Genomic DNA, 144,179 nt, shown 5'->3' on the forward strand with positions numbered 1-144,179 from the left:
ACCTCTCACCCCTGCCACCAAGACTAAAATGGGATTGAGTCTACTCCTGTGGAATGGTGCAGTCCGTTGCCCTCTGATGACTCCCATCCTTCCCCAGGAGGGAAACTCTATTGAAGTGAAGCAATGGCAAAACTGCCTGATGCTGAAGCCTGCATCTACAGGCTCTCTTAATACAGGCTGCTGTATCACACCTCTTCTGCTGGGCCTCTCGCTGACTGCCTAAGCAATTCACACAGGACGGAGGAGAGAGATTTGTGCAGAGAGGTGGGGAAAATCCCATCCTTGAAAAGATGGTGAAAAGGGATCATGTTTTGTACATGGTCTCTGGCAGTTTCAAATGTTCGATTAGAATTAAGTAAAATCAGGGCTTGCAGCATGGGTCTTTATCTTCCATGTGAGTGTCCTAATATCCTCTAGGTTACTGGCTTCTCCAGAGTTGCCTTAGAACACTTAGATACAAAGAGGGAAATTTCTGAATTTTTGGCAGGATAGTAAAACCACCCAGTTACAGTCTCAAGGCATGCACCCTCTCTCCATGGGAGGTGAGCAATCTCATTCCACACTGTTCCCTCAGGTACTGGCCCAGTTCCATAGGCTGATAGGGAGGGATAATAGGTCTACGGCCCCACCTCCTTCCTTTGCCTTTTTGACATCCTGCTCCCCAAATCTGAGTGACAACAAAGGCTAGTGCTGTAGTTCTTGGGCTGCCTAGGACACCCACAAGGCAGCCTGTCTGCATGGATGCCAAGGCTCAGCTGGGAGCAGATACTCTGCAACACAAACAGCTTTGGAGACTCAAAAGCACTTGCTTCCTTTTCCAGTCACTAGCAGCTTCACCCTGGGTTACCTGAATTAGTTCAGGGTCCAAAGTTTCCTTCCTACCCTGCCACTCCACTCCTGCGTGACAGGAGCCCTAGGAGTACTGGCCAAGCCTCACCTGTTGGAGGGGTAGGACGGAGGAGGAAATTAAACAGTCATTGAGAAGGCTCACATAAAGTGGAAAGATAATGACTGCTCCAGCCAGCTCTAGCAATCGCCGCACAAACTTCCCCACACGGCACTGCCAATGCAGCTCGCTCCTGACTGTGACACACCTGCTTGCTGAGAGCTGTGCTGCTCCGTGCCAGGGCTGCCCACTGCACCGACTGCCTGTGACTGCTCTGCGCTCCGAAACAATGCAAGCAGCAAGGGGGAATCAACCAACCCCATGCACTCCACTTTGACACACAAAGAGCCAAACTCAGACCTATAGCTCTCAGTCTTGGTGTAGTAACGCACTCTTCGCATCCTTGCCACCTGCGTATGTGCTATGTACCAAGGCCGAAAGTCACGCTTTTCTGTCTGTAGAATCCTCTACGTGATTTACAGAACATCACTGAGCACATTTTAGGAGAATCCAGTGCTGGAAAATGATTTTCAGTGAATCTTTTATTAATCAACACATGCCAAATCATATCTGCAGGGGGAAAAAAAAAATCTAAAAGAAACCCAAACAGAAATAATAGAACAATTATTGCTTGAAAATTCTGATTGCCTATAAATTATAACTCTATTCAGCTCCATGACAATTTATGTTTTCATTTATGAAACCATTCTTGTTATTAACTTTCAATCTTGTTTACTGAGGGAAGTAGGAATACACCAAGCAGGCAAATCATTTTAAACCACGTCTTGAAAACACAGGATTATGGCACATGGGACACGTTTATTACCACTGTTTTAGAGCACCTGATAAGTTTAAAATGGGCCCTATTTCAAAAGGCAGGGGTTGGCTAGGACAAGGCAACTTACCATGACCGCAGTTTCTAATGTAAAAGTGTCAATGTGCTTGGTATATTCATAATGTGTTTATTCTCATTACAGTTTTCAATTTGTCAGTGTTTTACTGGCATGCAACCACAGAGCATAGACAGCTATTGCTGGTTAACCTTGTTATTGCAGACAAGTTACAAGTCCTGACAAGAGCCTGATAACTGTGCCTACTTATTTTAAGCCATACATGAGGAAAGGGTAGGAGGTTCAAAGTAAGTTACGCTTTCCTGTGTGAGTCCCCATATGATCACTCAAAGTTACTGTAAATATAAAAGCAGAAATGCCTGATTGCCTTTTTGTCACTATGACGCTAGATAAGAAGGTAATCAAAAAACAGAATCAAACATGAGGCTGAAGTTACAAAAGCGTAAAACTCTAGAGTCTCAATCCTCTAAAGCAAATGTATGGATTTAGTCACCTGCACAGGTGCTTGCAGGATGGAGGACTCATCCACTTGCAGATAGTCTTTCCTGGAATCTATATCCCAGAAGAAACAGTGATCAAACAGGTAAAGAGTGGAAATTACTGTTTCTCATGGCAAAAATATGCTTTTCTCCTCCTCCTTTTCCTCTTAACATGTTTACTGCCTATTTATCTGTCTCAGCACCTTGTTGTATCCTGATGTAGACTTTGATTGTAAACTTGCTGGGTCAGAATAATCTATTCTCCTATTAATTTAACAAAACCAAAACAACTTGTAAAAAAACCCCCACCATCTAGCCCTGATCCTTGACTGAGGCCACATATCACTGCTGGAATGTAAACATGATCTTACTATTTGACCAAATGCTCCACAGCAGTTAAATAATAAATATAGAGTTGTGTAAAAAAAAAAAAAAAAAAAAAGGAAAAAGGTTAGGCAATTCATGGATGCAATTTCTCAGATCATGGCAAATCAGATAACACTCTTACAGCTTCCCAAAAAGAGATACCAAAATAAAATCTTTTAAATATTCAGAAATGTTGGCCATGTGCTGTTCTTTAAAAGTGAGGATCATGGATGTGCAGGCCTACAACTAAAAGATTCATTTCCTATTTACATTTTGTCATCTAAATTAGAAAACCACCAAGCACTGCCAAAAAAAAAAAAAAAAAGGAAAAGTCATCGATCTTTAACAAGCATCTGCCAGTGGCCATTTGCACATCAATTCTGATTATTGTCCTGCTGTGGAAAGAAGTGGTGCTGCCCTGTGTATACCTTTGATTTCAGCAGAACTTTCTTATCATTAAGGTCTATTAGAGTTCATTAGTGTCCTACAACATGAGCAGCCGACATATGGGAGGTAGAGCAGAGAGAGCCAGGATTCTGCTCCTAAAGAGCATCTGATGCTGCTTGGAAATCCTGCGTTTTCAGTCTAGAAAAATGCTGCCTCTGAAAAGGCAGTATCTTACACATAGCATTCTTGCAATAGAGTCTCATTTTATCAGAAAGTTAAAAAAAATAAATCAAATAGCTATACTTGGAGAGCTGTGGAGCTGCTGTAAAATTTAAAAAATCCTGCTCTCATTCATCTCTTAATATTCCCTCAAATTAGATGGAGAGAAAAGATAGTTACCTGCTTCACCCTCACCCTTCTCCACCCTGTCGTTTAACCACAGAAAAGACTGATTTATAACAACAGTAACTTCTGTACTATCAGACATCTACAAGTTTTCAGTCTGCAATTTTACCTCACATGAGTAGATACTGCAGACTTAACACGCTTCAAAAAGTTAGAACCATTTAATGAACTACTACTAATGTGACTACACTTCTGAGAACACGCAGTTCTTTCAAATGTGTTTCCAAGTGAAATAACGCTTCTGAGATTTATAATAACACATATATTTTTTTTTCCTGAAAATTCAGGACTCAACTAGCTGCAAAGCCAAGAGTGGCATGTAGAGATATCTCCTAGCTCTGGACTGGACCATTTTCAAGATAGATGGCTTTAAGTAGAATTATGCTTAAATTATTCTTAAACATTTGAAAGCTGGTTATTTTCTTCTTTTAAATCTATCTCGACCCAATTTTGGTTTTAAGAAAACAAAGTAAATTAAATGTAAAACTGTCCATTTCTGCATTTGTTGTTTTGCAGTCCTGTGAATGTTCTGCATTAGGATACCCCAACTCAGATTAGAAATTTCCTACGTCATTTCACAAAACTTCAAGATGGAACACCTATTCCTCTGATAAAATGTTTGTTTAGAAAAACCTGGTCTTTTAAGTGCAAGCTTCCTGGTGCCAGTTTTGCCACCTTGGTAAATATTTACATATGAGTCACAAGCCTCTGAACAAAAACTTGGAATTGGGAGCCTGACTGAAGCACTGTTATTAGTACACATATTCATGTTTCACTCACTGACCTTGTATCTGCTACTTTTATGGGAAAATCAAATGATTTTCATTATTACATTCAATTTCTGTCCTATATTTCAAGCCACCTTTAAATTCTACTTCTTGAGGCTTATGCTGATGTGTAAACAGAATGTTTCTTTATGAATCATACAGAATTGTCAGCACCATGGGTCTTGGGGTAAAGTTCGCACATTGGATAAAGCTAAACCTCAAGGGACTTTTTGTTGAGTCTGAAATGGCACATTTAAATCGATTCTGTTTATATGCAGTGCACAAAAGAAGCTTATTTTTATACTCCGATACACCTCAGTATCAGGAGGTGAAACATCAAGAGTAACAAGGAATAAAGGGTGTAACAGACATTCCACCAAAACCAATATACTTTAATGTACACGAGTTGCCATGCCAGGGTTAATCCCATTTTTAGCTCTGTGGCTGACAGTCCATAGGGACTATGGTGTCTCCACACAGCTATGCTACATAGGCAGCCTCTGTAACTGCCCTTCGGCCAGTAGATTTACATAGCAACACACTGTTTTGGAAAAACATCACAGTTGAATTAAGGTTGTTTGTTTGTTTTTCTTTTACATTAAGTGCCAAGCAGAATTTAAGAACGGACATGAACTGTGTGAGGTCCATCACCAAGGGATTCCTGGCCACCAATTTACCCCAGTCATTCACCGCTTTGAAAATAGAGGCTGACTTTTCTTAACCAGTTTCAACTTGGGATCAAAACAGAAAAAAATGTATATATAGTCTCTGTTGCAATCCTCATCTTTATCTTCACGAGGCCAAGATCATTCCATATACACCAACCCCCCTGATGCAAATAGAGAGTCAGAGATATCAGGCTGATCACCTTGCACTTCTCTGCAAAAGACTGTTGGGGACATGAATCCCAAAAGAAGTTGCAATTGCAAAATAAGCCTCCTACAGAAATGCAGGGAATGTGCTGGAAAGAAAAGACCTTTCCTTTCCGCCATGCAAGGTAAACTACAGCAGGTATTCTCTTACAGGTCTGTGTACTACCTGGACCTTTAAGGTGTCAGAATTATATACTTCCCTGATCTGCAGCAGAACAAAAAGAACCAAGCTTTAAAACAAAGAAAAGCATTTATTCACCTTTTTTTTTGCTGAGGCTTTAGATTTGGAAAGATGTGACAGAGAAACCCCAACAGTGAGGGGAAACAAGACAAGGGAATTCATAACTAAATATATGACATTCTTTTTATTAGAGTCACAGTGGCTGATGAACTGAGGGCAAGCTGCTCATAAGGTGAGGTATATAGGACACGACGGAGAAGGGTTTGAGTGGACAGTAATACAAGTGTTACAGAGTAAAAAGGTGAGTTATATTCCCATCAGTGTGCGACCTGCTGACATGGTTTTAAACAGCACTACTCTTACTTAAAATGTGTTAAAACACAGTAGTTAGCCGGGGTTGTAGTGTAGCTCATTTTTCTAGTGCTAATGATCATGACTGCAGGAAGAAAAACTACAAAGACCATAAACTAAGTGCAAGCCAATATGGGAATACCTCCATGTTTGTGGACAGACTGCCCTATTTATTGCAAAGGCATTAACTGGGACATCTTCTCGTGGTGTTTGAATGGGTAACAAGATTATCCTTAGCAATATCACAATTAAGAAAGTGTGCAAGAACAGGCTGATTATCAGAAACAGCACAAATATTTTATTTTCCTGCCTGAAAATATTTGAAAGCAATAGAAACAAGTATCTGGTGCCAAAAAAATACAAATATTATCACTCCAGCATGAGATTCATGAGCCAGCTCTCAAATTTGAATCCAAACATTACTGACAATTCTTTAAAAAAAGTTCAGTAATATGTTTTTTAAAAATTCAGATGTTTCTGCTATTACTTTTTTCATCTAGATCTCAAAGGAGAAGTATCGGAATATGAAGAGAAAGGTCTGGCAGTCCTGCTGAGCAAGATGAAAACACAACAGGAGCTAGAAGACTCACAAAACCAAACAACCCCTCCCAACTGTTTCTTTTGGTGCGTCTTTTTTTTTTCTACATTTCTCCAAATGTGAAATCAGGAAAAGTGTTTTTATATCTAGGAAATTATCCCTACATTACTTGATATGTTCTTCTCAATACTGATTATTAGACTATTACTTATGTATACTTGCTGAGAGTGTCCTCTCAAACTGACTGAAATTAAAGGGACATTAAGGCTAATTCCCCCCCTCCGCCCTATTTTCTGGAGCAACTGTGGAGAGCTGCAAGAACCTGTGGTGGCAAAGGACAAGTCAGTCCCTAGTGGTGCCTACATCCACTATGTGGCTGCAGGGGCAAGTAGGGGTCCCAGGAGGTTACACAGACATCTCCACCGTCCTTGTACAGGAACCACAGAGATCCACATCCCAACTGTGCACGCTGCTGAGCCCTGGACTAGCTGGGGTGGGCAGACCGTGGCTCTTCACCATTGTCCACAGAGAGGAGAGGCAGAGGGAGATGCCTGAGTAGTTCCCAGGGAGAGATCTGAGTGGAGCAGGGGCTGGGGCTCTGGAGGCAGATACAGGCACAGGTGTCCACAACCAGAGTGCCGGAGGGAGGGTCACCTCGCCAGCATGGGTCCAGATGGCATTGCACATGGCTCTCCTCTTGCTGGAGCCGTGTCTACTGAGGCAGCACCTAAGGTCACAGCAAGGCTTGGCAGACACCTTACAGAGCTTGGATTTGGAAGGCCAGTGGATTTGCAAACAACAAGCTGCTATCCCCTAATCTGGGGAGGGCTACCTGGTGACCTTCCAGAAGACAGTGCCTACCAGCCTTTGCCCTAGGATGGGCAACCTGCCTGCTCCAGGAATAATAAAAAAAAGGGCAAAACAAAATACAGTGGTGCTCCTCCACTTATCCCAAAATTACAGCTCAGGGTCAGTCATTCCTTGTCTAGGAGACTCCCAGAGAGAGCATTGTTTGGCTAGTGATATGTACCCAGAGCATCTGGGAATGTTGGATCTGCGCTTGGAGGCAGCAGCTCTTACCAGCCAGGTGCTGTGCATCAGACATGGTGCTTGTCAAGGGGCCTTGGCCAGTAGATATGGTGCCTGGTCAACGGGTTTTGATGCTCCCAACAGAGCTAGCACTTTCTACCTTATGCTTGAACACTTTGTTCTTCCTCCCTGCTTCTCCACCCTGTGCGTGGCCACATGCTTCGGCAGGTGCGCGGATTGGTGGGACATGTACATGGTACCAAGTGGCAGAATTGGTTTACCAGGGATACCACAGTGACTGTGGGAACAAGTCCAATGGCATGTCACACAGTGTGTGCCCCAGGGATGAGACTGAGACAGTCGAGGGATACTGCAAGGGTACCTCTCTCACAAGGATATGACAAGAATCAGAGAAGATGATTGTCTGGATCACCAATAGTTAAAGAAGCCTTGAGAGTGACATAAAGTGACAGAATAGTCAGATTTCCACTCAGAACCACAAACTCCAGAAGTCTTGTGACTTATACGTAGTTTTTATGATTTTTTTTACAAGTTCCAAGAGCATGAAAACATGATCTAAATACAATGAATACAGATGAATACATCACTCAACCTGAAGCAAGAGAGAGGGTGGACTGCACTGTGCATCTCAGTAAAGTATTAATATAATAGGAGGTGTACCAGCTCATCTTATAAAACATTCTTCATTCTTGTCCTTGAGCTTAATTTGTTGTTGAGGCACATGCCACAGTTGAGTATTTCAGCTCATTTAAGGAGTTACAACCCAGCACCATATCGAGGCTACCGTATTCCAAAAGACTGAACAGCGCTGTTAATCACACCTTTCCAGCAGATCCAGAGAGGGAATACCATAAAATTGTTGAGTAAACAGTGCATCTTCATTGAATAAAGATGAAAGCTCAATTTGAAATATTTGAAAGTAATTTTTAAAGAAAAAAGAAAAGGCGTGAATTCTTATTACACGTTTGCACAAAATCCTTTTCTGCTGCTATTATGGTGTACCTTCCTGGGATAAATGTGTGCTTTACAGCACCTACATTACAATGTATAACTTTTAACACTCACACTTTATGCTGTAACACATGCACAGACACTTTTTTTTTTGCTCCTTGATCTTCTTCTGGATATGATTTCTTAAGGCTTGTCTACACGGGGGAAGTTAAGCAGCATAGCAATTCCAGGATAACTACTCTGTGATAGCTCCCTGTGGACACTTCATTGCAATAAAAAAAAAGACTTTATTTGGGAATAATTACTGTGCATTGTGAGTAGTGGAATAATTATTCTAGAATAAAATTCAGTCTAATTCCAAGATCCATGCAGGAGTTTTTGTCTGTTTGTTTGGGACTTGGGCTTTTTACCCCAGAATATGAATACTGTATAGGAGTAGGTAGAACATTTTTCTTTTCCCCCCGGAATAGCTATGTTAGTCCATTTTTCCTTATAGATAAGGTTATGGTATGGAGCTAAATAAAATGTCTGTCACCTGGATTCTTATTAGTTTGAAATGTAGTTTTTGTCAGTCCAAAATAGCTATGTTGGCAGATAGTAACAGGCTAATGGGCCTTTCCATGACAAGGATTTTCTATTCCTTGGTAACAGGAGGATTTGTCCTCCTCAGCATACTCTTCAGATAGGAAATCTGTAGCTGGAAGCCAAAGTGTTACAAATTTTATTTTGTGGGATCATGCTGGAATATATCTTCTCTTTTGTACATCTCTAGCAAAAAGAGCAATTGTCTCTGGCCCATAAATCCAGAAGACTCAAATTGTGACTGGTAAACTCTTACCTAATAGTGTTTTGTCTCTCCTTTGTCCCTAAATGCAACTCGCTATTTATTTCAAGCAATTAGGTAATAGACAAAGATCCGAGAAGGCCTTGATGCTTTGCCTGATAAGCAAAGCTGAAATAGCTCTCCACCTGGCCAAAACACAGGCCAAACACAGGCATCTCTCCTGGTCTTGTAGCACTGATCTTTCTCCAAGTTCACTCAGGCATCCTCTATCTCCTGTATTTATTACCTCTCCTGCCTTTGTATTTTAACTGGCTTTGCTCTCAGGCTGTGGGTGGAGTGAAATGTGTAGAACCACCTGCCCATGATGCTGTGTTTCCATTCAGCTTCAGGAAAAAAAGGTTTATTCAGTAATTAAAAACTCTTTTTTTGCCTTTAGATGTGCCTAAGTGTTTCTAGCAGAAACATAAGTCACGCAAATGAATCCATTTCTCATTCATCTTGGTGGCCTGCCTTTCCCTTTCGAAGATATGTAATTCTGCAATTCTGGTTGAGGGTGATCTTCAGGGTCCTTAGTCCTTTCATAATACAGCCTTTCATTTTCCTTCTTACCCTTTAGCATTTTTAAGGTGATCTGGCAGGAAAGGATGTTTCAGATACAGAATGTGTTTGTGGTACTAATAGTCCAGTGGAGATATTTAAAGCATTCCATGAACCATAAGGAGTTAAATTCAACTATCTTCAATATGAATCAGCTTTATGTACAGATAAATTGCCAGGCAAAGAGCAAATTGCAAATGTTTCTCCTGATTCTGTGCACACCAGCATTTTTGGTAATTTTTAAACATTCTATATTATCTTTTAAACAACAGATGGTGTTAATAAAATTATAAACCACACCCCATAAAATGCCAAACAGCAATAGCATTTTCCACGGAAATAATACAAGGTATAATATTTCCACATTTATGAAAAGCTGAGCATGAAAAACATTCAGGTTGCAAAAGATAAGACCCAAAATAGTCCTTTTCATTTCTTGTTAATGCAGCTTCAGCATTTTAATTAGTATCAATTACTGCAAATGGAGTTTTGGATGTGTTTTAACTTGTTGAAAAGTTTCAAAAAAGAAAGTTTTTATTTGTTTGGTATTAGTCTCACTGCAAGTTCAGATGTGCCATGTGAAAAAAAAAAAAAGGATTTACTTTAAGAAATGGAGTTTGTTTTAAATCACTTAAAATGAAAGAGATGGATGACATGTTTAGTTTTTTGTGAGCTCTGAGTATTAAATTACTTAATAAAAGAAAAGTAAAGTTTGGCAACGCTAGGTAAGTAATCAGAAAATAATGAAAACTCTCTTAAATAGGTGACAAGTCAAAGCTCTATCAAGGGCCAATTTATATTCCAGGAAATCTCACGTTAACTTTGATCGAAGCAAGAGCTTTTGGTCCTTCCACAGAAGGAAAAGAATACAGACTAGTTAACGTAGAGATCTTTATTCTAATGACATTTTTTCAACAGTTTATAAACTAGATGGAAACAGACTGGCTTTCCCCTTCAGACTAAACTTGTGGTCTGAATATCAGTGCAGGAGAACTCTACAGTAGTTTCTCACCTACAGTATGGAGACATATGGACAAAACAAGTGTCTTCTATACACGCAGGAGAATGCCACCAAGCCTGTCATCACTTGGGTCATTCAGCACTTTCTCTGCCTATTTTGAGCCCAGCCTGCTGCCTTATCACATTATGCTGAAGGGAGAATCTGTTTCTTCTCTCCTCCATCTATCTTTTTGATATTCACAAGGCAGTCCTCTTCCCCCTGAGAAGCCCAACAGTCATGGCAGCTCAGCTACTAATCTTAAAGAAATGAAAGCAGAGTGTGTTTGTCGAGAGCTGGGCAAGAAGTCTGGTATTGAGGATCTGAGCATAGCTAGACTGCAGCACAACGAAGTGTGAACCCAGTCAGACTCTGCACTTAATTATGGAAAGTAGTGATTATGCAGGATGAAAGTCCCGTCTCAGCCAACTGCTGCCAGGTCTACCTGTCTTAAGGTGTTCCAGCAAGGTGTGTGGCTGAATCCTTGTAGCTCCACCCTCCTTTCACAGTCTCCTGTGGCATGTGTGCATCTTCATTTTATAGTCTTCAGGGCTAGTCCTCTGAGTGCAGTTTGTATGAGTCAAGAGACTCACGCTGGCATTACCAAGATCAGAATCTAGCCATTTGTATGTCTGAGCACATATTCTCCTTGAAACAAGTTTGTGGTAGCGTATTCAGGAATGTTTCGCACTTGGGTTCAGATCTGGTTCCAGCTGGAGTTCCCTTGTAATGTTCCAAATCTCATTAAGTTAATGAGAGTTTTTTTCCAGCAATTTCAACGGGATTCCCTGTTTCTGTGCCCACATCTTCAGCTCAGTCATGCACATGGGAAGCCAGGGTAAGTGTCGGGAACAACAGGTCACAATCCATCCTGGCTGCTCCCTTCGCAGCAGGACACCAAGCAGGGAGGCAGGGCAGACAGGTAGCCACTCTTGCCCACCTCCCTCATGCCTTGCCTTCCCCTGCTCCCCAGTTTTCTCTGTTTATTGGTATGGTCAGAGACTTGAATTTAAGAATGGAGGATAGGAAAGTTGCACAAGTAAAAGGAAAATTAAACATGAATTCCGTGGAGTGCACACTGACATTACAGTGGTGGGCAATGGTGTGACCCCCACCTACAGGTCAAGTTCAATTATTTAACACACGCTCTTTTCCTTTCCAAGTATATTATCAAATTGCCCTGTCACATCTGGCTGCCTTGTTGACCAACCCAAAAAAAAGAGACTTCAGACAGAAGAGACTGCCCTCAGATGAACTGAGGCTGGAAACCTTGCACAACAGGTGACAAAGCTGACATTTTCATAGAAAGAAGACTGTAGCAATCAGGACAGTCAAACCAGTACCTTTAATGAGAACTAGATTCACCTACACAAACAAGTTGAATGGACTCAGAGATACGTATCTTCACATACCCAAATCATATACTTCCTATTAGCACTACAATTATTATACAGACTTACTAAGAGAAGACAATCTTCCTAAATATTTATTTAGTGTTGATAGAATTGCTTACAAAACCTCTCTCTCATTCTGAGAATCTCTTACAAGACTCCCTTGTTCCCAAGTTCATTACTGCTACTTATATTATTACTGTAAATCTTTCTAATGCCTCAAATGCTTGGCTCAGAAGAACATTTTTATAATGAGGGTGGGGCAATGCAAAACTTTTCCTCTCCTAATTCATTGCTAAATTGTATTTGCAAGTTCAAATGCCAGAGTGATGAAATCACAATATTATTCATTGGATTTTGTTTGATTATTTGGTAGTGTTGTAGGGAACGTATCTGTAAAACAACATGAAAAGCAAAGCAACAGAGCTGTAGGGGTTTTCCGGAATTTCTCTTCCGCACACATCAATTTTACTGTATGACTGTCCTGAAAGATTTATGCTTTGTGTTTTGAGGGCCAGGTTTTAAATGGCTTCACAGAATAAAAATATTAAAATTTAAATGCAACTTTAAAAATGTGTGTTGGACCTCTGGGCCTTCTGAAGAGGTCAAGTTCAAGACACTTATAAAAAGACCATTCCCAGAGAGACTGCATGGGAAAGCCTATTAACATTACTGCTTTCCCTTTATTTCCCCTTTGATCATAAAATAAGGTTATGGGTGGCAAAAGCTGTAATGGTGGGAAGATCCCAAATAGGATAGTATGATTTAATCTAGTGAATATAAAAACCCCCAAATTATCAACAACAATATGGTGGGTTACCAAGCAAGAGCATGATTACAAAGTGCCTTGCTAAAGAGAAACAAAAACAAAAACAAAAACAAAAATATGGAAAAAAAGGCCCTGCAGAAGTACATAATAGGAATGAAGGGGGGTTTTTTAAAAAAAAAGGAAGAGAATTTTCATTCTACTTCTTCTTTAATTAAATCTCATTTTGTCCATATGACAAAAAGCATAACTACTATTTAAAGTTTTCCTAAATATTGAGTAAAAATAAACAAGCTCTGCATCTGTCTTAGGAAATAACAAAGGACAATTATCTGTTTACACTAGGGACATGACTCAAAATCTCCATATTCCATACAGAGAATACCCTTTTCCTACTTTTGCAGGCCTAATAGTGACAGTGAGTGATTTAGGGGAAGACAGGGAGAATATACAAGTCTGTATAAGCACTTCTGAGCCCATTTTCATCCAAACAAATTGGCTTTTGATTCTTATATATATATTATACTAAAAGCTGGGGGGGGGTTCTCAATTTTACTGTACAAGGTAAAATTTAGAAAATATACTATATGAACTGTCTTCCATTGCTTTTAAGGCCATTTTTTTACTATGTGGGTATCAAAAGGTCCCTAGTGCAAAACAGTTTAAGCGCATTGATTTTAAATAGTCCTATCTAAATAAAAGCAAAATTTGGCCCTGAATGCCTCTAAGCAGAAAATTCTGTTACTGTCATGAATATCTTAAATGTAATCGTTTTTCTTTTAATTAACATTCTAAAGAGAAGAGGAAGTTGGAAATCCAGATAAATCTGTTATGAGTCAATTAAGAAGCTAGGATTAGCATATGCAATCAAGATGGGTGCAGCAGGATTTCATGGAAGAGTTCATGAGGAAGCAACCAGGATGTATCATTTGCATGGGCAACCTCCTTGGTTTGTGTTCTGCTCAACCTCAGTATTGTTGACTTGACTCACTGCATGAATATTGCCAAGCAGTAGCAAACCACGATTTCATTTTCCTGCTTGCCCAGATACAACTTACCTTAACTTGCAGTTTTAAAAAAGACAAATCATATTAACTATGGCAAACAGTATTGGTCCTTTTTTTCTTTCTGCAGATATTCTTTTTAATAAAATCTTTTCCTAAACCCCAGTTGTATGAATATGCTGTAGATTGTCCTACTCCTTCCTGCATCAGGTAAATGATATTGAATACCCCTCTTAAAGTAAAGTGGAATACCTCACACATAGGCCACCTGAACAATGGAAGCCTTTATCAGCAGATGATTGATTAGTGGAAGGTATAAAAGGAATTGATGATCTCACACCAGTTACTATCAGATAAGCGTTTATATTCTAAAGCCGATGGACAATTTACAAGAGAATGCAGCACTTTTATTTTTGTTTCTGTTGTTAGGGGTTGTTTGGTTATTTGTTTGGGATTTTATGATTTTATGAGTACAGAGCTTGAAACTTTTAACATTTTCAGCAATTGTGGAGAATCTATCTTTCCATAGTGCATCTTTTCTTCAACTAAACCAAAGCTATGAGTATCCCAGGATAAAAAACTAGTATTTTCCTAACTTCACATTTCACAGAAAGAAGAATTCAAGGCTTTTGAAATATGATATTCAATGGTAATAATTTAATATATATCTGTGATCTCAATTGTTTTGAGAAAAGCTGTACATAGCACTGCAGAACAATACAAATTTAGTACAGCTGCTGAAAGACAGTCATGACTGAACTCATTTTCAACATATGGCATGATTTTGCTTAGATCTATACATTGAAGGAGTTTGATGAAAACTAAACAATTGTTCATAGATCTCAAGCCTCAGTTACCATAGTTCACAGAAAGCCATACACCTAATGCCAGTTAAGAAAGCTATTTGTTTTGTAATGACTACAACAAGAGTATAGAGCATGAAGAAATGAGGAAAACTGAATTTCAGCCACCTGAAGCTGTGTTAAAAGCTCATGTCTGCTTTTGCTGACTTCACAATCAGTAGTTATGATAGGCTTTGCACAACACTGCTTTTCCATGTGTTGACCAAGGTTTACATTAATACTAGTTTAACACAAGATTTGATACCTTCAGATTCAACAAAGAAAATTATACTACTTCACAAATGTAGTTTCCTAACTTGATTTTTTGGGAAAAAAAAAAAACAAATCACAAATCTGAGTTATTTGTGGGGGTTTTTTTGAACATGCTGCACAATGAAAGATGGCAAGGCCCTGACATTGCAGTAAAGACTGACCGCTATAATCATGGCAAAGATAAGCCTTTATTGTAAGACAGAGACTTCAAAGTCTCAAAAGAAACACATCTACTGGACCTTCTTTTCTCTTACTGAATCTTGCTCAATTATATTTGTCTACATCATAGCCAATCTAAAAAGGGGAAAAAAAAAGAGTAAGGAACCCTACAATTCAGAAATGCTCTACGTGGACTACATTTTTAGAGGGTGTAAACACATTAGAATATATCAATGTATATGAACAAATTTGTGTAGAAGGGTGTGTTTCAAAGACTTCTCAATGGTGCACACTATTAAAATCTGTCTGAGATCTGTTTGGAGAAAGCAACAATTATATTTCTTATTAAAGAATATGCAATTATAGCCTCTTAGCACTTCCTGCTTCCTTCAACAATGAAGACCTGTCTGCACTGAAGATTATAAAGTCCTCCACTGTTTCACTGGGTCACCAGACTAAACAGGCCAATCCACTTTCACGGCAATTTATTCCAGATTTTCTCTTTTGGGCCAACTTCTTTTATAATAAAACTGGGCCTAGCAGGAGATTTACATCACTGTCACTGCAGGAGAGCTAGACCCTGTAAAAAGACATAGAATGCTGTTTAAACTTAAACACCAAAAACTTCTGTGAAGTCCCTAATGTATTTATTCTCCTATCTGTTATTTTTTTTAATTCTTCATCAGACATTGACAAATACGGTCTTCAGACTTCTCAGGTTTCCACAAAAGTTACCATAGCCACAGTTCCTTTTTGTTTATGGTATTTGTCTGTCATCCGAAAAACCGGAAAGTCTACAGTTCAGATTTCTCAGGACCATAAATGGTTTGATTAAACTACAGATGTTAATTAAAACCCAAATCTGTATCTTTATGCATAGCCAGAATAACCAGCTTGTTAGCTAGGGAAAGCCCAAGATATTTAGAATATCCATACTGTAGGATGTAGATCACAAATGGGAGGGTTCCAGGACAGCTTTGTAACCTCCTCTTCAGTTGTATCAAGCAGGTTTGGGGAAGGGAACACACATGGGACAGACTGCCTGAACAACTGTGCCCATACATCCTATACGTGGCAAAAGCAGTCAGTTATGCCACAGCAGAGGAAACCTGTGCACTGGACTGCTGTCATGTTGTTACCTATTTTTTGAGGAATATACTGCCCCCTGATTTTGCAAGTTTTCAAGTAGGCAAAATGAAATTATTTTTAAAAGAGGAATAAGCATCTTTGAATATAATTACACTTTCCCTAAAAAAGGTCAAAATTTTAATATGTAGTTCCATTTTAATTTAGATAAATTCCATAAAAATATAATTCTAACCTCGTATCCCACAGGACTCAAAACCAATATGAGTGTCTAGCCATGCTAGCCATTAGAGCATCTAATGGGAAACAGTGAGAATTTTCATTATAAATAAAACGCAATCCAACAGTTTCTGTGCGGTCCTTTGCAATACAAAGTAAAAATGAACAAGAAACTCTACTCAGAGAACCATTACCACCAGATATCAAGTATTGGTGTTAATATGAAACCAACTGTATGAATTATCAGATACTGATTTATATGGCCTAACCCTATAAAGGTTTTTGGTGCTCCAAAACTAAATTTTTCATCCCATGGTTCCCTACCAGGTATCCAGTATCATGTTTAAAACCGTGACCCTCCTGTGGCATACGTAGGGAGACAACTGGGTGGCCTGGAAAACAGTCAGCACAGTGTGTCTTGACCTCAACATGAGTGGAGTTAACCGGGGAAAACATGAGGTTTGTCCCAAATCTAAAATCCTGCCTCCTTCTTAAGCCAGCGCTCTACCTGAGGGTTACCTCTAAAGACAAGGCTGTCTGAGAGGTGCCTCCATCCACTCAGTATCTACACCCTGATTCTTTTTATGAAAATAGGTTCCTGTGATCTTTCCTTCAAAACTTATGTTTTATTAAAACATAGCTGGAGGAAAAGCTGGCTTCTCATCTCCCTCTATATAACAACTCTATGATTAGAGCACTCACACAATCATGGGATTCATCTCTCCTGCCCTGAAAGGCCCCAATTCACAACTCCTCTCACCCCAGGGAGGACTCTGACCACCAGGCTGATGGTTATTTTAGAAGAGGCAGTCTCGACCCTTCTGCTGAAACAGTGCCCTTGAGCACAAATGAATTCAAGATCATAATCTAATGTTTAGGTTATTCCCAGGGCTGGGGCACACAGTGAGTTTTCTCGGGATTATTTCTGTCTTCACTATGTTAAATTGTTGTGGAATACACAAAACATCCCCCTCAAAAAAAAAAAAAAAAAAAAAGTAAAAATAGTCCTGGGAATAAGTCCTATCATTACTGCTGTGACACTGCTGCACGTCAGGGAATCTGGGCACACTCCAGTAGTGACCAGGAGGCCAAGATGACCAGGACACTTGAGTGGAAGAATATCGCGGTACTGATGTCCAGAGGACTTGGGTGGGCATGAACACTCCTTAAAAGCCACTTGGGAGCCACAGGTGGAAAAGGAACTAACTCCAAGGCATGAATCATGACAGGCAAACGTAGTGCTTTGAGGTTTAGGCAACTGCTTAGCAGAGGTTTTGTGAATCACAGCTGTTTGTTCAAATGTTTCAATTCCAACTGAGTCTCACATTTCACACCATCCAGATCCTCTTATTGATCAAAACACAAGTATTGACAGAGACATATTTGTGGTCACCAAAATATCTTTTTATTTAAGAAAAAAACAGCAGCAATTACCAAAGAGAGTTGACATGGAAAGCATTGAGTTGTTACCTTCACAGCATAATCCTTGTCATAGCTCAGCTGACAGACTGATTATTCAAAGTATGGTGCACCTATGGCTGGGAATCATATTGCAAGGCTTAGGGCTTGACACTAAAACTGCCCTGTCTGTCGATAAATCCCATAGAAAGAATTTTGCTAAATCCTATTTTCACTTCACAATATTCCCAAGGTGAATATATAATTTTGCAGAAGTAAAAAGTTTATTTTGACATTTGACTTCCACTCCATGATAGAAACATTAGCAAAAAGCCCTACTAACTAGATGCTATAAACTCCAGACCAAAGACATGTTGCTTTAAAACTTCCTCATTCTGGCCATGTTCTGTTTAGGCCCCTACAAAATCTCTACATTTCTAGTAACAAAATGTATTTTTGTCTCTAAAGACAAACAGTATGTGAGATGTTTAATATTATCACCTATAGCAGGAAAAACTTTTTCACTGAACTTACCAGGAATACAAGAAAAAAGGTAAATTTCTTCTATTTCTTCTGTGTTTGTAAACCTATTTACCAAGACCTAGTGACACACCTTGTAACTCCTAGTTAGGTATTTAAAATTGCAACATGACTACAAGTGAAATGTAATTCATGAAATATATGCCATATTTGATAAAAAATGCATGTAGTCAGAATCATATGATGATTTAATTTGCATAGATGTAAAACCTGAATTTATTATACACAACCTATATTCATAAAAGTAGACAGTCACCTGGTTTCTCTTCACTGGTTTAATCTGGCAGTCCCTCACTAGAGGCAACAGAATTTTTAAAAGCAGCCAAGATGAACCAGACACCGAGGGGAAGGAGAAAAGAAGAACAGACAATGAGCAGGAAAAATGGTTCACACAAATATTAATATAACTCCTTCAATCCTTTAAAAAATTGCACTTTTTAGACTGACAGAAGATGGAGAGAGCAGTCAGACAAAACAGAAGTGAGTTTCATATCACTGATGTACGCACAATAAGTTGATTTTTTTCCTAAAGAGAAGTTTTAAGAGGAAATCTACAGGATGCAGCTTATTTTTTTAAGTAATCCAAAGATCTTGTGAGATGTGGAACAGAAAGTAGTTACCGTCTTGGAGAGAAGCTGAATGGACTGAGGTACTGTGTAGCATCAAGGCTGGAAAACACAGGTCTTCACTAAGTGATTGGAGGACACTTAAGCCAGTCTGGAGACAGATGAATTTGTTATTACTGACAAGATTCCCATTTCAGAAAACAAATTTTCAGGAGAGACATTCAGATAGTGAGGTGGCATAGGCCTAAGCTTGGGAGATTGGTGTCTAACCAACAAAGAGTAGAATAATCAAGACTGCAGAAATACCCTGACGATACATTCAGAAAAAGTCTGACTACCTTCCACTGAGTCAATAGCGAGACGGAACACCAGACAAGGTTGAGGTACTGCTGATAATGGCCACTTGCACCTAAAATATGCACAGAAGGCTACAATGCATGGTTGTATTTGTTCACTACCATTTTCATCTACAACAGGTAATGCTTATAACCGGTTGGAACACAGTTACTCAAACCACGTCTTAACATTTCAACAACCAGCTGAGACATCTATGTGTAGACCATGCTAGTATGCAGGTTTCTTTGTTATGTTTCACAAGTAACAACATATAAATAGTTTACAAAACCTTGGCTGTGGGTTTTTTATGTTAAGAAGGAAAAAAAGACCCAAATGTTATTTTCAGTTTCTTATGTGCTTAGCTTAAAGCAAACCACGAAAAAAGCAAACAATCGTAGGGCATGCTAGGTGGCATGTAGTGTTTTTCACTCATATAGCATTATTCATATACTACGAGCTGGAAACAAACCATACTTGGTAATGTATATATTACTTGAGAACAACATAAGTATCTGAGCATTACTGAGAGTTCTGTTGCTCATCTGTAATTTCAGGCAGAAGATGGCCTTCTCTGTCAATCATGGGTAAACATAAATCTCAAGTATCCACACATTTATGCAGTGTTTCTTCTTGATAATGAGCATTTCATTTTCCCAGCTAACATCAGATAGAGAAAAAAAAAAAAAGACACGTATATATTTGGTTCCTGGATCTACGTGGATGCTTTTAACCCCATTCTACTCCTCGCTGAACTTCGTTTTCCACCCCTCTCTACTCATGTCTAAACATAAAGATATTTACATGTCTGAAAGGAACTGGAAAGCAACTGGGATATTTCCCAGAGGATTTTAAAGCTCTTCTCACACAAGAGTCACAGTAGCACTTCAATAAGGAGCACCTCAGGAAAGGTCTCTGACATAGTTACAATTAGCAGATTCATCACTTTCACTATCTCACTTGTAAGTGAAAGATGAGAACAGAAATATTTTCAGTTAGTATTACCCTTCCCTGGAATCGCTTATGTCTGTAACCCTTACAGAATGGGTCATCAATAAGACGGCCTTTGGATAAACGTACTTTTACATACTATTCAAAGTCCCTGCAACTGGTGGGACTTTGAAATCTCATGTATATCTTTCCTTGGCAGGTTCTAAATCCACAAATTTATGAGTAGCTTATTGTGATTCATATGCCACTTTCATTTTTGGCAGGTAATGCTAATGGTATTGGAGAATGACTATTTGAATGAGATCTGCACCCACTTCCCTCAAATCAGGACTCTAAAAATGCTCAGAATGGAGCTGTCAGCATAAATAAAAAAAAATTAAAAAAAAAAAAGCCAACACTTATTCTGTATAGGGTTTTGACTGTACAATTCCAGGCACCAGGGAAGAGCAGGATGAGCAGGACTTTCTATAGTTCCTGTAGAAGGCTGGGCAAGCAAACATCTAGGGGTGGACACTGAGGAAGAGGAAATGTCTACGTGTCAGTAACAGGAAAGTTATATTGTATGCCTGCTTTTTAGGCATGCCATCTGTGCTCAGTCATAGCATACAGCTTTCATGACATGTCACAGCTAAAGGGCAAGCAATATATGTCTTGCTTCAGTGACATGAATGACATGACTTGGTACATAACTCTCAAACACAATATATGGTTGTCCCATATGTTTTTCAGTGTTTAGACCCATGCTAAGTATTTTGATACTGAAAGCACTGAAAGTGCATTATAGTGAAAACTGATGCACACTAGGTAAGCAAGAGCACCTTACCTATACTAATGCTGGACTTCTCATTATGTTTTGTTGACCTGTAACTATACCGTAACATTCAGAAAATATTGTTTACAGTAGCCTAATAACAAGCAATTCTGTTCCCATTACTGCTCACAATCTCATGTTAAATATTTTTTTCCAAAGTAAACTGGCCTATGTACTTGAAAGGTACCACCACACTTTTTTTTTAAAGCTGGATAAATCTTATCTTTACAAAAGGAAATGTGAGCTAAAAAAAAAAATGTATTTTGACTAATGTACAAAATTGATGAAAAATAAGGTTTACATTACATTTCTTTTTTAAAGAAGCATTTTCCATAGCACACTTAAGAATCTTTAAGAGGGAGCTTGGTCTAAATTCAGTTCCAGTCCTGGATCTGCTCTTAAATCCATGTGTAGCCTCAGGCAAATGTGTTAATTTTCCTGTTTCAGTTTCCCTGCCTTTAAAGTAGGGATAACGCGACTAACCCACATAGCTTAGCTGCAATTTGTAACAATGAGTAACTTGACTATTAGATTTCTGAGACATGAAACATGATTATTATTAGGGCTTACTGACCAGCTAGTCAGAAATGTGATACAAAATAAAGGAGATGGATCTTTGACAACAGAAGATGCAGGTTAGTCAGTCAGTCAGTCTGAGTAGCTCTGTGAGGAGGCAGCTCTAGGGAGGGGGGAGTTGGACTTATAAAAGTGAGAATGTCCCCTTTGTACTGATTTCCTATTTATTACCCCATAGTATCAAAAGACCATAGAACGCTAAATTCTCTCTGAGAAATGAATAGGTCCAAAGCACTACAACAAATCAGCTGCAGGCAAATAAATTTTTATCTGTGTAAGTGAGCTTGATGTTATTTTCTAGTGGAAATGTCAGAATTGATTAAAGACCTAGCATTTCTATCTAAACTGAGAGTAGTGAATGATATGTTTTAAAGGGAGAAAAAGTCAGAGGACTGATAACATGGAGATAATGGGGTAAATTAATTTCTGGTGTTGTTGCATTAATTTGGTACTCAGCATACTGGGTCCAAATTTGCACCACTGTACACAGTACAAATAGGAGTGCCTTTTAATAACTATGACAAAAATACTCTTCCCACTGGCAAGGTCAATATTATTAATTGCTATTCCTATTATTAACCTTTGGGCTTGTGTATCCTCCATGGATTAATGATTATTCAATAACTGAGCTACAAGGTTAACTTTCTAATAGCAATTAATAGAAGGGCAAACCGCTGGTTAACTAGGAAAAGCACTGACTTATCAACTTCTTGGCCTTGGTCTTGTTTATGAGACATGCAAAGGTGCCTACAGGAATTGTACCTGTCAGTTCCCAGAGCTGAAAGAGGAAATCTGCCTCAAAGTCGAGACAAATAAAAAACGGAGACTGGGCTGACATCCGGGGCCCCCTCTCTTCTCAGTCTCCTAGGGAATAAGAAACAGCCTCAGCTTTCAGGGAAACGTGCACTCATTGCCAGGGTCCTTCTCCAGGAACTCTGCTTCCAAATCCTGCATCGACGAAGAGGGAGAAGAAGGTCTTAAAAACAAAAGAAAAGAGAACAAGTACTTCCCCAAGGAGAAGTTTCACGAATAAAGGCAATTCTCAAACAGCGTTACCGAGGAGCATGTGGTGCCGGGTGAAACACCAGTCAGGAGCACCAGGGGTGATGAGCGGCGGGACCCGACCCCGCTCCCGGCCCGATGGGGAAGCGGAGGTACTGGGCGGGCAGAGGCCTCCGGGGGACGCATCCCCAACCCTGAAAGGCCGCCAGCGCGGTCGCGGAGCATCGCTCCCTCAGCTACTTCAAATCGCGGGTGGCCGTGGGGCACTGCCTGCCCGAAAGGGGCAGCCGCCAGGGCGCTGGGAGTAGCGGCGCGGGGGCAGGTCTGGAAATAAAGGAGTAGGGGAAAGATGGAGAGAAGGGGGAAACCGGGGGCCGAGGAGGGCGGAGAGAGGGCCGGGGGCGCGGTGCCGGGGGAAGGCAGTGCGGGGACGGCGGAGGGTTCCGACCCGAGTCGCACGGCGGCGGGGCATGGGGGGCGGTAGGGATGGACACTCGCACACCCCCACCCCTCGGGACTTCCACCAAGTCAGCCCCACCGCCACGCGGGGCCGGGAGCCGCCGGAGAGGAGGAGACGCCGCGCACACACACACAGACACACGCTACCTCCGCGTTCCAGCCGCTGCTCGGTTCTTTCCCCCCCCCCCACCCCCCACCGCCGCCGCGCAGGCAGGAAGCAGCAGGCGTGGAGCCGAGCGGCGGCGCAGGGCTCGCAGTCCCCCGGCCCCAGTCGGACCGGCCTCCCGCGGCCGCGCTGCCCCGACGGCACCGCCGCCCCCTCCCCGGGGGCAGCGCGCACCTCCCCGCCCGGAGGGGCCGTGCGAGACAGCGGGCGGGGGGAACGCGGGCACACACACACACACACACACACACACACATATACACACACACACACGCGCACGCACACCGCACAGACACGCAGGCAGAGGCAGGGCTGCCCCACGCCGGTACCTTGCTGCCCTGGTGTTTTCCGTCCGGGCTCCTCCTTGCTGAGGCAGCTCGGAAGCGCAGCCGAGCAGGCGGGTGCGTGCGTGTGTGTGTGCCTGTGTGTGTGTGTGTGCGCGCGTGCATGCGTGTGCCTGTGTGCGTGTGTGTGTGTGTGCCTGTGTGTATGTGCGCGAGAGCGAGCGAGCGAGAGAGACTCTCCCCCCTACCCCTCCCCCTCCTCCTCCTCGCTCTCCTTCCTTTAAACGCCCACTCCTGATGGGTGAAAAGACAACTTGAACTTCAGTGCAATTAACTTCGCCGGCGCCTCGGAAGCCGGAGGTGTCGCCGGCCTCGCCCGCCGCGCTCCCATGAGTGAGTCGGTCCCGCTCCTTCGGCGTCGCTCCTCGGGGACGGGGGGGACGGGGCCGTGCCGGGGGCACCCGCCGCGCTGATTTACCGAGGCCGGCGGTGCCGGCACGAGAGGGCGGGCGGGGGGAGGCGCGGGGCGGGTGGCTCCGCTCGGCGCTGCCGCTGCAGGAGCTACTCGGCCGGCACGGGCTCACACCTGCCGCCGCGCCGCTGGCGCTCGCCGGCCCCGTTCCGCTCCGCTGCCGCCTCATCCACCACCGGCACAGGGAGAGCAGGGGGAATGGGTGGCAGAGGGGGAAAAAAACCCAAAACGTAGAAGTTTGGCAAAGTTCTCACCCGGCCCCGCGCGCCTCCCGGCAGCGGTGGGTACGGGGCGGCGGCGCCCCCGACGGCGAGCGGTGCGGGGCGAAGCGGCGGCTCGGAGCGGGCTGGGGGGTCGCGGGAAGCCGGGTGGGGGTCGCGGGGTGGTGCTTCCGCGGGGCGCCGGGGTTGCCCGTCGGCCGAGCGGCGGCGGCTGGCCCAGCCGGGGGCGCGCCCGTGGCAGTGGGTGGCACATTCCCCCCGCCCGCCCGCGGCGCGACCCGGCGCTGCCGCTGTCACGGGGAGCAGTGCCAGGAACTCGCTCGCCTCTGTGCTCCAGGATTTTATCTTTGATTTTTCCGCTCCTTCTCCGAACCCGCCACCCGAGGTTTTGCTAAACCCTCGCCCCTTTGTCGCCGTCCCTGCCGGCTGCCCGGGGGAGCGCTCCTGACAGGCACCTGCCCGACCCGGAGTTTCCCTCTGCCAGTCTCCAGCTTTCTCTGACTGCGAGAGAAACTTCGCTAAAATGCAAGTTTGCTGAAACACTTTGCACCAGCTCCTGAGCTGAAATGAGTTTAAACTGAGGAAAGCTCTCCGTTGGTTTTCGTCCATCCAAATGAGCGCGGCACTTCTGAGAAAATAATTCTCAAATTCAGATGCAGAGACTCCAGGGCATGTGATCTGGAGGTGCCCTTTCATTCTGGTCCGTGCTGCTTGGGTGGGAGTTAGCAGCAGCCCTTTATTTCTACTTTATATTATTTTGGTACAGTGTATTCGTATATTTGTCTGCTGTAGTCTGCTGGCAAACATTAGCATTCAAGCTTACATTTTTGACAAATGTGCAGACAGGAATAGCATGAATAGGCATCTTAAATATTAACAACCTAAGCATCTGTTGTGAAACAAATTTAATATATTTACTCTGTTTTTCTCACATTGTTAGAAAAGGTTACAATAAGTGTAAAATTTCAGCTGTAGTTAGCACAAGGAATGCTTGGATATTTCACTGTCTCTTCAAGCATTTAACACAATCACCAGATAGAAATGTGTCAAATCAGGCGCACTATTCAAAAACAACTTGAAACTGTAAGTGTAGAGTGTATAGACATGAATGTAGGATGTTCACCGCAGTTTCTATCTTCTAATTACTCTGCAGCACTATTTGTAGAATTTGAGAGTGCTCTCTTCAGTCCCGTACTCCTATATGCTCTTTAATATGTTTTATACATACACTAATTTTCTAATTCACTTTCTATTTGAGATTATTGTTAGTAGTACCTTGCTTTTTCAAGTTGAAGCAATGGTTTTCCATGGAAATGTGAAATAACATAGAGTAGGTAAAAAAATGAGCAGACAGAAAATGCGTGTTCACGTATAAGCATGCGTCTGAACAGACAACGCACACACATAATAAGGCAACAGAGGAGAAATTAAAATCACTGGCTAGTATGCTATGTATGCCCACTCCTGAATACAGCTAGTGGAAAAGAAACAACTGACTCCAAGGAATTCCTCCGTCCCTGGAATAAAACTGTTCAGAGTAGAACAAGAGCACAGAAGAGCAAAGTCTCCAAAAAGACTGTAGAGTTATTTCAGGAATCAGTGCATTCCTTCCCTTTTTCCCACAAGTCCAAATATGTAATAAATAAGTCCTTTGTATGCAAAAGAGTTTACTGGAACAAAAAATATTTAAATGAAATGCTTTTTGTGCGTGCACTTTGAAAAACTGTCCATTTCCTTTTTATATTCTTTTTTCTTAATACTTTAAATAGGAAAGTAACTCTTGCAGTTTCCCCTTGCCTGTTATTTTAGTGATTCTCATGATTCCTAACCTGCTGCTGTGCTCCTAAGAAAACACTGTAAAGCAGAGTCGATCTGTAACTCGCTGATGGGATATAGTGCTTTGGCAGCATGAAAAGCAGAGAGAGACTGCCCCACCTTGTATGTGAGCAGGACACCTTTTTGGTTTGCAGCGTAGGCCCAGCAGGTCAGCGGATGAGCACCTGCCCTCTGTTCATGTGCTTCCCAAGGCAGGACAGGCAGCGCCAGCCCTACCTGCAGCCGTTCCTGCAGCCCTGCCAGCATCCCACAGGCACCGACCACCACGTTCAGCCCTGCTGGGGACATGGACAAATCCACCCCCGCAGCACAAAAACCTCTTACAGAGGTTTCTCCTGCATTTCAGGTTTGAGCTAGAGAGGGGTTTACTGCCATTTAGAAGACAATCAGCTGAAGTCTGATGTTCTTGTTAAAAAACAAACGACCAAATCTTTTACATGTATCAACTATTCAATTTTTGGAAGTATTGTCACCTTTTTATTGTCATCTATTTTTTAATCTAAGTATTGTCGGAGAGATTTGAAGTAATCCTTTAGGTTTCCAGCTGTATTGGGGGAAAAAAAATCAAGAATATTTTATTAACAAAATAGCATGTAATATATAGAAAAAGATATTAAAAGCAGATTTCTGAATTAAAAATTGAGGAAATATGACTTCTGAAATATTTTAGTCATATTTCTAGGAACTATGGTATTTTAACATAGACTCTAGTGAAGCATTTTATTGCCTTCTTGTGTATAACTGCCATTGCTCTCTCTAGATATATTTAATATATAACCAATGAAGCCACAAACTTTCCTTCTACAACAGTTTAAACACATCTGGAACGTTTTACTTTCTTATAATTTATGTTAATAGATGTAGAGTGTATATACAATCTTCTCAGACATCATTGCTTTTTCCAAAGGGGAATTTTTTTACTTTCAGTCAGGGAATATATTTATAAGAACAAAATAACTCAAAGTATAGGCAATTCTATATATCATTTTATTTTCTGTTATATTAGGTTGATTATATAAAGCTTTCATTTAGAGCACTGAGATGATGAAATTACAGAGGAGTGATTGGCTTTTGTTTTTTTCAAATGGTTCAAGTTGAGGGCTGCAAAAATGAATGTTTTTGGTAAAGTTCTTTGAGTACATAATATTTTTCATAGAATTCTGACAAATTAATTTAATAGAAAAGCCACAAGTCTCTTAGCATGGAAGGCTATATTTTCAGGTAAAATGGAAGTTCTGCTTTTGCCGTTATAGGCATCAGGCTTCAGTAATCTGCTCCTCTTGTGGAATGAACACTTTCTACTTAAAGCTATCATGCACCTACTGTTTATTTACGCTGCATTAAACTGACAGCACGGCAATCAGAGGAAAAAATATGACTTACTTTCCTGAAGTAAACACCAGCTTATAGGTTAGTGCATGTATTTATATTCCTGTCGCCACTAAATAATGGCTGTCTCCAGTTTAATATCTACCTGTGGTGTTACCCAGGGCTGCTGGCTCTTCCTTGTTTAAAATGAGTAAAAAAACGAAGGGGGGGGGGTGAAGAAGAGAAGAAAGTTTTGTTATCATTCCAGTCCAAGAGGAACTTAACAGAAAAGTGATTCGGTACTCCTTTCTGTGGCATGCCGAAGCCAGTTTTAAAGACATAGTATTCTGTTTTACTTGGTGTAATTGAATTACATCTCAAACAGGGAAAACAGAATTCCTTAACAGTATTTGTCTATCCAAGACACTGAAATTGTATATTCAGGCAATGGCAGATTAAGGGCAGAAGCATTTTATTAATAACTGAAAGCACATATGTGTGTGTGATGAAAAATGTTCTGCAAATCTGTCACTATGCAATCAAGTGCATTTTTTAAACTTTAGTTGTCACAAAGTTGCTACTGATTCTAAAAAAAAAAAAAAAAAAAAAAGTAAAACAGTTTGACGGTTAAAGAGTAACTTACTGTTCTTACTGCCTGTTATACTGAAATTCTGCAACTTTATAAAGTCTATGTCAGAAAGCCCTGTTGATATTACTTTTAATCTTGGACTAATGCATCCACATACCTGGCGTTTGAACTGAAGATAACTGTAGTCAGAATAACCCATAGTTTGCAGAAAGCTTCCCTAAATTCTCTGTTGGAGAATTACATTAATAACCTCTACATGAGAGGTCCATTTTTTCCTCAGATTCTGAAATTATTACTTAACATTAAGTTGACTTGTTTGTCAGTTCCCGTGGCAGTGGTATCCTTAACTCTCAACAACCCTGACCATAGCTTTTAACTGTCACTTCCAAAAGGATATACTATAATGTATAAAGGATACACTAATAATACTAAATTTCCTTCAAAAATGTTGGTGTTTTTGAATATTTGCCATCCTGTGGCATCTAAGTTAACCACAGTTATCACCAGCCCTTCATTACTTAATTGGTATCCATTCTGTTGCTTTGCAAATGTCTACTTTCTAATGGTTTCTGCACTGCATTGCTCTCAGTAGGTATAAGTCTTGATAAAGATTAATTTTAAGGAGACTTGTCAGTACTGATCTTGTACATATGTTCTGCTCTGGTCCTCGTGCCCTGTACCAGCTGTAATCTACTCTTAATCTGTGTTATCTGGTGCAGTGTAGTAGGAATGGCAATGCAATGTAGTCGTAATAGTAGAGTAGAGTGTAGTAACATACCTCAGGCACTGTCTGAAGAGTAAATATTTCCTTTTAAACTTGTTGGGCCTGACTTTGCTCCCATCCACACTGGTGTGTCACTGCAGAGGTTGGTAAACCTTCGTTTTTACAGTTTTTGTAGGGTATCAGTGTTAGGTGTTCAGATGGGCTGAGAAACACACTAACACTTAGTATTTATGCCAAGGTCCACCTCTTAGCTATTTATTTGGAACACCAACACAGTGATCTCTGTGGAGACTGGTTGTCCTGTGAGACACTGCGCATCTGTGTATGCTGGGAATTAGGACTCTTCTTGACTTCCTTTCACTGGAGCCTATGCTAGCTCTGCTCTGTGAGTTGTTGTAAAGCATTGCTGGTGACACCTCTCCCCAGCTGTAGGCTCACAGGAGTTAGCTCTCGCCACCTTGTGCTTCTCTGTTGTGAACTGCAGGTTAGATAGGCAGAAGAGTCTGCTTGCCTGCAGATGGGCCTCAGTCACCCCAGCTGCACCTGGGTGCAGAACATCAGGATGGGCCACATCTATCAGCTGTGTTGGCCTTACATAACTTCCAGCGACTATCTGCTCTATCTTTGCCTTGGGACATTATGACATGATATGACCTGAGGAGATAAGGGAGGTGCTTTAAACCTCGAGTGCATCTCATCTTCCCAGGATCCTGCTCTGACAGGATTTATTTGGCCAGCAGCAATCATTTGTGGGTCATTCCACTTGCTGCTCACTAGACAAAGTGGTGATGCACTGAGTTCACATATGCTTGGAGGACTGTCTTGTATTTTTTTCTAGTGTCTGGACTCCTGGTTCTGGTTTCAGCCCTGACAAAAATGTGTGATTTTGGGTTCATAACTGTCCATGCTGTGTTTGCCATCCTTAATGCTATGACCTTGATTTTGAAAATGCTCAGTAATCACAACTTCAGATGAAAGAAAAGGAAGCTGCCACGCACTATTCTTCTACAAATGTGGCCTTTAATATGCTTTAATATGGTTTATTTACTTAGCTATAAAATTAGTAATATATTTGTTTCATAGAACACCGAAGGATTAAGTAATTCTTTGCATTTGTAGATCAGTCCTAGAGTGGAAAACATTTTCAGCACAAGTGCCAAGAATTGCTGCTCTGAACTCAAACCCACATGCAAAGGTGCAACAAAGGTATATCCTTTTCAGTAACTGCACTTAGAATATATGTCTGGTCATAACAGTCGGGTAATTAAAAACATTTTCAATGAACAGGAGAAAAATTCTAAATATCATACATGCCCTGAATTCCTAATTCTATTACATTAAATAAAAGACAGAAAGAGAGGAGAGGAGAGTGGGAGAGAGCGTGCATGCACAAAAACTCACAGAAAGACCAAAGGCAAAAAATGAAGTGGGGAGAAATTGCACAGCGAGTTTTAAAATGTTCATAATCAAAGATTAAATTAATATTTTTGTGGAGAGCAGTCTTAAAAAGATTTTAAATTATTGACGCTTTTCATCATAGGTGGGCTTCCTTGATAAATGTAAGAAGTCTCAAGAATAATTAAAGGCATCTTAAAACTTAAAAATGACAGTTTTAGCTTCTAAGGATTCATTGTAATATAATAATACTGTATGCTTTTTAGTGTTACTTCTGCACTAGACATTTAATTACAGTCTTTGTAAGACATGTTATCTGTGTAGTAACCAGTGCATAAAAAGAATGATATTTACTTTTACATACAAGCTCTTGCTTGCCAGCTTTCTTTTTAAGATTATAGATTAAGATCTCCAATCCAGAATGTTCATGTCTTCAATGAAAACAACTTAATTTGACATGATTTTTGGGAGGAATGGGGCATTTATTGTAATAGTACTGCTTCTGTAGTCACACTTTTTGCAATAATACTTGAACTGCTGCTTAGCAGTGGGGGTTTTTTTCTGTGCAAGGGCCCAAACTCAGCATTTCTTTACTTGTTTAAAGGATAGATTTTTGACTATTAAACGAAAAAGCTGTTTAAGTTTTATATTGAGAAGTAAGATTAAAAAAAAAATCCAAGAGTAGATTGGTAGGTTTTTCACACGTACAGCTTATTGCTGGGAGGAAATTTGGGGCCTGCTTTTCCTATGTCAGATAATGAGTATTGTCTGAAACACATACTGGATAATGTTAATTTATGGGATTTATAGCTTGGTCCACACATTGCTGTGGAAAAGTGCAAGAAGGTGGAGAAAATTAGTTTTTCTTGTGATACATTTGCAGATTCCCCTAAATGTGAAAAATGCTCTTCCACAGTTCCTAGATTTTGCACTGCCGTCATTGCAGGATGAGGCACAATGGAGACCGCATCCAACCGTTTTAGAGCAGAGCTTTTCAGTCGATCGTATGTGTCATATGTCTTCTTTTAGGTCTTGTTTTTCGTTTCTTATCTAGAAGTCCTGTGCAGGAATGGTTCAATATTGGTGTTGAGGCCCTAGTTTCGGTATCCTTCGCAAGAAAATCTCACAGTCAAATCAATCAGTCGAAATCAGTCTCTGTCCCATTGACTGTATTTTGTTGACTTTCTTTTTCTTTTTTTTCTCTTCACTTGACTCACTGAATCCATAATCCTTTTTGCCGTTCCTGATGAATTTTGCTATAATCTTTTTAAGATAATTTTATAATAACATGTTTATATTTGAAACTTGTGGTTCCACTACTTTATTTGGGCTGCAAGTCCTACAAGTAACTGACTTCTGCATTGCCACTTAAAATGATAATTAGGATACTCACAGGTGTAGTTATTGTTTTCTAAGCATTCCAGAAGAATTTTATAGATACCATGCAAGAGAATTGAACCAGTAGAATTTCTTTATATATTTGGCAGGATGACAGATATGCCGTAAGAAGCATTATACTGTCTGATAAATTGCATTACCAAGCACTATTTCATATAGGTCCTGTCTCTTTAAAAATGCAGTCTCCTCTATTTGCCCTATTAATTGTTGATATGTTGCCATCCACAAGACAAAAATTAGAGCTGTAATTAAATAATCATGTGATGCTCCTTAGTGCCAGTGAGAGCAAACTCATTTTTCCAGGCCCTGATGGTCACTGATTATTGTATTACTACTGGCTTGCTTTATTTTTTTTTAATGGCTCTGTATTGCTGGGTTACCTAACCACTGCCCTTCTTTTCAAAATTAAAGGAATTGAAGAACATTAAGTCACTTAATTGGCCAGTGGTCTACAGGGACACAAAGTAGTCATACCTTCTCTGCTTTTTGGTCACTCAGTTGGTTCTACTGGGAGAACTACATCAGTGGTGTGGTTGTGTGCCATTTAATTTACACTGGTGTTTTGGCTGGGATGGATGCATATAGGGAATGCCAGGAGAATTACAAAAGGAGCAGGGTATTAAAATTCAGAAATGATTAAAATTGAAATAAAAGGATGCTGCTTCTTTGCCAGTACTCTGGCAGTCATAATGACACATAGAGATTAGTTTCCACCTTCATCTTTTCCTTCTTTCTCATTTCCTCTTGTTTATTGTTGACACATTTTCCTTATGTCTCTGCTTCTCAGCGCTTTTTTTTCACTGTTATATATTCCTACTTTTTCTCTTTCCTTAAGCATGGAGAAGCTTACTTAACCTTATTATAACAATAACAGAATAGGTTATTAATATTTAATATGCACATGATTAAAATTTCTCTCTTAAACATAGGTCAGCTCTATTATTAACTGACATGTTATTTTTCATTAAAAAATTTTTATTCTGCCCTTACGGTTTCTCAAACACCCTTTACTTTGGTGGTGATTTAACACATAATGTTTAGAAAACTGTGTTAGGCTAGTGAAAAAAAAGAACTTACCAGTCATGGATAATCAATTATGCATGAATTCAGATATAACAGATGGAAACTGGTGAGTTAAAGTTTCTCTTTAGCTTCATGATTTTTTTGTTTTGTTTTTGTGACACCTGTCTCTTATGTATAGATAAACATCTAACATAGCATACTGCTTTTCATGCGTCTTTGTGTGTTTTGCTTTTTGGGCTTGGGTTTTTTGTTTCTTTTTGGTTTTGTCGGTGTGGCATAAACTTATTTTCCTCTGTTCATAACTTACTATTTTTAATTTGTTTGTCTGTGAGCATCTCTATACTGCCTGCTTTTTCTAGGGCTAAATGGTCTTGTGATGAAGCCAGCATTTAATCTTCTAATAACTTACACAATGTCATTTAACCTTAAAATTGAGTCAGCACGATATTTAAAATTAGAGGAGTTCACTTTTGCCTTCAGCTGCTCATGGCCTATAGTGTTATGACATTAAAGCAACAGGATAGACTGAGGTTGGGCATATATATGCATATATGCATATACACACATTCTTGTGATTGTGATACTTATGTAGGCGTTCCCTCCAAAGGCATTAATTAAATTGCTTTCTATCATTTGACCATGAAGTAGATTGCTTTACTGCTTTTTATTAAAAAGTTCAGTATGGACTGGGCATAATATTTCTTTTGGCCATGGGAAGAGTTTCATAGACCTAAATCAAGTGAAAAAGACAATAACACTTTGTGACATGGCCACAGCAATGACCACTTAGTATTAAGTAAATGAAGGGTTGAATATGTTTTCTTTCTCTTTTTTACACAGAAATATCTAAAAGAACTTTAAGCATGGGTTTAGATGTGAGATGGCAGGGTTTCTGTGTAGCTCATTCCTGGCAGCAAATTGAGCAATTCTTATATTTGAAGGTGTCCCATGTTTCAAAAACATGGGGGTAAATTAATTTGGACATTACTTTTCTATGATTGCAATAATTTGGAGCATTTTCTCACTTGGCTCCACCCACCTTGGAAGTGGCATATTTGCAGATGTGGTGCAGAGAGATTTTCCATCTGTATACCTATAAAGGAAAAATAAGTTGAGAGAATGCACTGCATCTTTTTCATGAGCAGAATATTCCAAAACTTCTTGTGAGCATCTTACCAATATTTGTGAAGGAAAAAATCTAATATGGGAAAGAGTTTGTAGTATAACCTGCCAGAAGCAAACTATAGAGAAGAGATCTTTCAGTAAAAATTTTGGTATTTAATGCAGGAACTAATTTTACACACTTGTTCAGGCATTTCCTTCAAGTGCTTTCATGAGTATAAATTACTATCCCAAATATTAAGCAAATTTTGCCCTAAAAATATTGTATTCTACTGGGTTCCCAACTGCTGCTTTCCATCTCAGTTTGTTTCCATTGTAGCCACTTAGCAGGAACTCTAGAAACGTTGTTGTTTTAGCAAATGATACATTAAATATATGAATACATTTTTGTTAATTTCTCATTTATTTTTTGTTGTTTTTTCCTAAATCAGAACAAGTATGTTGAACATGTACAGGGTGCTTGGAGTGACATTTTGAAGTGATTTGGTTTTGCTTTATCTTGTTTGCCTTAAACTAAGCATACTCTGACATATGTATAAATGACCTTTATCTTAGTGACACTGCATATGCTAAACCTTTTTTTAGTTAGTGCCTGAATATTAACAGGTACGTTGTTCCTTAAAAGAGCTGTGAATATTAACAGCTAATCGTTCCTGAAAAGAACTGTGAAAGACTCATTCATTTTGTCTTTGTTATTGTGGAATCATCTGAGATTGAGATTGGAAGGAGCCCTAGAAGAAAAAGCTAATTCGGCCAAAACCACCAACTTTCAATTTGTTTTACACCACAACCACACATTTTGCATGTATTTTATGTACAATGAATATTGACTCCTGTCAAGTTTGGCTGTAATTAGATGCACAGTTTTAGTTTAAAGGTTTTGAACCTTAGAAAAAGTGTAGCAGAACCTGGGCAGAGTTCTGAGTTAATAATGAAACTGGAAATAGGACATTTCATGTGGTTTTGTGTTTCATAATGAAAGTCTGACATAGTTAAGTCATCAATCAGTTCTAACCATTTCCTTACACTTAAAACTCTTCCATGTTTTCAGTTTGTATCAGTAGATTTTTATTCATACTATCAGGTCAATGAAGGAGATGATTCTTCTGTTGATGAAGTATTCCTATGTAAGAAATCACTGTGGTTTGAGTTCAGCAACAGGAACATCTAAGCTGTAGATAATAATGCTTGAATAACCCTCTGCAGAGATAAGTGCAGTGGTTCAGATGTTTTCTACCATAATGCACAGCTTTTCTTGGGCTGTGTGAAATTCATGCTTATCCAGAACTGTTCGATCAAATTTCTGTATTCCTATCAGCATACAAGTGATGGAAAATGAGTCAGGAACTGGAAAAAAGCAGAATCAGTCAACAACATTGCAAACCACTTTGGAGATAACTTGCTGTACCTTTGCTCTTAGCCAGTAAAAATAACTGGATCTATGGATTTATATGTCCAGGATCATGGTTTACATACTGTTAAATTAAAAGAGCTTCTATTCAGACACATCCCTAAAATAACCACTTATCAACTGACTCTTCTTTTAGGTAACAATTATATGCCTGTCTCATGCCTGGGAGTTATCTAGTGCTGTGATGATCAGAGTTTCAACAGGAACCACTTTTTTTCATCTCCCCATGTCCCATATTAAACATCTTCTTAGGAAAGACCTTAAAATTATAACTGTGGGGAGAAAGCTGTGAAATTAGTGACCTGCTGAACATACACTTATGACAGAGGTAACTTGACTGATCCTAAGACACCAACTCTCCTCCTTTCTTCCAGCTGCCTAATTGCATTAAATATAATTATATAAAAGTTCCATTGCATTTTTTTATTTGTTCTGTTTTGTGGAAGTAGTTGGCTGCAGTTGCCACATGGAAATTACGAGCATGACTCATCAAGGTTCTAGTATAGGTTCTAAGGATGGAAGAGGACATGGTCCCCAAAATGCTTTTTTTAAAGTTGGAAGCTTATTATTTGAAGTAGTTGTGAAATCCACAGTCATAAAACATATTGGCTTATATTAAATAACATATAGATAGTGTTTGTGGGAGTTCATGTCCTACTACAGATAGGCAGTGAACTCAAGTTTGTCCACGTAGCAGGCAGAGACACTGCAACTACAGAGTAAGATATATGTAATTAACCATTAATATTCATTGCTGTGATCTTTGATGGGAAAGTGGGCACATCTCTGTTAAAATTCTAGGCAGCTAAGATTTCTTGTGGCAACCAGAGGTAAAAGACTTGCTGTCCTCATTAGCGGTCTCGTTCACCCTTCACCATGCCAAACGTTTTTGTTGGGTTTTACTCCTTAATTTTCTTTCATCAGTTTGCCTCTCTGTGACTCACCAAGGGGTGAACTGAAATAACTCTTGCGGTCACATCTGCAAAAGTATGTATATACTTCACTTGTACAAGTGTCCTAGTCAAAATAGACACACAGGTGTGAAACGACTTGCACAAAATGGTGCGGTAGTTTGAGTAAAAGCAGCTTGTTTTATCCAAACCCACATTTTGCATATTCTTATTAAACTCTGTTTTTAAAAAAAGATTCCGTGATTGAAGTACATTGCAGATAATGTTTGCAGGAGTAAACGAGCCTCGTCACAGAGGCAATCAATAGGGAGATGTCTGTTTGTATATGATTTTACATATCTGCAAGCTAGCTGAGACATCCAACTACAAAGTAGTGCACCATGGGACACTGTGTAGATATCTGATACTTCCCAGGGGGGTTGGGGTCTGTAAACTAATGAATGCACTACATGTAGCCATATATGTAGGTTTTTCACCTCTGACGAATAAGGTAAGGATAATTTACTTCACTTAATAAGCAATTAAGTGCAGTTCAATACAGCTGACTATCGTAAGTTAAATATTCATTTTACGTAACTGTTTCAGGACATGGTGTGTGAGAGAACACAAACGAGCAGAAATTGCTCATGCAAAATGTGAGAGGGGACGACAGCTTGTGTGCGATGCCTTTCAGTGCTATGAATTTCATTTCATAGCACTTTTGCTTTTTGACAGGCATCCTATCCAGGCTGGGGCAGGTTGCACTCAAAAAATCTAGGTTGGTATGTAAGTTTTGAGTTCAGCGTGGGGGATGTTGCAGAATGCTGTGATTCGCATTGGTGTGCATCACACTCTTGGGTCATATGTAAATTGAGATTGCTGCAGTCAGGTTGGTTAAAGCGTTCGAGCAGTGTCAGGCAACTATTGTTGCTCAGGGCAAAGCAAAGGGGAAGTCAGTCTGAGGAGACAAAAACAACTTCAGTCAGAGGTGCGAAACTTGTAGGGCTGCAGGACTGCATTGGCACAGCAGCAGTGACTGTGCTGAGGTTTGCACAGGTAGTTGTGGGATAAGACAGTAGGGCGCATCCTTCCCCTTCACCCACAATTCTGTCCAACCCACATGGCAGTTAGGCACAAGCCCACCAAGAAGTCATTCACCTTTCGGCCATAGATGTTTACCTTCAGAAAGCCACAGATTGGTATTTTCATTGCCTTGCTGTCTAGCAGTTACCAGTAACCACAGATGTGCACCAATCACCCCTTGCAGTGGGGGAAAGGCATTCAGATGCCCACCAAAGGGAGTTTCCTAACAGTCCCCTGGCCCTTGCGCTTCTCTGCATCACCTCCAGCACAGGTGCTTAAGAGTCACCCAAATGGCCACAGTGTTGTCAGGAGTACATATGTATAAAACCCAATCAGCCTTATCTCCCTGAAGAAATCTGATAAAATGCACAGCCTTGCTGGTTTTGCTCTGCTGCCAGGTCATTTCTGTTTGTGCTGCACAAGAGCCAAGCCTCAAGATTTGGGCCCATATTTCCTAATTTATTTTGAACAAGAAAAGATTGGAATAGAGGCCTTAGGAGGCACCAAGGCAGTGTGCCACACTGGAGAATTTGTTTTGCTTTGCAGCTACTGAGACCACTGCTCGAGAGTTAATTCACCATGGGGTTGAAAAAACACAGTCCAACTTTTGTCTTATTTCAACACAACCTAGTGCAAATGCATTTATATATCATAAACATAGTGCAACAACTTTATTAAGGATTAATAACCTTTATTATGGATATATTTGCTGCTGTATGTTGACTAGAAGCTATGAAAAATGTGATGTTACTATTGCCGCATATTTAAATGATTGGCTGCATATGTATCCATGACAATATCTATTCATCTTCTGTTCTTTATATATATTTTTATTATAAATAACTTTCTTCTAGTGGAACATTTTAATATCAAAGTTGACACAGTGAAGTGCAAATTGTAATAGGTCAAATGAAAATCAGATATCTGTATCTTGAATTTATTCCAAGTACTTTGGTATTGATAAGAGATATCTGATTGTTGTCTATCTGTCAAGACATAGCAGCCTTTAGTAATTTGTGCTTTCTAGTCAAAGCAAGGGTTCCACGCTCGGCTTTCCAAGTCTGTAGTAAATACTTTACCAGGCATAAGTGGTGTATGGGAATTAGATTAATCCATGTGGTAGGAAATTTATAAGGTTTAGTACATATAAGCAATTTCAAGAAGAGAGTTGTTTTCCATAATCATTTATCCCAAGCATAGGAAGCATATGCACAATTATATAATTAACAGAATATTTGTTTGTCAGTGTTTGGTTAGTGTGTGTAATAATATCATTATTAGGCCTTCTGTGCTCCCGTATTATCAGATTGTTATCTCCCTGCTCCTTTAATTCACCATCTCTGCTTTTTAGATTAATCACTTTGTTTTAATCCAAACATTTTAATTTTTTTTTTAACATGAAGAGAATGATTTGTGAACACCAAAGCAAACTTTATTTTAGAAGAATTTAATCTTTTGTTGTTTGTTATTGTCATGTCTGGTAATCATTTTGATAAGGTGGTGTTTTAGTCCCAAATCTTGTTCCAGATCATATTTGCTCTATTCTAATCAGCTCTGCATCTCTCAAATTATCTTCAGTGTCCTTCTCCTCTGTCATGCTGCAGGCAGCATACTGCCAGCTGAAACTCACATCCTTCATGACTTTCTTTAGTGGTCAGTCTTGCTTACTGCTGAAGTTTACTGAATCATGCTTTTTTGAAAAGGTTGGAAAAAATGATACAATGTTGATATTTTTCATTGTGCCCACAAAGTTTGAATTCAACTATTTAAGACTGGTTTTCCTCCAAGTATTCAAATGTATTGGGAAATAATAATTATCTCTTTGTTTATCTTTTTTTTTTTTTTTTTAAGAAGGACTGAATGATAGTCCGTCTTGTTGGAAAAAGATTGGTTTCTAAACAAACAACCCCCTAGACAGTTATCCCTTGATCATATGTTATGGAAGATGTCATCTACATTTTCCCTTGTTTTCTTTGAGAAACATGTTTCTTGGGTTTTAGTTTTTTGTTTTGTTTTGTGGTTTTTTTTCCCTTTTCAGCACTCTCGGTAACCACCTTAGTAACCTTTTTTCAAGACACACAACATAGATACAACTTTTATCATTTCCTACGTATGCCACCTCCACTTGCTCTGCTTTGAATAATAGTATTATGTAAGAGTGTATTCATTTTCCAGCCTTGCATTTCTTTGCTTCTGAGATTATAATCTATTTTATACACTGCATAATACGATACATATTTCATGCATTTCACGCTATTACCATTTTCTTTTTTCCTGCATGACCTGTATGCTATTTGTGCTTATTTTGGTAAATGTCAGTGTGTTTCTTTACCTAGTCTTGATGCATTCTTCTTCTTTTATAATAAGTAATAAATATGTGTCGTGAAAATTTTCCTCTTTATAATGATTTGCTTTTTCTATGTACAGAAGCCGTATTTTTTTGTGTATTACAGAACTAGTATTAGCCTTCCCACTTGCCTACTTTTGCTGCTGCCTCATGTTTGTATTGGGGTTTTTTGTTTTTGGTCGTTTTAAAGTTACTACCCTAAACATTTTGGTTATGTATCTGTCTATGCTATAGTTCATGTTTTCTTTGGTTGATGATGCAACTTTCCTTTTAGGCATAGTCTATTTAAACACTATGCATTTTATCAATAAAGAAGTTTAATTTTTCTCTTATCTCGTAGCTTGTACAAACTTGTTGCTTTCAAGTTTGGCTTGTCGGGTTACTTTTTTCCAAGTGCATGATGGGAAAAAGCCATGTCTGTCTCGCAGTTATTTGTCAATACTTTACCACCTTTTAGCTTTCACCTTTCAGGGGTGGCCTTCGGCCCCGCGCTGCGGACAGGACACAGGGACAGTTTTGTGACGTCCCGCACGCTGGTGGGGACGTGGCATCTCGCCGTCCCGAGCCCGGAGCGATGTACCGCGCTCACCCCACGGTGTGCTGGGGGTTGCTCTGGCTGCCAGAGCCAGCGGCGGGCTGCCGCGTGGATGATGCCCTCCACGGAACGGGGCCGGTTCCACCCAACCCCGGTCACCTTTAAGCAACGTGCCTGCTGCTTTACCTTCACCTCTGTCGGTATCGAACGTGGGGGGCAGGAAAAACTTCTTTCCCCCACGTGGCCCTGCAGCTCCCCGGGGTGTCCCCCCGCGGCGCGCCCCGACCTGCGGGGCCGCCACCGTGCACCTGCCCTGCCCTGCCCGGCGCGGCCCGCGCAGGCTCCGCGCCGAGGGGCGGGCGCTGCGCTGGCGCGGCGTGCCCGCCAGCAGGATATTGTTCAGCCCTCACCCCCGCCCCTCCTCCTGCTTCTCCTCCTCCTCTCTCGCCGTGCTCGTCGCCCCCCTCCTCACTCACCCCCTCCGCCGCAGGCCCCATCTGCCGCGTGTGTGCGCGCACGGGTCGCGCAGCCTGCGCGGTGCGGGGCCGTGCGCGGCGGGCATTGTGCGCGGGGCCGTGCGCGGCGGGCATTGTGCGCGGGGCGGCGCAGGCAGGGCCGCCTCACCCGCACCCGGCTGGCTGCAAATTCGTGCGCGCCCGGAAGCCGCACGCCCTCTTCCCCCGGCCCCCCCCGCTCACCTACCGGCGGCGGCCGCCCCCCCCCCGGCCCGGCTCGGCCCGGCGCCCCCTCCCCGCTCTCGCTGCGGTCCCCTCTGCCACCGCACTGCTCCCGACCCCCCTCCCCCTTCCCCGGCCTCCCCTCCCCCATGCCTTTCTCCTTCACCACCACCACCACCACCTCCTCCTCCTCCTCCTCATCCTCCTCCTCCTCCTGCTCTGCCACTTTCTCTCTCTCTCCCAGGACGCGTCGGATGATCCGGGGCCGCCGGGGAAGGGCTCCAGGCAGCAGCAGGGAGGCTGCGTCCTCCTCCCGTCTCTGGCTGGGGGGGGGGGGGGGGGGGGGGAAAGCCGGTGGCCTCGGTGTTATTTTGTATTAAAATGAGGAGGAGGAAGAAGAAGCAGCGGCAGCAGCGGCAGCGGCAGCGAGCGGTAGCGGAGAGGAGGAGAGGAGGCTGTGAGCAGGGGACGGCGGCGGCAGCAGCAGGAGGAGGAGGAGTAGTGATGAGTCAACTAATAATTTAATGGGGACAGAAACAGAGAGAGGGAGAGAGAGAGGAGGGGGGGGGAGCAGAGCAGAGCGAGGCAGCTCCGTCCGGGGACACACACACATACACACACATATCCGTGTAACATCCAGCAACAACCACCAAACCGGCCTAAATAACAACCGTACCCAGCCAGCCAGGGAAAACGAGAATTAAAAAAAAAAAAAAAAAAAAAAAAAAAAAGGAAAAAAAAAGACAAAAAACAAAGCCTACCATTATTATTCTTTTTCAATTGTTATTGGGTTTTGGTTTGGGGTTTTTTGGTTGGTTTTTTTTTTGCTGGCTTGGTTTTTGTTGTTGTTGGCTTTTTGCAACGTTTCTGTTTTATATTTTTTACCCCTTCTTGCGAGTAACTCTTCTCGGAGTTCCCAGATTTTCTTTTTTTGGTTTTTTTTTTTTTTATTATTTTGCAGAAGCAGAACCAGTTTTTTGTTGTTCGGGGCTCTTTTTTTTTCCCCCCCCATTAGAGAAGATTTGGATTTTTTACAAAATTTTAATTTCTCCCGGTTTTGGACTCGGAGGGAGAGAAACCTCGTCACTTTTTTGTAGTGGTGGTGGTGTGCCTTGTTGTGTGTGTTTCCTTCCTCCCCTCTGTTCTTTTTCTCTCTCCCCTCCTCTCTCTCCCTCTCTCCCCCCTCACTCGCACAACAGCCCCCGGTAAATGAGAGGAGACAGGTCCTCTCTGCCTTTTTTTTTTTTTCCTTTCCCTCCCCGGACCGCAAAGGCAAGATTAAAAGTGGCATTTTAGTGCCTTTCCTGCAATTTTCTCTACAACCTTTTTTTTTTTTTTTTTTTTTTTAATCTCCAGTAGCGATCTCTGGGGCTGAGGTTTCCGCAGAAAGTTTGGGGGCTGTTACGGTGTGTATTTTTGCGAAGGGGGAGGGGAGCGGGCTCCTTCTGTGTGTGCTGCTCCTCTGGGTGCCTATTGGAGAATAACAGTGTAAGTGACAACCTAGAAGTAGACTTTCTGCTCTTCACACTGGATAGAAAAGCTGCCTTTTTTTTTCTTTGCTTTTTTTTTTTTTTTAATAACCCCCTTTCTCACTTGCTCCTGTACGCACTGGTTTTATTTTTGAAAGGATAGCTAGGCTTAAGTCACCCTCCACCTCCATTTAAACCTGCTACTTATTTTTTAATTATTATTATTAATTACTCGTTTTGAGCGTTACACTTGTCTGATCAATTTGATCTCCAGCTCTGTCTTCCGTTGCTAAACCTCGAAAACTGGCTCTCTCAAAAGATATTTAATTTCTTTTTTTTTTGTCCATTGCCATTTTTGCTCATGGCTACTCTGTTTCTCGCTATCTATTTTTGCCCCTCCCCGTCTAGAGGAAAATAGCAACAAGGAAAAAAAAAAAAAAAGAGAATATTAGGGGAAGTAGTCCTCAGGTCTGCTGCCCCCCCTCTCTTGCCCCCCTCCAGAAAGGGGGGGAACCTAAAAAACATCAATCTTGAACTTCTTCCTCTTCAAGAGCTCGGGCTGCAAAGGAAACCTCCTTTGTTTTTGTTATTTATATGCTGTCAAGTTTTGAAGTGGTGAGTTTCGGGTCGGTTTTGCTAATTTCACTCAGAAAACTGCAGTGTTTCTGTTTCTAGATAAGTACTTTGCTTCTTTGTCTCTTTAAAAGGTCACAGGGAAAGCTTGGCCTGGATTGTGAGAGCCATATGGAACGGATAAGTGCGGAGCCTCTCTCAAATGTGATTATGGGTTTTTATGGGGGAGGGAGGGAAGAGGAGGGGAAAGGCATGGGGAGGGGGCTGATTCAGGAGGAGAGAAAGAAATAATATAATACCGGCTGCGTTACGTCGCGACAAAAGGAGATACCGCACCGAGTCTCATTCAGAAATTGCGCGGTGTGCCCGTACGTGTGCGCTGGCTCTGGGAAACTGTGCCTTGAAATTGTGCTCTTCTCTCAATGATCTGTGATGAAAACTTGTAGTTGTGAAAGATGCCTAAATGCGAAACCCGGGGAAACTCTTGGCCTGGAACCGGCGGAGATGATAGGTCTTTGCTGCAACCCTCTCCCTGGGCAGGCCATGCTGGTTGTTGCTCATCACTATTTCAAACTGAGGTTTCAGTGAACTTTAGCCTTGGGCATGGAGTTTAAATGAGTAAATTAGGTGTTTTATGTGCATGTAATTTTGCTTTGTAACATAAAGCTTTTTACAAGATGACTAAGCGGTGAAAGGATGCCGATGGGTGGGTATTCTCAGGCCAAGCGAAAATGACCCATTTGGTGTTTTGGTTGTAGTCAGTGTATTAACTAAGTGGCGATCTATCACTTTTATTCACTGTACGTGATGTAGTCTGATTCTGACTCATGATGACTAGATACTTTTTGTAGCAAAGAACCTCGGTGCCTTAGAGTACTTCTCAAGTTGCCAAAAGTAATGAGGAATTTCTTATTCGAGGCTTTTTTGTGTGTGTATTCTTTTACTCTTCTCCCCCCCTCCGCCTTTTTTTTCTTTTTTTGTTAATCCTCTTATTCTTGAGAGAGACCAGTCTCAGAAAAGCAGCCCTGTAGTACTTTAGCACCGTCAGAAACATCGGAAGATGTTAAGTTTCAGTCTGTAATTCTTTGCTTAGGTTGCACTTAGCACAGTTTAGAAAAATCTTTATGAAAAGTGGCTAAAATAGGCGTGTTTACTGTTAATGAGACACGCGACCTCAAACAGATGGGATAAAGATGAACGGTAAACCTTAGCTGTCACCTTACAGCATAAGAAAAAATAATGATTGTCTGAACTTAATGTATTTGGTGGCATTCTTGAGGTTGCTTGTAAACGTTTGAATAAATACATTACCTCTTTCTTCACCGTATTGGGAAAAGCAGCATGATGTTCAAACAAGAAAAAAATGGTTTACAAAATTGTCAGTGGCATGTATACCAGTTGAAGTGTATATATAAAAAAAAATCCAAGATATTTAGGCTCTAATAGCTTTGCTCTGAAATGTGCGGAAAATGTATTGAATTACTAGGCAACTGAAAGAAAGTAGCAATTATCAGATTCACACCAGTCTTTCTAAATATGACTTCCCCAGTATTTGTAATTGCAAATGTAAATACTAGTTCATGAATTAATGTCTAGTCACCTGTCCTTAGTGATTATATTATATATATAATCTATATGTAATATATGTCTGTGTAGTTACACCTTTGTCAGTCAGAGAAACCCTAATCCTTTCTCAGTCAGAGAAAGGCAGGGTAAAATACCTAACAATCACAAGAGTATTGATTAGTGAAATCATAACCAGAAAGATGTCTCTGCCCTCAGCAAGGGATTTTTTTTTTTTAATATAGTTGGTAAAACAGATTCTGATGAGTGACAAGAATTCTCAAAACTTCCTCTGTGTTCTAGGCTTGGGAGATTTTTAGTGATTTAACTGTAATTGTTATTCATGGACAGAGGTTTCAAAAGTTTGTAAAAAGGGAAGTACAGACACGCTAACATATACCTTTTCTCAATTCGCTATTTAAATTCTGGTTTTTTTGGTTACCAATAACTGTGACAGCATCACCCAGGTTTTGAGGTTTTTTTAATATTTAAGAACTTCAAAGGTACTGTAGAAATTGTACAGTTATTTCCCCAGCTTTATGTTCGGTGACATACTACTTCTCAGTTATTTTTCTTAATTCAATAAACTAAGCTATTTAACACTTGAAGCTCAACATCTGAAAAATTGCATATTTTGAACTTAGAAGGAGTTGATAAACTCTTTGTATAATATTGGTCTGGAAACTCAAAAGCAATCGTCTCCCGCCACTGCTTTCTGAACTTAAATGTTAAATTCTTTTCAAACTTCTATTTTTTATGGGAGGAGGTGGATTTGTAAATGGACAATATTCTACATCTCTAATAAATCTATTGCTCTGTCAACTAAAGTTTTAACAAATTCTCTATTGTAGTTCATTTATTTTTTAATCAAGTAGATCAAAAAATATTTTGTTAGAATCTTTTTCCTTCTCTCTGTCCCCACAATAAAAATACCTGTGATTAAAAGCAAACCTTTCTCTGAGATTTGTAACAATAGCTGTGTTGGAGCACATACCTTGACAATCATGATCATTTATGAGAGTCTTAGTGTCTCTCAGATTCAGTAGAATATCTCTGAAGAATTTTTTCTTTTGTTTTAAAGAGGTACTCTAGTTGGCTTTTAAGAAATAATTCCACCAGATTATGATACAATCTCTCTGTAAAATGGGATGTGAGGTCATTTTTGAAGAATAAGTTTGTTTCTTTTGAAAAAGGCATTTCTTTCTAGTTAAAATAGTTATCTATTCTTTATGAGGTTATGATACATATATATCTCTCTCTGTACATGTGCAGGCTGTGTACGTATACATATGCGCACACGTGTACAACATATATATTTTTTTTTTGAATCATGGCAGGTGATCTTTAGAGGCGGGACTGAGTATGGATCATTTGAACGAGGCAACTCAGGGGAAAGAACATTCAGAAATGTCTAACAATGTAAGCGATCCGAAGGGTCCACCAGCCAAAATTGCGCGCTTGGAACAGAATGGGAGCCCATTAGGAAGAGGAAGACTTGGAAGTACAGGAACTAAAATGCAAGGAGTGCCTTTAAAACACTCTGGACACCTGATGAAAACTAATATTAGAAAAGGTAACACTTTTGCTAATTCTGCATTAGAGAAATATGATTTATAATATTTGGGGGGGAAGCATACTTTTGCAGACTCTACTTCATTTATATTTCAGGATTAAATCTCCATTCTAAAATACTATATATTCCCAATTCTGATATAAATCACATTTGGGAAATGTAAGCTTCATGCTTGGGTGGAGCATCTTGCTATTCAGGGTGGAGTCTGATTTTTGTTAAGGTAAAGGCTAGCTCTGGTTAAAGCAAATTCTTACATTGAAATATAAGTAATATTAATTCTTCGGGTAAGTGTTGGGTTAAGAAGCGCAAAAATGTGCAAGAGTAAATACCGAACCCCCAAAACAAATTCTCACCTTTCCTCTTAATGATGGTCCTAAGATTGGAAGGGCAGCAGTATTTCCATAACAGTTGCAAGTTGGTTTAAAGAAGAGAGTGTAAATCTTTAGGTATCACATTGGAAAAGTCATTTATGATGTCAATCTTTGCAGTTTATTTTCTTAAGTACAATTCATTATTGAACAATGAACAACTTGGGTGTCATATTTTTCAGTGGCTGGTTTGCTGTAATTAGACATTTACACAAGGAAAAGGCACATTTAGAACCATTGATGTTCGTGTATGGATGGCTTTTGTTTGCATTGAAAATATTTTCAATGGACAATAATATAGAAATTTTACTTATCAAAATGTGTAAGTCTTTTTGACTGTGTCCTACAGGCTTGCTAATTTAAATCAAAATATGCTGCATGTAATTTGGCATATGTCTTAAAACATCCTCTACTTTTCCTAGCATAATTGGTTATGCTTATAATCCAGATTTTTCTTGTATTTGCTAAGCAAAGTGCAAAATGGAACCGGGACTATTAAACGCACAAAGTTAGAAGGCAGAGGAATTTCATTGTGTCCGATGCATAACATTTATCGTACAATCATTTATTTTTTCCTCGGTTTGGTGAAAACAAAGAATATATTGATCCTGAAATGAACAGACACAGCAGTCCGTATTGTTAGATCTTTATCTATTAAAAATGGAAAAACAGCACTTCAGCAAATTCTTTGGCCTCTGCTCATGATTACCCTATTTATTGATTGTTTGCCAAGAATGTATGCATCTTAAGAAAGCCAGGGTAAGAGCATTAAAAATATAATTTATTACGGCTTTTCAAGCAGAGTGCATTAACATTGTACAGTGAAGCAGTGGGGCTTTATAAAAAGGACTTTCTGACGCCTGCAAACATATAAGTTCCATAAATTCCTAAATAGGAGATTTCAGCTGTCTCTGGTATTATGTGATATTTGCACAGCAAACTTTAATGCCAGGACAGTTTTAGACAAGGATTCTACAGACTTCACTGCTCCTTATGGCAGACGTGCTGTTTACACAGACTCGTAAACCTTCAGCAAAAGCTCTAACACTGCCTTCAGGTTTAAATCATGCTGTATTTTTAGCAGGGAGAACTGACCAATGCTCTCCCCTTTAATACTAGAAGGTTATGAAGTTGCTGCACTTGGAGGTCTTGCCAAGTACTAGCAGGAGTGATCAGCCAGCTGAGATTGTGCTCTCCTGTATAACATTTTTCACATTAACAGAAGGACACTAGTGACAGTTTGCTAAAAGATTTAGTGTCTTGATTTGTAGTCAGATGATACCTGTGTTGCACTGCTGGGATCGACCTCTGATAATCTATGCTGTGCTTCAAAATTTGGCCAAGAGGTTCTCCCGTGTTGTTTAAAGTACCTCATTTTCCAGAATGCTGCAACTCAGGAAACCATGTACCTGGCAAAAAGGGTGCTGATAGCAGCGAAATACCTGTGTGTTGTGTCTGATCACAGCTTAATTTGTAGGAACCGATAAGGGGAAAAACAAATATACTTTAGCTGGCTTTGAGTGTATCTGCACTGTTTGTTAAAATGGAGCTTTGCTTACAGTTTATCTTCAGGAATTACTGGTAAAACTGTTTATGAATTTTGAGCCCTTACTCTGAGTCAGATGGCAATAGGTGAAACATCAGTTGTGAGAGCCTGGAAGTGAGAAAAAAAACCAAAACACCACCTTTTTGCAGATGAACCATGTGTCCACAGCTTAATTAAAACCAACGAAGAAAACACCAGTTTGCATGTACTGCTTTTGCTTTGGTCTTCTTTCCATTCCTGACCGGTCTCCCTCACATTTAAAAAAACCAACCAAACAAAAAAAATCAAGACAGAAATGCGTCTTCCTGCACTACATAAATATTGGCAAGCTTTTACTCTTGTCTTTCATGCTGAGCCTATTGGGCAAACTGAGTGAGTTTGTGAGCTTTTCCAAGCAAGCCTGAAGGGGTTTGTTTGCCAGAGATTGGCTCTCTGGTGAACAGATGTAGTTTAAATATACGTGCTTAAAGAGGTATCTTTTTTATCGTGATTTCTTGCTACACGTTAGAGCACAAATCAACAGATATGGTCTTAAAGTGTGTATCTATTGTCAAGAGTAAATCTTCCTTTTAGATTACAGCACGTCAGGTGCATCCTAGCAGGTTAGGAGGTTTCCGTAAGTCTAGAGGGCAGTGGTTATAGAGGCATTAACATTGTAGGACTAATTGGAGTTCCTGGGTGCCCTGTTAAAATAACCCTTGTCATCATTTATGCTAAAGATGATACCCCTCTGGCAGGCTGCCATAAGACAGTTCTGTGCATCTGCTTTTAACCCTTTTGCTTTCTGTCATTAAGAGATCCTAACCTGTGCCGCTGGAGACAGTGGAACAGGATTGGGATCTAAAACCACAGGTCCAAGGTCATCATGTCATCCGTGTCCATCTGGGAGGCCGGGAGGGATTTGCATGAAGTCAAGGAATCTGATTGCTGGGAGAGACTTTGTCCCTAAAACAGCTTGGGTCATTTGTTACTTCTCTGTCTATTGTCAAAAGGGAGGAAATGGAAAAAAAACCAAACAAAAAAACCAGAAAACCAAAAAAGGCTAAAGGAAAGAGAAGAGGTTATGTGCTTAATATTCTGTGCAGCGTATGGAAGGGTTTGTCATATGATGCTACAAAACTGGAAATTAGTAATTAACTTTCAGGCATGCCAAAATAGCATTGTGGGATGTACAGTGCAGAAGACAACAACAGCAGCAACAAAAAAAGCCCAAACTGCAGGTACACTTCTTAAAGCAGCATTGAAATCATGATTTGTTTCTTAAAGATGCGAGTGAAAGTAGTGCTCAAGTGCACTCAGTGAATGAAGCACGAATTAGTGTTAACTTTTGCCTTGTTTCCTTGTGTACTCTTTTCAGAGCGAATGTATAACACACAAGGTGATTTGTTGTTGATGTTGAAAGCAATTAAATGTTTTTGGCAGGACTAAGAAAGTTTTAATGTTAACGAACAAAATTATGTAGCTGGTACTAAAATGGCTTACAGTGAAGACATCTGCAGTATGTATTTAGGTTCTCATGCTGCCTGCTACTCACAGCAAATCAGGCAGGACCGAGAGAATCAACTTCTCTTCAGTCAACCTTGTTATTTCTATAGAAGGTAATTCTTTAAATTTGTATCTGATCAAGCGAGATAAATTTGCATTTCTGCTTTTCAGAGAGATGTATCTTTTGTAGAACTTTCTCTTTTTTGGAGAGGGTGAGGGGAAAGGACTTGGGGAATATGTTTGTCAAATATTTGTGATGATTCTTGATGCCTCTCCTCTGCCTGTTCGTACAGGTTTTATTTACATAACGCTGTATAGACCCACCTACTCTACTATAACTCAAGTTTAATATGTGAAATTTAATTTTTTTTAATAGGAAGTATGCTTCCAGTTTTCTGTGTAGTGGAACATTATGAAAATGCCATTGAGTATGATTCTAAGGAGGAGCATGCAGAATTTGTGTTGGTGAGGAAGGATATGCTTTTCAACCAGCTGATTGAAATGGCATTGCTATCTCTTGGATATTCTCACAGCTCTGCTGCCCAAGCTAAAGGTAAATAAGATTATGAAATTGTACAATGAATTATGTTTGTTTGTGGGGTCTTGGGGGAGGGGCAGGATTTCTTTCAGGAATGCAGGTTTCACTTCTTAAACTTCTTGTAAATTCAGTCCATTTTTTTTTCCTTAATGTGTTTTTAGTTAGTGCGCGTTTTGTTCGTGGGGAATGTGGAGGTAAATTCTTTTCTTTTTTTTTTTTTTTAAGAAGAGAAAAGACTTCAACTGAATCATTAGTATGCTTATTGACCTTAATAATCTGCTCCACTGAGGATCCACAAGGAAGTGTAAAGCATATTTGAGCAGATGGACTGTTGAGAGTCAACTTGCATTTATGACTGAATATCCAGTTCTGTTTCTTTTATTTTGTTCCTCATGGTTTTACAGACTGCAAAGTAATTTTTTTTTGTGCTCAGTTCTTGCATTGGAAAATCCTTTCTAATTTATTAAGATGAGTGCTAACTATATATCATGTCCTATTGAATTCATGGGAACTTAGGAAAATATACTTCTATACATACTAAGAAACGCATTTGTATAATTTCATAATATAGATAAAGCATATCCTTGGTGGTATGTGGGTGGGGGTTTTTGAGGGGGGTGCGTGTTCTTGTGTTTTGCCAGATTTAAGAGCCTAGAAACAAAGGTGGTGATCCTGTTAAAATCAGATAATTTTTTTGCCCCTATGAATTAACAGGTAAATTACTTTCTTTCAATTTTTCTTGCCCACTGTCCCTCCCCTCACAAAACAACAATCCTGCAGGGCTTATCCAGGTTGGGAAGTGGAATCCAGTTCCACTCTCCTATGTGACAGATGCCCCTGATGCTACAGTAGCAGACATGCTGCAAGACGTGTATCATGTGGTCACACTGAAAATCCAGTTACACAGGTGAGTTGCACTCCAGTTCTGGGACGTGAACTGTTACTTGTCTGCTCTTAACTGTTAATATTGCTTGTATTTAATTCCCATTGTGCTGTGTGCTCAAAGTACAAAGGCTTGCCTAAATTCTTTTTTAGTTACTCTAATTCTTCTTTAACTTACAGTGTACTATTCCAGAAAACTTTTATAGCTCTGATACATAGATTTTCTTTGGATATCTCATTAAAACTATATTGCATTTTAGTCAATTAAATGATGCATTACAAGAAGGCATTTTACATAAAGTTTACTTAAGAGAAAAATATTTTTGCATATCATGAACAGTACCATCTGTGTGCATTTTGTAAAAGAATGACTTGCTCACACTTATTGTTGCTGTTTAGGTTCTTAAATTTCACAGCAACAAAAAAGAAAAAACGGTTAATATATTAATGCTTTTCATGATCAGTCGTGAGAAAGCATTACACCTTAAATTGTTTTACCAAGCGCATCAGAGCAGGAAGGTAGAAGTAACATGAAAAAATAGTCGCCACATGCAGCTGATGTATAATTCATGCATCAATACAGCAGATGTGTTGTATAAAGTAATTAACTAATCGGAACAATCAGGAGACCGAGAGCAATCTCCAGATGCATCTGCTTGATGCGCAAAATGAAATCTGTCTGTCTTAAAGGAATGTTCTGCAGCAGGATGCAATCTTGTAATAATCCCTTTTCTAATCTGTGTTTCAAATAGTTGCCCTAAACTAGAAGACTTGCCTCCTGAACAATGGTCTCACACAACAGTAAGAAATGCTCTGAAGGACTTACTGAAGGATATGAACCAGAGTTCATTGGCCAAGGAATGTCCCCTTTCACAGGTACTTAGCATAACATATAATAAATAATAAAGCACTATAGGCAGTGCTGATGTGAGATCTGAGATTTCTACAGACTGTAGCAAGTAGTAGCCATGGAGTGGATCTGCCAAAAATGCAAATGCATTTGACCACTTCATGATCTTTATAAATATGCCTGCTTCATTTTGAACATAGTCTTACAATGTTTCCCAGGGGGAGTCGTGAAAGGTTGTTTACACCACACTAAAATCGTCTCACAGCAAACTGGATTTTAACTGGTTTTTGTCTTCAGTCTTTGAACTGCTTTGATGCAACTACTTTTTTCAAGCATATGTGTTCAAAATGTTAAAAGGCTCTTTACTTACTGTTGTCAAAAGTACTATTGAATCTGAATGCTTGTTAGATAACCTACAGTAGTTTTAAATGCTAATTCATAAAATGAGACAATCTTTGGCATGCTATATGAGAAGGGAATAAAGAATAAAGCTCTTTGGGTGATGTGCTGTTGTTGCAAACAACCAAAGGAAAATCAGTCATTTATTAGTTCTAATCAAAATATACCTAAACAAAAATGAAACCTCAATTTATGCATTGCTAAATATTGAACTGATGCTTTCCTCAGGCCTTAGTTGTATTGTTCTATTTTTGCCATTCTTTTTGTTCTTCTCTTGTCAAATTACTGCAAAGGCGCAACTTATTTTTCTACGCACAGTGGTGCCCAATGATGCTGTGGTGGGAACATGGTATTATTTTTTACCTTTTAAATTTTAAAATGTATTTTGTTGTGCTGCAGTGGAGACTAATTCAGTATACAAATAAATGATGCTAGTTGTGGCAGGGAGGGAAAAAGGGAAATTATGGAAGCCAAGGTATTTTTATGGGGATTTTATTTCTCTTGTTCAGAATTCTGGAGTCTTTGTCTCTGAAAAAGTTCAGTTAATCTGTAGAGGACTTGTCTCTTTCTCTCTGTGTTTTTCCTGCAGATCTATTAGCAGGCTTGTTTCCCATCACTTTTTTTCCCCTACGGTTAGATTGTTTTCAGTGATGTGGCTCCAATATAGAAAGTTCTGAAGTGGAAATAATCAAAATTATCTTCACTGGTTGCAAACCATTCCAGTAATATGTCTGCAAAGTTATCTTGTATGTACCTACTACAAAAGCATGTGAACTTTTGCACTGCTGGCTTGTGGAAGCTACAGTTAACTTGGAATTTTTCTCCATTTTATTCTAATAGTGGTACTTTTTACTTGGTAAGGATAGAAAGCAAATAAATTCTATTGAGATGGAATATCTTTTTTCTATTTGGACATCATGTTTCACATAGACATTTCTGTATATATGTATATATAAAGCAGAAAAAAGTTTTTGAAAGGAAAACTTTATTATAGACAGTATCATGGTACTGAAGACAATTCAGTAATTACACTCTTCTAAAAAATTACTTTCAAACTATACTGAGTTTTTATATAATAACTTTATTGGACAAAAAAATCTTGCCTAATAACAGCTCTTCAAGTTAATACTTGAGATGACCAAAACTCCAGATTACAGAACTCTGATTTGGGACTGTTTACTGATTTGTGCTTCTTTGTTTGTAAAAGAATATACTTAAAGCCGTGAGCTTCTTTCTGTTATTAAAAACGCGCTTGTTACTTTTGCCCTATCTTCACCAGCGCTGAGATAGCTGGATTGAAAGAATTTAAATAGCTTCTGCTTTTCTTTTTTCTTTAAGGACCAAATCATGTTAAGCTTAAAATACATTTATTTATTCCTAACTTTTGGAAAAACGAGTTGTTACAGTGGTTGGTCGAGAGCCCAGCAGTCAGTTTAAACCTTCCTATTTCCCTTTGGGAACTTGAGGGAAGACACGTTGATCTGACAGTGTCCTTTTCACATGACTAAATTGATCTGTATTTGCCTAACTAATAACTCATTGTGTATCACTCCTATGGAAGTGATTCTGATTTAAGAGTGTCAGTGTTTTATTAAAGGTATTAAAGTCTGTGAATTGCCCTGCAGTGGCGTGCTGCTGCAACAGAGGTGAGAAGTAAGAGCAAGGCAGAGGTCAGGAGGCAGTGTTTCCTTAGGAGTTCCATCGAAGTGGGAGATTCTTCTGAGAGTAGAGAAGGGGTCTCTCCTATTTTGTACTTCCACAGGTATAGGTAATTCCCTATGAAGTGTTTCATCACAAATGCAAACTAATGCAGTGACACCGTACCATAACTTATTAACACTGTTATGGATATAATTTATTAACCACAGAAAAATGACTCCAAGTGGAAACGAGAGTAGTTATCGTTTTCTGTCACTGTCATCAGCAATACACTGTTTTGTGTAGGTATGGAAGGATTTGTTTTAAAGTATTTAAGCGGCTGTGCTCCATGCATGGCATCTCTGAAGCCCTGTTCTCACTTAAAACTTACTTGATTTTCTTAAACAATCTTGAATTTTTTATATTAAAAAATTGCTCATATTTGTTCAGAATACTGGCATTCTATCTACTGCAAAAAAAACCCTCCAAAACCCCAAGCAAACTATTTTATAGTGCAGATATATTTAATAGTTTGAAAATACATGAGCAAACAAACTTTGAGAACCAGTTCGTTTCAATTATGGAGTCATGAGAACTCAACAGTATTATTTGCTTGAGTGTGGCTTTTTTTCTTCTAATTTTTTTTGCCATTTGCTTTCTTGTCCAACTAAAACCTTGTGGCATAAACATAAGAACTCCTCATGCGTTCCGTGGTAAAATACTACTGTGACTCTTGCTCTCATCAGAAGAGTTGTATACATGATGATTTTTGAAACTACTATAAATGTCCAGCACTGTGACTGCTGTGGCCACACCTGAAAATCAAGTTTTCGCTCACTATATGAGCCCGCATCATGGAGAATCCCTGTAGACATGACTTGGAGTGCTCAGGATGGACCAGAGCAAATACATGGCTCTGAATTGCTGTGGAATTGCCAACAGGCATCCAGAGGTTTGGTCTCAAATTTTTGGTATCAAGCAGTCAAGGTAAAAGGACACCGCAAATTTTGTGTGGAAAAGCCAAGCCTGTTCTGAATTACGGGCTGCAGTGGATATTTTCAACCTTTACATCAAGTTTGCAGATTTTATTGCTAGAGACTAGCAGCATGTGCAGATGCTGAGTGAAAGATGTTTTGCGTTTCATACGCACAGCTCTCTTCGTTTCTGCTTCCTCTCCAGATTTCTTTTGATGGGGAAGGTAACTTGGAATTTAATCTAGGACTCAATTTTGGGCTGTCTTGTGCATTCCATTAACTTAGTCTATCTTGTGAGTGGCCTAGATCTCATTTCCCTCCTGTTTTGGCCCTTCAGTCTCCAAAGGGTTGTAAAGAAATTTTTCTACCATCAATTCTTATTTCCAAACCCTTGCACAGAAGCTCTACTCTACCTCAGTCTTCTGGGAGCTGTTCTAAAGTGATCAGGCAAGACAGCTCTGTTGCATTTACTTATTTAATGTTAGTCTTTCAGTGTCTCTCCTCAGCCTTAGTCTTAGCATTTTCATACTTCACTTTCACAGTTTTGCTCTATTTTGATTTTTAGTGCAGAAGTCTCTTATTACTTCCATGGTTAATAACTGACATACTACAGGCTGCATGTATGCTGATATTAAGAAGGGGTTTTTTTCTTCTTTTGTCCCTGTTGAATTATTGTCTTTCACTCTCTCTGTGTATTTATATATGTATATAGTTAGATCAAGTTTTATGAGGAAGCAGAGAGCAACATGGGCTATTGGTCCAAGAAAAGAATGGGAAATTCTTTTGATAATTCTGGAATTAACTCTCTGTGTGATTTTGAAGGTTTAGGTGTACCCCTTATCTTCAGTTCCTAGAACCATTTCTAGAAAAAGAAGATAACAAGTCACCTACCAAATGAAGAGATCATAGTGATTAATTAGTATCTGGGCACTGCTTTGAAAATATGGTAGTGGTCAAATGACATTAATTTTTCTTCTGGTATTATTTCACCTGATTTTTTTTTTTCTACAAAAACATTTCCTAATGATTGTTGTTAGTATTCGCAAACAGGCGCTTTATCAAACCACTGCAAAAGCACTTCTGAAGCAATGTATTCTTTCTCTTATCCCACAGTATCCTGAAATGTGAAGGTATTTGGTGTTTTTTGTTTGCGGTTTTTTTGCCTGTTTTGCTTGTCCTTTGAAACTGCTTGTTTCTAGTCTGACTCTCAGGACAACCATGAGTCAGTGCATTATAGATGAGAAATTCTAGGTCTGATATATAGTAGAATCTCAAATCTCAGGGGCTTTTTTCCCCCAATATTTTATACGAGACATGCAATATTTCCATTAAATATATCCAGAGGCTGCGATATTTGGGGATGTAGTAATTTACAGGCATTGCACTACTATTTTAAAATTTTTTTGAAGATATTTGTGTGTTCCCCCCCTTCCCCACCATATAATGTCATTTACATAATTTTGCTCTTGGTGAAGAGGGAATAGTGTTTTTTTAGTCAGAGGGATATACGCTTGCATTCCATGAAACGTATGCATACACAGAACAAGTGCTGGTACGATACCCAAGTCTGAATAGTTTTGCACTTGTGATAAGTATAACTGTCCTGACTGCATTTTTAACGAGCTTCCATGCTGTAGTGAATGATTCTCTGCATCTGTCATGGGCATGTTATAGATCTTATACTTTCCTTTTTGTTCAGATATCCTGCCCTGAATTTGCATGCTATTTTACGCAGACATCACGCAGACTTTATATGATCTGGCAGAGACAACAGGCAGAAGGCTTTCTTGGAATATCAGTGTTTCTCAGTTCACCTGATCTGAAGGCACCTGGCCATCATAGCAAATAAGCAGCTCAATAGAAATCCTCTTACATTTCCTTGCTGCTGTTCTGACCAACCCCCTTCTTCCAAAATCCTAACCAAAAAATTTATGTTTTCTAAAATTGAAATTTCTATACCTATACATAATCAAGGAACGAGCTATTAAGAGTTGCCAAAATAAATACGGTTTATGAGCAATTTTTAATTCATCCTTTACAAAACCAAAAGGTGTGTTTTACCCCCTCCCCTTTCAGTTTTACCTACCTAGACTTGAGATCGAGTCCTTGGATTTCTTTATTGCTTGTAAGTCTTTTCTCTCTTCCTCCTCTCTCCCAATAATTAATAACCTGAGTAAGGAATGCAGCTCCTTTTTCTGCTTTAGAAGTTGCTGTACTTTAGATTTTAAAGATGTCATTAATTATTTCAGGGAAGTAAATCCTTGAGGGCCTGGGTTCAGGTTTTGGCAGGCAGGCCTTTTCAACCCACCTCCCACTTGCTCAAGAGCATTCACTGTGATGTCTCTTCAAGCTGACATGGTATCTGGATTTTTAAAACATTTGTGATTAACTATTAAAATTTGTGGCTATGATTTTTAGTCATCCAGATAGAATGGGCAGTGCAAAGCATGTTGTTGATGGGATGAGCAAGACGTAATGCATGTGTTGGTAGAGCTGTGTGAGGACATGTACAGGGTACTCAACCTTTCAACTGCTTGATCATTTGATCACTAATCTATGTTCTTTAGATGCACCTAAACTCTTTCTTTAGATGCACCTAAATGCTCTGTGTTAGAGCTATGTCAGTCTATCTACAACTGTTTTATCTGGGCAGTGCCCTATTAAAGGAGAAAATATATAGCTATTTTTTTCTGTCTCTTCATTAGAATTAAGTACAATAAGGATTTAAAGTCCCTTTCCAAAACAGTTATGAGGCTTGAAATTATTGTGTGGAGGAGGGGAGAAATGTGCCTTATTCCTCAAATAAATGCAGTTTCTGCCTTCAGAGGAGTGTGTAAAGTGTCAGTGTGTCCCTTAGTATCTGTGCTGTAATGAGGTCTTGCGTTTCCGCTTCTGAAAAGTGGAGGAGTCCAGTAGAGGAATGGTGCTAGTGTTGATAGTTTGCTGGGGTTTTTTTAGCACTGCTAAAGTCAGCTGTGTGGAGTTATAAGCACCTGTCCTCTGCCAGGCTCTCTTGTGAACAAAGTACAAAATTAATGTATTTTTGGGACTGTGTGTCCCACGTTGTGGGCTAACCATTTATGATTGTATCTCAGCAATTTTGAGAACTGTGTCATATGAACGATTATCTGCATCATATGGACTTCAAGTTTTAGGAAAGTGACAGAATGAAAAGGAACACAGCACTTTTCCTTCTGATATGTTTTCCTTCAAAATCATGCATGTATTGTAGAACTGAGCCTTACTTAGCTTCTGTGTTCATTCAGTGGTCCTGAGAATGGTGTATAGAATAACTTGCATTTTAAATATTTGTAGTGATGTTCTTTTTATAGATATATGTATACATATAACCGTGCTTTTTTTTTCATCTGGGTACATTTAGAGGGTTGAGAGGCAGTCAAATAATGCACTACTACAAAATTTTGTATTCATTCGTTCATGTTTCTTGCATACTTCTTAATGCAGTCATGGCCAAGTACAAACCCTGATTGATTTATTTTTTTCCATAACTTTGAGAGTTAACAAGCCACTCCTCCAGTGTTCTTTAAAGCAATATTGCAAATAAGTCTTTTTTTTTTTCCTTATTGGCAAATTTTTGGCTGTAGAGTACTGCACAAGTATAAACAACATGAGAGATCCTTTAACATAACATGAGAGAGCCTTTAGTCGCTTTGCTCCCTAGCTTTGGAACTCATTGCCAATTGAAGTAAGGAAAGCTTGGCTGTTGGGACTTTTAAATCTAGACTTAAAAGTTATTTGTTCTGTTTAGCATTTTTAAAATTATTCTATTAGGAATTGTATGTGCTTCAGTTTTAATTTTAACTCATAATGATTGTAAAGCACCCTGGGATGCTTGCATGAAGGGCGCTACAGAAACCCAAGATTGCATTGTACTGTGTTGTAATGTATTGTATTATTACATGGTGCTGGAGTTGGACCACGGACAATTCATATAGAAAGCATTTGAATACTTAGCTAAAGATAAGGAGTGTGTATGGGGGGGTGCTGTCTTTTCTTGCTTCTTTTCCCCCTTTTCTGTCAGTTATTTTATTAAACTAAATTAACATGGCAGTTATTCCCTAAGAAATGCCAGCATAATTTACTACTGCAAAGGGGCTCAAAATGTAAACCAGATGATAAACTAAAAATAAAAAAGTCCACATTAAGATTTAATTGCACTTCCCTTTCTATATTACGTTCTTATGTAAAATACATTACAAAACAGTACATTCTTTATCACTTCCTTCACTTTTAACTGAATTTCATTAACAATAAAGAAATATATTGTCTCTATTTTCAGTAATGTCACTTGACAGTTAATCCCTTAACTTGATGTACATGTCTTTAAGACTTTTTTTTTTTTTTTTTTAATAAAGAACATGATAGCACTGACTGGAGCCAAGTATTGCACAATCATGTGATTTGCAAGTTTCCCAGCTCACAGCTTTGCCAGTGCAGGTCAATTCACACCTGCCACACTTATGCCATTCTGGTCCTCATGTTGCTTTTTCTTCAGTGATTGTCAGAGGTAGAGAGAGTTGTGCATGCAACTCCTTCCTTCCCCCCTCCCTCCACACTCCAAATGTGTGGTAAACCTTGTGCATTGGAAGTGTCTCCTCAGGAATTAAATGGAGTTTAATTTCTGTCCATTAGAAAGCTGCTATCCACATCGCCAATTAAGCCTTCTATTTAAAGGGTGAGGAGATACGTATGTCTACATCTTAATCACTGCTGTGACTGGTTTGCAGAGACCTGCCCTGACTGGTTCAGTTATTACTAGCAATGGTGGGAGGCACAGAGATCAGCATGGTTATAAAACCTACCCAAAAGCTGAGCAAATTCTGTAGGTGCTGTAGCGTCACTGTCAGCAGATTTGAAGCTGAGGTACATCTGTGTTAGGGGATGCAGGAGTGTAGGCATAAAGATGCGTTGGGAGAAAATTACTTGAATTGGTAGTAATTTTTTACCTGACGGGAACAAAAGCAAAAACAGGACCCACTTGTTGAGAGGCAATGCTCAGAGACAAGCAACTCTCACCTTGTCAGACTGGACTCATTGCATGCCTTCACTCTAATCATAACTTAAAAGAGATGAGTTTCTCAAACAGACTGAGCAAAACTCTCAAAGCTTGCTCCCCCACCATCACCACTTTTTTCTTTTTTAATTAATAGTTAGGTTCTTTTTATTTCCAAGAATCATGGTAGGAGAACCCTAAGGTGAGGGTGAGCTTAGTCTCTCTTTCCTTGGACACTTCTTTAAGCACAAATAGTATCAGATTCCCTTGGTGCCTTGCAGCTGTGATCAGAGGACAGGTTTTTCAGGACAACAGCAACCTTAGACCTGCCTCACTCCAAGCCATGGAATAAACTGCTCAAAAGGGAAATGTTCTGTTCCCCAGAGGTGGGAACAGATGAAATGTTCTTCTTATATGCACCTGTCTTACTTTTATTTTGTTTTTTAGGTTCTAAGATTTCCTACACTGAAAGCTGCAGTTCTTCCATAAGCTTGCACCAAAAGAGGGGGGAAACTGTGCTAAAACACAACCTGTTCCTCGCTGTGCCATTGTTCCAAAGGATTTGATACTTTATAGTAAACTGTCAGGGAGAAGGTTGGGTTTTGTGATGATGAAAAACTGAGACCCATGCAAAAGGACTTTCCTATCAATGGCCTTTGTAGAGATGGACAGGAGATTTCAGCTCTATAATTTTACTTAGGGTGTTTGTATTTGAATCAGTATATTTAGACTCTTAGAATTTTAAGGGTTGTGTGTGTATCTGTATATTCATGAATATATCTTGCAATAAAATTCCACCAAAATATACATGTCAGCTAGTACATCCCCAAGTTCTTAAAGGTGTGTTCCTTCACTTTTTGTAAGGAGGAGCTTTGTGTGCTAAATCTAATACAGCTACATTTTTTAAAATGTATATATTTTAATGTAATGAGTACCTAAGAAAAAAATTTAGTAAATAGAACCTCGGAGTGCTTGTGCATATTCCTCGTGGAAAGCTAGCTGGAACATTTCTCTTTTGAGATACCTTCATTGAATCCTGGATCTTTTTATGAACTTTTCAGAGTGTTTATACTTTTCACAAACTCTTGACAGTGAAACGTAGCAACAGAGGTGAAACTAGTATCTTGGCTAACATATGTGCTTAAAATGTCACCTTTATATGATTGTATTTGGTAGAAGTTAAGAATCCATAGCAAATTTCATACTATAAATTATTTTTTTCCCGACAAATTTTTACATTTTTCTCAGGACAGAAAGTAGTTTGTTCGTGTGCTTTTAGCAGCACCTCCCTCAGAGAATTTGGGTCTATGTGACAAAGAATAATCAGATGTACAGGTGGCTCATAAAGAGGTACGTGGCCTGAAACAATAAAACTGACACTTAACCATTTAAACAAAGGATAGGTAAAGGATGTTCCATTTGGCACTAGAGGGGTATTTAAGCAAGCAATCAGAGGGATGAGAGAAGCACTCGCTAGGAGCAGAAATCAATGAAGTTCAATCTAAAAGCTACTCCTACGTTAAAAAAAACCCAAACAACTAGGAGAAAGGTACATAAATGGTACATATCTAGTGAAAGAGATTAGCATGGATGTGGTGAAAGACCCAGCACAAGAAGTCTTCAGATAAATATCATATGATTTCTCTAGCTCAGCCAGTGGTAACTTGGCTGAACTTGGAAATTGCTAGATGAAGTTCTACGGTCTCTTTTTATGTAGATTCCAAAGTGGATGTTCAAAATGGCCTCTTTTGACTTTAAAAATCTGTAAAAACTTGTGTAGATACAGGAAAAGGGATCAAACAAAAGGCCACACACCAAAAGAAGTTCAGCAAGACAACTGTTAGTGCTACTGAGTCTGATGACTTCTTGTCTGGACATTGTGCCTTAGGGCTCAACTTCATGCCAGACATCTGATGCTTTGCCTAGCAGAACAGTGGAATCCGAGAAGAGTTGCTGAAAATCACGTCCTATTTCCCAGCAAGGAAATCTTCCTTAATGTGGTGGATATTAAGCAATTCTACAAAAACTGTATTGAAAACAACCGTGTGGCTGGTTGAAGATAGGGCAATTATCAACATCTCTATGAAGAGAATGAATATACTCCATTTTTGTGGAAAGTGTAACATACACAAAGCTAACTTTAATGCGTTGATAGGTCTAAAATGTCCTGTTTCACACAAAACGTTTGCATTAGGATAGTATTTGAAAGCATGTGCATTAGGATAAGCATTCCGGATAGGAAACAAATCAGAAGCGCACTCTAACCTGGCTGGAACAGAGTGTTCAGAAAGAAAAGCAATCCACCTGAGAGGAAGACTGAAGGTGTTTCAGATTTTCACCAGATCAGTTTGTGAGATTTCCAAGGCCTCCCCTACCTCTTTATTTCTGTACAAGAAATGCTGGTTTGCCCTATCCACATCAATCTTGGATAATTTGGATTGTTATCCTGGGCTCTAGCTTCCTCTAGTCTTGCTTGTTGCATCCCAAGGAGAAAAGGTGAGTGTAGTTGCACAGGCCTCACGTAGTGCATTGCCTAGAGTAGGAACAGCAGCCTTCTGGAGAGAGGTTGAGGACCCTGTCACCATATGATGGAACTGGTAAGGAAGGATGGAACTTCCCCTGGAGTAGCTTAGCTCTGGTCCTTTGCACTTGAAGTCCAGCCAGGGTTGGAGCAGGGCTTCTAGGTTTGGCTTCATCCAGCAGAAATTCTACCTATACACCCTGAGATCTATTGCGATGGGCGTCGATGTGGGAGCAATTGGTAGAGCCCTTGAAAACACCTATTCCCAGTTCAAGCTGAAAGAGCGGTGTTACTTCATAACAGCGCTTCCAAATGGATTCCTGGCTGAAATGGATAGTGCTTTTCTTACTTGTGGAGCTCTCAAATTTCGGAGCTCTGCTGGCAAAGGCACTTGCATAATCAAAATCTTAGGGTGTAATAACTCACCCCTCAATTTAATTTTAGTTCCATGAAGTAGACCAAGAATTAACTTATTAAATACTGATGATTTTGCATTTTATACTTTGTCCAGGTTGATTTTAGGAAGGGTTTAGCCAGAACTTTAACTATTAAGTACCTACCATTTACAAATTGTGTGTAATAAAAATCAGGATTCTTAAAAAGATTGATGTTGGACATCTGACAATGAAGACAAAAATGTGTTATGTCTCCTTATCTTTTATAGGTTGAGGTTGTGACTTCTTTTTCTTCCCCTTTTTTTTTTTTAAAGTCTAAGGCACTGTGCCATAAAGCTTGTAAAGCAGTTATGAAGTTCTTCAAATCTGAATTAACATTTCCCACCTACCTATCTTTCTCTCTTTTAAGCTTTTAACCTTTGTAGTTATAAGACTAGTATCTTGGGAAGCAGCTTTTTATTTGAGCTTTATTTATATCCATCAGTGGGAGATGCTCAGAAAACATTGGGAGAATGCTGCTCTGTCATGCAGCAACTGGGAATTTACATTACAGAATGGTAAATATAGTGCAAGGATCAGTTCCTTCAGATGCTGAATCCTCATTTCGGATTTCAAAATCTTCCCATGTGTGGGTATATTTCTATGCATATCTAAATATATGCGTATATATGTATATGTTATTTGGGTTCTTTTAGTTTTATATCTTCCCTCATTATATTCAATGTAGCTTTATGTTTACATTAATACATACATTGATAATGGTTAAAGACAACATAAGTCAGAAAAGGAGGAGGAGATAATTTAGGTTTTACAAGGATAAGAGAAAGGAGGAAGGATGTGCTCGTATTGAAGGAAAAGCTTGTGCCATCATTGTAAATCTGCCTTTTATTCAGTTTTAACTTATACGACCAGCATTTGCCATGCAGATCCTTACTTTTCCTGACCCTGGCAACAGTATGGAGGTCAGATAGCCATCCAAGTGCAATGCCAAAGGCACAAACAAAAGTTTTTTTCTTCTTTGTCCATCTGTGGGTTTTCCCCTGATCCTACGTGTTTATAGGGCATATGACAACAAATTCCGTTGCATTATTTGCTATAGTTCAAGCTAATGGACCAAGGAATTTAACATAATTCTTCATATGCAGTTAAACTGTCCATTTCATGATTCCTTGTCCAAAAAACAGCTAGTGGCTGGATATATTTGGTCTGCTTTTATTTGGAGTGGCAGATGATATATCTCTGCCATGCCAGAACACTAGGAACAATATTTTGCCCTGGTTTGGTTTTTGCAGTACGTGGGCTGGCGTAGGCTCAGGCAGGCTAAAATCTTTTGATTTGGGGATAATCTTGTGTTATCTGGTTGGGGCTTGAATGTTCCCTTCTCGTTTGAAAAATGTTAACGTAGAGCCTCCTGAGAAATAAGCACTCCTAAGAGTTCAGCTTGTATTAAAACTGATGCTTGCTATTTCCACACAAACAAAAGCCACTGATAGTGGCTAGGATAGGGGAAACAAAGTTCCTCTGTCCTTTATGAAAAGATCCTCCCCACCCCCAACCCCAAATCTTTAAGTTCTGGTCTGCAACTTTATCACTATTCAAGCTAGGTCTGGGGACAAAGGCTCGTAGCTTTTCTCTTTTTCTTTTTTTTTTAAGAAGGCATGTTAGGTTTGCAGCATTGGGACATGCTTCCCTGCTGGTGTCTAAAGATGTAAAGCAGAGGATTTATGGAAGACAAAATAGAATAGAGCCTTAAAAGTTTGGCTTTAAAAATCAGAGCCAGTAGTTTGACAGATTGTTCAGTAAATGTTCATTTTATTGAGAATTATAAAAAAGGTGCTTAACGCCTCTGTACCATTAATATAATACATTTAAAGAATACTGTCAAGATTAGTGTTTCAGCTCTGAAAATTGACTGTAGGGTTTATGGGCAGCACTGTTCATACTCTGCTTGTAAGATGAGGTATCTTCTACTTACCACTTGACAAAACCATTATGTTGTTAGAAGGCTTTATACTGAAAAACTTGATAAATAGTAAAACGTAAATAAAATGTCATTTGAAAAGTGGGAGAATAGTTGCTGCCTGTCTTATAGCCAGATATAGCAGATGCGGGTTTGAATGTAAAACAGTTGTGAAAATAGCCGGTGTCAAACTAGTGCAAAATTAAACTTGTGGGGTGTTCTGTTTTCAGTGTCTGTCATTGTTGAAGTACTCCATTTCAAAAGCATGCATTCCTTTCTACAGAAAAAAAAATCAGATTCCTTAGTTGAAATTAATTAGCATTCAGAAACCAGATAGCATGTTTTTGGGTATTCATGAGATCTCTGTTTGAAAAAATGTTTTTAACTTGTAGAAATGTGTTGCAACACACAGATGGGAAGAAAAAGAAAAAAAAATCTCTTTAGCAAGCACTGTGTGTAAAAGGAATATTACATTTTGCACGCTCCTGATTACCCTGTGTAAACAGTTTTTGACATCTGTCTTTATAGTTTTCGAGGAGAGGAAGACTTTGTTAAAAGAACCATTTTTATACAGCAGTCACCATTTCAGTCTTGCTTTACCTGTATTATGAAAGCAGATGGTCTGCATGTCTTTTGAATATTTATAACTATCAAAAACAATCTCTTGCTATTCACCCTTAGGCTTATGAGATGTCAGGACTGTTCTGGTTGAAAAAAAAATCATCTTGGGTGTTTACAGAAAGGGGATTACATTAAGCTGAAATGACTATACATTTTCCAGTTTAATATTTGTCCATCAGCTGTTTAATCGTATTTAGATAATTGTGTAAATAAGTTGTTGCAGCCCTTGCCCCTTCCACTGAGCAGGCTTGAAGCTTTAAACACCGATGAATGAGTTCCGAAAAAGCTCAGGTTTTTTTTTTTTTTCTAGTTAAACAACCTGGAAGGCCTAAATAAGTTTTGGTTACAATGCTCCTTTTGAGGGAAATGTTTAATTTGCAAAGGAATCCCCGATATCTAATTCAGCCGAGTTGTGTTAGGAAGCTGCTGTGTCTGTTACTCTCTGCTAAGTCTGTTAGCATGTATTTGCTTTGTGTAAATACTGCAGCCCAAGTACCCCTTCATGAGGCATGAAAACAACCTTATTCTGCCCATATAAAAATAATTTTAAGGTTATTTAGGGGAAGTTTTGGGACTGTGGGGGTTAAAAGCTTTTTTGACTGGAAGCTGAGCAATCACTGATAACAGATTTTGCTGTGGTTGGTTGATTTGGCAGAAAAGCATGAACAGTTTTGGTTTAGATGATTGAATTAACCTGATTAACATTGTTTTTGTTGCCTTGCAAAAAGGACAACAGTATACTTTTAGCGATGATCGAACAGCACTTCACCTGGGTGAAGAGCAGTGTTAGAGGCAATGATTCAGAAATGCCTCCCTTGAAGCACCTGCAGCAGTGGCTGCAGCAATTAGCCAGCATGAAAGGCTCAGGTCCTCCCTGTGTTTGACAGGACACACCTTGCATTAGATCCTGGCACAATTCAAAAGGTGCTACTGTTTTATTGGGTTTTGTTTGATGGGCACATGAAAATATTTCTGGTTGAGATTTATGATATTTCCCCAGGGAGTTCCCCAACTTCTTTGAGAAAAGATGGTGTCTGGTTTTCAAATCTCTGGTATTTAATCTTCCAGAGAAAATGGGATTTTGTTCAATCTACGCTGGGTGAACCTCAGCTGAACTTCAGAACAAATTCTACCCCTACCTCCACACAGTTGTTGGATGCCTAATTATAATTAACTTATTTGGCTAAAAAAAGAGCACTTGGGCTGCAGCAGATGGTATCATTCCAGAATAGTGGGATTTCTGTGAAGGTGGCACCATTTCAGATGAGATCTCCCGATTCTCAGAACAGGACTGCAAGTGATGTGGTTGGGGGGAGGGAGGATGGGAGAGGGGAAAGAGGGAAATTTGAGATCTTGAAGTCTTTCAATGATAAATTTCTAGGAGATAAGTTAAGACTGTGGATCTGTGACCAGTTTTTGCAGCCTATCAATTTTCTTTGCAACGTGTGAAAAAGAAATCTGATTATGAGTGATAAATGTGATGCATTTGAATATTTGTGTGATATATTTATATTCGTCATCCTTGTACGTGGAAGGCATCTGCCTCTGTGCCTCACAGATAAGGAGGATGTATGCAGTAGTACCTGAATATGATGTGCTTCAAATGCAATAATTTTGATTTTGATTATTGATAAGCCAGGACATGGGGAACTCCTCAAGCGTAATGACCCAGGTAATATGAAAAACATCAATATGCCTCCAGTTTAGACTGTGGATCTCTGAAGACCACTAACTCATAGGCTTAATCTTAACTTTTAGGCCATAAGCATACCAGACATGCATATATGTAGATTGACGTTAAAATGTACTGTATTTCTACAGTAATAATAAATTCTATAGCGAAGTGCATCTCTCTGCACTGATGTGACTGCAGGTTTGATGACAATAAGTAAAGCAGAGAAACAATGAAATTCAGTGTTGTCAAGTTATTTTCTGAGTTAACAAGGTAGTAATATTTTATCTGGCTTGTAAAATTTTGTCTTCAGTGAATTAGTAAATAAATCATTGATTCCTCCTGATGAGGATTCTTAGCGTAGGTAATATCACTTGAATGTTTGCATGAAGTGTTCTTGAAGAAAATGCAGGATAATTTTCATTTTTAAATGTGTTTATAATGTCTGCCTTTTTTTTTTTTTTTAATCTACTTTGAAGGGCAGGGGCAATATCCCAATGTTAGCCATCAAACCTTGAAATTCACATTGTGTCAAAGAAGTTAAAATTCCTAGCAGTATTACTTAAACAGACCAGTCCTCTATTTGGTTGTAAAGTAACTGCATTAAATTTATTCCTGAAGAAGCAGGGAGTTTCACAAACTGCCATGTCATTTGTGTATCATCTTTATAAAATGACGTGGAAGAGAGGACTAGGAAATCTAAGACAAACATCTTTATCAATAATAGGTAATTTACTAAAATTATTACTAATATACATGTTTTCATGCTTACTAAAGTTAGTTGGGCAGGAGAAGACATCTGAAAGGGACAAAGTAAAATGAGAGAAAAGCCACCTTGGAGTTTAAATGGCATCCACAAAATATGCATGAGCCGATATGGGATAGTGGCCCATGACAGGTGCAGTTCCCCATTTTGCACATACCGATCTGCAGGTTTTGCATGTAGAGTACCTGTGCGGTCATATAATTTACCAGATCCACAGGACTTTTTAAATATATGCCTTATGTATCTTGTGCCCATGTTTAAGATGGTTTAATCTGTAAAAGAGCTTAAAAGATAATTTTGTACATATTAGACATTAATGATACTGCTATTATACTGGAAATTGAAATTGTATTCAGCTGGGCTTGGTTCAGGTCATTCAGGCTAGAGTTGCCGTAGTCTATTAAGATTTCACTCTCCTTTTATACCACTGACAAAAGCCTTCTAGCTAATTTCAGAAATGCCAGATTAATATCAAGAAATGGCAAGAATTTTGGTGATTCAGAGAAACATTAAAATAGCTGGCTGCTGAGTAGAGGGTATGCACATTCGGCATAAATAATACTGCCTCACTCTAGCAGTTCTGAGCCTCCACAAGTAGCTTGTTACTGAGTAATACCTTAGAAAATGGTTATAATGAACTTCACTAAGATCAATAATCAAGGTACATTTAGTCAGAAGCTGAACTAGCTTTATAAAAGAAGACTTATAGTAATATTTATTGCATTTTTACTCCAAACTCTTTCTTCCAGTGTTTATTGCAGTTTATGTAACAAAGGGTTGATGCTGTGCATCGATTTTGTGACAGTACAAATATATCTTAATGTTACATGCTCAGTAGTGAAGAAACATAATAGTCATGGCTTTGTCTTCTTGACTGTCATTTTCTTGATACACTGGACAGTTCTTGTAGTTAAACGAAAAGTAACTACTTTCCATAGAAATTTAAAGGGTGACAAAGTTCAGTCTATTGAAATTATATTTGCTAATTTTGTTGTTCAGACATCATATATTGAGTATAGTTTTCAAGTTGGAGCATTATCTCATTTTGCAAGGCTTAGTCTTAATTGATTTTGTAAAAGAATGTACTGGAACTGGAAGTTTTATGCATTGTAAATTCCACTGTTTTAAAATTGGTCAGAACTGAGCAGAAGGTAAATTTCTCACTGTAGCTGTCTGATATCTTGAGAACCTTTGAGAAAAAAAAAACATCTCTGTCATCCTTTGGTCTATTTTACAGCTAATATTCAGTTACAGAATTAGACATGACAATAAGCTTTTCATAAGCCTGTTTTTGCAAATCACTTAAAATACCGTGTTTAGGAAAAGCAAGGCTGGGTTCATTTTGGGTTGTTAGATACATATTTTATTCTGCTATAAACCCCTTTTTTTTACCCTACTCATAAGTCATTCAAGTAAACTTTGATGCTACAGTTTTCTGGGGTTTGCTCTGTGATGAGTGGCACAGAGAGACTGGACATGTGTAACTTGGGTCATTGCTTGCATTTGTGAAGGCAGTGTAGAATATGTATGCCTGTAAACTTGTGTGGGTATGTGAAGGGTCGATCAAATTTGGAAGAAGGAATAGGATGAACAAAATTCACTTTCAAGATTAGCGTCTTCCGTCCAGAGCACATTTCATTGCCTGATGTGTCTTGGTCAATAACTTTGTTCTTCCCGTAGTACATCTGCTTTTTTTTGCACCCATTTACAGTATACCTTGGTTTGTTTTCATGCTCAATTAATGAGCTTTTTAAAATGCTTTGGAAGATAGGATTAAAAATGCAATATGGTTCTCAAACTCTAAAAATACAATGGTTCAACAATTCAAATAATTTGTGCTTTGACTTGTACTGCTCTGTATTATAGATATTTTTTTTCTTCTCCCCTTTTCACAGAGTATGATTTCTTCCATTGTGAACAGCACTTACTATGCAAATGTCTCAGCAGCAAAATGTCAGGAATTTGGAAGGTGGTATAAACATTTCAAGAAGGCAAAAGATATGATGGGTAAGCAAAAAAAAAAAAATTGCCTTGATGGTGGTTACATACCATTATGTGTCACATTGAGGTCTGTCACAGTCATATAAGAAGCCAGTTCCCTTCACAATAAGTTTAAGATGCTTTTGATGAGTAGATGTAGAAAGTACATATATAGTGAAAGAATTCATTTAAATAAATATTTGCTATCGAAACAGCCAAGCTGACTTGGGTTGCCAGAGATGTAAAGCTGTCATTCTGTAAATTTAGAGATCTTCTACCACCCAGAATAATTGTTTAGAAAACCTGTTCCTGGAACTGTGACGAACTGATTTTTTAATGTATGTATTTTTTTCTTGCTCTGGCTAACGTATATTTAAAGAAACAGGTTTCTATAACTCTCACTACCTCCCAGCAAGAATGATATAATTTTATAAATTCATATCTTTCTCTAACTTTGGACCCTAATTTCCATTCATTTTAACAAATATTTGTTGTGACAATTGTTTGCTTGTTGTAGTAAGCACAAGTAAATTATCGGATAAAAAAATCTATCAGTGGGACATATTAATTCTGTGATACCTTCTCTCTTTCTTAAACCTGTTCACATAATTTTAAACACTTTATAGCAGAAAATTTTTAAATAGATTTCAAGAGAATGGATAAGGGGGGTCCTCAATTTGGATTGACTTTTGAGCTTGACTTAGCTTTCAGTATTTGAAGCAAAGTCATTAATCTACCAAAACGGGTTCCTTGCCTTTTTATAGCTTAAGGCTATAATGAAGACAATGCATCACTTTTGTGATAATTGCTTGAATTACTATTCTGAGTGAATGGCCCACTTGGATTGGTCTCTACTTTCCACGAGTGAAAAAAGGCAACTTCTTTCCTTAATCTACTTCGTGCCTTCTGTGCAACACTAAAAGCCTTCTTCTGAGACCACCAAATTTGGTGGTAAGACTTCAGTTGGTTTCAGGTGGTCCATGTGTGAGGCACCAGAGTGCCTGCATGGGAGAGTGATCTTTCCACAGCAGCCTCTCCCACTTCCTTTGCAGCAGCACTCTTGCATGGCACAATCCCTGTAAAATTTTCCTTATGTGGCCTGCCAAGACAGGTTCACCATCCATTCATCTGAGGACAGTAAAGTCAGGGAATAGGAAACAAGTGTGGTTTTGTGTATTCCTGTGGAACCTAATTCTGGGGGGAGAGGCAGCACTGCCACCAAAGCCACCTGGGTGAGGAGTAGCAGGGTCTCTGCTTGGGGACTGATCCAGGCTACGGAATATAGAACTCTCTGCAGAACAACTGGTTTGTTTTTTATCTGTTAAGTTTCTGCCCGTGATAGGACAGAGGAGAAAGACAGAGATGTGAGTGGGAATCCAGGTGCTGATTTCTTCATCCAACTCTCATCCTTGTGAAGGAAAGGGTGGCCTTGCGCTGATGACTGTTAGTGAAGATTGTAATTACTATGAAAAGCTCAGACACTGCTTTAAAAAGAAAAGCAACTCGAAAACCTTTACTGTTTAAGAAAAAAATCGTATTTGAATTTTTAAATAAATCATATTTTCTTAAGGCTGTTTTCAGACCAGAGCTGCTAAAGCTTTAGAAGTGAGATAGTTTAAAATAAAAAAAAATAACATATGTTGATAAAAAGGAAACTCCTTTATATCAACCTAGAGTTATTTTATATTGTTTAATCATGCACAAGAGGGGAACTGGAAGAACTCTTGTAGTTTAAGAAACTATGTTGTTAATTAAAAAGGAGGGTGTGTCAAGGCAGATGAGTTAATATAAGAAAAAAATTCAACCATGTTGCAAGTCACTGAAAAAAAACATGCGTACATGGTTGCAAGATAAAGCAGCCCATCTGTGTAATTTACATAAATTATACTAGTTCCTAGCAGTCCCATACAATTGATGCAGCATCTAGAAATTAGCAGAGCCTGGGGAGGTCCGCACCTCACCCTGCTTGTTACAGATTTCCAGTGGCTGGGAACTGCAGATGTCGTGTCAGGGACATCATGGGAGGAACAAAAACAGTGACTGGGGGCTTCTGTCTCTCTGGGTGGGGCATGCTTTCCCATAACAGTCCTCTTTACCCTGCACAGATGCACTTACTGTTTGCACTTACTGTTTGACCTACATCATCTGCAGTACACAGAGTGGTTTTTTGTCTCTTGTCTTTGCCCTATCTTTTTTAGGTTGCTGCCTAGTCCAAAGTCCCCTTCGTCCATCACTGTGGGATGCAGCAGCCCACTGGGTTGCATTGCACCATTTTGTATTTGTTTCTTTTTATAGCATGTCTTGCAAGGACAATCAAGTTTGTGATTTTCAGTCTTATGTTGGCGTTTTCAATGTTTCTTTTCCACTGTAGTTGAGATGGATAGCCTTTCTGAACTATCCCAGCAAGGTGCCAACCATGTCAACTTCGGTCAGCAGCCGGTCCCAGGGAACACAGCCGAACAACCTCCATCTCCTGTTCAGCTTTCTCATGGTAGCCAGCCATCAGTTCGGACCCCGCTTCCAAACCTGCACCCTGGACTTGTATCTACTCCCATTAGCCCTCAGCTGGTAAATCAGCAGCTGGTTATGGCCCAGTTGCTGAACCAGCAGTATGCAGTGAACAGACTTCTAGCCCAGCAGTCCTTAAACCAACAGTACTTGAACCACCCTCCTCCTGTCAGTAGATCCATGAACAAGCCGTTGGAGCAGCAGGTCTCAACAAACACAGAGGTGTCTTCCGAAATCTACCAGTGGGTCCGTGATGAACTGAAACGAGCAGGAATCTCACAGGCAGTATTTGCACGTGTGGCTTTTAACCGAACTCAGGTCAGTTGTCTTTTTTATTTATTTTTTTTTTTAAGTCTAAGAGTCCCTTTTTTCTCTCTCTAGTTCGTAATTGCCATCTTTAAGTCTCTCTCCTCATTTCTACCTTGTCACTTAGTTCCTTTGAAGGAAACATGCTTCCTTGCAGGACCATTGTCCCTGTTGATACAGTACCGAAATTTTCAGGGATTGGTTTGTGGAAATAGCCACTGTTTTTACAGAAACCCTTGTTCCTCTCCATAAACCTTGTGATGGTTTATGACTAACTGAACCTTCCCTGGAAAGGAAATGAAAAGCTTTGTGCAGAACCATTCACAAAGTCACCCAACAGATTGCCTTTTGTGCTGCAGTTGTACCTGTACTGACCACATGCACAGGTGTACCGGAGATGATCTTTTATTCATGTTCACATTTATTTTTAATATTTTCTAGTGAAAGTCTTAATAACATCTTTTCAGGCTTCTGAAAAGATTAAGAATCAAAAGCTTTATCTTTAGAGAATCTACTCTTTACATGTATTTCTGTAGTTTGTTGTAAAAACAGCAGTTGCTGAGCTTGCCACTGTCCACGTCAGAACATATACTTCAGCTCTTCAATGCAGAAAAAGCTAGCCTTAGCAAAGCTGATAAGTAACACTAAAATGTGTTATTTTTTACACCTGTTTTAGAAGCTAACCCTGTTATAATTTATTCTGCTCTATGAATTTAACTTAATGCCATGTTGCATGGAATTTAATCAACCAGAAATTATGGAAGAAATGTCAGTATATTCAATGCAAATAATAAGATCTCAACATTTTAGAAGTATGTTTTAACAGAAAATAAAATATTTTAATGGTATTTTTTTAATAGGAAATATGGTAAAAATACAGAGGTAAATTTGCTTTGGATTCCACATTTGTAAACGAAAACATGTACTTAGGGAACAATTTGTCCATTGCAGATTATAGTATAACAAAAAAATTGTAATTTGGGCTTCTGTTGAAACAGCTTTGTTTCTCCCTGCATAGCTTAGAGAATAAAAATTCCGTTTCAAATGCTCTGGTACCAGGTTTGAATCAGCGTGTCATTTGTAATTGTTCTGAATTACTATTGCTTTAAAATTTTGCATACTCCTTTTGCTAAAAGAGAGTCATTGTGTGAATTCTCTGTAGAGCTCTCTGTTAGTGTGTCTTTCCTCTTAACAGCAGAGGAGCTTTTCAAGATCTGGGTGTCTCATATCAAATTTCATGAGATGCATGAACTCATGCAAGGATTGCTTAAGTTAAGTTAGGTCCAGGCAGTTTCAGTTGTTACATTTAAAATTAAGTGACATAGAGTCTTGTTTAATACAGTGTTTAAAAATTTAAGTATTGATACTATGAAGTATTGAAGCAATAATTGTAGCTTCATGTTACAATGGTTTGCAACTACCATCTTACCTGGACAAAAAGCCAAGCAAGCAATTAAGGAAATAAAGTTTATTTTATATTTACTTCTCTCTCAGACTTGTCTAAAAGCACATTGTTTTCTCTCAACTTTCTCCCCCCTCTGAAGTAAATTTTTCAGTTGTTGTCAGCTAGTTTTGCATACAGCTTTTGGCATATCCTTTGTGCATGAGCGATACTCGTTACCTGAAATACAAGGATGGTTGATTCTGACTGGGCATTGAATTTTTATGACAGAGTATGAGAAGATCCTCTTTAGATGTGATGAATGCAACTGTAGAACTAGATTTCTAGTGCAAATACTGACTCTTTACTTTTGTATTCATATTATTATTTACACTAATATATATTAAAAATATGTATTAGTGTGTATTTTTCTTACTACAAATGTTCTTAGATATTTGTTCAGTTCTTCCACAGATGTTGTGGTTAACCAGCTCGGTAAAAGGTGTTCAAAGTGACCTAAAACTGGGAGGAAACCCTGAAATGATATTTGAAAACAATTCCCTTGAAGAGATATGAAATAGATATAGATATGAAATAGGTATATATATTTTGACAATTTTCAACCAAATCTACTTGAAAGAATACAGAATAGTATCCCTATAGCCTACAAATTGTGCTAGCTAATCAAGTTAGCATTTGCAGTTAGATACATAAGATTTTGCATTGTTTTTTATGTATTGTGAAAAATACGATGAGCAAAAAGGAAAAATACTAGGAGCCTAGACAGTATTAGTCTCAGTTTTGCCAAGAAATATCTCAGCATACTTTTCATATGAAGCAGAGCCCCACTGAAATAGGAGTTTGTTGTAGGCATATTTCACCTTTGCAAACCTTTTGCTAATTTTACCCACAGTGACAACTAATGTCCGAGGATAAACACAGGTACCAGCAATTCTTAGATGAAAACCTTTAGATTTGTTCTGTTTGCTGTTCTTCTGAACTCATCACAGCTTATTCCAGAATACATCACAGTTAGTTGCAATTAGGGCAGCACTTAAATAACTGATGCTATTTAGAAGTTATTTTCTAATATTGATGTAATATCTTGTCTTTTTTTTTTTTTTTTTTTTGTGTTTGGCTAGTGCAAGTGAAAATGCTTGTTTAAATTCATCTACTGTTTTCTGAGATAAAAAGCTAACTCGGGCTTACCACTGACATTTTTGAAACTATCATAAGTATATTTGAGCCATGTCCAGGGACCAGATCATGCCATCAGTTTCTAAAGGCGTAAGAACTCACTGAAATCGGTTAGTTCTGTGCAGGAAAGATCTGGTGTCAAGATACAGTCTCAGATGAGGGGAGAGATTTGCTTTCAGTGTAAAAGTTAAGGAAGGAAATGATCTATAAATTAAGAGTAGTTTAACTTAATGTTTAGTCAATAAAATGGACTTTGGTGAAATTAGCTGAAGATGTTCTCTTGTTTTTGCAGATTTATGCTCTGTAACATGAATACAGAATTTGATGGTGGTTTTTGGTGGGAAGGAGAACTCTACCAGCTTAGTGTGATAATTCAATACTTGGACCTAATTTTCAAGATTTTTTGATTTGGGGGCAAAAATGTTGACTGGAAATATTTCTACTTTTCCCCAGTCAAAGGAAAGAAATTGGTAAAAATAATTCTGAAAACTAGAATGTCTATTAAAAAAATTATTATTATTATCTATTTATAAAGCAGAAAAAAACCCTTAGCCACACTCTAGAAGTGCGTCCTTAAGAAAGAGAGGGTGTGACTTTAATATCTTCTTGAATAATTTCCCCCAACCTTTAAGTTCCAAATGGTAATTTCAAAACTGAGTTTTTAGGAATATGTCTTGTCAACTTTAATTGAAGTCCAGATACTTATAACTTGAATGAAAATTCACATCTATACAGGCACAATAGAACAACTGTTATAGGAAGCAGAAAAAATTTTGAAGGGCGGAGCGCCTTTCCACAAGAGGAATTTCTCTGTGCTCCTTCTAGGAAGGCTTCAGAGTACAGTCAGATCTGGAGTTTTGCTTGTCCGTCAGGAGTTGTGATTCCAGTTCACTGGATATAAAGAAATAGGTTGAATCCTGTTAGCACCTCTTTGCAGTGTACCATGGAAAATTTTGTTGAGTCACAATTTGTGCTAGCGATCTGAGTTTCACCCCAAACAAGACTACCAAAGGGTCTCTCTGTTTGCCAGAGTAATTTTGGTAAATTGTGTTTCAGTTGCGAGTTCACCGAGTGAATAAAAACATGGTATTTTTTTCGGCTGATATCAGTGCACTTTACAGACACCTCTGCTGTTTTGAAAGAGCAAATTCAGTATTTTCTTGTGCTTTGCTGGCCAGAAAATGGCATTGTTGTCAGTTTGTTGTCCTGGGTGGCCCTGAGCAGCTGTTGGGTGACAGTGACGATGCATTGGGGCAGACCCGCAAAGCATGGTGCAGCAGCCTCCCATCAGCAGAGAGGCTCTGCTTGCCCCTTTACATGTGCAATTAAACTGGGAGTTTCTCTACTCTGTTTTGTTCTTAGAGCTGGAACGCAGCACCAACATTTGTTGGGCTGAACCACCTTCAGCGCCCTAAACAAATAAATAAACTCCTTTCCCATTTCTGTTTTGGGTTTGTAAATGTAAACATGAGTCAGGAAACGGAAGGCTTGAGTTCCCACAGCAAGTCTGACATTTGACTCAAAGGTGTAGCTTAGCCTGGTGCACGGCAGGGTGACAAGTCCGCCCTGCGCGAGCAAGGAATCGTGTTAGTCATGGTTGTGGTTGGAACTGTAACTGAAGGCTGCCTGTCTCAGTTTGTGTACACATGCAGCCGTAAGGTTTGCTGTGTGAACTTGGGTGCTGTTGTACGAAGGTGATCTCTTGGCTCCATCTTCACGAAAGAAAGCTCTTTGCTTCTTTCGCCATGTCTGACTATTGTAATTTTTCTTCTTCTCAGCAGTGACAATGTTTGATCTGAAGGTTTTTGAGTACTTCCCAGTGTTTCTGCTGGATAACTTTTATCTCTCCCTCCTTTCTACTTCAGCCCTATGTTCGTTTAAAATATCAGCTGCCAGGACACATTGCCTTTCATTCTTATATAATGCCTGTTCTCATATATGAAAACTTCTGTGAATTTAGGACTGTGCTCATGCTAATCCTGGGCAATTGCTATATCAGAGGAGGATGCCTGGGTGCAGTAGACAGCTCCATGTAATTGTGAAACAAAATCTGAGTTTACACAAACCACCTTCTCAGGCACTGGTTTTTTTCCCTTCTCTTTTGTCTTTGGCACACTTCATTTTCCAGTAAAATGAAAAATGAAGATGGATTATTCAAAATTGATAACAGTAATGGACCATCATGTAATGTTTTATTGAATTTGAGTTCTGTAAATTATGTGGTAGAGAGAAATTTGCCTGCTTAAGTATAACAGAAATTGCCACTGTATTCATATAATTCTTCGTAGTGTAATTTAAGAAAAAGCACGCTATCCATATCACTATTGAATAAAAGGTAAAAGGTGCTATTACACTATCATGACAGCTCTCCTCTTGCTACTAAACGACATAGATAAATGTGTCTGCTTATAACTTACTTGGCAGGGATCCAGTTTTGTGGGTGGAGCTTGTGAATAATCTGCCACCTGGACATGGGATAGGAGCACCCTGCAACCTAGAGGGATAGCATTCAGGGATGTTCTACATGTTTTGGGAAGGTTTGGGCAAATTGCATTTTTCTTCTGGGAGCTTTGAAGTTCTATCAGTCTGATAAAATCTATCTGAATCAGTGATTACGTTCAAAGAGGAGACAAACTGGGGGCCAGACAGGCAGTGTTTTTGTTCATATTGGCAAACACTTTAATTTATCTCCATTTTTAAAGAATTCGTAATGAGCTTTTGAAAGCCCTGATAATATTTATTGAACATTTTTGTGCCATTAGTAATGAATTATACTTGTAATAACATGTAAACTGTCTTTATTTTCTATGAAACCTGGGAACATTTTAAGAAAATACATTTCCAGTGCAAAAAGAATGCAAGGGAGGAACAGTGAGGAGGGCTCCGAGCCTAATGGTGTTTATAATCTCTATGCAAAACAGATTTAGTTTTTAAACAACCTGAGGTATAATATGAGAAGATCACACCAAGACCAGTATCTTGGCAAACTGGTTCAAGCCTGGTAAATTGAACAGTAAATCTCTGCATATTAGCAGGGGTCAGGATGTGAGAGCTGACATTTTCTTTCTAGGATTTTTCCCATTGTACATTTTGTCTAACGACTTCTAGCCAAAAATTGAAGCAGTAGCAATAAAGTAATATTTGAAGCGGGCAAACTGTATGCTAAGACTTTGCTTGCAGCTGGTACTATATCTTGTTTTTCATGTTCTTTCCTCACATATTCTGACCTTTAGGTTCAGAGCCCTAGAAGTAAACTCTTCCTTGCCTTCTCCCAGCTCTTTCATCTATCCTCCTCTCTCCACATCTCTGTTCTCTGCCCTGCTCCCATCTCAGGTAAAGAGGCAGTGACGGGAGAAGGAGAAGGGAATGAATACTTATGGCATTTCTAATTACCAAAAGGTGTCCCACAGCAACGGAAATGCAAGAAAAAGACAAAAAAAAACATTTTCTTTATTTCCTTATTTCACTGAAGAGGGAAAAGTTATACAAGAAAACCAGCCTTTTTTACCTTTTTTAGCTGCCCACTATGTGACAAAGGCTTATACAAGCGAATATTTTCTATTATGAGCTAAAGTATTTTTCAAGGACATTTCCTGTGGCTGACAGTGGGCTTACTGTTTGTAAGGAGTCTTCCTTCCTTACAATGATCAGTCCACTTGAGTTTAGTTTTTCTTGATGCTTTTTTCCTGGTGAGGTTGTTTTAAGCTCTGTAGCAGTCAGAAACCATGGGTTTAGAACTACCCAAAAGGAGGTTGTAGCGATGTGGGTGTCTTCTCCCAAAGAACAAGCGACAGGATGAGAGAAAACGATCTCAAGTTGCAGCAGGGGAGGTTTAGATTGGATATTCGTAAAAATTTCTTCTCCAGAAGTGTTATCCATCATTGCAACAGTCTGACAGGGAAGTGGTAGAGTCACCATCCCTGGAGGTATTTAAAAGATGTGTAAATGTGGTACTTAGGAACGTGTTTTAGTGGTGGACTTGGCAGTAAAGGGTTAACGGGTGGACACTATGATTTTAAAGGTCCTTTCCAACCTAAATGATTCTATTCTGTTCTCTACATCCTGTGCTCTGCAGACAGCTTTCCCATATCTCCATTTTGGTGTACTCAGACCTAGAAAAAAATGGTAGACACAAATTTACTTTCTGTATTTGCTAACAGGGAAATTTATTACTATACCAATCATTAAGAAAAAATGTAAAACTTATATGTGACCCAAATGCCACTTTTGTCAGTAAGTCATTGCACCTTCTACATAGTTTCTGACTGGATACAACAGTGTTATTTCTTTGAATTCACATGCCTGTTCCATTGTTACAGTAGCAGTAAAAGCCTCCCATACTAATCCTCACCTTGTCCCAGCAAGCAACAGCATTTATTCGAAAAAGAAGTTCACATCTACTTTTGCAAAAGTTAGTTTTCTTATCACCATCTTGTTACAGTAGAGGATTTTTAAAAGGAGACATATTTAAAAGGAGAATTTGGCGGGGAGGGTGGATTCAAGAACCTGTTGACATTGAACTTGCAGTTGCACTCACAGTTTCATAAATATTTCATCTTTTAGAGGAATTAGGTGTCCCAGACCACCAGGCCTGCTCCATTGCTGCAAGCCGAGATGAAACAATTGTGTAGAAAACCTGGTGTGGTCTGTACAAGCTGCTGATAGCATGCTATCCTCTGCAACCTGCCCACTTCAGGCTTGCTGCTGCCGATGCCTTGTATACAGTTTTCTTTTCATTTCCCAGTGTCATTGCTGGGCTCTGAGGGTAAATGGACTTAGGAAATGAGACCTGCACAGCAGGTTCTCAAATAAATATCCCAGGCGATGGACTGAGTGAGGATTAGGATTTTCCTAATGAGGGGAGGGGAAGGTGCAAGGAGGAAGGGGAGGGCATCCAACAGTGAGTTTCCTCACTTGTTGCTAAACTCCAATATACAATTCTTAGAAAGAAATACTGACTTCAAAAGGCTTTTTTTTAGGTTGGTTATGCATTTTGTCTGTTAAGCCTGAGAACACCCCAGTGTATTTCACTTATTCTTAACATCTCATGATTGTCTGTCAACTGTGAAAGATTTCATGGCAAGTTAAGCCAGTAAAAGAAAGGAGACCTATTAGACAGATTCAGTTTATGTTGTATGTAAAACAGGTACTTAATAAAATTAAGGGTACAATTGAGGCTCTTCTCTGCTGCCTAAAATGCCATTAATATGTTCCTTTGTGGAGCAAAAAGTGCATTTGCTGCTCTTCTTCTCAGCCCAGCAGTAAGAAGAGCAAGGACTGATAAGCAGTGGCTTTGCAGAGCACAGTTTTACAGGAACTCACCTGGGCTAACTCTCGAGCCTATTTTTTTTCTTCCCTCCCTACAGGGCTTGCTCTCAGAAATCCTCCGAAAGGAAGAGGATCCCAAGACTGCCTCGCAGTCCTTACTGGTAAACCTTCGGGCTATGCAGAACTTCTTGCAGCTGCCAGAAGCAGAACGGGATCGAATTTACCAGGACGAAAGGGAAAGGAGCTTGAACGCAGCCTCTGCAATGGGCCCCGCACCTCTCATAAGCACACCACCCAGCCGGCCTCCACAAGTAAACTGCTCTCTCTGTTTTTGAGATTTGCTGATTGTGTTTTCACACTGTCCTGCTGTGTGATACATTTTTTACAAAAAAAGAAAGCTTTTACTATTGCATTTTTTTAAACACTCATAGTGTCATTATTTGCAGTGCATACTACAAATTAAGTTTAAGAAATATAATGGGTGATAATAGCAGTAATTTCTACCTGTTTTCTACTTTTAAGATAAATTCTGTCCTTTATGATCCCTATAGAATTTTTTTTCTTATTTTGTTGAGATAAGAGGTTTGCTGGGCCTGAAAGATGGTGGCTTTTAGCTGTCATCTTTTCCTACAATTCTCAGGTTCCTAATGTTAGAGGTTCAGATAGGGATTTTGAGGGATTTATCCCACTAAACTGAGAGGGAAAGAAAGCAGAAGTATAAGTACATCGTAGTGCCTTAAAAATTATTTTCCAGAAATCAAACAGGTAAAATGGAAGTGATGTGGAAAAGAAGACTCCATCCCAAAATGCTAGGCAGGCTTTCACCAGGTTGAGTTGCTGACAACTGGGTAACATAACAGACTTGCTGTATTGCTCGCTCTGAAAGATTTGGATATGTTCATTAAAACATCATTTGGTATTTATTCAAATGAAACTCCTATTGATTTCTGTAAAATCTATTTTATTTAATTCTGCAGAAATTATAAAGTTTGGTAGAGTGACATCCAGAAATTTAGTGGCATAGTCCTTGTGTCTATGGAGGAAACTCTGATGCTTGTTTTAAGGTACATGGTAAATACATGTGTGAACCATAGGAATGCACAGGATTTCCACAAAGAAGAAATGTGGTTGTGAGTGAAACACTCCAAAAACTGTATCTTTTCTGAAATATTCTGCATTGCTGTGGCTCAAAGTTGTACCTATGCAAGGAAAAAATCTGATCTGCAGATATGTGGGCATCGTGCTTTATACACAGTCCAGATTTACTATACAAAGCAAGGCTTTGGGATTGTGGGAATTTAGTGATGGTTGAGTATATAAACAGCAGGTTTTCGTTAACCAGTCATAGGCTTGTGACTATGACTATGTTCCGTACCCATTCTGAATGCTATAAATTTCTCGAGATTATTTTTCTAATTTTCCTGCAGCTAATGGATACTAAGGACCACACTAAAGTAACGAATAACAAAATTGTAGAATGGAGAACAGAAGATCACCATGACCTGCTGCAGTACTTTTCACAAGAAGAGAAAAAAATTTTAGCGGAAAGAACAGACTGTGCTAATGGTGTAGCTTTGTTATCATTAACTGAGTTTAGTCTGTAAAATCCACTATAGATATTCTTCAAGACAAGAATCTATTTACATAGTAATGCTTTAGTGGGAGATAGTTAAATAGAGATAACTGTGTTTAAAATAACATTTGAGTTTGTTTTAATATCTGTACCTGCTCCCACAGCCCAGGTAATTCAGAGCAAAGGCTAACCCTGCTTCTTAACTTATCTCTTTCTGCCAAGGTAATGTCTCACTCTGTCTCAAGTGGTCTTGGGCAATTTCACAGCTAAAGAACAGAGTTAATTACAGGACCTTCCAGAAGGATGTCAAGTCAGAGGTAGTCCTTGTATTGGTTTTAATTCACACTTTAAACTGTATAAATCCCTGGCAGCCAGAAAGAAAGTGAGACTTAGGGGTTTTCTTAACTGACGAAACATACTGTAAGTCCAGATTTGGGTGGTGGGGTGGGTGGGGGTGGATATCTGTCTCTACTGTGATCTTGTTCATAATTACATTTCATTTTTTTTAGTGTGAGTCAGGAGTATAGTTAACCTAGTTGCGACAGTTCAAAGTGGAAACAGCATAGGTTTTTGTTTTAATCCTTTTCAGATGGAAAGCAAGTTAACAAGGAAACCTGATAGACTAATACTTGAGGTCTAGAGAACAAAGCAGTTATTTTTCCAATTTTTTCTACTATTCTCTGTCATTCAGCAAAACATATTCACTTGCCCTAGCAAATGGAGTGAGAATGTAGAAATCTCTCAGCTGGGATTCTCTATGACGTTTTTACATGTTTCCGGAATTACCCACCTATAAACATCCAAAGCACTTTCCACCTGCTGCTGCGTGTTCAGAGTCCTGAGCTTGAAAACTGGGATATCTGTGTTCGTAGCATAAGTACAATACTTAATGCTAGAAATAATAATGAAATTATCCTAGTTGTAACACTGGCATGTATGACTTTACAAATCACAGCAGAAATAAATTATAGTCAGGATACTGCAAAATTATTAATGCAAGCTACTACTCTGATGACTCCCACAAAATGTCCACAGTTTACTGAATATTTGATACTAAGGGAATAAAACAACTAACATCCTTACTACTAAATTTATTACAAGCAATTATTTAAAGTTCACTGTGCAGGAATACAGCATAATATTTTTCCAGCTTGGTTGTGAGCTTCTTGGATAACCATTGAAAGAGAAAACAGACCGTTTATCCTGACAACAGAATTTACGCAAGAGCCAACGTATTTAATATTAAATCTTTAGACCAGTGTAACATTTGAAACAATTAAACTATGAAACCATGAAAAATGGGAGCTAATATGCCACACATGAAGGTTTATTTTGCAATTGCAAGTTATCAGTTTCGGAAGGATGTGAAAATAAACATCCTGAAAAGGATCTATTTTGCATTTTTGTGTTGCCAACTGGTGGCCAGACAGTAGAGCAGACTTAACCATTTAGCAGCTGAGCTTGTTCTCTGTAAATTTTGCATACTGTTGTATGCAGAAAGAGAAAGCGTGACCTTGGAGGTCTGATTGGATAGTAGGAACCCACCAAGCATAAAACCCTAGTGCCTGAGTTAGAACAAACTGTGCTGAATTTATCTCATTTTTACAGCATTCTTACTAGTTGCTACTTGAGCTAATGTATCTGGATTGTTTCCAGTTCTTTTTTGAAATCCTTTAAGAAGCTCTTTGTCCCCCTTACTTCTCCCTTTCTCTCTGACTTAAACAAAATGCAAAATCTTACTTTTTTTTTTTTAATTGGAATCATTAGCCTGTAATGCATGAGCTTTTGGGCTGCGCGTATAGCCCTCTAAGCTGGTCAAGTTGTAAAAGTTGCTACTATGTTCCACACTGGTGGACTGAGCACAAAGAGACAGTGTGCACAAGAATTTTTCCCTTGGACATTGTTCGTCTTGCCACCCCAGGGGTCAGAAGCCTGTCTGCCAGGCTCTTTCCTGGGGTACTGGAGTTTATAAGTATTAGCATCTCCATCAGGTAGGTACTGCATGGAGACATAGTTTAACCTCTGCTAGAAGGAAGGAAAAAGGTCGTTTCATGTTCTTCTTCTTTTATTAATTTCCCCCCATTCTTCAACATCTTTGTCTTGCAGATCACCCCACAGAGGTCGTTTTGAGATATTCCTTGATCAAGTTCAGAGGATGAATCTATTTCATGCTATGTAGGAATGAGAGGATCCGGGGATACTTTAGAGGATGCTGAGTTGCCAGGGATTGTGGTTTTGTCCCATCAGGGCAGTTTGGGATGTGGGGGGAAGAGGACTCCCTCCTCCTCAGTATGAATTGTTAGGGAGAATGGAGTCAGGTGGCCAATTTACATATTTTGTTTTCCAAAGTATTCTGCTTAAAGCTTTTTAGCCTGCTGTTATGAACACTTCCTTCTCAGGACAAGTAATCTCCATTTCAACAGAGCTGAGGAAGAAATCCTTCTTGCCACCCATATTCCACAAAGAAAATTTGTGTTAACTGTTGGGGCCCATCATCATCCTATGTAAAAACAGAGTATATGTAATGTCAAGAGCAGAATATAATTTCAACAAGACAATGTTTTAAGACGTATCCGCAAATCTTACATGAGTCATGGTTCTAGGTACTCATTGACAAAAACCTTCATCTCATAAATATAATCCTGACCTCTCTCTGACTCCAGATAAATTACAGTTCCTTCATGCTAAAGCAATTTCAGCTTGAGTCTCAGAGATAGGATGTCACTCTTGAAAGACTGGTCTCAAGGAGGACACTGCTTTGAGTTGTTTGAGGACCAATGAACCTCCATTGCAAGGAACTCTCTTGCACCAGCTTCCATGAAACTTGATGGTGGAGCCCTGGAGTTAAACACATGCCATATGTCAACACCAGCAAAATTTTTATTTTTAAGGCACCAAAATTTGAGATTTAGGTTGATAGTCTTTGTGGCAAGTTGCGTTTTAACGAAAGTAAAAATAAACGAAGTAATAAATGCAACCCTCTCCTCCCACCCCCACAAAAACCACCATGGAGGAAAGTTAATGGAAACCCTGACACTTAACTATAACTGCACTTCCAGGCGCCACTGTAATAATGGAGTAGTAAACCTTGTTCTGATAAAAGCTGTTCTGAAAGCAACAGCATTTATTGTACCTCCTCTGCTATTTGCAGAGCAGAACTGAAAAGTAGTTTGTTTTGCCTGGAATGAACTACTTTATGAATTTTAATGTACGATGTAATATTAAAAGCTAAACCAGGATTAAAGAAGATTTTTGTTCCCAAGCTAAAACAGTACTTATGAGAATGTGTTATATAAGATTTTTTTGTTTCAGTTTCAATGGGGAAGGAATGAGCTTCCATGTTTGTGAAAACCTCTTCGTATTGGTTATTTCTTCTGAAAAAACCTGTCCTTTTTTTTTTTTTAGGAAAAATTAATTAATCCAGAATTTTTTGCTACTGTAATCAGTACTTATTTGATGACAGGACATATCTGGGCTGGCCAAGAGGGGATGGATGTGTTAATTTTTTCAGGTATTTTTAGAAGACTAAATTGATTGGTGATAGGAAGATGGCCAAATGAATTTTTGATTCTCAGTGTGTTACATTTGTAAAATAATGCTCCTCTGTTCAGTTAGTATTTGCAAAGTTTAGTTATTGTAAAAAAAAAAAAAATTAGCTGATCTATGGTTTCTTTCCTAAACAGAAAATGTGGCTGTAAGTGTGGGTGGGGTGGGAGGTTGTGTTTAAGAGTGGATGAGAGATTATGTTTTGGTTTGCTTTTCTCTCCAAAATGAATACTTTTTCCACCTCCTCTCCAAAGTCCTGAAGTGGCATCGTTGAGGGCTTTTTTGTTTTCTGTTGGGTTTTTTTGAGGAGGAGGTTGTTTTTTCAACCGAGCTTCAAACAGCCTCTGTCTTGAACTCAATTCTAAATTCAACACAACAGCCTAGATGCTTGCTTATGTATAAATTATGAAACAGTTTTATGTATGGATATTCTCCAAGAGGTTAATTAGCATTATTGCATGGAATTCATCAGACCAGAGCAGACCAATAGTCCATCTAGTCCAGCCAGAGTCTATACCTGATCCTTGAAGAGAAATTATTAAGAGACAGGGGAAGAATTTTTATACTTGGCCAATGATGTAAATTGGAGAGGAAGAGGGTATGGCTGTGAACCACAACTCTTGATAATCCCCAAACCCATCATTTTATGACTTTAAGACTTTTATTCTTCAGAAGATCTTTGGGCTAATATGGCTTTTTGATGCAAATACTACTGTTTTCTGAATGCAGTTAGGGTTTCCTAATTAAATATCAACAGAAGGCAATAGGAGTTTGTTTTAACTTCAGTGACATATTAGATGCTGTTGAATTCATTGTACCTGTATAAAGATAGATGTGATTTGTGAACCAGACTGAGGATTTGCAGTAGTTCCCCTGGGTTAAATGCATATCCGTATTAAATTGGACACTGAGAAGTGTGGACCAAGATGCATAGTTTTAAATTATGTCTCCAGCATGGTGTGTGATGTTTTTTGATGATCTGGGTGTTCAGAGCTCAGTTAAGTGGTCTATGAAGTACTACTGCAATGTGAAGCTGCCTTTTGAAGCTGAGTAGCAATCAAAAAGGTAGTGTGCTTATAGAAGAGAGACATTTGTTCGGGATCACAAGAGCAAAGTGTTTCCTTCCCAAAAGACTTGTGTATGCGAGCTGAATACCTTCATCTTCTTATCTTCCCATTGGGTCATTCAAAGACTAGTTACAAGTTAAAATTATTTTTTTGGGGAAGGGCTGAAATCTGTTTGTCAAAATTTAAACTTGAGGTCCAAGAAGGCATGTTGACAAAGCCATCACTTTTTCATTCTCTAATTTAGCTTAGCCTGATTTTTACATGCACGCAGAGAAGTCTGTTTCTAGTTGTGTGTTTAACATCCCCATTGGTTGTCAGTTATCTTTTGGCAAGTCGCACTCATCTAAAGGTTATAAATTTGCCACTGATTTTGTATTTTTAAATGATTTCACTGTATGATGCTCAGGAGATGCACCTGCTCTTGCAGCTCCATAATGATTTGCCCAGTGTGAGCTGTGCCTTTTCCTGCTCTGCAGTGGGAAGGAGAGAGTTTTGTGCTGCTGCTCCTCATGATGCCCACTGCCTCAAATGTTTCTAAACAGCCGTTGGCCCAGGCTTGGCCATCCTCTGCTGCAGTGTCGCTGGTAAAATGTCACACTGCAGAAAAGGGCATGGCTGCAAAGTACCAGTTGTTTTCAGATGAAAGCAAATCATATGATTAAATTGTATGCCACGTTATGGGGGTTTTCTTCATTTCCCTTCTTATTTAGGACCCCTGTTTTCAGATCCCAGAAAGTGCTAATGCCTGCCAGAGTGGAGGCAAGGGGAAATGCCTGTGAACACCTTGTTCTTGCTGGAGTATTGCCCCTTGTAGTTAATGGGCTTGTGTTAGCGCAGCTCCTGAACAGCCTGATAGACAAATCAGGCTCGGCAAAAGTGGCGTGCACTCCCAGTTTCTGGGCTAGATTATTTTATCTTAAAAGCACTATGGAGGATAGCTAACACAAATTGAGCATGGCACTTCTAGGAAAAAATGGGCTCCTGATTTGCCTAAGTATGTCTCTCACTCAAACCCTTTGACTCTCGTATTGTGAGACCTGTGACATATGAAAGCTCATAGAGAGTGAGATTAGAAAATGAATTATCATGTTGTCATGATTTCCCTTTGAACCTCAAGGGACTTCAGAGCACAGGAAGATGCTGACTTGCACTGGATCAAACTGATAGTGAAAGTGTGGGTTTAGACATGTACTTAAGAGTAGGCTGAATCATCTTCTGGAAATGCCAGGCTCTGTCCATTAGATTTAGAGTTAGGCTAAATGACTATCTTAAACTAGATGTGTAACTTTTGAATAACTAAATTAATTCAGCTCTCAACGACCTCAATATGAATCAGTAGGTTTGAATTGAAATGTAAAGGTTTGATTTTGCATTGTCACCTTCTAGGTTCTTGGCAGAAATCCAGTTTTTCCTTTTGTTTGGTCCACTTTAGGATTAGTGGTTTATTAGGTTCACTAATCCTGGGCAAGCATTAGAAGAGTAACTGCTAAAGACAGACGTTATCCTTAACTACTGAGAATATTGTAGGATAAGCTGAGTACCTGCTGATTTTTTGTACCTCTCAACTGATATTGCAGAAACTGCACTCTAACCTTGGTGGGATGATGCTTGGTGTTGAAACATCACTTCCATCATTTCCAGAGGAGGAAGGAAAGGATAGTCTCCTGCACGTCATGTCACTACTAATGTATTTTTTTGTTGTTTTCCTTAATGCTGCAGATGCAGCATAGAGGTGGTACCGTAATCATTCTGTCTTGTTTACGTGTGTTTGGTGTTTATTTAACCTGGACTGCAAGAAGAATAAATATTTGATGTATGTAAGTGAAATACAACTAGAATCAATAATTTTAACAAAGTTTTATCTTGGTTTCATGAAAGAGTGGTTAAAGTATTGCATTATTCTAAATTACCTCTTTCTTAAAAACAGCTTAAGAACCAAACTGATAAGATGTATTTTTAAAAGTTCAGTCTAAAGCCACAACTTTTCAACATTATCATGCATTTGAGTGTACTGGACATAAGATGAATCAAGATATATCTCTCAGTTTTCTATTTCATTAGAGATTCTTTTATGTTGCATTCACACTTTTTATTTTATTTGTGTGGGGCAAAGAAATCATGTAAAGTTTAAAAAGTCTCTACAAGACTGTTTGACAAGTTTCCACCTAATTTGTTTTATGGCACTGAAATTCGTAGTGGTCACTTAGTGATAATTCATATTTCAGATGCACTCACCCATTACAATGTACTGAATTTTCTTGTTTCCCAGTTGCTTGAACATACAATTTTAAGTCTCTGAAAAGCTGAAAGAATATCAGAGAAAGATTGAATAAAAGGAATAACATGCAAAGAGGAACTACTTGGGGAGGGAAAGAGAGGAAAATAACTTTTTCGTAATGAAAAATGTCTCATATTTTCTAGGTCAAAACTGCTACTATTGCTACAGAGAGGAATGGAAAACCAGAAAACAATTCCATGAACATTAATGCTTCCATTTATGATGAGATTCAGCAGGAAATGAAGAGAGCTAAGGTGTCTCAAGCACTGTTTGCAAAGGTTGCGGCAACCAAAAGCCAGGTAAAGCTCCCAGGATGTAAAGAACTCTGTGTCCTGTGCAATTATTCCCCCTGCCCCAGTTTTGATCTATTTTTGCATGAGTTAAAGTGAGTGACCAGGTCAGCATATCAGCCCAATACCGCAACTTGGAGCTCCTTGCTGAGTCCGGGGGTAACATCTGGTTCCCCTGGACCAGCAGGGTTGCGAAGCGGCCTCCCGAGATGTCTCACTCCCTTTTCCCCACCAGCCAGACACCTTCCCTGTGCACCCATGGGTCTTGGTGCGGCTCAGATGGCATCAGGTTGATGAGTTCTTAGCTGGTGTGTACGTGGCAAAAGCTGTGGGCAAGGTCTGTGTATTGCTGCCAAATGCATCTCAAGGCTTTGGTATTTTGCGATTACATGTGCTGCAATGAGTTCCTAGGGTTCTGGTTTTTTGTGAAAATATTTAGTCAGACCCCCTGGTGAGGCTGTGCATGGAAGGTGGACAGCACTGTCCATGTCAAACCTCCCCCCCCCAAAAAAATCAACAAATTACAGTTATACAAGTTATATCTGAGAAAACATGTATAGTCTTTGTGGAATATGATGTCTGCTTGGTTATTGCGTGTGTGCATACATATATATTGCATATTCAGTTTTAAGCCTTTCTTGTGTGGTTTCCTATTCTGTTTTCTTCAGATTAAGAGTTTCTGTCTAGTGGCAAGAGGGAAATCAACAAGCACTGTTTGGGTGTGATTATCATAAGTGACATGTCTTCTGAGAAAGATCACTGAAGTATGCAAAAGCATTGATTTAAGTGAGAATGTACTCAAGAAATAAAGGAAAAACATACAGAAAAATGGGAAAGACTAGAACCATGTTTAGACCAAAACTTAAAGAAATGGCAAAGGCACCAATGTTGAATTTTCACATTAGATTAAATGTTAAGTCCACTTAATCCACTACTCCTTTACTTTTCTAAAATTGTTTCATAGAAAATTTCAGCATCTTCCGGGAAAAGCTGATGATGCTCAGTTAGACCATAGTTTCTTAGGCCGTCAACATTTTAATGCTGGTTTTCTTTTTAACAAGCCTTTAATGTTTGACTTCTGCATTGTTCACATTTTGGAGTTCACTTCATTGTACAGAAAGGATGTTGTCTCTTAAGTTATATGGTGTAAGGAGCATTTAAAGGGATATTTTGGAAATGTTATATCAAAATGATTAAACTCAAGCTGCGGACTGTAAAAATTATAGCTTTATAGGCCACATGCCTGCCTACCCTTCAATCACTGTCAAAGTGATAATTTCAACAATAATATGTTTCTTTTATTGTGGGATTCTAAACACCAAGAGCTGTTTAAACATTAAACTGAATTGTTTATGTTAGTGCTGTATTCAGTGTGTCATACATCAGGCCACTATAATCTCCCATGGAATGTAAAAATTCTGTCATGAATCATGGCTTGTATATTGGAAATTACTGTAATTTTGATTGGAAATTACAGAGCTCTTGAAATGTTTCTAATTATGATAGAATGTTGCAGCAACTTCCAACCTGTGTGCTCCTCAGATGTCTTTATTTACATGTCAAGACTTGGGGTTAGAGAACTGTCCGTTTTCTGCACCTTCCCCTTTCCACTGCAGTTCTCTGCAAAGCTAAGGTATGAAGCCAACCTATCAGCCCGCATAATTTTGTTCTGATCTGGTTTGTGTGATAGTATGTTTATTTAAGTGCAAAGCCTTAAAATTTCGAGGTGGGACAGCTCTTCCAATGCTGACCTTAAAAGGGACATGTAATCAAAGTGAAGCCCAAAAGCTTCCAGAGGATGTAGTATAGGCTTATTTGACCACTGGTATAACATTTAGATTCTTGAACAAACTTTGCTACCAAGTATAGAAAACAACACAAAACATGTAGTTCTTTTCCCTTTTACTATAGTGATTAAACTCATATTACCAGAGGTTATTTTTCTCCCCAGTTTCAGCAAAGCAGTATTAATTTATGTGTCAAACAAACTTTCAGGTCTGTAGTTAGACAAAGTGTCATTTGTAGTAGAAAGCTGCTTCGCAGAAGTAACCTCATAGGTAAACTGGATGTGTTTGAGCCTTCTCTAACTAACTGACTACTAGTCACCCAATTAATAAGTTTTAAATATGTAGCAACACCACATATATTAAAGGAGATACCTGTATTGTAAAAAATTCTGCATTGGAGCTTGTCAGTGGTACAGATAAATATTTCCTGGGACAAAAAAGTCTCCTCCCTTGCGCAAAAAAAAGAGGCTTGTCCAAATATATTCTCTAAGAGAACATCTCTTGAGAAAGATCTATTACTGATATTGTTTTAATTTGAAGATATTAGGTCCGTGCTCAGAACTGGAGATCCTGGGACAATCTCTTCAAGTTATAGTGAAGAGTCTGAAGGACGCATATTAGAAAAAGATGCATTGGTTGACAGTTTTGTTTTCTAAAATGGCTAAAATCGAACATCTTATTTTGGAGATAAAAACTTGATTAACTTCCGAGTGTATTCTGGAGTTACGGCATAAAACAGTATGTGACTTAAACCAGCACTGTGAGTGGACAAAGGTAGTTGTTTGCTGGAGGGCTTTTATTGCATGTCTAAGCAGCCAGCATCTGCAAGGTGGCTGGGCTTGCCTGAGCCAGGAGACTGCAGATAATGTTCTGCTGACTAGAGCACTTAGTACAGGATTGCTATTAAATGATGTGCTACAGGAGTTTCTATTTGAGTAGAGCCAAGGTAAAAAAAGAGCATCTTCCCTTGTGCTGTGTTAGTGCCTTTGGCAAGAGTGGAGCTGGAAATCCTGGGATAATCTCTTCCAGTTATAGTGAAAAGTCAGGAGGACACGTACTAGAAAATAATGCTTTGATTAACAGTTTTGGTTTTAAATCCTTCTGAGTGATGGAGAATCAGGTGTGGACCTGATGCTCAACAAGCCAGCTGGCTGCCAGGGCCCGGTGTGACAGAGGTCATGGCACAGGACAAGGACAGGGTGACAGGATCAGGCAGAGGTTTGCACTTTGCTGGCAGCTTGTTGGCTTTCCCAAAGATAAGGACTGTCTGGCATATGGGTTTGAACGGGTTTGGGGACTTAGCTCTAGGGCATTCCTTCAAATGTTGAATTCTTTTTCCATGTAGAAATGAATGTATTCTGTATATTTTTTCACGTTTCTATATTTTTAAGGATGGCTACATTATGTACCGGGTAAATTCAAATTCTGTTAAATTAAAAATATATATTTTTAAATTTAATATGGTTATACTGAGGAGCTAAGGAAGATACTATAATAAGAATTCCTGGAATACATCATATCTTTGGGGAGTTTTAGAACTATAATTGGCAAAGCACCTAATATCAGTGTTTCAGATCTTACGTTTTACGTAAGTTGTCTGTCTAATAGGCCTGCATATTTTTTTTAGATTATGTTGAAAAGAAAGCTTTGGAAAAATGTATGCAAAAGGAAAAGAGAAAGGTTTACCAACTGTTTTGTCTCTACTCCCAGGTTGTTGCTTTTCAGTAGTAGAATGGCAATGCTAACAGCTTTATTTACTAAAATCTAATCAGCACACCTGAATAAGTCTAAATCAAAAGAATCCACACATATATAAAATTGTATGGTATACGTTACTTTTATGATACGATATGTTTCATCATATTGGATTTTTATTAAATTTATGACCTGACAGTCTGAGTCAAGTAATTATGGAAGAATGTTCTTAATTTTGTTATTTAAAAAAAAAAAAAAAGGTTGATTTGTGTAATGATCATTAAGGCATCATGGTTCAGTAACTGTGCAGTGGTTACGATGTTCTCATGTGGGAGCCAGGGATGAGTTTTTTTCTTGATGGTGACAGATGCTGAAATCTAATTTTATTCCATAAAAACAGGCAAACAAACAAACAAAAACCCCAACCTAAGAGCCCTGAGAGATAAGGCAAGTAGAGACTTGTAGTGTTTCTGTATGTTTGCTGTGTTTTGAGAAGTTATATTTATATTATGGCTTATCTTGAAAAGCTGCGGCCTGCCTGTGCTAGGCCCGAGCAAGGAAGAAAGCAAAACTTTGCTGAAAATCTGCTTACAGATGCTTCTTAAATTTAGGAAACTACATTTTGCAAAAACTGAATTAAAGTAATATCAAGCTCCATACTTCTGAGAGTCCCATGCACAGTGTAAGGCTGTTAGCCTGCACTATTTACCTTAACAAGTTTACTTTATAGTAGAATAAACAGGTGAAATCAATACTCTTCTGCGGTGTCGGTTTTGCTGATGGCTCTTCATGACCACGTAGATGCCGAATGCCTACCCTTCTCACCAAATAAAAATGCCTATATGTAGAAGGTGAGACACTTGGCTCTCACAGAATCATGCTTTGATTTTAATTTTAGAATAAATCTAATAGAGTACTACCCATACCTCAGAAACCTCATCTAATTACATAGAATTTTGACCTGTTACTTCTGAGCTGTTGCATTGTGTGGCCCAATTTCCTGTCCTTCCATCCCTGCCTTTCACTTTGGTGAGGCAGTTGGCCCCTTGGAAACCAGTTTCGCATGCGAAGTATGTAGATAAAATCACTGATTTCAGACCATGCTAGAGTCCACCGTAAGCCATCAGGCAAGCATTTTGTGCAGTGGTATTTTATTAGAAGTGTTTGACTTTTTCCCTTTGTATGCACCCAGAACATCCCCCTCCAAGAGATTGCATGGGAAGATCCAGTGGGTAGGCACTAGGCAGAGCATCTAGCACTCATGAGTAGATGGGAAGGAGTAGATGGGAAGGAGTTAAATGGGAAGGGAATGCTAAACACTGGCACTAAAATTGCTTTTGGCATGTAAATACCATGCTTTTCCTGACATAAATATTTTTGGAATAGGCCATTAGAGTTCAGGTATATAAAACCCTGCTTTTACTGGAAATTTTAATGTTGTAGTAAACCTAGAGATTTATAGTGAAAAATTGATGTCTGTTATCTCATTTTTATCTTTTTAACCAGCAGTTTTATAAATGCTATATCTTAGATCTGGGTTTTTCCATCTAGAGACTAAGCTATATACCCTAATAGGAAAGTCATTTTTAAACAGCTTCCCACACTGAACAAGCACGGTATTGTGGATCTGGCACGGAGATGTGACATGCCATTACCGCAGATATAGAACAATCTATTCAACTATTTTCCAGTGAGAGGAAGAGAAACCATTTTATCACCAAAAGTAACCCTCTGGTAATAATGTGGCTTTAGGAGGGGATCCTGAAATTTGTTTCCAAAGCTGTTTCCTCAGGGCACTGCACCTCAGGGTACCCAGTGGGGTCCAGTCTGGGGGGCAGGAGGGGCTCGGTCCTTCACCTGTCACCAAGCGTCTCTGTCAAGTCCTCTCCTGCCTTTGTCTCCCTCAGAGCAGCTGAGTCACTTCCTGGGTTTAAATCTTGGCTTCAAAACCTTCTCCCCCCCCCCCCCCTTCCTCAGTGTACAATGGATTCTCTGTGGAGTGGGGAGGGATGCTGCACAGGGAGACGCGAGGTGGAAACACAATGTACTCTGAGGTCTGCCGTTTCACAGGACCACCTGGAAATAAACTTTTGCCCTGGTACAAAGGCAAAATAGAAAACATTAGCTGCAGAAGTACACCACACAACAGCATCTATTTTTTTATTATTTTTTAATTTTATTTTCCTCCCTCCTCGTTGCCTGGGGGTGATTGCTCTGGCAGTTGAAGAGGTGCCATGAGCAGCAGGAGCTGGGATGGGATCGGGTGTCAGCAGGGTTGGGAGAGGAAGAGTGTGAACTGAGAGAGCAAGATGGGCTTTTGCATGCAATCAAGAATTGCCCCATAAAGCAGCGTGTCATTCAGTGAAACTGTGAAACTTGGCAGATAGAGCTGATTTGTTTCTTTCACAAAATATCAAGTTACAGTCATAGTGTGTTCTGTCTTGCCCAGGTTGGAGGGAAAAAGATTTTCAGGTTTCCATTGAGGGAAAAAAATGAATGCTCCACGTCCTTCCTCTGCCCCATGTCCTAGTCTCTTTTACAACATCTCTTCTCAGAAATAAAGGTTAAAACCTCAGGAAATTTACTTGGGTTTTTGTTGTTTTGTTTTTTTTTTTAATTAATTCTCAGAAAGTGGGTATAAAAATTAAGTTTAGTTGACTCTCTTATCACTTGATCTGGGTAGACCTGAAAAAGGGCTGGCATTGATCCTGACCATATCTCACATTATTGGTAAGACTTCTGTTGAGTGGGTTAACTTCGGTGAGCCTTGGGTTCTCGCCAGTAAGGAGTACACAGCAACTCCTTGAATCAACAAAGATGCACTGAAGAGAAACCACCTTAAAATCTCCAAGGTAGTTCGTATCAGCATGCCCATGTAAATCAGCGTAGAGGAGGGAAAAAAGGCATTAAAACCTGAAATAATTCAAGCCAAAGAAAAAGGTACAGAATGGAAAATACTTAACTGGTAAGAGGATTATATTGACCTCTTCAAAACAGCTCCTTGGGGCCAGGCAGCCCTTTCAACACATAAGGCAAAGGCTGGATTTGTTGACACATCAATGAGAAAGTGTGCTTCCTGAGCCTGCTTTACATATGGGGTCAAATCAGCCACGGCTAGAGGTTCCCAGCCAGGCAGGTGGCAGAATGAGCTGTTCAGACACTACCGTTTAAAGGACTGGTAGCAACTTCAGGAAAGGGAGTGTGTTTGAGCCCTAAGGAGAGCTTCCCTGGAGGGATGCGATGCACACCTGCCCTGTGCAAGTTGGGAGTTAATGCTTAACGCTCCTGCGGCCACGGACTGCGGCGCATCCCTGGGAGGCACTGGGGCTGGGACCGCTCGGTGCCTGGCAGTGTGCAGCCCACAGGTGTCCAGAAACAGCAAAGTGGGGGAGTGGGTCTTGGTTGGATGGTTTTTGTCTGGTGGAAAGAGCATAAATGTGTGAGAGAACCTAGGAGAACTGCAAGTTTAAGTCATTAAATGTACAAATGAAAAAAAAACAGCCAAGAAGAGAAAGCTTTTTACAAAATATAAAATTATGTTAAAGCAGCAAGACGGCACAACATAAGGAATGTTTGGTACATGTTATTGAAACTGAAAAATCAGAGTATGGAATGAATTATAATTTAGCATAATCCATAATTTTGCAGCTTTCATTTTGAATTATTTATCTTATATGATTTGATTAAAGATAAAACTGGCTGACAGGATCTCTAACATCTCTGCATGTCTTAATGACAAATGAAAAAACTCCACATTATAACTTCACCATTTTAAAATTTTTATTTGTATTGTTTCTGTGTAGCTCCCTTTTATTTTTAAAGCATACTTCAGCAACACAATTGTGTACACACGATTCCATAACCCATCAGGCTTCAGTGTTGCCTCAGTACCTCTGATTCAGTAAATCAGATCATAGGCAGCATGCTGTCATATAATAAGGTGTCTGATCCTTATTACCAGTTTGTTGATGCACAGACTCCTTCAAATTGACCATTGCAACACATGGTTTCCCCTGAAACTAGCTGTGATAATTAGCGTGGCTCTAATGAGACAGAATGTCACTGATCTTGTGCTGAACTGTCGAGTATCGACGCTACGGATGGGAACTGTCAAAGCTTGCCATCTGTGACAGAGCTTGGCATATTCCATTTGCAAGGTAGAGCATGCTCAATAGACTGTTTTTAAACAAATGGTCCATTTCTTGATTAGGGCTCTGTGTTCTGTTACTGTGGAAGACTTTATATCATAGTTAAACTTTTTGCCTTTTTTTCCCCTTTTTTATCTGCTGAGGTAAGCTCATTAGGAAATGAAAATGTTACTGATTCTGTTGGATTTTTGGGGAGACCTGGGGAGGAGCTGATCACATATTTCTTCTTCTTCCTTCCCCTAGTTATGTTAATGTAGTTCTTCTAAGGCTAGCAGTCCTACAGGCCTTTTATCTGATTTTTTTAAGCATTGAGGAATAGGTATGGCATAGTTTTGAAGTTTAGAGGAACAAAAATTAAAAAGTCTCAGGTGACGTGCAGCAGGAGCACGTGCACCTGGGATGAAAGATTGAATCAGTCAGGAGAGTCGGGCACCCAGGCTCCCGGGACTGGCCCTGCAAAATGCCATGCAAAAAGTCCAGCGCTGCTTATCATTCCAAAATATGCTTTGTTGCTTTTTATTTCCTCCTTCTCTGGCAGACCACACAGGGCTTGTTCTGAAGAACATTTTCACTAATCTGATCAGGCAGCCAAATACGCCGGGAAAACTGCTTTAATGATCCCACTAATTACCTCAAGTCAATATGAACTGTATTATTAGACTGAGGGAAAATATTCCATTAGGTCTCCCCCTTGGGAGTTTCTCCGCTTTGTGATGTCACCGAAGCCTTCGCCCTCTCGCTTGTAATTAATTTTATTTACACACGCAGGCACGCACAAGGTCACACCTGCACAACCGGAGCTGGCCAGGGAGCTAGTGGCACTCAGGCTTAATCAGATCTGTCATAATTACCATTCTGCATGTTTCTGACACACGCTGTGAAATATTTCAATTTAACTGCCGCTACCAGCACAACCAGATGTAGTGTGAGTGTGGCTGCATTGGAAATATTATTCCTCAGGATAAACTCTCTCCTCCTCCTTTTTCCTCCCACCCCCTCTCCCTTTTACAGCTAATGTGGCACAGAAGCTGATGTATCCTGTAAATCTTGAATGCAGCGCTAGATTGATAACAGCAGATTAGACAGTTTAACCACAAACAGCTTGTTCATTTTTCACAAATGAAAACCACATGTGGTGTAACTAAAATTTCAGGCTCTTTTTTTTTTTTTTCCCCCTCCTCTTTGGTTGTTGTTTCCTTTTGTGTGTGTGTGTGTGCGCGTGTGTTAAGGTCTGCCTTTTACTGTAAAGGGGTGAAATAAAAGAGTAAACATATAGGGGGTAGATACACTACTGTCTTCGGAGATTGTTTCTCCCTGACCTTTATTAAAAACCTTCATTACTTTGGCAAAGAAATCAGATACCGCATGGGGGTTTGTCACTCACTCTGAGACTTCCTAATCTCTGGATTTTATGCCCATTTATTAAAGAAGTCATCCTACCGTGCTGGTTTTCAAAATAACATGCCAGCAAACACCTTGCTTTAAGAAGAGCTTCTAATGAAAAAGGTAGTCTTCACTGCTACCTAGATTTAGCAGAAATAAAATTTTATGCCAAAGTTTTTCCCCATGGATTTTGTCTTTTTGCTAACTCTTCCCTCTACCTCTTGCTTTGGGGAAAAGATTCTTTTTAAAAAAATGTTCAGAATTTCGGCAAATTGAAAATTGATTATTTTTTTATTAAAATATTCCGGTACTTCTTATGAAAACAGATTATGAAAAATGAAACTGCATGTTGTCTGTAAATTGTTTTGCTTTTTTTCATCATCTTTCCCTAATTAAACAGCCTTCCATACTTGGTTGTTTTTTTTAAACCATGTACTCTTTAGTAGACCACTGTTGACTACTTTTTCTACACAAAGAAAAAATTAATGCAATTTTGATAGAAAGTTTTAATTATAAGATTCTAAAACAATTCTTACAGCAAGGAAAAAAAAATATCAGTGTGCAGAAAGCAACTGAGCAGATTCCCGAAAAGCTGTTGCAGGTATTGTCAGGTGGGAGGACTGGTGTAGTGCCTCAGATAGAAATTCATCAAATCTGTAATAAGACTTCCAGGAGAGGTTTAAAAAAAAAAAGGTAGCTTTAGTAAGAGATTGTTTTATCCGTTGCCAGTGATTTGTGATGCAGCGGCAATATCGAAAGCGCAGGAGACAGGAAGCTAAGATAGTGTTCAAAGTCGGTCAGAAGAAGGTGGGCAGGACAGATTTTGAAAGCCACTGAAGGCATGGTCTGTAGCAGAAAATTTGGCTGTGTAGATGGCCTCCCAGGCTGCTGCAGAGAGGATTAAAGACCCATACTTGTATACCACTTGGCCAGCAGTTACTGCATTACTAGCTCCCCAGAGCTCAGCTGCAGTAGGTCGGTGCGGGTGTACCTTCTGTGTCCCTCATCACATGGCAGTGCCATCTCTGTTAGCGACTCCCCCAGTGGCCATGCAGACCCCAAACAAAGAGAAAATCTTGTCCTAGAGGTACAGCCAAAGCCCTGAAGGTTCTGTGTCTGCAAATGTCTCAAAAATGAGCTGAACTAAGATGAAGAGGAGAGCAGGAAGGGCTCATGTTGGATGAGAAAATGAAATGAACCGTCAAGATTTTTGCAAGGCTCTCGAAATACAGCTCTCGTTTCTTTGCAAAGCCATTCAAAAAATGTCATGCAATTGGAAAGCACTGGATTGCCAAAAGAAAAAAACGTGGCATCCTCTCCCACCTCCGTTGAGTCTTTTATTTTTAGAGTTTTTTTCCTTAGGTAGAGTTGTTTCAATTCCTACACTCCAGATGCATGAATCAGCTCTTCCCCAGGCAGCACCTGCTGTCTGCCTGACAAGAGGTGCTGTTCCTGGCAGGATGGATTTTCTTAATCTCTCTTTCTGCTTTCTATACCCTCACCTTCTGTTTTGTTTTCCTCTCACCACCTTCCCTTATTCCTCTCATTATGGATCTCCTTTTAGTCCTCCTTTGACTTTTTTCCACCCCTTCCTGTCCCTTATACACCCTCACCATCCACTCTCACTCCATCTGCCTCTTTCTCCTGCCCTACCACTGGCTGCTGGAGTCCCATCCCAGGCACATCCCCACACACACCATCCCTTTGTACAAATATCCCCTTGTGCATGGGGCGCAGTGTGGGCACCCTATGCCTTTGGCCTTCACTGGGCTGGTCACCAGCACTACTGGCTTTGTGGATGAAGCATCATTCCTTTCCCTGTGTGGTGACACGGATTTAGCCAGGAATAGAGCCATACTCTTGATTTCTCTGGTTGCTCATGCCTGCTGTAGGCAGATCACTTATTCAGGAAGCTTTTGAAGATTGAGTATATCAGCGTTTTAACTATTAAAAAAAAGGAGGAAAGTTTGAGTGAGCTGTATGAGAGTTAATGACAGACATAAACGAAAACAAAGCTGTGGTGGCTGAGGCGAGGAGGAGGCTGAGGAGTTAGCGAGCAGCCTGTGGTTCCCGGCTGTGGGGGAAGCAGGGTACCAAGTAAACAGCGCAGAAAACAAAAGCAAGCTCAACCCGTAACTAAACAGGAAATGACAGGGTAAAATTCCTGCTGAAAAAATGAGAGCTGCTAAACACATAACTGCAAAGTATAAAGGCATCTTGTGCAAACACAAATATACAGTAACAGTCCGGGAAGCAATTTGTTAAAGGAGTGACAAATTACAAATCAGGTGAAGGGCTGCTGGGCAAAGGCAGGAGTGAGAAATAATAGATATGTGTTTTCTCCCTTAATGTTAAACTGGGTAATTCAAAACACATAACACCTGAAAGAATGTTACAGAATTTCTAGGTGGAAGGTGAGAAAGATGATGTTCTGTTCCAGATAATTTTTGATTTCACCGTTCCTAACAATTTCTCATTGCGTCTATTTTTTTTACTTTCTTCAAATTTAGCTTCTAAGTCAAACTTCAGACGTTTGGTTGTGAATTACCTCAAACTGTTGGCATCTACTGAAAAGTCTAGGGCAGGCATGCAGCTAGTTAAGTGAGGAAAAATTCCAATTTGCAAATATTTATCTAATATCAAATCTACCAGATTCTATCTGTTATTCTATCTGTTATTTCATTTTTATTCCTGTGCAGTATCATGTTCTCTTACTTCAGGATGGCATTTGAGAAGCATATGAAAATAGTTTTCAGGATCATTGTAAAGCAAAGATATTTGGACTGAACAGTCCTTAGCAGAATTCCCTGAAGTTTTGGACCCCAACTAAGCAAGACTTTCACACATATCCATTAACATCTGGTGCTTAGCATCTCTAGTACATAGAGCATGCAAGAGAAAGCTCTACTGATATAGGAACTTTCTACTGTTTATGTAAAAGCAGTCATTTAAGGGGGGGGGAAAGCTAAGAAGGTTTTAAATGAGATTCTTTTTATTTTTGCTTTGGAGCAGCCAGTTTGCTTTACCTCTGAGAAATCATTTGCTACTCTCATTTATTACAAGGAGAGAGACTAAAAGGATTGATATTTTTCACCTGAGGAACAGGAGGGAAAGGATCATGGCAGGAAGAAGTGTTCTTGCTCCATGCAGCCCCTCATTTAAGGGCAGAAGGTAGTGCCAAAACTGCTGCCTGGAAATATGGCTAGGGCTGAGATTCAGGTGGGCTGGCACTTTTCTTGGCCAGTGAGGAAAATTTTAACACTAAGAACTGCCGTCTAGGAACTTTTCTCCTGTGGTTGTTCTTGACCCCCTCCTGACAGCAAACTATATGGAAACACTCTGGTGTTGGTTCCCACCCAGGAGTGAGAAACCTGATGTCTCCAGCTTCCCTTTTGATCCAGCTTTCCTATTGTTCCTAAAGCTAGAAGTTTTTTGGCTTTCTGAGGGCTTCACTGCCTTTCTTTTTCCATGGATCAGACAGACACTGCTGGCTACTCCCTACTCATTTGCTGGGAGGCATCCACCTCTCACAGATATGGATTTTAAAGATTTTTTTTTTAACTGCTTTGAGATAATGGATGTTATTAATTTTCTGACTATTTCTGTGGTTAAAAAAATCTGCAGGAAAGTCAGAGAAAAGTTTCTTTTCAATTTACTTAAGACTCCCCTCACCCTTGACATTATCAGAGCATTAAGTGTTCTTCGCTATAAAACTGAGAGCTACAGAATTCAGCTTAACTGCAAGAGACAAGAAATTTTCCCAGAATATTTAAATGTCTAATTCAAATCTATATGAAAACTTTTATTTAAGCTGTGAAAATGCGAAGGGATGTCTGAGAACATATTTGAGCTGTGTATGTTTTGGAATGATGTCACTTGTTCGAACATCTTGTCAGCAGAACTGAATTTACAATGACGTCCAAATATCTGTGAGCCTGTTATTCCTCAATGTGTGGAAGATCTTCCCCTGATCCAAAATGAATTCTAGAAAGAAAAAAAACATGTGACAAGAAGCCACAAAATTAAATTACTCAGTCTGGGAAATTATAATATATAAAAAAAAAGTATCTAACAACACGATAGGCACACATATAAGTAATTACAGAAGTGACACATTGCCCCTATGGCATTTTTACTGGAGGTCTTTCCCCCAAAGCAAATGTTAAATCTCTGTAAGCAACTTAATAGCAAACATTTGCTGTTCACTTGAAAACTGATAGTAGTAAAGAAGATTTTTAAAATTGCCAAGCTCTTTCTATTAAAGACGCTAACTAAACTGCAGATATAGCTGCCGCACAAAATTGATTGCATGTTTAAGAATAGATAAATGTGGGCTGTTAAGGGTCATGGTTGGATTTAGGATTGTATTTACTTTCAAGGGGCACATTGGTATTGCAATGAAATCAGTATTTCCATCTACTTAAATAAAAGATAAAGGGCCATACATTGCCAGTCACCTTCTGTGAAACCCACTGACCCATTTCACATGACCGTATTATAAAAAGTAATGTACCAAACTAAGTGACTTATGTAATAATTAGCAGGTGTTTGTTTTTTCTTGTTTAGTTTGGGGTTTTTTTATTGTTAAGTCCATTTTTGTCAGACGTTATCTTGCAGTTACAATAACAGTTGAATTGTATGTCTGAAAGAGGAAGGATCCAGAGCAGAAGAGGGCAAAGTAAAGCTTCACCCCTTATTTTTTTTGGATCTATTACTTTTCCCCCTTCTTTTTACATATGAATGTAGTTGCATTTTATGTAAGATTTTCAAAGGCGTCCACATTGTTGTTTTGATTAGGGCATATGCTTATCTATCATTGCTAGGCAATTGAAGGCAATACTGTAAGAAACATGCATTTGAACAAGGGAAAGACAAAGTGGAGGGAGCTGAGAGCAGAGAAACTAAGCTTGGGAGAAGCCCTTCATTTAGATTATTGAATTCTCTCTGTACTCAACTAAAAAATAATGATACCTATGTTTTCAGTCAGGTTTAGTGTTACAGGTTAGGTTTTTTCTTTCCATGAGCTGGTGGTATGTCTCCAGTACTCATACACAGGGAACACACCAACCAGTTTTGATACAGCCTCAGACCTTAATCCAGCAAGTTTTTTGGAAGCACTGACTTTTAGCCACTCACCGTGGCTCCGGGTAGAAGCAGATGTCCAGTATGACAGACAAGACTGTCGGAGCAGAGCAACAGAGCAACAGCTCTCCAGATCATTTTGCTTCTATACTTGTTTGTTGCTTGTCATTGAATTTTAGAGATTGCTTTAGCAAGTTTCTTTTTCTTTTTTATTTGTTTGGATGTTTACAATAAGAGACATATATTTAACTTCTAAATGCTACAGCTAGAGAGAAGAAAAGGCAGAGGGATGAAGAGATGTTAGGAATCCCTTTCCCCTAAAATACCACCAAAAAATTATGGTAAAATAGTATCAGTACCACTGCTAGCTATTTGGTCATTTGTTTTTCACCACCCAGAGAAAGGTGGGTTAACATCCAGACAGATGGTGTAGCTGAATAATGGGTAGGATAAGAAAGTTGAGGAAATGGCATAATCTGTTTCAGTATTCTTCAAAGGAAGTTTTTCCTGCTAGTGAAGTTTACCTTTCTTCTGAAAAGCCCTATGAGGTTGTGGGGTTTTCAGTTTGTTTGTTTTGCTAAATCTCATCTATGATGATGGCAGATACAGATTTATTTAAAATTCACATCTGGCTTCCCTTTTCAACGTTCTAGTAATGAAAGCCAATAAAATAGATAAACCAGAAATATATGGAGATAAAGGTTTCAAACTTTGTCTGATTTAGGGGAATGCTCAAAGGCAAAGCCTGAAACTTAAGGCTGATTAGTGTAAATAAAATACTAAGGCAACCATCTTTCTGGGGACACATACTATCACTTTAGGCCACATATCAAGATCTCAATTCATCTTCTGGAATTAGCTGAAAACCAGGTTTTGCTTCTTGAATTAAAGATAGACATTTTTTTCAGAAAAACAGGGAAATCCCAAAGTATTGAACATTCACTGCAATTTTTAAAATTTAAAAAGCATGTACCTCACAGAAGGAAATCAGTGTTTATCATTTCTTGAAAATATAAGCTAAAATTAAAAGACTTTCACTAACAAATGTGTTGGTCAGTATCCAAAACTACTAAGTCTTATAGATTATTTGTTTTTGTAAGTTTTTATAAAAATACCAGTTTAATAAACTTCAGTTCTTCTGTGAAGCATTCACATCTATTCAGCTTTGCATAGGAGATAGCCAGGACACTTTATGAATTTTAGGAAAGATAAACCTGCAGTCAGGAAATTTCAGAAGAACATGTAAGTCTAAAAAGGACTGTTCTCATCATCTAGGCTTGTTCCCATGGCTGAACCCACAAGTATTTCACACAGAAAGAAGTCAAATTTAAGCGATCTCACCCTGAAAATGAATTTTGAATCAAATGCTCTGTTCTTACCCTGTGGTGGGCGGTGCCTGTTGTATTTTTTCAGATAATACAAATGTAACACAAGCGGCTTTTCCCAGATAAACTAAAGCAGCATCCATTGTTACTTATTTGTTGTATTTGTTTGTGCTGAAGTGACGTTTGCTTATTTTTGCTTCTCAATGCCATATGCATGAGTTTACTGATTCAGATCTCTCTGAATTTTTGATCCTGTTGAACACTCTGAGAAATCTCAGTTGAAGGATTTAATGCATTTTCCAATCAATATGTAGGGGAAATTTGGCCTTATCAATTTAAATGCTGGAGATCCTTTCATTGCATTATGGAAGAATCTTCTCTAAGCAGAGATTATTCTTAAGAACTTCATAACATTTAAAGGTTAATATGTTAGGTAAAGAACAATATCTTAAGACAAACATTTTTATTACAGGACATGAAGGGATAGTTCTGATTAAATTACATGATTATTTGAATGGGAAAGAAGACAAAGTGCATCATTTCTTGCCCTCAACTTTAATGCCTTTAATCAAATAATGACCTTCTGGAAATAGTTAATTTTAAGCATTTGGAAAGATCAATACCACTTTGCCACCAAAAAATGGCCCAGATGATGAAATTTGATGTATTTAAAGTACCATTTCACCCTTTTAACCTAGTAAATAATTTAAAATGCTTTCAGTACTCCTTTGCTACCATTATGTATCTCACTCAAAGTATTATGACTTTTCCAAAAGCAACCTCTCTGTGCAATGTGCAGCTTACAAGTGTAATACTAAAGGCTAAGACTGTATGCATATATATCAGTGGCTATGTTGGCCCTTTTTCTTCTCCTCTATATTTGGATTCTGTTTTGAAAAGAAATAGAAATAGCTAAGGTGAACACAGTCATTTGGAACAATCATGAGATTGTAAAGCAAGTTGGATTGCTTTTGAAGGGGAAAAAGTCAATATTTAAAGTTTAGTCCATGTGTTCTTTTCCTTTGTTTTGTCTATAAGCTTTCCTGTTAAAGGTGAAGGATTTGGATTGCTCAGACAATTAAGAGCCCATTTTACCAAGTGTAATTTCATATCTGTGTTCTATAAACTGGAGTGCCTTCAGCATTGTAAATAAAAAAAAAATTGCCCTCTATTAGCGTGTTTGTGGGCAGATTAAAAACAGTCTTCATTAGCATAAGTAACACTTACAGATTCTTTTAAAAGTAGGAAATTATTTGTTGAATGATAAATTGCTAGCTTTCTAGTTAGTTGCTGAAAATGTGCTCATTCAAAATGCCTACTTTAGTTTAGTCTACAATACTCAATTTTTTTTAGTTAGAAGTACTGTTTAATGGATTATGTACTTAGTCTTTGTTCACAGTAGATGCTTAAATGCAATTCACACTTTCTGCTAAAATGTTTATATCAAATACCTCCCTATTTAGACTCATTTCTTTTAACACCATATATTTTTATTATACTATATGCCCCAGAGAATGATACAAAATAATCTTAGATATACTATACAAAAGAAAAACTGATGATATCTTTGCATTGATACTCTAAAATGTTTTACCTTCTTAGCTTCAAATTACAGCCTTTCTAAAAAATGCTGAAGTCTTTGTTATTCTGTAAGAAATATTCATCATTTGCCAAATTAGTACCACTGTAGCAAATTGACCAAACATCTTCAATTGCTCTACCTTGAAACCTTTTCTTCCCAGACTAGATATGTTTGTTGCTGATTTGGAAAGCTTTGGCCAGAGAACATTTTTCATGATTGTAATGTTATCCTCTTTGATCTAATTAGGGTAGGTATTTACACCTTAAGTGTATTTTTTTTTCTTTTAATAAGAAAGATACCAGAATGCAAGAATAGTTTGTTAGAAACCATGTGAAAGAGCAGAAGATTTTATTTATACACAGCACAGGTCAGAATAAAATAGCATTTGGATCTATAGATAAAAGGCATAGATGTTTTCTTTAAAATAAGCATGCTCATGGGTATTGCAGAGCCCAAGTTTTGGCAGTTATCCTCTTTGCGCTTTTCATGCAATAGTTTGGCAGTTCGGCTTTCACAGGTTTTTTTCCTCTAATGTCTTGGGTTTCTTTACTAAATCCCTATCAGAAAACCAGACAGAAGACTCTTATTTATTTTAAATATCTTAGGTTTAGCATCTTTTTTTTTTTCACCATTTTCTTGCTTACTGTAGCAAGACCTTTGCAGATGGTACTTGGTTACTTGAAAGTGCATAACAGTATTTTCTTTGTAGCAGATGGATTTAAGACTTTTAGTTCCCAATAAATGTAGGTTTACAATACATAACTTTACAGGATTTGTGTTGTATATAACAGGTTTGAACATATTATCTCAGAATTCATCTGCATGGCATTTTCAGCTTATCCAGGGCCCATGCCAGTATTTTAAGTAATAGGGAGAGCATAGTGATTGATAGCAGCTAAAGGCGTGATTTTGAATAGAAACAAAGGTTTTAGAACAGAAGGTGTCAAATTAAACTTTGTCAGTTTGAAAAGTAGTAACATCCTGAAAGTTCTCCAAACATATTTACATGTGGCTAATGTTTATATTTTGCTTTGTACTCTCTTTATATTCAGTGTAATGTTGCCTGGCAAATTTACTCTGTTTTAAAATCAAGGTTGTTCCCAATGTCATTGCAGAGTTTTTGGGGGGTTTGCCTTGCTGCATAAATGTATCCACTTCATTATTTTAAGTCTGTTTTTTTCAACAGTGTAGTATATATGCTGTATAAACTGGCTGTGATCTAATCTGAGTTATAAATATTTCCTTATTATTTTGTGGTCATTTCCACTTCCTGTAAGACGATAAAGTCAGGGGGGAAAAAAAAATGAAAACAAAAAAAACCACCAAACAGCAAAAAAACAACCAGTCGCTCAAGCCCTCCTTCAGAACAAATTGTTTGAACTAGGCAGAATTTGCTCTAGACTTAAAAAAGCAGAAGAGGAGAAAAATCAGCCCTGTTGCATTCACTTGTAAATTCAACTGCATTATCTGCAGCAGTTCATACCTTTTTAGATCAAATGGAAACAAAAACTTTAAATTTTCCAGAACTTAAAATTCACCATTAGAAAAGTCTGGATGACTACTTTTCCTAAATTTTATAAAAACTTTTCATACACTCTCCTTTAACTGACTTTTATGAATGAGTTTTATTTCATATACAGAATTCTGAACCTGAAACTAAGTGAAATACTTATCATTTTGTTTGCTTGTTTTGAACCAAAAGAAAGAGTATTGGTATAAAGTCCTTAGTCTCTTAACAAAGAAAACCCCTACAGCCTCTCTTACTGTCCATTCACTATCTTTTCTGAGAATACTGTTGAGATCAACTTTCATAAATATGTTCAGAAATAAGCAGTGAAGACCAAAAAATTGTTTCTATCTGTGTAATTATAGAAGAATTCAGTTGGTTGTTTCCATATTGTCCATCATATGTTTCATGAGAGTGTGTCTGCTTCTTTACAAGTGTGACAAACCCGGTGGAATAGAGATATTTTGGTAGAATAGCAATACATTCTGTGTACCCTGTCAGAAGTATGTGTCTTCAGTATCTCAAAATTGCTGCTTCTCTGAAAGGCTAGAAGGGACCTGCTTCAAGTTAAAATTAATCAAATAATTTTAGATAAGAAGTTTAAAGTATTATTTCAGTGCAAAAGTTGACAGAAAAATACTGGAAGTACAATGTTAGCCATCAGTAATTAGTAAAAGTAAGGTCTGATCTAGTAAATATAGAAACAGAAAAGACAGTGAGGGGAGAAGGTATTTCTTAGTTGACAAAAGCTGTTGTTGTGTAGCATGTTTAATCAGTGTAAAATGCGATTGCCTAGGAATTTTTTACTATTGGACATTTTTTAATTATAAAGAGTTTCTACTGTCTTCTTTCAAAAAAAACCAAAAACCTGTGATGCACATGCTCAGCAGACAAAATATGTCCAGCTTCTGAATGCATGGTGCAACTTCCTTTCCAGTCTGTCTGTATGCCTTAGAGAGGTGTCATGGGAGGGACAGGTTGTCTTTTTTTTTTTTTACTTTCACCAAACTGTCGTGATAGTCAGCTCTGCTCTTTATTTCACCACCATTAGAAATAGGGCCAACAGTTTCAGCATGAAGCAGTGAAGATTGTAGACAACCAAAGGAAAATTTTTGTACTCTGGCAGGGGCTGGTTTATGGGTTGGTTTTTTTTAAGAATTTTGTCACTGCTTTTCAGTTAAAATATCTAGATTGATTTCTCTTCATCATCTTCCCTCATCCATCCCCAACAAGCTACCCCTACTTTCTGATTGCACCTTTTTTAACTTACTGCAGAAAACTAATACTACTGTTGAGCATAAGCCGGCGCGTATACCCCTGAGTAACATGTTGATTTTGTTAGGAGCATGGAGAGCTTCCATATTACCCTGCTAACATATTCCAGTGAGATTCCACAGACCCTTGCTACTGTTTTGAGAGCATGCCATATAATTCCAGCTGGGACAGCTCTATATGAAGGCATTTGGCCATGTTTTCCAGTCACCTTACTGGAGGAGTACCCAGCAGCCCCCTTAGTTCATGGTCAAGGAATGGGGTGCGCTCCATCCCTGGGGTGCAGGGGAGCCCTTCTGCTGCTACCATTCTCTGCCCTCTCCCCTCTCGCCCTTGTGAGCAGCTGGCAGATTTTGGCCCCATTTAAATTTTTGCTTTCTCGGCTCTGCTACCACCATCTCTATAACATTTGTCATTTTGATTGTTTCTCAGGGGCATTTTCTCCTCTGTCATTTGTTCAGTTTTCCACTTATATCTAAGTGAATATACTTTGAATTTTTATACACACCTCACTAAATATTTTTGTATACAATATGAATGCATTAAGATTGTTTACTTTCACCTCTTCCTGTCGTGGCAATATTTTTACACTGCATTTATTAACTGTTAGCTAAAGATATGTATGAATTTGTTCAAGAAAATACATATCTATATTGTGTCTATGTATCTATTGTATCTATTAGTAAACTAGTCTGGATAAACCATTAATCTACTACCAGTGCACATAAAAAGGATCTAAAAGCTTCTGTACATTTATATTATTTGTTGATTCAATAAAATGTCACATTATCTTTCCTACAGCATTAAGAAATAAAATTGCATGGACCTAGTTTTGAAAACAGATCCTTGAAGCTAAAAGGAAGAAAATATGCATGTTTTATACATGTAATATTATGTTTCTAAATTTTAATATACCAGAAAATTTCTGCTGATGCACACTGTCCTAGCTAGAGGGTTTGCGCTTTTCTTTGCAAACTACCAATGCACAGTTAAGAAAAAAATCCTCAATTAAATTTTCGAGAAGACGTAAGGAAACATTAAATTTTCAAGATTAACTCATATGTCTCTTTCAGAAGCAAATTAGGAACTGCTACAGTTCTTACAGGGGATTCTGTAGCCTTCATATTATGTATTCCAAAACCACGTCTGAGTTAGAGTAGGTAAGCTCTTGGGCACATTGCTGTCCTGTGATGTGGAAGTGGTATAAAGAGTGTATGAGAAGCTTGAGCACATCTTGCTCCCCTCCAAGCCCTAATAATACTGTATGTAAAACTGAGAGAATGTTTTTTTCTGGATCTATGAGGACAATCTGGAAACAGAGTCATGTATCACTTGTAATAAGTTCACCTACTGAGACACCTTTACTTGTAGCAGAAATGAAGAAGTTCTTACTTGGCTGCATCTGGTCAAAGGATTCCAGTCTTTTGAATGGATGTTAGGGAGCTCCTGTACTGCTGTGATTTATTTTAGGCAGTAAAAGCAGATATCTGAAGTACTTTCTTGTTTTGAGTAGTAGTACCAGGAATGTAAAAATTGCTCAGCAGACAATCTGTTGGCTCCTGAAATATGGTGTCCTTGCTGTCAGATGGGTGTAGCCTTGCATGAAAGAGCATAGGCAGAGCAGAGAGTATACTGGCATTGGTGAACCCCCTGTTCTGAAGCGGGGAGCGTGTAAGGGATTCTGCCTTCATCAACTGGTTTGTTTCTAAGCTAATGAACAGCAGCACTGTGGTGTGGAACCAAGGGGAAGGTGCTTTCCAAAATGTTTGTAGTTGGAAAAGTATGTAAAATAGGAGGGCAGCCTCTCAGCGCATCTGTGTTTGCTTTAAGCCCAGCTTGCACAATGAAAGCACCTTGGTATCGGGGGAGAGCATGAGAGAATGCAGTGCCTCTAAAATACACATTTCACCCTCATTTTACCACTCACAAAGTGAGGAAAAAAACTAATGTTTTGCTGGTGTTATCTTCAAGGGGTGGCTCTGTGAGCTGTTACGTTGGAAAGAAGATCCCTCACCAGAGAACAGGACCCTCTGGGAGAATCTCTCCATGATCCGAAGGTTCCTCAGTCTTCCTCAGCCTGAACGCGATGCCATTTATGAACAAGAAAGCAATGCAGTTCATCACCATGGTGACAGGCCTTCCCACATTATCCATGTGCCAGCAGAACAGATTCAGGTTAGTTTACCTTGGCCAATCCCGCAGAGCGCTAAGTAAATAAAGCTTTAAACGGAGCAGAGGAAATTAGTGTTTCTTTCCTCCCAGCCAGGCTAAATGCAGGTCTCCTGATACAAGATAAGAGCACACTGCCGGTCCACCACCGGGGTTCAAAGGAGACCATGCGACCACCCGCAGTTTTTGTTTTGGTGCGGTGGTGTTTTGCGAACGCGTGTGGTGGCAGTGCAGAGGCAGCTCTGTGCGGGGCAGGGCAAGCCCTGCACTGGCTGTCCCTGGCTGGACAGGCACCAGGGCCAAAAGGCAGGGCCGTGTGGCGCCCGTTGTCAAAGGTCTTCCCAGCAAAGTGGGAGGACCTTGTTGCGCTGCTGTTCAAAAACTAAGCAAGAACCGTCAGCAGTGGCGGCTCGCCCCCAGGTAGGAGCGACGGGAAGGGGATTCCTCATCCCACTTTAACCCCAGCTGAGACTGGGGTGAGTCAATATTTGTTTGTTTTTCCTTCAGAGCCCCTCTCCCACCACCCTTGGGAAAGGAGAGCATAGAGGCGCTTTCTTACCAGGCCTGCTGACCGCTGGACCTTGGCTGGGTGCTGCTCCGCAGGTGAGCTGGCACAAGGGCACCATGTCAAGGAGAGAGAAGAGGGGATGCAAGGCCCACGCCATGTGGCTTAGAAACAGCTGCCTTCCACTCCAGGGCAGCTCTGGCGGTGCCTCCTCCTCCAGGGGCTGCACCCACCCTTTTTTGCTCAGACAGACGCTGCCAGCCGGGAGCAGAACTGGCTGTTTTGCTGAGCTTTGTTGCCCAGGTTGTCAGTAGGGACTGGTGTCTCTCTGAGCTGGGCACTCTTTAATCGCCTCTCACAAAAAGGCCTGAGGTCAGTCTTGTAACTGCTCCTTCTTAAAGGGCAGATATTACCCCATGCTTTCCCAACCTCAGCTGAGACCCTGTGTATCATTTGTATTACCTATACAGAAAAATATTTACAAAGCTAGGAAGGATAGAGTTATCTTGCAGCCAGAAACAACATGAGTGTATATTAAAGATAAAGCAAACTGAATAAGACAATCCCTTAGGATATCAAGTACTAAAATAATTGTGAAAGCCTGGAAACTTGGTGTTTGATTTAGCAAAAAGAGAGAGAAAGATCTATATTAAGTAATAAAACAGCACTTGTTTGAAAATGTACATTGTTTTTAATAAAATCGCTTCTTAAGGGGATAAAAGGAGAAGCTTATGAACAGTATGAACATTCAACCACTATGCCGCTTAGATTTTCTTGCCTTGTTGATAAAAGTTGTGTGTTTGATCTCACAAATATTATTCACATAGGCAGTTGCATTGTAATCTCTTAATATGACTTGTAAAAGTAAGGATTGGGAGATTGGGCCTGAGTTCTGTCTCTGCTCTTGTACATGGTAATTGTTGTAGATGCATAAATATGTAGCTCAGTCTCAAGTTTTCACACTGTATATACAAAGCCTCAAGTCTTGTAAGAATTTAATATGCTGGGAGTAGTCTTGAGTCTCTTTAGGATTGGAGCCTTGAATGGGACTGCTCACAGACCATAAAAAACATGAAAGAGCAGGAACAGGGATGAGGACAGAGCCCTAATTCCACTAGCATTTGTGTCAGACCTTAGAATCTGAAGATCACTTAAAGCAGTGGCTTCTAAACAGGTTGTGAAGATCTCTGCAAAGCCTCCACAACCATAAGTGGCCCTATGAAAGTGGACAGAATTATGCTTCCAGTATTTATACCACTTGTACAGCATTTTGTGCTTTTTAGTGTCTCAAAGAGCTGCAACTGGGAGCTTGGAAATCACTACCAACACACAAAAAATTGTCGAGGGGAGACGCGCAAAGGGAAATGAAACATAGTGATAGCAACTGCTTGTTTTGCTGCGGTTGTTTTTTAATAATAACTGGTGGTTTGCACCACATGACAAGAAATTTGCTGATCCAAAATATCTTACTAACCAGTGCTTCCTGTGCTGTGCAGCAAAAGAACTGTCAACACAAACAGCAGCTGATAAATTTACTTTTGATTTTAAACATGATCTTATAGTGTACTGTACTCTGGTGGTAGATGAGAAAAACATTTCTGTCCCTAGGGCTCAGTGCCTCACCTTTTAAGAATGTTTCTGAATCCGTGCTTGCAAAATTTCATTTTAAGCTCTTGTTAATTATTTACATCATAATTTCCTTTATCTTATTCTTCTGATGTGCATACTGACTCATTTTTATTGCCTGAGTTTTTGGAATGCAGCATGTTCCCTTCTAATAATAATAGTGCAACTTATTTAGAGCTTTGCATCTTAGTGCTTTATAAATATTAACTAAATAATCCCCAGCACAAACACAGAGGCAGGTAAATAGGTCTGTTCCCTGCTTATACTTTGGGACACAGGCAACACAGGCTTGCTCCAAGACCACACGCAAGAGAGGTCAGAGCCAGAAGGGGAAACAGAGATTTCCTACCTCCAGATCTCTTTGTCCTTGCCGAGGCTGGGTTTGACAGGGTGACATTAGGCACTCCCAGCCAAGGCATTCTGTTGTAATGTTTGCAAGTTTGACAAGACTTCAGTGCATGCTGAGGTCAGATCAGCAGTAAGATATTTCCATACTTAGCTAAAATGCTCTCCTTCTCCCTGATTCCCCCATCCCTTCATCTAGCTATTGCTAGAGATTTGCAGCCCTTCTTTTTGGGCAGCAGCTGCTGTTGCTGGCAGAGCTCTGGCACATTTGCCCTCATCTGGCACTTTTCTCACTTTGCCCTTGCTACAGTTCTGGCTAAGCTGGTCAAGTTAATCCTATACCATGTCACCTACTTAGCATTTTGTCTTGTCTGCACTTGACTCATGGAGCATGTTCATTAAAATTTGTCGGCTAAACCACACCGATGTTGTATCATCACCGCTTTCAGTCAGACAAAGCCAGGGTATTCTTTTCATTCTTTCTTTTTTTTTTTTCCTTCCTTTTTGTTCTTTAAACTTACTAAGCCCTTGTTTATAGCTTTGCAATTCCCCCCCCCCCCCGGGATTTTCTTGGTAACAAAATATGAGCAAGAATTCATGTACAAAAAAATGCTGTTCTTTGTCTTGCAGCAGCAGCAGCAGCAACAACAGCAACAGCAGCAGCAACAGCAACAACAACCAGGTCCCAGACTACCCCCAAGGCAACCGACAGTAGCATCACCAGCTGAATCTGAGGATGAAAATCGTCAGAAACCCCGACCGCGAACAAAGATTTCTGTTGAGGCCCTGGGGATCCTACAGAGTTTCATACAAGATGTAGGCCTGTATCCAGATGAAGAAGCAATCCAGACTCTCTCTGCTCAGCTTGACCTGCCCAAGTACACCATTATCAAGTTCTTTCAGAACCAGCGATACTATCTCAAGCATCATGGGAAGCTGAAGGACAATTCTGGTTTGGAGGTGGATGTTGCAGAATACAAGGAAGAAGAGCTGCTCAAGGATTTGGAAGACAGCCTCCAAGACAAAAATGCAAACACGCTTTTTTCAGTTAAACTAGAAGAAGAGTTATCAGTAGAAGGGAACACAGAGATTAATGCTGAATTGAAAGACTGATCTAAAGTATTATTTTCTTTCAACAGTGCCACTGGTATTTACTAATGAAATGAAAGTTCCATCTTGCGTTCTGTCAAAAACCTTTATTATTCATTGTTTGGCCAATGAATCTTCCAAAACTTGCACAAAAGTTGAAAAAAGGATAATGCAGACTGCACTAGATGTTTTACTCTGTTTTACAAACTGCTTCGCAGCAACAGATGAAGCGTTGAGGATTGTTTGATATTAATTTGTGTTCACTGGATACACTGTGAGTGTACCCAATAAGCATGATACCAGTGATTTTGATTCTGGAGCCTTCAGACAAGCATTACAACTTTTGTGATTTACTGTTTTTTTTGTTTCTGTTTTGTTCTTGTTTTTTAATTATTACTGTAGCACTCCACACTTGATCTTTGGAAACTCACATTTATTTAAAAAAATAAAATAAAAAGAGTTTGTTACTCTTGTTCTATTGTATGTTACAAAAGAACTATAGACTGTGGAATGCAGTTTAAAGATAACATATGCCAACAAATGCCTTGTATTATATGGCACTGCCGTAATTCAGATTTGTTTTCTTTTGGAAATAAAGGTCACTGTATTTTTTTTTCCATTCTCATTGTTACATGGTTTTAAAGAAAATGAAAAAGAAAATGTGAAACACAATTTAGTCCTCATTATTTATTTGTAGATCCTGCAGCATCATGTTGTAATTAATTTTTTTGGAAGTTTCCGTTAAATGTAATATTGCTTCTCTTGTTATCATACTGATTTTTTTTCTATTTATAAATGTATTTTGATGGGCAGTAAAACAAAGTGTCTTAAAAGTTTTAAATAGAGAAAATGTGCTTTACACAGTTGCCTATAAAAAGTGCTCTATGTTATCCAAGCAATTCATACTATAAGCTTCACTCTTATTGTTGTATGCAATTTTTACTATCATGCAAATAAGCTTAGGTAAATAAAACTAATAGATCACCTTAGAAACTTATGCAATTAATGTGAAAATAATTGATGTTTGCAATGTGTCTTCCTTTGGTTTACAATCAATTTTAAAGCTACAGCTGTATAAATTTTCTGTATAAAGGTGTATTTCTTTTTTATGAGTTTATTGCTATGAAAACACCAGTTATTTTGTTACAGCTGGCTGTTTTTATAAGTGTATCACAATTTTCTTTATGCAGAAATGTTCTGACTAGGAGTGGTTATTGACTGTAACTACACAATTAAAATTGTTTGTATGGTATGATATGGCAGGGTTTGTCTGCGTATGTGTATATCTGGGAGGAAAAACCTGTTCCTAGTGCACATCATACTTTCTTGCCACCACTTTGAAGATGACATTTCAATTGTTCTCCTTTAAAATCACAGGCAGATTTTTTTAATGACCTTCTTAAAATTTGAATTTAGATAACATACTTCAAAAAGAAACCTGGTTTGGTTATGAAAATCATAACCTGTCTTTTCTTGGTTTCAAAACTTGCCTGCCCAACAGAGATAGCAGGATATTATTGAGTCAGAAGGCTATCAGGCATAAACATATTTACAGTTCCTGGCAGTAATGCACTTATAATGGATACAGCTGGTTTTATTTTACACTAGAATTATGCTAACACTGTTCCTTGCACTAATGTATAAACATTAAAAAAAAACATTAATAGTCATAAATAGGAAGGATGGGCTTTTCCCATAGCAGTTCCCTTCTAAGCAAGATTATTTTTAATGATCATTAATAAGGTTCTTGATAAAGTCATAATAATTGGTGACCTCTGAATTTATGCAAGGCTCATGTCTAGGCTAAAGGGCAGTCTGCAGCTGAAAGCTGTGAAGTACACACTGTTGTTCTCCTGGGAGAGAAACAGCTTATAACCTGTGTGACTTGGGACTGGAATTCAGCTCAGTTCTGAAATTACTAAAAGTTTACAAAACTCAACATGAGTTTCAAAGACACAAATGACTGTTAGGTTGCAGAAAATGTCTTTGTTTAGTTCTGTTAACTTCTTTAGGAATATCCATATTAGGCAACAAAGCAGGTTTTCATTTAAAACTGACGCAGGTTGTCCTTTGTGTCAGTGCTCTTGTGGGTCTATTGAGCGGCTCCCAGCTGCAGCACCTCTTGGCTGCTCCCAGGACTGTGTTGGAGCTGCACCATGATTTGGGCTTGGGAACCAGTCCAGTTAAAAGAAAAGAGCCTTAAAACCAGTCTGGGAGGGAAAGAAGCCTTAGGAGGGACACATACATGTAATTTGGCATTGCATTCCAATAAAAAGACAAACTATACCCACACTTAAGGGACTTGTAGTAGCCCAAAGCTATGCTGGTTGGAAAAGGGCAAAATTAATTCCTAGTCCACAGAAGTCACTGTGATCAACATTGTATTTCTTCCCTCATTTCAAATGGGATCACTGCTTTGCACAGCCTTGCAGCTGCTCGGAGCTGGGACAGATCCTTGTTCACAGCCAAGGAGCAGGATAACACATATCCCAGGCAATGAAAGCTGATCTGATGTGCAGGGCAAAACCAGTGGCACCCTTGGGTACACTTTTAAACTAGCAGTGTGTGCATAGGCGGGGTAGGAGAGAAGCTGCAGGGAAGATTTTCTTGAAATATCCCTCTCTCCACACTAAATGCTAATACACACAGTACTCCTAATAGCAGAAACAGGGCAACCCTACAAAAGTATAAGAAGTGTTTATAAAATTGTCTTTGCTATTTTGCAACCAATTTCCTTTTCTTTTATCCTTTTAAGTTTTATGGGTGCTGAAGTAGAGGCCATGTGTGCTTGCAGATGGTTATTATAGCTGTTTCTTTTCCATTATCTTCATTTCTCTTTCTCCTAGTGTAGCTGAGGTTATCTTCCAAGTAGTTCAGCCTCTGTAGTCGCACATTACCTGCGCAGGGGTTTGAATCATTGCCTTTCTGTGTCCTGGTGGGTGGGCTGTGAGTACAGTCTTTTAACTTGGCCTAAGTGACCAAAAGCATTTTTGTCAAATCCTTAGCAGTGTTTTCAAAGGTGATACGGGTACTAAGGATTCCAGCTTTTTGTGAATGTGAGACATTTATACTGTTAGGAGTTAAGCTATGACAAGCATATGTCACCTTGACTCATGGTTCACTTAGACTACCTACCTTATGTCCTGTTCTGTTCCTGTTCTGTTCCTTTTTCTCACTGTCTGGTGGAATCCTACAAAAAAAATACAAAAAAACTAACCAAACCAAAACAAAAAAACTACAAAAAAACCCCAAAAATCAAAAACGCATAACCAAACCCACAACCACAACTTTCCATTTCTGCAAAGATTAAAAAATCAGACTGGACGTCGATAATGAAAAACAGAAATTGAGACATCAAAACATTATTAGTTGGGAAGTTGTTAGTAAAATTCACTGAGTAGGACTTCACTGAGTGTATGTAAAATGAGTATTTTGTATATACTTAGTATGAGGAATGAATATAACTTCCTAAGAATAGAATTTAAGCTGCAAAGAAAGCCACATGCCTAAAAATGAGGAAAGCAAATGCTGAGAGGGGATGGCAGGACTTAGCTTTTGCTATAAAACTGATGTTACGTATTTACCATGTTTTATGGTGTTTACCATAAAAAGTAGAGTATTTTTACTTCCTGATAATTCCCATTAATCTATATTTAACTGACAAGATTTATGTGTATATGCTAGAGTCCCCAATGTGTGTTTTTCAGCCCTGCAAGAAACCCAAAGAGGCCCCAGATTCCAAGAAGTCCATGGTGTGGGGACAGTCTCACGCCCCAGTCACACATACAGAAGTTGCTTATCAGTACAAAGAGTTGGTACCCTACAATTCAGTGGTTTAGATTTGTGTTTTGTATGGCTACCTTAAATTGGTCAGATGACACAGCAAAAACTGTCCATGTATTAAATTATTCTACTTAATTTTTTCTTAAATTTGGGAAGGTGCAGCAAATGGAGAAAGAGGGGAAGGTTCCTCCAAACCAGTGATTTTGTTGCAGTGAATTACTAAGTTAGTACTTTGGTTTTGTGCTGGGAAAGCACCAGATATTACTAAGTTCATTTGCCAAAGCAAATACCCCATATGTTAAGAGCAGTATAAATTAGATATTATAGAGGCTCTACTTGAACATCAAGTATTACCAATTCTACTTAGCTTATTGAACTTGTGCTTTGAAGTCAGGTACATTGCAGAGACCAAAGGTATTTTGATTTTTACATAATGATTTATATTGTGCTTTGAATAACAGTCCCATAGCAAAGCAGGGATATAAATATACTCCCAGGCCTTTTTTTGCACACAGAGGTAATTTAGGTTGGTCTCCTCACAGTGCCTTGCGTCCACACAGTCTTTTACTACAACAAATGAGCTAATAATTCAAACTGCAATAAGTGATCCTCCTTGGAGCAGGAGTAGTGCTACTTGGCAGTGAGTTTGTTTGCTTTCAGGTTCATACGGGAGCCCTCCCGCCCACTCTGCTGCTGGCAGCCCTCCCACTATCTCACACAGTATTGTTTCGCTTTGACCTGACCCAGGCGCTCTTCCTGCTCCAGGTCATCTTGCCCAAATGCCATCTCTCCTGGTCACATGCCAGCACTCAGGTATATGTGCCACAGTTTAATATGTGACAGCAAGGACTGCGTGTGTCTGATGTCACCTACCCTTTGTCTTCACCATTTATGCTGTGACCCCGGCAGAGTTGCCAGAATAAGCCACTTGCATGGGAAAGAGAGTGATAACTGGAGCAAATCCAACAGGAGCCAGGTTGTTTCTGAGCTGATGGAGTAGAGGGAGCAAGGGGACATGCATCACAGAGGGGAGAAAAAAAAGGAAAGAGGGAAGTGCCAGATAAAGATTGGGGAATCAATAAGGTCACAACAGCTACCCTTGCGTGGGGGAACAAGCTCTTTTTGCAAGCTGTGCTACAGCAATACTTAAAGTACTACAAACTACTGCCAAGACTCCATGGAAAACGTTCTTGATCTAAAATGAACAATGGTCTCCAATTGTGGGATTTGCCTCAACAGGTAGTATCTAGGGCAACACAAAAGCCTCAAATGTCCATGGCAAAAGAGGTCCCCTATCAGTTTGTCCTCTGGTATTGTCCCTATGTGTAAGACATGCAGGATTCTTTTCATCAGCTGCTGACATGTTACCATGGCAGATGCGGCTGGGACTCTCTAGGTAACTTGCTTACACACAAAATGTGTTAAAGTAGCATCCAGGCTGTAAACCCTCTCATTTTCTTCCGGGATTACATCTAACCACAAGCAGTATGTCTGCAACCTCAAACCTACTTTTCGGAGCTGTCTCCTACAGTCCTGCTTCTCCTCAGACCAGATGTGCCACAGGAGTTGAAAAAAAAATGTGTAGTATGGATCAGATGTTTATTGTAGTGTAAGAGAACAGAAAAAACATGACCTTTGTGGGTGCACAGAGTTGTATAAAGCACACACAGTTCAGAAGTTTGGAAACAAGTAAGAAACCTCAAGAGCCTTCAGAGAGAGATTTTATACTGATATAGTCAGTTGCAATGATTTGAAATTGTTGGAGCCAGAAAAGTTCATGCATAATCCCATTGAATTTGCAGAGGACTTTCTCCCAGAACAGAATTTAAAAAACCAGGGCACTCTGTTTTGTTATTTGCATTACAAAATGAACAGTCTTTGCAGTACAAACTTTATTGCTCTTCCCCATCCACATTAAAGAAGGCCACTATCCTGATAACGACCAGCACTGCCCACAGCTGCATCCCATCTTGCCTCATCTCGAGGAGGTTCCCCTGCACATAGCATGCCCCAAAATGGCTTAACTCTTCTTCACTCTCCCATCATCAACTTAAACATGGCCTTTCATCTGTAGTCAATGTTTTCACCTGGGGAAAGCAATTTAAAAAACAACTTACCTTAGAGCAAACCAGGGCAGGGAAAGGTGAACTAGGCTGTCCTTTCACAAGTGAAGGAAAAATGATTCTTTATCATTATCAGCAGGCAGCTTGGACTGTGAAATAAGTGCAGGTGTTGGATTGCCTTAGTAGGCAAAATGCTATACCCCCAGTCTAATAAGGATTTAATATCAGCTGAGAGACTGAAGGAGGCAAAAAAGGAGGAAAGGTGAGAAAAAATATCTAGATAAAAACTCATTAGGGGCTGTCATACCCAGAGATGGTTGGAGAATTGCAAGACTAGTTTAAATTGAAGGAGATCTGAGTTAGCCACCAGGAAAAACTAAGTCAGGACTACTTTGTGGTTCACATACTGCACGTCCTGCAAAAATGCAGAGAGTGAACACAGTAACAGACTTGCTTCAGAGGAAAGATTAAATAGAGAAGGCTTGTAAAAGGGTGGTGGCAGCTTGCTTCTTCAGCAAATACCTACAAAATTGTAAGTGATGCATACAAGGTGAATACAGAAAGCAAATTCAAAACTTCTTGTAACACAACTAGAGCCAGTGTTGAAAATTATCAATCAGCAGGATTAAAAAACAGTAAAAGGGAGCATTTTTTTCTGCACACTTAACCACTGAACTCACTGCTCTACACACCCCTTCATACCAAAAAGCACAAATAGCTTAAAAAAAAAGTTCAAAGAAAATTGTGAAAACAAACGGTTGATGTGACCTTCTTTTGAACAGGCCAAGAACTGCTTTTTGGTCTTGTGCTGGGCAACCCACAACCCCGTGATGGCATCCCATGTGGACAGTGTCCAGCATCCAGTCAGTTGCTTTGAGTCCTCCATAGCCACAAGTGAGACAAATTTGAGTGGGCTGAAATTTGTTCTGTTTTCTTGGTCAGGTATGCTAAATGCAGTTTGTGTACTTTATTGTCTATATTGTTCATAACCAGATTTTAAAACAACAGATCTGAATAATTTCATTGAGGAGTAGGTCACCTCATATTTACAAAACATTCCTTCCCACACATGCCAGCATAAAAATTTAAAACCCAAATCATTTTGGTCATTGCCATACTACCAGTGCAGTTACTGTTCACAACTGTGCTCTAACTGCAGCAAGAGTAAAGTAAGGCTCCTTTGACCCCACTTACCGGCAAAACCGGGACATTTTTTATAATTTGGTACCACCTTCCTTTCAGCCTTCCCTGTGCACCTCTCACTATCATTCAGGTTTAGCTGACCTGTTCCTTTCTCTACTTCAAAAGCCCACTGAAAAGGTTCACAGAGGATTAAAAAAAAATAAAATGTTGTATATACTTACATCATCACCTCATGAGACGTTGCTCCCAAGGTTTTTGGGATGTGTTACAGGATGGCTGGGAGACAAATCAGAGGAATGTACTGGTTTGATTCCATGTCTTCTCCAGTTGTCACTAGGCTTTCTGCAACTCTGGGGAGCCATGGGCAGAGGGATGATCACTGCTGGGGGTACCTCCCCAGGGCACCGCATAACATGAGCCTGACACCACTTGCAAGCACACTGTTGGACATAAAAAGCACCGTGGGAAAGCAGATCAAAGCAATGTGATTGCATTTCACGTTTGATGCAGCTCATTCCTGAAGCCAGGGTGAATAACCTAATCCAATGTATCATTCCTGTGCAGGCAGACCCTCAGGCTGGCATCATGTCCCACAGAGCAGCGCTCCAGTGTGCAGCATCTGCCACCATCTGCCCTAGGGCTTGGCTTCAGATTGTCCTCCTCCTTTTCACCTCCTTTTGGGAGATGCTTTGCACAAACTTTGAAGGCCAAAACTCAGCCTGCTTCAAGCCCTTCAAGGCATTTATTCCCCTGCCACTTCTTGCACTACTTGATCTTTGATCCCCACTCCTGACCTTTAAAGATTCAAAGGGGCAGATTTCCAGTGATTTAGCTTCAATTTCACTTGCTCTTATTTTTGGAAGTATAAGTCTTTCTGCTTAACCATTGCCTCCCCTGCTTAATCAATATGTCAGCTGTTGATCACAACCACTGCCAGATAGCCAGTAGATGGGACAATTATTCTCACAAGGACTTTTAAGCCCAGACTTTTAACCCAGAGGGTCCAGCATGAAGCTGTTGCAAGAGCTCTGAGTAGCAGCTGCCCCTTTTCTACTGCAGCTGCTGAGCCACTCTCCTAATAGTCTTTGGCTACTTTGCAACAGCAAGGGGAAAAACTACTTTGTTTTCTAGACATCATAATATAAAAGCTTAGCTCATTGCTGCTGTAAGAAAGGAGGTGAAATGCCATAGCCAGCTCCAACCCAGCCTGGTTGTGATGTAGAGTAATCTGGGGTAGTTACTACCTTGCACCCAGCCAGTAAACGAGTGAAAGGCACAAGACACAACAGGAAAGCTCTTCCCGCTTGTCAGTTTTCACGTCTGAGATTTTTGTAAAGAGGCATTGGGGCAGATATTTATACAACCTGGAGCAGCTTCAGACCTGAGACGCTACGGCTCCTGACTTGTCTGCTGAGCAAGGGTCTATGGCAGCGTCTTTCAAACCTGCCTCCTGAACTTCACTATCTGCCTTGGGGCATGGCTTCACCAAACCCAGTGGAATAACATCAAGAAGAAAAACAAAGGAGCAAACATGCTACATGTTAGAAATAATTATTCTACTGAGGACAACCAAACAATTTGATACCAACCTTCACACTTTCCAAGCCATATTCATGGCCACTGGACAGCACCTCTTCAACTAAGCATAAGAATGTATTTGGGAAAAAAAAGTGTGTGGCCAAAACATTGGCTCAGCCACTTGAGCTCTCAATCTGCTGTGGCCTCACAGAGGTCACAGGCCACGAAGCAAAACCTGAAAGGGTCTCTGTGTTGCTTTGATATGGTAGGAATTGCCTTATATTCAGCAAGCACTGAGACTGGGGATAAAAATAGTTAATTTAAGGCCATATTACCCCACAGCTCCTTGGTTTTGCTGTAAGCACTGGTCATCAGTATTAAACAATCTGTACTGCCATAGTTTAGGGATATGATGTTATAGCTGCAAAGTGCTACGGGTACTAATGAGAAGTTATATGCTATATACAAGCCAAGTACCTGTAACTGCAGTTTTCTGCCTGGACATGTGGTCCCTTATCCACTTCTTCAGTACTGGGGTCTCGCAGGTAGGCTGGAGGGCGTTCCCAACTTCAAGGAAGTTCCCTCCCTCTGCTCATTTCTCCTTCCTGGGTTCTGCCAGAGCCCAGTTCATGTGATTCATTAAGAGAAAGTGAGACACAAAGTGAATTCATATCCACACTCTCAGTCCTTTCACAATACCCTGAAGTGAGCTATAGGGTTGCCTTTAGGGTCAGGAAATTGTTTCAGAGGATTTGTGCTGACTTTTCTCAAATGTTCATATGCAGCTGTGTAAGCGACTGTTATATCAAGGCACCTTGATGGCCCATGAAGGGATCCCTTCCAGCAGGCAGATGAGAGGGTCCTTCAGCACAGAGCAATCATCCAGTCCACTGGGTCTGTATAACACTGTGTTAAAGGCCCACCACTGAAAGTGCCCTGAGAAAATAGCATCAGAGGCAAGTGAGGAACAGCACAGGGGAGAAAACATGAACAGGAAGGACTGCCTTGATACTGAAAATATGGAAGAAACAATAAAGAGAGGAGGGAAAAGAAATAAAATACAAGCAGATTACTAAAATGCACAACAATGTCAGTAAAATCTCCTACCCTTCATCTATACTAATTTTGTTCCAGTATTTCCTCTCATATCTTACAAAGATTTGCCAGTTTTACGCTCAGAGGAAAAAAAAAAGAATAGAAGCTATTTCTTCCCTAGTGAAGGGAGTGTTGTAAACTTTGATGGACTTGGATTCTTCTAACTTCTTTTTTTATTATTATTCTTTCTTTTGGGTTCATACGCATGATGTTTATCTCATCCACGTATGGGAAGAGGGGGAGGAATGGGTAGGCTTGACTTGTGCTAACTGTTGACAACAGTTGTTTAATTTTTTGCAACACGCACCCAAGTATCATGAGACTGAGTAAAATATAAATAAATATGCTCTTTGGAAACCCTATACATTTTTATGGCCTACAATACCTTCAAATCATGGAAAAACACATGTTTGTTTGTTTTTTTAAAAAAGATTTTGGTGGCAATGCTACTTCCCACTGCTGTAAACAAGGTCAGGAGGCCAAAATTAGTCTGTCCTATTTTGCACAAAATAGTCAACAACTTAAGATGTTTTTGCAATAATCAGAAAATTATTGACCGGTGTCAACACCCCCTTTCTGATAAACTGTTGAAATGTTAATATTCTTGGCAAAATTGTTTTTGCTCTAATTACTGTATCCATCTGCTCTATAAGATTGATTATACTGTGAGAATGTTTGTTCTCTTGTCTCCTGCAATGATGGGCCTCTCCTTGGCTCAGAAATAGTCCTGCCTCATCTTTACACAGAGACAAATGTGCAGCAGAAATCAAACCAACACTCAGCTCCAATGAAGTTGGATAAAAATTCCTTGAAGGAGTTAATACAGGAGATATCAACTGTCTCTTGGATGGACTGTCTTTGGAAAACCATTACCCTGGCCCAGATGAAAATAGCTGGCCTCTATTCAGCATGGATATCAGTGACCAGGAAGGCCACCAAAAATCTGGGAGCCCACAAATACTGGCATATCAGCAGCGTTACTGATTCAGCTGAGGAGAAGTTTGGCTAGTTGGCAATGCCAGGCCCCCTCTACAAGAGCTCCTTGGCAATGAACAGCTGAGTTGTCTGAGGAGCAGAGCGTTTCCTGTCCTATCTTCCATCAGCACCTGCAAAGGCTAATGTTACCTGGATTGGATTGGATTGGTTATTTCTGGAGCCAGCATGTAATACATGTGCTAACTGTGGCACATGCCAATAAAGACCCAGTAAATGTGATGTCAGGTATTAATCATTATTAAAGCTGATTAAAACAAAACACAACAAACCCCCTAAAACCAGTGGAAAAATAATTGGTTTGTTGGAAAAATACTGTTGTCTCATGGGAAGGGGAGGAATTAAAAATTGCATTTGATTTTGTACTAGTCTTTCAAAATACATGCACAAAAAAGTCATGTCAACTCAAAAAAAATTATTTTCTTTGAACATTCTTGCACAGCAGCTGAACTTTTTCATTGGAATATGACGCTTTCTCACACATAAAGTAAATTTCAGCAAAAATATTTCTTTTAGAAATAAATTTTTCAGATAAAAAAAGAAAAAGCAGATATCATTTTCCGGATACTGAACTGTGTCGTCATGTCTCAAGCATTCAAAAGTCACTGAGACTTGGGCTGAGACTGCTTTCAGGTTTTTCATTTTAAAAAAGATTTAGTGTCTTTGTAAAAATCTTCCAAGTTCTTGACTCCACAGTGTGCACTCAGTGCATATACTTATCCTTGCAGAAAGAAGCTTAAAGGCTAGAAACTTTCAAAAAGGAAGAAGGACTTTCTAGGTATTGGAGGGATGACTTTTTCACAGTTTTAAATTCATGACGTATGAGTACGTCTAAGTTTTCTGGAACTGTAATGCAGCCTGAAAAGCATCTGCACCTTCATCTTAACCCTTCATTTGTGCCAGCAGGGAGTATTAAGTTCTAATCAACTAACACAGCCTGCTTCCAGTGTCTCAGCTACTGTATCATGCAGGAATACTTTCAGAAGAGTTTAAGAGAGAAGGGGGAAAAGACTAACAAAAATATTGTTGCTAGATTTATTGGACATAGTGTGGGAGAATGAGGTTTTTAAGTGAAATTCCTCCTCAGAAAAAGGTATTGTATGCCCTCTTCCTTAATATGCTGTTACACTATTTAGCGATTTATGTTTTTTACACATGAAAAAAGTTTCAGTGGAGAGAAGGTGACTGCAGTCCAGCCTTGACATAATACCCCTCTCTTGTCTTCTTCTGGGCTTACCTTCTCCTCCCATTTCTTGCAGAAGTTTCCAACGTTAAGAGCCAGCACAATGCTATATCACTGCTACCATTACCCGAGCATGAGAAATGCAGGAGAACCTCCTATAGGAGAAATGTAGTAGAAGTTTCTGCAGACTTCTTGCTTCAAATAGAGTTTCTCAGGCCTGGACATCAAGTACCTAAGACTTCTATTCTGCTAGCACTCCCTCGTGTCTTTGTGTTTGGCGACCACCATTTAAAGGACTTTCCACCTGGAAAAGACAGATTTTGGCTACTGACAAAGCCAGGCAGATCTCTAAATCTCCCAAAGGAGAAGGATTGAAAGTTACAATTTGTAGGACAAATACAAATACCTCAGAAAAGGACACCAGCAACAGTAAAGACCTCACACTCCAAAAAGAGCCACTGGGAAATCCAGAAGTCCAAAGATAAATTAGGGGTTTTCTAAACATTAACCACTAAGATTAGTCCTTGTGGAGGGACTTGAGCACTTTCTCATTGTCCCCTGCACAAAATACATGAAGGATTGCTGTGACTGAATTAGGCTTGATAATTTCCTGTCTGCCTGCAGACTCAGACTGACATCCTGACGCTGTCCTACACAGGAGGACTATTTTAAAAGCTGCCTTTACAGGCACACTGGATGTAATGCAGTTTTATTTTTAAATGAAATCTTTGATTATGGAGAACAAACCCATGGCTAGGGATACATGCTACAGAACCACAAAGTCTGTGGGGGACCATGCTTATCGCAGCAAAATCGCCTTCTCAGTGTTCTGCATTGCTGCCATGTCATGTTACAGTAATAACTGCAGATGAAGAGCTTTTAATTCATTGATAAAAGCAGAAGGCTAGAGTATCTGGCTAGCTGTAATGAAGCTTATTATTCTGCAGCTAATTTTCCGATTATGTTAGAGTTTTATTTCTGAGCACTTGTACCAGAAGACAGCATTATCAACATAATGTCTAAACATAGAAGGTCCTAGGAAGAATGTTAATGAGCTATCACCTACCTCAGCAAAGGTCCCTGTTGTTAATAGTGAGCATCCTAAGTATAGATCAAAAACTCTCCCTGAAGAGTGTGGAACCTGTGTAAAATATTATTACTCATTTGGAACATAACTGGAAAGTAATGGCAAAGTCATGCCTCATATGTAAAAGGTTGTGGTTTCTTTAATGATGGTAAGTGGATGAAGGCTCAGATGAAGCACCCTGGTCCGGCAGCAGGATTCCCACACATACTGCAGCCCCAGCCATGAGCTGGAGCCTGATCCTGGAAAAAAAGCTGCTTATGAAGGAGCACTTGGTTGTTCCCTATCTTCTACCTTTCTTAACTCTCCTGGTTCCTTTTTTAAGGCCAGGAGGCCATAAAGACTACTGAAACGCAGGATCTGCTTCTTCCTGCTACTTTACCACTGAGATCCTCCAAAAGTCTGAAAGAGGATACTGGCACATCTATTTCTGTGTCAGGGAACAAAAGCAATGTCATGATAGATTCATGGGTAAAGAAGAATCAAGGGTGTGACATCTGGGTAGCCACCCATCACTAAGATCCAAGCAGACCTTGAGTCAATCACATACCCTGGCATCTTCCTGGAAATACTGAGACAGGCTTTTGTTTTCCTAAAATTCCTTCCAAATTTCATTGGGAAAAGGAATACTTCATGTCCTCTTTCTTTGCTATGACCGGTCTCCCACCATCCCCAGACATAGGTCCAGCTCCTTCTGGGTGCTTAGCAGAACATAACATCATGTTAAAACAATATCTCCTTGGACCACCCTCTCTCAAGAAAAAACATCACCACTGAGCTTCCTTGTGCCTTAGGAGTGAGGAAGAGCAAGCACTGCTTTACTTGTTTGGAAATTTCATAAATATGTCTACTTATAACTAGGGTGATGAGAAAGTCATATATTGAGTTAGTCTTTGGCACATTTAAGCTAGACCAAAGCACAGCAGAGATTGCTGTAGGATACACTTTGGGTTTGTATATAACAACACTGTAGTTCAGAAAGGTTATTTCTCCTAATCCACAGAAGCCCACAATTGCTTTGTAAGCTCACTGCCTGTTCAAGGGAATTAAAGCTTGAGAGTTTCTCTCCTCTATTGTGTCCAGACAGAAAAATTTTATCTTCTACCCCTAAGAAAAAAAAAAAAAAGAAAAGAGAAAATGCAAAAAACCCTCTAATTTTCATTAAAACACAATACTTGGCAGTCTATTTCTCTTTGCTATTCACTTAAATATTGCTGTCAAAAAACTTGATCTCATTTCCTAGTGGCAGTGTGCTCTGGTTGTAAAAATCAGTTTAAAACTGTAGTTCATGGCTTTTTTGTAAAAGCATCAGTTGTTGGAGATGTTAGTATCCAACTGACACAGCTGACATCAGACACCCACCCGCTGTCCCCAGGCTGAAGCTGTGGCAGGCCAAGGGGTGAACGTGGTTTATCCTACAGGCTTGCCAGCCCACCAGCTAGCCCGGAGGGGCTGTGGACAGTGGTGGCATGGCCATAGGGGCCAGCTGCCAGGGGGTTCCAAACCTGATCTTGCCCTTTTTTTGGGCAGCTGGCCTTTGCCATGCTAGGGGTCACCTGGTGCCAGGAGCAAGACTGAAGGGAGCCACCTCAGTCATAAGGCTTACTTTAATCTGACCCTTGCTTTTTTTCCAAAAAGGGACATTTGGGGGACAGTTGCACTCTAAACTGTGCTGCCTGTGCTCCAGCACATGCTGATTAGCCATGAAATACCAAGCTGCCAAGCACAGCAGGCACACTGCATGCCAAGCAGCTTTCCGGGTTGATGCCTGGGCTCCACCAGCCCCAATTCCACTTTGAGGTGCAGAGTTCCTGCATCCCAGGGCATGACAGTGTCCACACACTCACCCAGGGGAGAGGCTTACCACTGCAGATGGTGGAGGTCTAACACACAGGATCCACAGCCTTTGCAGAAGGGAAAGAAATGGTCTACAAAACAGCTGAGGAGATGGACAATGATGGCAAAATCCCCTCCCCGAGCAAATGCCAATGCACCAGCACAAGCTCCTCTGCATATAGGGTATTTTGTCTATTAGAGACCAACCCACGTAGCCACAGGCAATCTAGACTCCTTAGGGAAACAGAAGGTTGCCTACTTAGACTTATTAGGATGGTAAATGGCTGAGCAGCTGGATGAACAGGCAAAAATAAACTACCTGATATTCTTCCAAGTGCTACACAGAAACCATCCCCATTTCTCTTCAGTCCTCTTGGCTTTGCAAAGCTAAAGGGATTTAGATGCTTAACATTCAGGACTTAGAAACAAATCATGGCAATGTAAACAGGCATCTTTCGAAATATGTCTTAGAAGTCAGCCCCACTGATTTTCTATTAGACTTTCAAAAACAGAGGTACTGGGATGTGGCAAAGGCAAGTGGAATTGCCAAGATGTTTTGAAGAACTTTACATTCACAATGACCTTGCATGTAAACAGCAATGTAGAATATAGGACTTATGTCCAAAACTTTGTAAGATTCAGGAAGATCACAAAACCCTTCCTAACAAGATCTAATTCAGTAAGGAAAAAATCTCCACTATTCATATCATGGAAATCTGGACAGGACATTAGATATCAAACTGCAGCTAACAGACAAATCGTCATTGTGTCATGTGCCATTCACCTGTGACAAAATTTTAAGGACTTATCCATTAAGGACCAGCCCACATTACTGTATAGTTAATTTTTTATGTGGGGGTTTTTATCAAAACATTTTTTGAACAAACCATTATTTCTGGTATTGATGGCTTCGCATAGAGCTTTTCTCTAGAACAGTTACAGATGTTTTGAAACATATAAGTATGTATGAATAGTTCAAAGAGTTTATTCTTGTAATTGTGCATTACCTTGAACTCATGTCCCACAGATTCCTTCTATACTGTGGAATCAGTGTATTGATTTCCTTTTCTACCTGCTCAATGCTTCTTTTTTGTTTTTCCTTGAAAGAAATAAATTTTACCCAGCAGTATACACTGCAGTTTACTGTGCATCTTTATATTGGTAAGACGCTGAGAAAGACTGTATTGTATTGTCAGTCCATCTCTAAAGTCTGTTATTCTGTGATCCTTGAGCATGGAGGCCAGCATTTTCCAACAGACTGTGTAATATTAGGCATTTGAATCCATATTTATACACGTAAATAAAGTTAGCCCTGCTTTTCAGAGGACTTTCAGATCCCATCAGTGGGAGTTTTTATGGACAGAAGACTGAATAAGCATTGCAGGATTTAATTAGTACTATTACCCAAAGGAGTGCTTTAAAGATGGCTATATAAGAGGACGCTGATACAGTTCAGCAGATAACTGTTCTTTTTTTTCTGCATATAATCTTTCAGTGATGCTTAAGAGAGGAGAATATTTTTCCTTAAAAATTAAGTTTGGCTATGTACCGCTTGAAGTAGCATTAGGCAGTTAATGTATCGCACATTAAGGATGTCAATATTCAGAAAAAGGGAAGCATGGAAAACTAGGGTCAGAGTAAGAAAACTGTTTCTTCAAAGCTACACTTAAATGCTGACTTAGTAGAAGAACAATCAAGGACAGTTAAAAACACCTTTAGGAGTTTATATGTAGCACAAACTCACAGCTTCTCAAAAGGAATGGCACTCATCACACATATCCTTGAAAAAGGAGGAAGTCTGAAGTCAAAAAACACCACAAAATTTATGACCATCTTCAGCTGGTGCCTCAGCTGGTGTAAATCAGTGCAGTTCTGCTTGTTTGGAGGGAGTGACACTGATTTACACAGGCTGCATTGGACTGCTGTGCCAATGTGCTTCTTACATACCTAAAGAAGAAAAATGTAAAAAAGGGGAGGGGGAAGATTTCTACATTTATAGTAGAAAATGTAGGAAATCTGTACAGTAGGAAATCTGTACCTGTGTTTCCTATAGGAACATACAGTATTTTACTGTTTGAGAGCCCCAAAATAAAAGTGAAATTTCAATTTAGAAAGTTTCACAATGACAATTTAAAATATTTGTGTAACATAATTAAATTCCACACATATATGTTGCTGTGATGGTTTGGGGTATCTGTCTTTATGGAACTAGTGATCTCAGTTGCACAATATGAACTCGGCTTACACTCTTGATCTTGCTACATTCTTAGTTTTTACTGTATTATATATTTACTTGTAGTGAGGCCATGAAGCCTGAGGCCTAGATATCTCTCAGTGAATGGGTTAGGTATTACATTGTTCATAGGCTAAACAAAATAAATAGGGCTGAACAGATCAGCCCTAACAAATAGTAAGATGGCTCCAGCCTAGCTTTATGTAGAATAAGATTTGGTGCAGAGGGTTTTCTTCTCTCAGGAAAAAAAAACAAAGACCAGAGATGTAGAACAGGCATTTTAAGAGAATTCACATAAGGATAATGAAAAAAAAGGAATAGACTATATGTAATTTCACGTTCAAGAAAAGGAAGTTGAGCTTAAAAACATTAAGAATATGTTACAAAAAGGAATCTTCTAGGGTCCCAAAAGGACATCATTCAAAATCCAAAGACGTGTTAGGAGAAATGCAAGAAACACTGAAAAACAGCTGGATTAATTTTGCATTGAATTCAGTAATGGATTCAGTCTGGACCATAGTAAAGAGATCTATACTTGTGAAGCGTTCTGCAAAGTGTACAGTTTATTTAGACAACTATTTCCTCATGAAAGGTTACACCTAAAAAAACCCGCGCATCAGAAATTTTTGGAGGAGACATTTGGGGTCTTTGTGGTGAGTCCATTGGGAGTGGGCTCTTTCAGGGAACGGTGGCAAACCAGGGCAGTGATTCTCCCTGCTGAAGTGAGACAGGGACAGAGGACAGGGAAGGTAGAGGATTGCTCACCACAGAAGCTGATTGCCCTACAATCCAGGGCATGTGTCCACCACCAAAATCTCTGCAGTGACCTGCAAAGACCAGGTATGGTCTGAGGACCCCCAGAGCTGCTTCTCTGTGAGACCTCCAGCCACATTCAGAGAGGGCTTGAGCTGGTCTAAAGGCAGTCCTTCTCTAGTTCTGCTAAATCTTACACCTTGGGGATGGCTCAGCTAGTGGAATCATTTCTCAGTTTCTACAGATTTAGTTATTTCCTCATAATCATTTCACTCACCTCTCACATTACAGCCCTGTTGTTCATCAGGTCTGAATTTATCTGGATGTCAAAGTCCATCTCCATGCACTGAGATCATAAGAGAAAAGTACAGCAAGAAAAACTTCAAACAGAAGAATACACAGAGGTTTACACTGAAATTTTTGATCAGTCCTACTTACATTTTAAACTCTTTATAGGTTTTTGGGAGTTGGACTAGACTGAAGTGCCTCACACATGATGAAGTGTGGATGGCAATGAGAGTCTGATTAAGAATGAGAAAACCAATTTGAGTAGAAAGTGATCGAATGGGGAATAAACCAAAAAAGTTCTCCCTGACTCATCCCTTTGGCATGTAGGGGAAAACTCCTGCAAAAGTGAAGCCAGTGAGTATTGCAGCCATAACTAGTGACTACAGTGGGTGTTCATATGTGTAAGAGACAGATGCAAGATTTAGCAGATAGATGGCAAAACAGGTGACACAACTTCTGATTCTGACTTATGGAAATTGATACCTCTGCTGAAGTACAACCTGCTCTCCAAATCCTGACATTAAGATGAATAGCAGCCAAACAGCAACCCTGAGCATTTGATATTTGCGAGAGCTCAAATATTGATTGCACTACTTATTAATGAGTTTCATTCATAATAAATACACAGTATGTTTGCACAGAGGAGGTGTTTTCTAGGGGAGGCATTACATGCTGTATTAAACAATGAATAATTTCTTAATCTTAAATGTGAGTAAACAGCAGGATAGTAAGTGTCATGGTTAGAGGCAATTTCAGGAAGGTGCAAGTGTAGCAAGTGCTCCAGCACACCTGATGAGGCATCTCTTACCCTGAATGAAGATTTCTTTGATAGCAATCACTGTGTGAGGTGTTATAAGCCAGAAATTACTGTCCTAGCAGACAAAGGGTTTGTCTTTTTAAGTACTAAATTCCGTGTTGTTTCACTATTGTATTTATTATGGTAACTTTCTGTGCTGCCCTTTTAGAGCTTCTCCTACTTGAAGTATAATTACTTTTACAATATCTGGTCTTGGCCAAACACCCATTTTTTTATTCTCCCTGTAGATCTATTTCAAAGAAAGTGTTTCCTTCATAAGACAGATGACACATTTGAAATTCAGAGAAAATAATGTATCAAAAAACCTGCACAGAATGGACTTTTTAGAATGGATGTTTAACATTGCCTTTCATAATGGCTGTATTCTCCAAATTGCTGGTCAAGTTGCCATTTACTGTAATGAAACAGAAGATGATATCTTGCGTTTAGGAACTGAAACTTCAGAACCCTCAGCATCCACTCTTTCTTCTTCCCTGTGTATTTTTCACTACAGTTGTGAGAGCAGTCTTTAATTTCTATAATCAACTTTTGATATAAGAGGCAAAACTGGTGAGTATGGATAAGCAGAACATCCAACCAACAATTAAAAGAATCACTATTTTATATTAAATATGGAATTTTTCTTGCACGAATGTTCTCTCAGAATACAGATCATTGCAACTGGGCTACTTGAAAAGTTTAGTGTAAAACTGCTGTGGAATGTTTTCTTTCCTTCACAGCCAATACCTACAAGCCTCTGCTTGCATAGGTCTCCAGTAGTCCATTCCAAGATTCACTGAAGGAAAAGGGAACTTGGCCAACATGGACACATCTACTCTGTCTTGCCAGCTCGGTGCTCCTGCTCAGACTCTCCACCTGCCCAGCCTGTCTAACTCCTTGGCTGAGACAAGCCACCCTTGTGCCTGGGGAAACCCCACCCCTAGAGAGGACAGAATACTGGGCTTAGCTGCAACATGAGTCATGACCATGCAGTGTAGCAGGTACAACTCTTAGACCACATGGAGAAGCACTTCTTGCCTGCAGACAGGCACAGCTAAGAGTACAGAGCTCAACAAAACTGATCCACTCCCTGCAACTGCAGGAGGAAGACTTGTATCTGAATATTCATGCATAAGGTAATAAACAGATTCCTTCCAAGGTTTGATTCCTTCTTCCAAGGTTTGATTGGTGATATGATTCATGGAACAAACAGTGGACTGTTAAAGTATTTGCAGAATGCCTATTATAATGTTTTAGCATTTTACTGTTACCATAGGCACCTAATTTCCCATCAAACACTAGCAAGCAAGATTGTTCTCAAGAGGAACAGACAGCAACTCTCACACTTGTGACTGGAGCACTGGATAGGTCTCGGACACACAAACATTTGGCTGTATCTGCAAAGTGGCAGCTTCAAAGTTATATCATTGGCTCTAGTGCAGATCCACTGAGACCTCAGACTCTTTTATTAGGTTCTTGACAGTGGTGGCAGCCTCTTGGATAGGAGCAGCATCACTTATTTTTGAGAAACAACATATGGTACTTAGAATCCAGTGGTTGCCAGCTTGTGATGTAATTAGCCATGATCTCTGAACATCTGCACTCATCAGTTAGCCTTTAAGTTGGTGATCTATTGTTCTACATCAGAATTGAGATTACTCTTTCTTTGGGCATGCTTCCTTCAAGAATGCTTAATATCTTTAGTTAAAGTTATTAGCTTCAAAACCCTGTGAGTATTCTGTAGACAGAAATCCTATTACAGATTATCACCTCGTCACACTTGAAAAGTTCTCCTGAGGCCGGAAAAAGGGGACTGCTTAAAAAGGCACTGTAGGACAGTGAAGGACCACAATACACGATAGTACTGTCAAAACAGAAATACTCTCTTCAGAATAACAATGTTTACTAAATCGTATTTGTAGACTGATATTGTCAGACTTACTGTCATGCATACATATTAGGTAGGTCCAATAGATTTTTAACAGGGAAATTGGAGTTTAGAAATACTAGTCAGAAGAACCAAGAATATGAAAATATTTCAAAATTTTGCTAGAGCTTTTCATTAGAATTTTTAATGTCAAAGAGTGACAGCCTTACAAGGTGAGCAAAGAACCACCATTTACTCAGTGATTTTTTTTTTTGCTTTCTGAATTGCAAAAGAAAATTAACCTAGTATTTGTGACCAGTTATAACCTTGGATTACCAGATGGATTGAAAGAGACAGTAAGGCAAGAGAGAGAAACTATTAGTTAAACAAGTAATCTCATGGAAACCATATGGGCTGTTTAGGTAATTAGGATTATTCATTGAAGAAGGGACTTAAAGAGTCTTTCAGGAAGTCCATTATCTTTGATAGAGAGGTTACATTGGGCAATGTGAACTATCTGGAAGAGAAATGATGCTGGAAAAAAATCTAAAAGAAAGAAAAGAAATTGAAAAGAAGTAAAAATCCCAGGAATAAGAGCTACATCTGAAATAGCACAATCAAACAATAGATGAGTTGGTATACAGTTTCCCTAGAGATCTAGAAAATAATATTTATTAGTCCTGGGACAGCAGAAGGAGAAAGGAAAAAGTCACTGACATGAATGCTGGGCACTCAGCAAGAAATCACTCATTTTTTCTAGCTCTGTATTAGTAGTACTCATGCATGTAACTATAGGACATCTAAGACAGGTCAAGGACACTTAATATTTGAGATTGTCAAGCTTATTGTAAATAGTAGTGCAGCTTCTCACTTAATAAAAGAAGGCTACCGTGTAGCCTACATTGTATTTTCTTAATGCTAGTTGAAGACTTTCTGTTGCACTGCATCCCCTGGCAGAGTTTCTCTGCAGCTTCTGTGAGGTAACCAACATACACTGAATTTTCCAGTGAAGCTTTATTCCCAGGCTAAACATACCACCTAAGTGCTCCCTGAAAGTTAGACACTGGACAAGGGACCTGGAAGACAAATTGATGCCTTCGGAACAGACTTGTACAGACTGAGCTTGCTGAACTTCAAGCACAGCCAATCCTACTGTTTTGCCCAACAGTCGTTAGGTAATTCTAGGGCATCCCAGGCAAGATTATCTTTCATCACCACATTACACCACCCCTAACAGGTCTGAAGTCCCATCCTGATTCACAATGGAAGCTCCTTATGAGGCATGAATCCTGTATACTGTCTATTATAAAGATTAAAATCCTTCCCCATGTGAGGGATGAAAAATTTGTCCTCTCTGAGAAGTTTTTTTCTGGAGGAGGCAAGTTCCTTCAGGTGAAGAAATAGTTGATCCATGTAATGAGGCCCTGCAAAGTGTCATTCAACTGAAATCAGGTTAAGATAACCTCAAATGACAAGCAAGAAGAGAATGTTTATTTTCCCTGATTTACAGTGGCTTTGCTATACTTGGCTGCAACACAAAGAATTGAGCTCTGATAAGCATTGCAAGAAGAGAAGGTGATTGTTTTACCAGCTTGAAAGAGAGTGGAACCTGGGGAATTCATTCTTATTTATATTATTACAAATATCTTTGGTTTTTTGGCCTCAGAGAAAAAGACCAAAGGACATTTGAAGCCTGCACTTTTTCCTGTAGCATTTTCATCAGCTGACACAAAGCCGGCCAATTTATTGCTCTGACTGACAGCAGCTGATCAAGTGTTCCCACAGCCACTATCACAGTGTGAAACATTGGGTTCAAAATGGTGATGGGTTCATTTGCTGTAATTCTAAATGGGACAGAGCCCAAAACCAGGATCCCAGCTCCCTTGAACTCGAGCTGTTCAAAATTCAGATCCATATCAAAATCTTACTGCTCAGGCCCATCACTACTTAATTTACCAAGGCTGTTACTGGCACAGCACTTCATTCTGGCTGTCTTCACTAGCCCTCACATGGCAGCCACAATAAATTATGCAGCTGGGAATGCAATAGCATCTGAAGCAATTGACCTGTGCAAGGATAGTGAGATTGCTCACATCGCTGTGCTGCAGCCCCACACTGGACAGAGCAGTCCTGCCTTCCACCAAGAGGACAAGGGCTTGATCCTCCAATCTCCTGCATGAGAGTAAATCTGGCCTATTTGGCCAGTGCTGCCTCCCTCCTAGTAGGTATCAATAGCACTGGATAACCAGGTATGATTTCCCTTAAGCAAGTCTGCTTCCACCTTTCTTGAGAAACACGGTTAGTGAGCAATGCTGTAGCCTGTAGGAGGACTTCTCATGTAGGGACTGAGGTCCCTTTAATGAAGCCTTCACTTTAGCCTGCTTGTATACTTGCTGGAGAACTGATCAGTATTCCTATCTCTAAAGCAGGCAGTGTAGTGAAATGTGGCTGTGACTGCCTGAACCTAAAGCCCAGAGGATGGGTGATTTGGCTCAGACTTGGGAGGTGCATGACAAATACAGAAAAAGTGGGTTAGAAATGGGAGCCAAAGGAGCCAGCAAAGTGTACCTCGTGGTTCTTAGACATGCGGTAGTAAAGGCATATCCCTAAGCACTGAGCAGCTCCAAACTGTTTCTTTATCCTGTTTTTTATGAGAGAGGATCCCACTGCAATGATCCAGATGCCATGCTGTGCTGCATGCACTGCAGCCTAAGATCCTCAGAAGCTGAAGCCATGCAAGATCTCCCTGTCCTGGGACTAACCCGAGTTTTCTTCCATGGGGCCACTGCACGACTTCAGCAGGTGCAATCACACACAGTTACCGGGGTGTTTCCAGCTGACAAAGCCCTCCATAGATGGGGACTCCCTTCCTCACCGCTGACCTGCAATTAAGTGCTCTCAAGCTGCTGTTCCTACTTCCTCAAGCATAAAAACTTTCCAAAGGAGCAGAGAGGGACAAACTACAAGTTTCTGGCTTAGCTCCAGAGCCTACACAGAGCTGCTGGCTTACAGATCAGAAAATGACCTTCTCTCTGCAAAGGGAGAATCAGGGCATCTCTTTTACCTGTGAGATTGGGAGCTTTCCCTCCTTCAGACAAAAGCACTTCACACCATGTCCTTACCTTCACGCAGAGATTCTCAAGGGACAGACACTGAACAGCGTGGCCTATGGTAATGCTCATAGCTAGTTTGCACCTCGCTTTCTGTCTGAAGCATCAAGTATTCACCATGAGTGCTGAGCTACATATGGCACAAGGTATACATTATTCCACTGGCAGCCGTTATATGACACTGTAAGTAAAATAAAGTAACAGGTAGATATATTTTTCTTGTTAATCACAAACCTAATTTTCTATTAAAATGTATGAGATGACAAAATCTCAACAAACTCTTTAAAGCTATTACTAGAGGATAAAGTATTCCACCAAAGTACTAATATTAACATCATTAAAAGAGTTTTATCAAGTGTGCCTTTATCTCCAGATTGCAAACAATAGCAGCCTGAAGGAGAGATATGCCCTTGAGTATTGTGGTATGAAAACCAACAGCAGTTTTAGAGCCACATAAAGTCTTCTTGTGGCTTCAAAATTAGGAGAAAAAAATTCTTGGAGCCACAATTATAAGAAGTAATAGAGTAAATGAATCTATTTTTCATCACCTTGGGCTCTGAAAAGAAAACATTTGAGAATTATATTGATAAGAGAAAGAGCTGAGATATTCTAATGCATTTAATGTTATTTTAATTGATTAAACTAGATCAGGAACATTTGAAAATGCATAAAGGAACTGTTTCTGCATAAATATTCAAAATATATCTGGTTCAGAAGATGGATGCTGCTTTGTACATGTAAGTGATACAAGATATCTATCTTCCACAAAACAAATAATGTCTTAGAGTCCAGGAGATTAAAAGTCTTACATTTTTTGGGTGCATTTTTCAACCAATCACTTGCTAATATCCCAGAACTGTCTCTCTCTCCTTTGGAGAGGAAGTGCTTCTGGCAGCCCAGAATTGTAAAGAAGGGATTTTAGAGAAGGGAAGATAAGGAAAGATTTTGGTTCTACTATGACAGCCCATGGCAGGTTTGTCCAGAATTGTGGTGGTGTCAGTGAGTTACAGATCAAAGCATGTGAAAGCCTGGACAAACCCCCCACACTCTGTTTGGGGAAAGTAGATCAACTTCCTAGCATCTGATTTCCAAGAAAGATCAACACCATCTCATCTCTGAGGATAAGGGCTCAGTTTTATGAACACTAAGCCACTGACTCATTGATACCAAGAGCACGCCGTTTGGTATCCCTGGCTCTCAGATCCCACAACATATATTTAGTATAGCCCACAATGTCCACTGCTTCCTTGCAGTCCTGTGCGAACTGCCCAGAAACAATTATCCCTCCTTTTGCTGAGATCAGGGTTTTTTTATAAATCCCAACGGTGGGTTGCTTCGACGGATTTATCAAAGGGGTCATGTAGGGAGGAAGGGATGGTCTAGGGGACAGGACAGGGGTAATCAAAAGCCAGTCCATTGGAGGGCCTGTATCAATATCAAAATTCCCAATCTTGACAAGGTCCCTTTAAAATGTTTCTTTGTTTCATGATCATAAACTCAGAATAGTCCCTTTTGCCACATCACTATAACACTGCTCTGAGATGAGGAAAATACAAGAATATTGTACTGTAGATGTCTGTCTCCCAGCTGCATTGAGTGATGAGGCTCTCTCTTCCCTGTATGTTCATAAGAGGTAATTTCTTCTAGAGTCTCTCCATAAAAAACTCCTTACAGGGAGCCCACCATTAATCTTGAGCACAGTAAGTATTAGCCAACATGGTAAAAAGAACATTAAAAAAAATCTTGTCCCTAAGCTGTGGAAGCCTAAATAATGACAGTAATAGCATAATCTCACTCTCACGCACAAAGTTGTTAACTGACAAAAATAGAGTTTGTGAAAAGCAGAGCACACAATCAGAGCAGAAAAGCACAACTTTCTTCACTAATTCCCAAATAAATAACACCGAATATATTGCTTTTAAGTGCTTCATTTATTTTAAAGAAATACTTCTAAAAGAAGTGTTCCAATGACAGACCATGAAGAGCACTTTATAAAAGATTAATTATATCCTGAAAGTTACAAGTGTCATTGAGTAAGAGGACTGCTGTATAGAACACCAATATACCACCCTACTCAGCCACCCATTTGAGCTAGGCCTGATCCTAAATTTCCAGCTAAGAACTGGAATTATTTAGCAATTATTTAGCTGAGCATAAATATTTAGAGACAGTTTCTGCTAACAAATCTTGCCTCTAGGAGCCAGGCCCATAACAATATTCTTGGCAGTAGTTTTCCACATATAAATCACCTCTCTAACTTCACACCTTCCTTATTTCATTTTTACAATTTTGTAGAATACCCAGTCTGGTTTATTTATGTGATGCTGCATCTAGGATTCTCTATATGAACACTGTTATTAGATCTAATTCTGGCTCCATTGCCACCATTAAAAGCAGCCCTACGGTATTAAAACAAGAGACAAGGGAAATAGGATTCTTAGAAGCAGTGGTTGAAAAAAAATTAAAATGTTTTTCTAGCTGAGGAAAGCACAAACAAACAAAATACTTTCCTTCTCCCTGAGTTCTGCCCCAAATATCTGCATTGCTTCCCTCTTTACTATTACACAGATAGAAACCAATCAGTCAACTGGTTCCCCTTGTTGGGGGACCAGCAAATTATATGGGGAACTAAATCTAGTAATTGAGGTGCTTATCAAGCATGTGGCTGGGTAAGGCCTGACTCTGGCTGGAGCAAACAGAAAGTAGCTGGGGCCAAGTGGCTACCCCTGCCCTCTGAGATTTGCCTTTTCCAGAAAAAAGCCCAATAAAAACACTTCAACATTTGCAGCTCCATATGAATCGTGTTGCAAGGAAACCAGTAACTGAAGAAATCTCTTAAGCCAGGAGAAAGATTTACTGCCTGAAGTGGCCCAGGAGCGTCTGCTGGAGGTGAGGTTGAGGAGTCGGTGTGGTCTGCAATGGACCTACAACAACCCTCCCTCCCTCCACCACTGAGATGGGTTTACTGGAGCAAAATTATAGCAATTCAGCCAAGATGTGACATGAAAATATTCCCCACTACTAAAGCTCACTTTAAATGCATCGTTGCTGGCACAACTCTCTTTCTATTAAGCTATACAGAACAAAAATTCAGGGCATCCTGCAAGTTATTCCTAGCGTCTACTGCAACCTGGCCATTTTTTATTTCTGTGGGAAAGCACCTTTTTTGACAGCAAGCCCACAGTGCTCCAAGGAAATTGGCTACTTGCCTTGCTTTGTTTGCTTTGCACTTTTTAGACACAAATTGAGCCCATCATAAGTTCACTGCCTCAGTTTTCTACAGCAGCGCATAAAGCCTACAAGAGGAAACGGGGTTTGAGGATAGACTCTTTAACTGCAAGTGTTGAACTGCAGGGAGAGCAGTGGCCACAAGCAACAGCCCTTGGATACAGGTGATCTGCCTGTTGCTGATGTGGGAAGAGCACTACTTTCCTTACCACAAAAGCAAGTCACGTTTAAAAAAACGACTCTTCAGGCCTTCCCAAGGCTACACAACATATTAGGGAGACAAAGAATCAAAAAGACCCCAAGCTAGCCTCTTCTGCGTGTGTTTGTTGAATCAACTGTTTCACACTGCTGCAGCTTGAATCTTGCAGTTCCAGCACACTTTAAGTCAAGGAAACGCCCCAACAAAGAGCTCACCAGTTTTCAACTCTAAATGCAAAGGGAGAAGTAGCAGTAACAGCAGCACCACAGCTGAGTTCTCTATGGATGGTAAATAAATCATGGGAACAACAATCCCCAATTTCGCATTAATTGTTTGGAAATCTCTACATCAAACATTTTGTTAGAAATCTAGAAAAAAATCAGCATAGCTCTTTTGTTGTTTCTGTTGTTGTTTTGCTTTAAAGTGATTTGTTCTAAATACAGCTAAACATGCAGATGACTGGTTTGAGACTAGTGTATTTCTTCAAGTCAGAAAGAAACCCCACAGTAATGGTTTGATATGGGGATGCCGGCAGAGAAACTATTTAATAATAGATGTACCTAGAAGAACACTCTGCTCTTGCACAAGGATGGGGAGAGTCAGACCTTGGGTTGGTCCAACGAGTTTGCCTCTATGGAACTCAATTTGGGCAAGAACACTTTTCAAATCAGACTGGAATAGTCCCTGAGGATGACCGATAAAACAAATCTGGAGTTTCTCACAAAGACTCGAAGAAGTTAATGACTTGCCAGAATTTTTTTTACTTTGCTGGCATGACACTGAGAAAGGAAGAGTCAACACAAACAGTTTTTGAAGAACCACTGTCTCCACTCATGTTGCACTTTGACATATACAGCCTGATCTTGCACTTGCCCTTTTTTTGTTTGTTTATTTGTTTGGCTGATTTATTTGCAATTCAAACCCATATCTAATTACTGCCCACTAACAACATTTCCTTTTTTACAGAGCAATTGCTTTCCATATTTTGGCTTTCCGTTGAATTTCAATGTTCTGGATCACTTGCCTCTATTGTTCTATCTGAGCTACTGTTTTTCCTCACACTGAATCCCTTTATGCTGTTTTTGCTGATGTTTCTAGCCTCTCTGTAGCCTATTGTAATTTTCCTATCTTCACTCAGATTTGCAACTTCTTTTGACTTTGTATCATCTGACCATGAATTACATTATACTATTTCTTTCCTCTTCGAAATTTGATGCCTAACACCAGCTCCTTTGTGTTGAAAACAATGAAGTAGTTAAAGTATAACTCTCTAACATGTTGATAAAAGCTATCATAGGATTTTCCTAATTTCCCAGCAAGTACCTGGCCTATATTAATAGGTTCACCTAAAAGGTAGGCTTTTATCGTCCAGTCCTTCCTTAATGGTTTGCACAATAAAAACCCAGCGAAATAAAGAAATTTTTAAAAATCATTAATTTTTTTATAGTTTTGACTTCTGCCTGATTCTGGCCATGTTCTGCACTTTAGACTTTCTGGCTAAATTCTTAACTGTGAAGTGTAAATAAAAAGAAAGTAAACTGGGCTACAGTCTATAGTGCTGAGTCACTGCTCTCCTCCCACTCCTTTCAGCTGTTTCTGTTCCAGATAGATGGCTTCAAAATCAGCCTCTGGGGGTTGGTGATAATGGGAGATGTGGCAATGGGACTTAGGACAGGTAGTAAAGGCTTTTTCTAGGGGAGAGGGGGAGGTTTTATCTAGTTATTAAGGATTCTAAAATAAACTAAATATTCCTTCTCAGTGAAGAATTCTGGCGAAATTTTCTTGCACTATGTAGCATTTTAGGTATATAGTAAGATGAGAAGGGATTGTGGGTTACTTAAATCCCAGAAGAAAAATGCTGAGAACAAAGTTGCTGCATCTGGGAAATACTTTTTCAGAGGAACTGAACATAAAACAAATGATTTACTAGTGATCCTTAGCTTAAGTTGCTTTTAGTGCAAGCAGCTATATTGTATTACAGGAGCTTTTGGTAGGACTGTAAGATGTGAGTTTATGATTGTGCTGAAATTGAACTGCATTTTAAATCTTTATGAGATAGTATTAAAGATTCACTGATATCAGAATATCTACCATCTGGGCTATTCTCTAGTAGTTGGGAAATGGCTATTTCTTGGAGCCTCCAGGTCTGTTTTAACCTGCCATTGGCTGTAACACCTGTTCCCCAGACCATTTTGTGGGCACTAATGTCTTTTCCTACTCTCATGGTGTCACACAGGCAGAATTAAATGAAATTCAGACACCATGTTCTCCTCGAGGTTTAACATGGCCCTCAAAGTTCCTTACTTCTACTCTAGCAGCAAATCTCAAAGTTAATGCAGCAGATTCTGCAAATATGAACACTTGTTTCAGAATGGATCCTATAAGTAAAAAAGGTGTTTAGGAAAAATACCTCTGATTAATAAATTTTTTTCTTTCACTACCAGTCTGCCTGCAAACCAGTTGGTGACATGAGCCAACTGTGTCTTGGCTGCCCATTGCATCCAATAATGTATGGCCCCAGTGTGGGTAGGGGACTGTAATTCACTTGCAGGACTCTGCTGATGTCAGACAGCGCCTGAGCAGTTTATGAACAGCCACAGAGCCTTGAGAATGAATTACAGCCCTACATTCACTCCTAGGACATCTGTTGTTGTTCAGTATAGAGTATACTTCCTGTAAATTAAAAAAAAAAAAAAAAAAAAAGGCAATAACTGCACTACTTCTTCACACAGTCTTCAGTTTCCAAAGTATCTTCTCTTTTTTTTTTCCCTTTATTTGAAACCAAGCAGATTCACAAGAAAACCTGAGGTTTATCATGGTATTTCCTTGTTAGAGTCACCATTACCATTTTAATTTTCTTATTCAAGGCCACCATTCAAGACTGTGGTAGCTTCATAACACAGGTAAAAGGATGGTTTCTCTTTCCTGCTTGTGGATGCATAACCATTGACCCTACAAAGCCAAATTCTAACTAA

General features: G+C 39.4%; 1 protein-coding gene and 1 long non-coding RNA gene across 11 annotated transcripts; one reads left to right on the top strand and one right to left on the bottom strand.

Moving 5' to 3' along the window:
* Positions 1–17,584: 17,584 nt before the first annotated feature.
* LOC116785582 lies at positions 17,585–23,491 on the bottom strand. 2 transcript variants are annotated; one of them, XR_004356596.1, is made up of 3 exons: positions 23,331–23,421; positions 22,140–22,325; positions 17,585–18,857 (listed from the first exon to the last, which is right to left on the bottom strand). It is a non-coding gene; the product is annotated as an uncharacterized LOC116785582 (long non-coding RNA). The 2 variants fall into 2 exon arrangements; XR_004356595.1 differs by having other exon boundaries at positions 17,585–22,325; positions 23,331–23,491.
* On the top strand, positions 23,405–115,289 carry SATB1 (SATB homeobox 1). Of its 9 annotated transcripts, none has more exons than XM_032685244.1 (13): positions 41,300–42,400; positions 42,493–42,562; positions 45,259–45,494; positions 49,270–49,446; positions 50,212–50,338; positions 51,066–51,189; positions 69,019–69,130; positions 71,475–71,929; positions 79,862–80,074; positions 88,371–88,526; positions 110,270–110,473; positions 110,975–111,070; positions 113,574–115,289. In XM_032685244.1, exons 3-13 carry the CDS (start codon positions 45,284–45,286, stop codon positions 114,054–114,056), a joined length of 2,358 nt encoding a protein of 785 aa, XP_032541135.1. In that variant the 5' UTR covers positions 41,300–42,400; positions 42,493–42,562; positions 45,259–45,283; the 3' UTR covers positions 114,057–115,289. The 9 variants fall into 9 exon arrangements, with proteins under 9 accessions (XP_032541193.1, XP_032541155.1, XP_032541135.1 ...); XM_032685254.1 differs by having other exon boundaries at positions 41,300–41,804; XM_032685264.1 differs by lacking the exons at positions 41,300–42,400; positions 42,493–42,562 and adding an exon at positions 23,552–23,678.
* The last annotated feature ends 28,890 nt before the right edge of the window (positions 115,290–144,179 follow it).

This window comes from Chiroxiphia lanceolata, chromosome 1 (genome assembly GCF_009829145.1).
Source record: "Chiroxiphia lanceolata isolate bChiLan1 chromosome 1, bChiLan1.pri, whole genome shotgun sequence".
NCBI lineage: Eukaryota > Metazoa > Chordata > Aves > Passeriformes > Pipridae > Chiroxiphia > Chiroxiphia lanceolata.

What these genes read in the sequence shown, in the direction of transcription:
- SATB1 (XM_032685264.1), top strand. Translation starts at nt 45,284, where the DNA reads ATGGATCATTTGAACGAGGCAACTCAGGGGAAAGAACATTCAGAAATG. An exon ending in CTGAAAATCCAGTTACACAG is followed by an intron (nt 50,339 to 51,065) that starts GTGAGTTGCACT and finishes TGTTTCAAATAG; the next exon opens with TTGCCCTAAACTAGAAGACT. An exon ending in CACCCAGCCGGCCTCCACAA is followed by an intron (nt 80,075 to 88,370) that starts GTAAACTGCTCT and finishes CATATTTTCTAG; the next exon opens with GTCAAAACTGCTACTATTGC.